The sequence below is a fragment of the Piliocolobus tephrosceles genome, chromosome 15 (assembly GCF_002776525.5).
Source record: "Piliocolobus tephrosceles isolate RC106 chromosome 15, ASM277652v3, whole genome shotgun sequence".
Classification (NCBI taxonomy): domain Eukaryota; kingdom Metazoa; phylum Chordata; class Mammalia; order Primates; family Cercopithecidae; genus Piliocolobus; species Piliocolobus tephrosceles.
Window position 1 is genome coordinate 96400329 of NC_045448.1, and position 130710 is coordinate 96531038.

General features: G+C 40.2%; 2 protein-coding genes and 1 pseudogene across 7 annotated transcripts in view; all 3 read right to left on the reverse strand.

Annotated features, from left to right (window-relative positions):
- The window catches only part of LIMS1 (LIM zinc finger domain containing 1), a 150578-nt gene extending 127735 nt beyond the window's left edge, over positions 1–22843 (reverse strand). The window contains exon 1 of one of the 3 annotated variants that reach the window (XM_023190372.2): positions 22610–22843. In XM_023190372.2, coding sequence (XP_023046140.1) covers positions 22610–22641 — 32 coding nt within the window. In that variant the 5' untranslated portion in view covers positions 22642–22843. The remainder of the gene's footprint in view (positions 1–22609) is intronic. The other 2 variants (XM_023190377.3, XM_023190374.3) reach the window with 2 other exon arrangements.
- Positions 22844–58426: 35583 nt separating this feature from the next.
- Positions 58427–121037, reverse strand: GCC2 (GRIP and coiled-coil domain containing 2). 3 transcript variants are annotated; one of them, XR_002725937.2, is made up of 23 exons: positions 120878–121037; positions 120486–120542; positions 119009–119093; positions 117686–117753; positions 98520–98624; positions 95492–97960; positions 94712–94784; positions 92017–92117; positions 91793–91891; positions 85158–85277; positions 84516–84680; positions 83793–83897; positions 82666–82828; positions 82119–82219; positions 81946–82023; positions 81203–81352; positions 80066–80187; positions 77831–78007; positions 75073–75294; positions 72684–72878; positions 71139–71278; positions 68348–68549; positions 58427–60289 (listed from the first exon to the last, which is right to left on the reverse strand). XR_002725937.2 is itself a non-coding variant. In XM_023190381.3 (23 exons), exons 1-23 carry the CDS (start codon positions 120881–120883, stop codon positions 60219–60221), a joined length of 5058 nt encoding a protein of 1685 aa, XP_023046149.2. In that variant the 5' UTR covers positions 120884–121037; the 3' UTR covers positions 58427–60218. The 3 variants fall into 3 exon arrangements, 2 of the variants coding, with proteins under 2 accessions (XP_023046149.2, XP_023046148.2); XM_023190381.3 differs by having other exon boundaries at positions 75077–75294; positions 81203–81340; XM_023190380.2 differs by having other exon boundaries at positions 75077–75294.
- Positions 85996–86875, reverse strand: LOC111525066 (annotated as a pseudogene). The gene has a single exon (XR_002725939.2). The product of XR_002725939.2 is annotated as a transcription elongation factor SPT4-A-like (transcript).
- Positions 121038–130710: the final 9673 nt, after the last annotated feature.

A 130710-nucleotide genomic window follows, 5' to 3' on the forward strand; every position in this document is an offset into this window, starting at 1 on the left:
ATAAAACATTAGCCAGGTGTAGTGGTATACAACCGAGGGCCCAGCTACTCAAGAGGCTGAGGCAGGAGAATTGCCTGAACCCAGGCGGCAGAGGCTTCAGTGAGCCGAGGTTGCACCACTGCATTCCAGCCTGGGTGACAGAGTGAGACTCTGTCTCAAAAAAGAAATAAATAAATAAAATAAAAATAAAAATAAATAAATAAATACATTCTTTAAAGTTTTCTCACAGTTGATGTAAAAGGATATTTGTCTCCAATGCACTCTATAGACTGTCAATTTATTCATATTTAACAAAAGACGAGAAATGCCAGCGCAACAAAGGCATTTTGAGTACTACAAAAACGCACAAATCCGCCTGGCGCAGTGGCTCACGCCTGTAATCCCAGCACTTTGGGAAGCCTAGGCAGGCGGATCACGAGGTCAGGAGATCGAGATCATCCTGGCTAACACAGTGAAACCCTGTTTCTACTAAAAAATTCAAAAAATTAGCTGGACGTGGTGGCAGGCGCCTGTAGTCCCAGCTACTAGGGAGGCTGAGGTAGGAGAATTGCTTGAACATGGGAGGTAGAGGTTGCAGTGAGCCTAGATTGCGCCACTGCACTCTAGCCTGGGCAACAGAGTAAGACTAGGTTTCAAAAAAAAATTCCTACTATTTTTTAACGAGGGTAAAATAAAAATCTGTTCGTATGTTCAATATCTCATAAAATGGTCAGTTCAGAAGTTCCACGTTAAAATTATCAAGTCCTCTCAATCAATGAAAAACTATAATCTTAAGAAAAAAAGGCTGGGCATGGTTGCTCACACCTGTAATCTCAACACTTTGGGAGGCTGAGGCAGGAGCAACACTTGAGCCCAGGAGTTCAAGACCAGTCTGGGCAACACAGAGAGACACCATCTCTACAAAAAATGAAAAATTAGCTGGGCATGGTAGTGTGCACCTGTGGTCCCAGCTACTCAGGAGGCTGAGGTGGGAGGACTGCTTGAGCTCAGGAGGTTGAGGCTGCAATGAGCTGTGATGACTCTACTGCACTCTAGCCTGGGAGACACAATGAGACCCTATGTCAAGGGTAGGAGATGGAAGGAAAGTAGGTAGGTAGGTAGGTAGGACAGTTACTACGGGACTGAACAAAGGGGGATGAATGCAGAAATGAAAACAAAAACCAAAGAAACTGTTCTAAAGAAGGGGTCGGGGGATCCTTGCTTCTAGTGAGCAAAGGCAGCCCTGAGCTTCTATAGCCTTTGTATTTATCGGGTAGAAAGAGCAGGGAGGAGGAGGAGGTAACTATTGGTCAGCTGCTTGATTGATCACAGGTTCACATTATTGCTAATAGGCTCCAGATTTGCCTAATCACAAGAAACACTGTGCCTGGGGCGTGACTGCCCTCAGCATTCCTCCCGGCAGCAGACGCAGTTGTCAGCTTGCCAACATCCTGCATTCATGAGAACAGTTTGCTGTTTACCCATATAGCCTCCAGTGGTATACTAAATAGATCACCAACCCTTATCCTTTCAGTCTCCAACAAAGGAAGGGAGGGAGGGAAAGGAGACAAAGAGAAAAAGCCTAAGTCCATCTTCCAAGCTATGTCTGAAAATATAAATAAGAGTTAAGTTTTCAACAGTTTGACAGGTCCTAAAAGGTAAACACAGAATTACCATACGATCCAGCAACTCCATTCCTAGGTATATGCCCCAAAGCATTAAAAGCGGGGACTCAGATACTTGTACACCAGTGTTCACAGTACTCAGGTGTTCGTAAGTGACATTACTCACAACAGTCAAAAGGTGAAAATCACCCAAGTGTCCATCAACAGATAAATGGATAAACAAGTACAGTATATACATATAATGGAATATTATTCAGCCATTAAAAGGAACAAAATTCTGATACAGCTACAACATGGATGAACCTTGGGGACATTATGCCAAGTAAAATTAGCAAGACACAAAAGGATAAAAATATATGATTCTACTTATATGAAGTACCTACAGCAGGCAAATTCATAGAGACAAAAAGTAGAACCGAAGTTACCAGGGGCTGGGGGCAAGGGAGAATGGGAGTTATTGTTTAATGTATACAGAGTTTCTGTTTAGGAAGATGAAGAAGTTCTGGAAATAGACAGTGGCGATGGTTGAACATTGTGAATGTGAAGTTACTATCACTGAATTATACACTTAAAAATGATTACGATGGTAAATTTTGTGTTATTTATATTTTGCTATAGTAAAAAAGAAAAAAAAACAGGATAATTAAACTGGGCAAAAAAGAGTCAATTTTTCAAAGCATTTCCAGTCTACCTCCACTATTTCATTATGATTCTTTTTATTTTACAGATAAGGAAACTGAGGTTCAAACACCAAATGAGGGGCAAAGCATGGACCAGTACTCTAGCCAGTGGACTCCACAGCCAGCCAACTGCAGCCTGGCTCACCCCACAGTCCAGCACACAACACTCCTGAGTGCAAGCCTGCCTTCCCTCACGACAGTCTCCCAATTATTCTCTCTGCCCTTTTGGCTTTCCTCTCCCTCCACCAACTTTCATGTGAACAATGGAATAATCATCACAGGGTAAAAGCACAATTCACAAGACTAGAGGAAAAGCCTAGGAGCACCTGAGAATGTAGGCCTTTCACAAGAGGACCACACACATAGCACCTTGTGCTCAGAGTGCTCATTACCAAAGCAGCGCTAACTAGGATGCTTCCAGCTGCAGAAAATCAGAAAACCCAAAGTCAAACTGGCATAAACCATGAGAAAATTTATTCACACATAACTATGAGATGAGAGGCAGAGAGAGACCCAGGCCCAGATCCTATGACCAGCAGGTGAGTGCCAGAACCAAAAATGCAGGTTCCTTCCGTCTTTCTGCTCTGACAACTTCAGTGTCAGACTCATCTCACAACTGATCCCCTCATGGTCACAGAATGGCTGCCAGTGGAAATGTGGTCACAGCTTTGCTTCATTATTTGCTCTCTCATTCTGGATGTGAAGGAAAATGCTTCCCCCATCCCCCTCAAAAAATAAAGTCTTTACTTATGACTGAACCAACCCAGATTATGCAGGACCGTAAACAGTCACCATGGGAAAACCATGCTCTCACCGACTCAAGGAATGGATTCTCACGGCTGTCTAAGGGTGAAGGGAAAGTAACTGAAGAAAATCTGAATCTCGTTATTAGGAAAGACAAAGGAAATGGATGCTGATAGGCAGCCAGTACTGTCCACTATTCCTGTGTTTCTCAAACTTTAAAGCACATGAACTCCCACAGGATCTCACTACAACACAGATTTGGATTTGGTAGGTCTGAGATAGATAGGGCCCAAGATCCTACATCTTCAATAAGCTTCCAGATAACGATCATGCCCCCGGTCCCTCTCTGCACACAGGAGCTACTCGACAATGGTTTGTGTGTACTTACCTAAAGAGCACACCTCCCCTAGTGACCAGGGTGTCTGGCCGCCTTCTGAGAGCATTATGTCACATACTTTTGTCAGGCTGGTTGCCAGCTGCGCTCTGAACATTAGAGGCCAGCCCACTCCTCTCAGCTGTAATGGCACGGATGTTGAATAGTGCAGGTGACAAATTACCCTGAGGCATCAGGAAACTAAGAAGCTTTTTAAACAAAACACTTGGCAAAATAATCAATGGTGATAAATAATATACTCTAGCTCTAATGGCAAGCCATTATAAATTTCTTGCATTTTATCACCCCATCTATGTTAAGAGTTTCTACCCCAAGAATAAGGAAGATACTCTTCTTCAGAGACTGTCCTCCAGCAGCACTACCCCAATGGGACACCATGCCAAGAACAGGGGGAGAAGGTGACCAGTCCTCGGGAATAGAGTGTAGACTCCAGAGTCGGGGATGAAGTGGAGCCATGGGTTGGTCTGGCTCATACTGAAGAAGATGTAAAAGGCAGTAGGTATCAAGTGAATACAGACGAACCAAGCAGCAGCATCGCCTAGATTTTCCACAGGATCTCAATACTGACCCCACCAAGAGCTGTCATTCCTCCTCTATCTCTTCTACCTTCTCCTCAGCAATTCTATCCTCTCCTGGCAATTTCCTTGGCTTCAGAATAACAGGGTGTTCCCCACCACTGAATAGATTTCTCAGAGAAAATGTAATGCTACAGGAAATGCATGGGATCTGAAATTCCAGGGCCCAGGTCTCAATATCAGCTCTGTCATTTTACCAACCAACTATGTGAGTAAACAAGCATTTCCTGAGCTTGGTTTGCTCATCTAAAAAAATAAAAGAGAATGAGGATAATCATGCCTATCTATATCATCAAATACTACATAAATGTTTGTCCCTATCATTCAAAGTTCTCTATATGGCAGAAGAGTAATCTCAGTTTTCCCCATACACCAGAGACCTCTGTAATTCTCACAAATCCTGGACATCCAGATTGAAAATCATCCGAGGCATGGCTCCTCCACATACTATAATGTCCAACAGAGTCATCACAGCATTTCTGGGGGTGCATGGCCTGAAGCTAGGTCCACAGACATTCTGGGAAGGCTGGTCTGGGTCTGTACTAGCCTGCAATTTGGAATTTCCTGTTCCTTAGTAGTTTATGGCACTACTAAGAATGGTTTGCAAAGCAAGGGATCTTCTTTCCAAGCAGAGAGAAGACCACAAAATAGGAATGTCAATGCAAAACTATCATTATTTCTAATGAAAGAGAACTGGATAGTTCTCTAAAGTCTCTTCTAACTCTAGTATTTTGGGACTGTGTGATCCTGGGCCTTTCCTAGAGAAACGTTAGCCCAGAATCCACTGCTAACAAAGCTTCTATTATGACCCCCACTTACTCCTGCCAAGTACAAAGCACTGTCCTCTACTGGTTCTCCAAATTTATATAACAGATAAAGGCCATTTGCTTCCATTGTGCAGCGATGATTTTAAACAGACCAAAAGAATAAAAGCACACAAACGGCAGTGAGCCCCAGACAAGTACTAACTCTCTCCCTCAAAAGATATTTATCTGCACTCAGGCTGCATCTGGACAGCGAGAGAAGGAAACCGTGAACCCTACACATTGTGTCCAGGAGAGGGCATGGAAGACCATGCTAGAAAGTGGCAGCAGATTCTCTTATGTAAGCAGGAGACCCACAGTGGCTCATGCCTGTAATTCCAGCATTTTGGGAGGCCAAGCTGAAAGGATTGCTTGAGCCCAGGAGTTCCAGACTAGCCTGGGCAACATGGTGTGACCTCATCTCTACAAAAAAATGTAAAAATTAGCTTGTCATGGTGGCACATGCCTGTAGTCCCAGCTACTTGGGAGGACTGCTTGCGTCTGGGAGGTCAAGGCTGCAGTGAGTGGTGATCACGCAGTATGGCCGACAGAGTAATACCCTGTCTCCAAAAAACAAAAAAAATTGTGTATATTATATATACACACACACACCCCAAATATATATATATATATATATATCCCAAAGTTCACTCATAGTGAACTTACATAAAGTATATATGTGTATATATACTTTATCTATATAATATATAAATAAGTTCACCTATATGTAAATATGTAAGTTCACTTATATATATCTTTATATATTTTATTTCTATATAATACATAACTAATGTATTATATAGTATATATTAATATATATTTAACCGTATATTTTATATTTATATATTTAACTATATACAATTACATAGTTAAGTATATTCAGTATACATATTATATATAGTTTTATATATATATATATATGGAGGAACCATGCCTCAGATCATTTTCAATCTGAACGTCCAGGATTTGTGAGAATTACAGAGGTCTCTAGTGTGTGTGTGTGTGTGTGTGTGTCTGTGTGTCTATATATATAAAGAGAGTTAACTATATATTACATATACCACATATACTTAACTATATAATTACATTACAAATATATAAAATGTAGTTACATATTAATATATAATACATTAGTTATATATTATAAATAAAATCTATTATATATAAATATATATTACATATTTATATGTGTATATATATACTATGAGTGAACTTTAGAGTGATGAAAATATTCTCAAACAGCATTGTTGTAATGGTTGTACAACTGTATAAATATATAAAAGCCTTATACACTTGCAACAAGTGAATTTTGTAGTATTTAAATTATACTTCAACAAAGCTGTGTGGGGGTTTGTTTTTGTTTCTTGAGGTAGGCTCTTGCTCTGTAGCCCAGGCTGGAGTGCAGCTGGGTGCAATCATAGCTCACTGCACCCAACTTCCTGGGTTCAAGTGATCCTCGCACCTCAGCCTCCCAATTAGCTGGGACTACAAGTTTGTGCCACCATGCCAAGATGAATTAGAAAAACAATTTTTTTTTTTTGCAGAGATGAGGTCTTGCTATTTTGCCCAGGCTGGTCTCAAACTTCTGGCCTCAAGCAATCCTCCCACCTTGGCCTCCCAAAGTGCTGGGATTACAGGCATGAGTTGAGTCACTGCACTTGGCCTAAAGCTGTTTATTTTTTAAAAAGCACTTTGTATTTTTCCTAGTCATTTTATGTTTAAACATTATAAAGTTCTAATCATACCATATTTATAATTTCACATCGTTTTTCTTAATAAAATATCATGACATTAAAATATTACAAAGCTTTAATAAATATGATAAATATTGCATAATTTCACTAAACTCTAGGGTATCATCATGCATTTTAAGTGATCCTTTTATTATCTACATAGTTTCAAACTTTCTGCTAGTATAAATAATGCTGCCAAAATCTACTCACACCCAGTTTTCTCCACACATTCTTAGATCTGATTAACAAAAGTAGAAACTATGAATTACAAGTTATAAATCATTTTAAACTTGATGCATACTGACAAATTATTTTACTAACAGATTTTATCCATTTATCTTTCTTTTTAATAATTAGCTTTTTGCTATTCTTGCCTGTTTATTCCTCTCAACGAACTTCATAATTCTGTCCATTTTACCAAAAGAATTCCACTTGGAATTCTGACTAATAGTACTGAAGCTATATATTAATATGGAAAGTTGAGGAAATTCGTGAGAAAAAAATTAATGTTTCAGCTAAAAAATTTAACCCAGTAATCTGGAAGCTTCATTTATCTAAAATATAGCCTCTTCCCATATCAAGTAACTTGTTCCTGCATTGCCTGTTAATGGAGAAAGCAAACACTGTACTTACCATCCTGGCCAACATGGTGAAACCCTATTTCTACTAAAAATACAAAACTTAGCTGTGCATGGTGGTACACGCCTGTAGTCCCAGCTACTAGGGAGGGTGAGGCAGGAGAATTGCTTGAACCCAGGAGGCAGAGGTTGCAGTAAGCCGAGATGGTGCCACCACACTCCAGCCTAAGCCTGGGAGACAGAGCAAGACTGAGTTTCAAAAAAAAAGAAACATTGTACTTGTACAGTATTATTGAAATAATTCATGTCTAATTTAATGTCAACTGAAAGGTTACCTACTAGCAACTACCTACATGTTATTTTATGGCAATATTTAAAGAAATATACTTCACTAAACCAAACAAAAAGCCATATATACCAAATAAAATGTACTGCATCATTATTTATTCATTTGACAAGTATTCACTGAATGGTTACTATATGCAATGTACTGTCCCATGAGTATGAGATTTTTAAGTATCTCAAAAAGCATAAGTAGCTTTTTGTAGAAAAATGCTATATTCTTATAAAGTAACGTCTCATCAAAATTTATTTAAAATATCCAACTGCATATTTTGGCTTTTATCTCATTTGGTCAGCTAATCTCCAGTAATGCTCTATCCTGGAAAGCATGACAGTACAAAACAAAACTTCATTTCTAAAAAGTTCCCAAGCCTTATATCCTTGGAGTTCCCATCACCCTCCACATTCCAAAACCTATCGCCACAACTTCCTTCATAGAAAGCATTCTAAGTGAATGAGCAAATTACCAGAGATGTTGGTTTTTATCTGTTCTCACGGTCCCAAAATGACCCTTTGCCAGGGGACTGGTGGGGGGAGCAGGGAACAGACCTCTGAAATTTTGAGGAACTGCTGGAACTTGTTTTGTCTTTCATCAAACTCAATAGAGAGTTCTGTATTAAAATTAAGCGTCACATTCTACACTTCACCAATGTCCTCTGTCATCATGAATACCACTACAAAGGGAAAGCACCCGAATACCGGAAAACCCAGGTCTAAAACAAAGTAGCTTTTATACAGTATACACCACATGCTCAGGGTTAAAACATTCTATTATGAAATATAAAGAAATTGCGTTAAACAGATATCTGCAGATGTTTCATGCTTTGTATAGATCTGGCAAACGCCCAAAAGACAAAAAAGTTCTCATTTCCTGATGTGGCAGTATTGGGAAAAAAAAAAAAAAAATCCCAAACATTGTTAAATTGTTTCAGAAATTACCCTTACACCCACCTCAAAGTTACATCACTGTAATTCTCATCCATCTTACTAACCAGGTAACCTAGTGTCCTAGATATCTATCATTTTAAAATCTGTAACCACGTTTTCATCATTATCCTCAGTCACGTAAATACACTCAATGACTTGAAATGGGTTAAGTGCGAACATAGCTTTCCAGATTTCATGGGGCTAGTCACAAAGCTCCTACTTTCTTGAACTCATTTTCAAAAAGAGAAAACCAGTCTCTAGCCATGTTTACAAAGGTTTCATGGCTATTGCAAAAATATCACTACCCACACTCCTAAAACAAAAGGCTGCTCATTTGATGGATGAATTACTCCATCTCCAGATTCTAATTAAGACTACTATATATTCCCTAAAACATGCTTTACTATGACAAAGTCCATATTGTATTCCAAAGAAAGAACTATTCTGACAACAATCCAGTAAAACCCAAGGGAACCGATATATTCTAATGTAGGCAATGACCTTAAACTCTGGTATTTTGGGCACCATTTCCTCCACACACTCTCTCAATGCGAAAATTTGAGAGTGGAGAATGAATAATTGTTTTGTTCTGAAACTTCCCATTAGAATAACAGAAAGAGACGTTCAATACAACACTGAGGAACGAGGCTAAATTTTAACCTGTATTCCTATGCTTTAGCTTCTAGAACACCCAAAGAACAAATCTCAACTGGATAGAAGACATAAGTCAAACTGCCAAAGGTCCCTTTTGGCTAATTATGGGCTTAGCACGTGTCATTTTTACCTCTTTCTTCCTCTCTGTTGTGGGCCCAGCTGAGAGAACTACCCCACTCAAGAGAGTGTCCAGACTCTTGGAGCCAGCAGTTAGCAAACCGACCTGTGCTGGAGACACTAAGCATCACATTGTAAGGGTATGAAAGAGAAAGACACCCTCAACCTCATCAATTCCACCTCTAGCCTACACTGTCCCTTGGTGATGAAGGGTACAGCAGGGCAATCCCTAAGGATGTCCTGCCTGACCATCCACCACCCAATCCACAACAGGACTTGGCCTATTTCCCAGCAACTTAAAAGTTTAACAACACTATCAGTAAGTGTGGAAGCACACCAGTTTTGTGTTGAAGTCAAAGTCTAACTGCACCTTTGTAATCCAAAGCGCAAGGTGAAAACTTTATTCAAAATTTACATTAAACAACTTCAAACCACAACTCCCCCAATGAACTCCATCAACCCTTCTTACCTTGTAATGAAATCAGAACTCTTATCTACCAGCCATTTCATTTTTTCTGTGACAGACTAAAGTTACAGACACAATTATAGCCAGGGAGACCATTACTGAAAAGCAAAACTTCAAACACAAGCATCATTAAGGAAACTTTATTCTCCATTACAAAATATACACAGTATTAACACCCAAATGATTTACAGGTGCTTTACAGAAGGCTCCATAACCAACTTACTTTGCCCTTTAGAAATTAGCTTCCTTCCATTTCTCATTGAACATTTCAAACTCTGTATGATATTTAACATAAAACTATACCATTGTCTTTTTAAAAAAAAAAAAGATCACTCAAATTAGGCTTGCTAGAGAATGATCCGCTAGGCTCTGCTGGTTTAGCTATAAACGCAAACATTAATGATGGAATGCCAATCAGCCAATGAACAGGGATTACTTAATATGAGTGGGAAGTTATCACCATTCCAGTGGACTTCCAAGTGCAGATGCCATCCTAACCAGAGGGGCTCATAATACAAGAGCAACATCCACTTAAAGAGTAGGAGGGCGGGGCAGGCACTGTGGCTTACACCTGTAATCCCAGCATTTTGGGAGGCTGAGGCAGGAGGACCCCTTGAGCCCAGGAGCTCAAGGTTTACGTGAGCTGTGATTGATCCACTGCATGCACTCCAGCCTCAAGGACAGAATAAGACTCTGTCTCCCTTAAATTAAAAAAAAAAAAAAAAAAAGGCAGCAGTCTGATAGCAAGGAAAAACAATCACTCGTCCAAGCAGAAGTGACACCTCAACCCTAATTTAGTACTCTGTAAACCTAAAGCATCCAAAAGTGAAGGACTATCTAGATACCACAAACAATGTATTTTTGGGGCACAGATTCTATAACCACTATTATACTAAAGAGATATATGCTAAGGCAATACACATATTATTGAGTAGGAGACTGGACAGGATTACATGCTAACAACATAAGAGTGATGTGTAATCTGTCAAATTATATCATCAGATTACCAAATAGTTAAGGAGGGCTACTCTTTTTAGAAGTACAGCAGCTAAGACCTGCAATGTCTTCAATAACAATTATAATATTTCCATCTTTTAAACCCCCTAATGCATTAATAATAATCTAGACTGAACCGTCTGCAAAGTGGGGTCCAGAGGCCAAACCAGCCTGTCCCTGTTTTTATACAGCCTGTGAGGTAAAATAGTTCTGTCATTTTCCCATTTATTATGAAAGAGGCGCATCTGAATCAGATATGGGTAAGACTCAAGGCACCATTCATCCTGAGGCAAATTCTCCTCCAGCTGTGAACCCTTAAGATCAAACAAGTTACCTATTTCCAAAAGACACAGCAGTCCTCAATAATTTCTAAGAGAGTAAAGTGGTCCCAAGACCAAGAACAGAGAATGGTTTTTTTAGATCCAACTACCAATTTACAGAAGATATTAATATAATAGAGGATGTGTCAGTGGGGTGACTCAGGCCTGTAATCCCTGCACTTCGGGAAGCTGAGGTGGGTGGATCACCTGAGGTCAAGAGTTCGAGATCAGCCAGGCCAACATGGTGAAATCTCGTCTCTACTAAAAATACAAAAAATTAGCCAGGTGTGTTGGCGGACGCCTGTAATCTCAGCTACTTGGGAGGCTGAAGCAGGAGGACCGCTTGAACCTGGGAGGTGGAGGTTGCAGTGAGCCGAGATCAAGCCACTGCACTTCACCCTGGGCAACAAGACTGACTCATTCACTCTCTCTTTAGATAGACAGACAGATTAGATAGATTAGATAGATAGATAGGTAGGTAGGAAGGAAACCATATACCCTGAGGATACAAGTTGGTAAATCCAGATGGTAGGAAATTCTTCAAGATAACCAGCAATTTCTTCAACAACAAAATCACAAGAGAAAAGAAAAAGATGGAAGGTGTACTTATACGTTAAAAGAAACTAAAAGACTTATCAACCTATCAAATTTGTGAACTTTATTCAGATCTCAACTTAGAAAAACCACAAAATAAAATCGATGTTTGAGATAAACAGAAATTTAAACACGTACTGTGTAGTTGATGATATCAAGCAATTACTACGCATCTTTTTTAGGTGTGATGATGCTGAAGTTATGTTTAAACAGTTTTTCGAAGAGTCCTTATAAGGATACTGTTTGGACGAACCGAGGCAAGATGGTGCACTTCCGGGTTCTTCATCCCAACCCCCAACTCTTCCCAGTGCGCGCGAAAATGCAGCCGGCGCCCAGGAAGGGTGCAGACCAACTGGGCATGCGCCAGGTGACGTCAATCTGAAGAGACCAAGATTTACCTGGTCGCACCTGCGGAACGCCCCTGACACGCCCATGCCCCACCTATTGCCCTCCCACTCCTAGAAAAGCCGCTCTCCGCCATTGAGCCACGCGGCCTTCTTGCAGCCCCATTCCTGTCGGGATGTCGGGACTGTGGGAAGTCCGTCCGAGAGCCCCACGGGGGGACTCTGCCGGCCTCCTTCCCCGGAGGCCGACAGACTTCTCCCGCACACCTTAGGTTACCAAAATAAACGTGCAGTTTTGCTGTTACACTTGCCTACCCGCTGGTTCTTTTGCGCCCGCTCCGCTGGTCTTAGAAAAACAAGACAGATACATATTAAAATCTCTATAATATGATATAGGGGAGAGAAGAGTGAAAAAAGATTGGCCTTCAGTCAAAGATTTACCATCAGTCAATAATGACTGAAGCTGGCCGGGTGTGGTGGCTCACACTTGTAATCCTAGCACTTTCGGAGGCTAAGGTGGGTGGATCACCTGAGGTCAAGAGTTTGAGACCAGCCTGGCCAACACGGTGAAACCCCATGTCTACTAAAAATACAAAAATTAGCCAGGCGTGGTGGTAGGCACCTGTAATCCCAGCTACTTGGGAGGCTGAGGCAGGAGAATTGCTTGAACCCAAGAGGCGGAGGTTGCAGTGAGCCGAGAGTGCTACTGAACTCCAGCCTGGGCAACAGAGCAAAAACTTCACCTCAAAAATTAATAAATAAAATAATAATAATTGTTGAAGCTGAGCAGAAGCACATAGAGACACATTATTCTCTCTGCTTTTGTATATGTTTGAAATCCTCCACAATAAAAAATTAAAAAGCACAGACTTCATGACATTGCTCCCTCAAAAAGTATGGGATGAGGCTGAGCAACCAGCATTTTTAGCACGAACCCCATGCCATGACAAGTCTGCAGCCCATGTTTTGAGAGCACTGTTCTCTCTGATTCTTGAATTTTCCCTACAACATTCCAAATCAGCCAGGCATCTGGCTGAACCCTACAATGACCAATACATCTCTACCTGCTGAGTATCCAATAACATTTGACAGGTCGTAATGTCTTCAATAAGTAACAACTAATCTATAATAACTAGTAACAAATTACCACTTCCTCCTTTATATTTCTTATTTCTTTTTTCTTTTTTGAGAGAGAGGAAAAGAAAGAAGAGAGAAGAGAGAGAGGGAGAGAAAGAGAAAGACAGAAAGAGTCTTGCTGTGTTGCCCAGGTTGGAGTACAGCGGCAAGACTCAACATCCCAGGCTCAGGGGATCCTTCCACCTCAGCCTCCTGAGTAGCCGGGACTGTTCCCGGAACAAACTGGGGGTCGGGCTGCTATTTCTCGTGGCCCTATAGAGAGATGCAGATAAACTTGGGAGGAAGAGTTTTTATTTCTGCAACCAGTTACAGGAAGAAGGCCTGGAAATTATCACCAGACCAACTCAAAATTGCAGTTTTCCAGAGCTTATACACCTTCTAAGCTATATGTCTACGTGTAAGTGTGTATTCATCTGAAGACATAAGTGATTAAGCTCTTTTAATCTATAACTAAGGTCTGAGTGCTGGAGACCTTCTGGATCCTCATTAATTTACTGCATCTAAATGGGTCCAGGTGCTGAGGTGATTACTCTTATCTTCTTATCTTGTCTCCTACTAAATCACAGAGGTTTGGGTAGTTTCTTCAGACCCATAATAAAATTTGTTTAATCCTAAAAGGGTCCTGTTAAGGATTCTTCTGTTGGCTGGGTGCGGTGGCTCATGCCTGTAATCCCAGCACTTTGGGAGGCCGAGGAGGGCAGATCACAAGGTCAGAAGATTTGAGACCACGGTGAAACCCCATCTCCACTAAAAATACAAAAATTTAGCCGGGCGAGGTGGCGGGCGCCTGTAGTCCCAGCTACTCTGGAGTCTGAGGCAGGAGAATGGCGTGAACCCGGGAGGCAGAGCTTGCAGTGAGCCGAGATCTCGCCACTGCACTCCAGCCTGGGCGACAGAGCGAGACTTCATCTCAAAAAAATAAATAAAATAAAAAATAAGTAATTATTTTGTTATTTTGTCATGCTGAAAGGCCTAGGCAAAACTCTTGGTGGGTTTCATTTGCAGTCCAGCCTTTGATAAGGGCACTGGCTTTTTTAGCTTTTACTATTTAACTTAACCACTCACTCAGTATTGAAACAGTTGTTATGGAGGCCCGCATTAGTGAGACCTAGCCGCCACAGGACTACGGGCATGTGCCACCATAATGTCCATTTGTATATAATGGACACAAACTGTATTAAAAGATGTCTTCCAAAATTTGTAAATATCACTTTCACATATACAAGCACAGCCAAGAGTTCAACTAAAAATAATGAAGTTTGTGTGTTGCACACAAATATAGACACACTAAATCTAGGTAAAGAACTGAATCTTACCCAATGCATTCTCCGGGAAGTCAAGGACAGAAAGCCTAACAGGTGTTGAAGCAGCCAGGGAAGCCATCTTCAAGACAGAGGAGTTTGCTGGGACTTGAGTGTAAGACTTGGGAACTCCTACCCCTTCAAAAAGGAAAGGCTACAAAAATCACGTTCAGAAAGAGGGACTGTGGTATGGTTGGCAATAAGATGATGTAAGCTTAAGGGTAGTAGGGAATAAAACTGGATAGGTTGTCTGGACATGCCAAGAAACAGCCTTGAGACTTGGAAAAACAATTAGCAAGCTGTGACCTCTTCTTAACCAGTCATGTGAAGTGAGGAGACACAGGGCTCTACAGGGCACTTCGGTTTGAACCCCAACTGTCACTAATTGTACGACTTGGTGAGTTCTTAACCTCTTGAGCTTGGTTTCCTTATCTGTAAAATAGATACAAAGATCCTACTTCATGGCTATGATGGTAAGATTATATAAAATAATATCTTTGAGGTATTTGTGTGGAAGTAGGTAATTAAGAAAAGTGGTTATGACTAACAGAGTTTCCAAAAGAGTGGCCTAGGAGGAAACTAGACTAAACAAGGATGCCTAAATATCATTTGAATTTCTCTTCAATGTTTCATGATGTTGGGTCTCTGCCAGCAGTCTGTAATATAAGTAGACTCACTAAACCAAAGAAAATGATCCTGTCTTACTCAAAGTTTTGTGAATTTATTCAAACAATGTCAAAGACACTAAGCAGAGCTAGCCCTGAACTTTCTGATTCGCTAACAAATAAAAGGAGAAATAAAGCCTACTGTCCAGTTTGTTTTTCTTTGGATATTTAACAAATTTGATTAAGACATTCCTTTACTTCTAGAGATTACATTTTGGCAGAAAAGATTAGACATATATACAAAAAACTATAAAACAAAATAGAAATTGGTAATTACCAAAAAAGAATTCAAAATGCTTTGGGAGAACAGAAAAGGCTCTGAATCCCTAATTCCCTACTGCACAGCAGGGGCTAAATTAATGCTCCAGGAACTTGTTATTTTATGAGGGAAGTGGCAATTTTGCCCCCCCCCCAAGAAAACACAAAAGATGATGACTTTCCAGGCCAAGAGAAGGGCATGAACAGCACTGAGGCAGGAAATCATCATTTTCAGAAAAGGCAGTGGGTGGGTTAGAGAGACACAGGCTAAGGAAATAGTGTGTGACAAGGCTATTAAGATGGGTTGGGCCAGATCACAAACAGCCTTAAATTCCAGGAGCTGGAGTTTGGACCTACTTGACAGGCAATAAGCAGCTCCTCAATATTTTGAAAATGTGTGACCAAAGTAGTGCTTTAGAAAAATCTGAAACCAACACGGATGACAGATCAGTCAGGTGTACCTGCACTGTACCTTCCACAGAAAAATAAATCCTGTTGAATCTACTGCACTGAGAAGGAGAAACAGCCAGCTGTGGCAAAAGCTGCAACTGCCTACCCAATGTGCATTCTCCCTCCCTTCCTCACTGTATTAACAAGGCAGATTTTATATGGGACAGCAATGTGCCCAGCTTTAAAAGCAAACAAAAACAAAACAACAACTACATTTACTAATGAGAAATAAACGTATCTGTTTAAGTAGTTGGTAACATTTGTCACTCAGCTGATGCATCGGTAAGGAAGCCCATCAATAGGAAGGGATCTCTCTGGAGAGGAAAAAGTTGCAAGCACCAGCACATGTGGCTAGGAATATCAGGTCTTCAACAACACTTTTGAAGTGTTCTTCAAAAGGAATCACTTGAAAGAGCCTGACATCCAGGACACCTGTAATAGAACAATTCTGGGCCAATATCCATAATTCATTCAGACATTTCCAAATATACCTACCATGTTAATGGGCTCAGCTATAGGCGTTGGTCCTCAAGGTATTTACTACATACTGTAGACAAAAAGGTAAAACATATACATACAACAAACTGTAACAATGCAATGTGAATAAAGTAACAGAGCAAACCAGTGTAATATAGCAGAGGAGACCCCACAATACAACTATAGCTTGGGCTGTATTCCTAACCCTGCTGTTAACTCACTTTTCAGCCTTGAATAAACTATTTTACCTCTAGGCAAATCCTGTCCTATAAAATAAAGGAGCAGTTTAAATAAAGGGCTAACACAGGAGACCCACTAAAGTGCTTAGTGCATTAGTTCAGTAGGTTCCAACTTTTTCACATATAAAGCCATTTTTTTATGTTAAATAAATTATCTTAGATCTTCACATCACTATGATTAGCTTTTTAGCACGTTAACAGATAAAGCATGTACTATATAAATACGACCACAAATTCCACAAACCCCTTAAAAGAATCTGTACTTTATTAACATTTAAATGAAAATTAGAAACATTCACAAACATTATTTCTTCCACTTCAAACACTTAATATGTGCATGGATTTTTATTTCCAGCCAGTTGGAATAAGTTCACAGTCCACAGGGCATTGGCTCTGCATTCTCTCAAGTCTTTCCCAGCCTTAATACTGTCATCTTAGTTCATTTGAAAGATTTTCAGAACCAGGGTGAAAAGGAAATCAGTAAGAAAGGAGTGAAAAAAGAAAACGAAGGATTCAAGAGAAAATTCGAAGGTAAGAACTCAGCAGAAAGTGGCTATAGGGAGGGAAGGACAGGAAGAAACAAAAGCAACCATGTTAAAGTGCCATCAGCAGCAGTATAAGTCCGGGGAAAAGAACTAGGATGATGGGAACCGATGGCTCACTGAGCATCTACTATGTTCTTGGCATGGCGTTAAATGGTTTAAAACTGAAAACATACACATGATTTTAAAAATCAAAACAGTACAAAAAGCTATACAATCCCTCTCATCCTGGATTCTCAGGTGCCTAGTCTCCCTCTCCAGAAGCAACAATCACTAAAAATTTCATCTGTATCCTTTCAGAAATATTTGCATTTGCCTTCATACTTAATTATCACAACAATGTCTGCGATAGGTGGGATTACTTTATAAATTAAGAATCTGAGGCTTAAAGATGCTGACAGGGCCAAGATCAAAGAGCCACGAAGGGACAGAACTAGGATTAGAACATGGACCCAACCACCCATGTACATACTAACTCTACACTCAGAAAGCTACGAAAACTCTGGTAGCTGGATGCAGTGGCTCACCCCTATAATCCCAGAACTTTGGGAGGCTGAGGAGGGCGGATCGCTTGAGTCCAGGAATTCAAGACTATGCTGGGCAACATGGAGAAACCCTGTCTCTATAAAAAATACAAAATATTAGCCGGGCACAGTGGAGTGCACCTGTTGTGCCAGCTACTCAGGAGGCTAAGGTGAAAGGATCTCCCGACCCTAGGAGGCTGAGGCCGCAGTGAGCCATGATTGTACCACTTTACTCCAGTCAGGGTGACAGAGTGAGACCCTGTCTCAAAAACAAAACAAAACAAAACAAAAAACACTGTGGCAGAGATGTTCAAAGTGTTTGCGATAATTAAAAAACAGAACCCAAATAACCACTAGTCAAGGACTGGTTGTATAAGTCATATCACATGTACACTGTGAAATACTATGCAGCCATTAAAACTAAGGTTAAAAAAATAAGGTAAACCCAGATATACCACTCTAAGACAGCTTGTTGAAGTAAAAAGGCAATTGCAAGAAATGGGCAGTTGGTATTTACTGGACACAGAGTCTCAGTTTGGGAAGATGAAAAAGTTCTCGGAAGGAAGGGTAGTGATGGTTGCACAGCAATGTGAATGTACATAATGCCACAAAACTGTACACTTAAAAATAGTTAAAATAGCAAATTTTGTTTTGCATATTTTACCGTAACTTTTTTAATACTAAAAAGAGCAACTGCAGAACAGTATGACTGTGATTCCATTTTTGTAGAAAGTATGTGTAAACATTTTTTGTAAATGCATGTTGTCTGTTATCTTGCTTTACCTTGCCTGCTACTTAGACATCCTGAAGCCCTAGACTCCTGGTGTGCTGATGCTGAGTCCTGTGCCTCCCACCTCCAAGCACATACTGCCAGCAGTTGAACTACTACCTTCGCCTTTCTTCCTACCTCTCACGGAATGCACTCTTCAGCCCTTGCTTCATCTGCAGCTGCCCCGCCCCACTGTTAAATGTCACTGCAGACTCATCCAGCTCCAAAACATGCTCCAACGTGAAAAAAGATGCAGGAAAATGACTCCCTTACTCACCCCTGCAGTAAGCTCCAGGGTGGAAATGTCTGATATGATCAAATAAAAGAGATGAGATTATATCAGAAAAGGGAAAAGAAACCTCTGTTGCTGAAGAATGCACAGTATATGGCAACAGGTAGTGCAGCTCCTGCTTCTCAAGTGTCTTAAAATTAAAGTTTTTGGAAGATAACGTGGCAACAGTCCAGCATATAATGTAGATGACATCCCTGTGGGTGGAAAACCACAGCTTAAAGTATAGTTACGAGAACTATAAAACTGACAAAATGGTTTGAGATGTTTTTCCTTCTACGTAAGTGCAAATCTAGGTAAGAACATGACCTACATTGAGGTGTGTTTATTTAAATGATTATCCAAAGAGCAAACACAACATTATTGAAAACAGGCTTTCAGAGTAAAGCTCTCTGCTCTCCTGTTACTGATCTGTTGTAGCTACCGAAGTTTCTCTGACCCAGTGGAGGGGCTCCAAGGTCCCCCTCTCTAGGAGGAAAGGAAAGCCTACTTGCTGTACCCACATTTAGCAAAGGAAAGAACCGCCCAGGAGACAGGTCAAGGGGCTATAGCCAAGGGAAAGGGTAGGAATGATCAAATAAAATCAAGACAGCACAATCCGGATGGACAGTTTTCTCTAAGCCTGCGAGAAACGGAACCACCAGAACTGAAATGATGTTTTCTACCACCAAACTTTCCTTAGCTTTCTTAAAAATCAAGAGTTTGGGCTGGGCGCGGTGGCTCAAGCCTGTAATCCCAGCACTTTGGGAGGCCAAGACGGGCAGATCATGAGGTCAGGAGATCAAGACCATCCTGGCTAACACGGTGAAACCCTGTCTCTACTAAAAATACAAAAAACTAGCCGGGCGGGGTGGCGGGCGCCTGTAGTCCCAGCTACTCGGGAGGCTGAGGCAGGAGAATGGCGTAAACCCAGGAGGCAGATCTTGCAGTGAGCTGAGATCCGGCCACTGCACTCCAGCCTGGGCGACAGAGTGAGACTCTGTCTCAAAAAAAAAAAAAAAGTCAAGAATTTGATTTTCTCACCATACAAACAGGGACAGCGCACTGAAAAGGTGTGAAGACACTCAGGCCCATGGCATTTTCCCTCTTCATAATGGCACTAGCCATTTTCTTATCAGGGAAAATCCTGAGAGGCAGAGAGTTGCTTCTTCCACAGTGGCCGAAGTCTTAGTTATTACGTCCTACTAAAACTCCCCAAAACTACAAGGCACACACTACCACAAGCATTCAAGAACAATTTTAAGAGAAACCTTGTATTTGTTCCTTTTTAAATATCCCCAATACCTGCATATGCCTCATCATTTAGGATTATGTCTTTAACAGTGGTTCTTAAAGTATGGCCTTGAACCCCTAAGGGTCTCCAAGACCTTTTTAAGGGGTCTGAGAGATCGAAGCTATTTTCATCAAACTAAGATATTCCTAAGAAGTCACTGTAGCATTGTGCACTGTGTTGACACACAGATAGTGCAAAAACAACAGTCGTTACAACTGCTGGCCGCTCAGCACTAAAGAGGGCCATGGTAGTGTCCCTGAATTCTTTACCTCTATGTACTCACAGGAAAATAAAGTCAATTTCACTTTTTTAAGTGAAATGGTATAGTCACGCTGGAAAAAAACTGTCAGTTTCTTAAAAAGCTAAACATGCAATTTCTGTACAACCTGGCAATTGCACACTCTTGGACATTTATCCCAGAAAAGGAAAACTTACATTCACATAAAACCTAGACAGTCCGGGCACAGTGGCTCTAAAATTCCAGCACTTTGGGAGGCTGAGGTGGGTGGATTGCTGGAACCCAGGAGTTTGGGACTCCTGGACTAGCCTGGACAACATGGTGAAATGCTGTCTCTACCAAAAAAATACAAAAATCATCCAGGCATTGTGGCGTGTGCCTGTGGTCCCAGCTAGTTCCAGGACTGAGGTGGGAGGACTGCTTCAGCCTGGCAGGTCAAGAGTGCAGTAAGTCATGACCATACTACTGCATGCACTCCACTCCAGCCTGGGTGACAGAGCAAGACACTGTCTCAAAAACAACAACAAATACTTGTCTATTTTTTCGTAATAGCTTTCTTAATAGTCCAGAACTAACAGCTTGAATGTCCTTCAACATGTGAACAGTTAAACTCCTGTACAACCATACCACGGAGCACTACTCAGCAACAAAAAAGAACAAACTATGACATACAAAACAAATAGTGTATGATTCCACTTACATGAGATATGAGGTACCAGCAATAGTTAAAGTCATAGAAAGCAGGATGATGGCTGCCAGGGGCTGGCGGGAGGAGGGGAATGGAGAGTTGTTTAATAGGTACAGTTACAGTTTTGGTAAGACAAAGATTTCTGGGCATGTATGATGGTTATGAATGCACAATAATTTGAATGAACTTATTACCCTCCCCCCAAAAAGTAAATCATTAATGGTAAATTCAGGATGGGAAGGGGACAGGCGGGGGAGGGGCACTGGACCAGAGACGTTTGAAGGTCTTAACAGGAAACTACTATCTCCTTTATTACACTACATATCCATTATTCTTAATATCTCACGAATACTTTAAATTTTATATCAACTTACTAGTCAATACTTTAAGGAAAAAAGTCCATGATGAAGGAGTACAAATTATTGTTATCAAATCTTGAGCTTTGACTTTTTGTTACTTGTGACCAAATGGCAGGTGTGCACTTCTGTAATAGAACGATGAGCTGAATTACTTGCTTGTTTCAAGAAATATCATTTTTACTGGAAAGAACAACTGACAAACTAGGGTTATTTAAACCTGCATTGCCAGACATTCCCTTGAAACTGAACAAAGTGAATCTGTCACTTTAAGGAAAACAATTGACAATATTTTGTTTCCAATGATAAAAAGCAAGCTTTCAACTGAAAATTAGAATTTTGGAAAACTTGTAAGCACCACACCTAGTATCTGACAGCTTTTAACATAAAGACTTTGCTAATGAAATCAATACTTATAGTAACGAATGTTATTCGGCGCTATTAATGAAATGCGTCAGCTTGGGATCTGCCAAACTCAGTAAGCCAGTATTTTCCAAATGACAAACATATGGTGTTACAATGGGTAACAGGTCCATTCAAACTGCAAGACAGACCAAGAAATTTTAATGTAACTGTGTGAAAGGCCATTGACAGAAGCTTCAGCTGCATTCAAACTGCAAGACAGACCAAGGAATTTCTAACGAAACTGTGTGAAAAGTCCGCTGATAGCAGCTTCAGATAACTGCAAGACAGACCAAGAAATTTTAATGTAACTGTGTGAAAAGCCCACTGATAGTAGCTTCAGATTCCACGCCCAAAGCAGCCTTTGAGAAACTTCCACTTAACGTAGTTTTGGTGTAGTAATAAAGAATACCCATAATTATCTGAAAAAGCTATTAAGACAGTACTCCCTTTTTCAACTACGCATCTGTGTAAGATCAGATTTTCTTCATATGAAAATATACCTCAACAGACTGAACGCAAAGCAGATGGGAGAACGCAGTTGTCTCTACTACTAAGTCAGACAACTCAAGAGATTCGCAAACTGTAAAGGACGCCACTAGTCCCACGAACTCTTTTGCTTTAGCAAAACCCTACGTTGCATAAAAATACGGTATGTACGTTAACATACCACGGATTTATTCAACTAGTTAACTGTAACTTCACTGTCTCGGTTTTGCTTTCTAGTATAGTCTATGGAGACAGCCATCCTTCCCAGGTCCTCTAGTCCCAAGAGGGGTCCCGAGACCAAGACGTCTGCGACCTGCTGATCCCTACTGCTAGAAGATAAATGATTAGCTAGGCAAATACTGATTTGTCTTCAGGAACTCTGGGGGCAGCGAGTCGGCGTCAGCGCCCGTGCCACCGCGGACACGCGGGCGTGAACAGCAGGGGTCTCCTCCGCGGGCCCGCACGCAGCCACGCCGCCTCCAAAGCGCTGGGGGTCACGGCTCCGGGCTCCGCGCCGCCCGGGTGAGGCCGCAGGGAGGCCGCGGGGAAAGCCCGGCCGCCCGCCCGCGCCAGGCCCGGCCCGAAGGCCCGCCGGGAGCGGCGGGGCGGACGCGGCGGGCGCCGTGCGGCGCGGCCCGTACCTGTGGGTCATCCCGGCCGCCACGCCCAGCATCTCTCCGCTTTCCACCGCCGCCGTCTCTCAGCCCCTGGCTTCACCGCACCGCTCCAGCAGCGTCCTAGTCCCTCGCCGCCGCGGCTGGCTACTGGCGGGCCCGGAGCAGGAAGGGGAGGAGGACCAGGGGCGGGCCGCACCGGGGCGAGCGAGGCGGGGGCAGGCGAGGCGGGCCGCGCGGGAAGGCGGGTAGGGGCTAGAGCGGCTGGACGGGGAGGGGCGGGAACTGGAGTGGCTGGCGCGGGAGGGTGGGGACTGGAGAGGTAGGCGCGAGGGGCGGGGAGGGGCGTGGTGGGGCGGGACCCGCGTCAGACCCCGCCCCAACCCGTGGCTCGGGCCCGCCCCCATCTCAGCACCCCAGGCTGGTCTGGTAGGCTGACGCTGGTGGCGGGGTTGGAGGCTTCTTGGGAGCCCACGACGTGCGGCGGCGACTCGGAGGCCGACTTCGCTACAACAAGGATGGCGGTGACGGGCGCAGAGAGCGGGCCCGGCTCTCCTTGCGTCGAGGCTCCTCTGATTCCACTCGCGTGGCTGCGCGGCCCTGGCAGCGGCCTCGGTCCCGGGGGTGGGAGCTCCACAGGGTTCCGCCCCGTCCTGGCGACTACGCCTGAGGGGACTCTGTGCTAAAGCTCTGTCGGGCAGGCGGAGCGTCCGGGAGAACCTGGTCTGGATCGGCCACCGCTGGGTCCCTGAGCCCCGCTCGGAGCCTGCAGGCTTTGTTTAACTTGGGAGTTAAGAAGTTAACCTTTCTTGTAGAGATTTCCAGTCTTGCCTCAGAATCCTGTTCTTCCTTGCTAGCTCAATAGCTGTCAATATCTTCACCCATTCCATCTATCAAAACCTGAAATTTCGGGGCCGGTGCAGTGACTCACGCCTGTAATCCCAGCACTTTGGGAGGCCAAGGCAGGCGGATCACCAGGGGTCAGGAGTTCGAGACCAGCCTGACCAACATGGAGAAACCCCGTCTCTACTAAAAATACAAAATTGGCAGGGCATGGTGTTGGCGCGTGCCTGTAATCCCAGCTACTCGGGAGGCTGAAGCAGGAGAATCGCTTGAACTTGGGAGGCTGAGGTTGCGGTGAGCTGGGAGATCGTGCCACTGCACTCCACCCTAGGCAACAGGAGCGAAACTCCGTCAAAAACAAACAAAAAACCCCTGCAATCTCCAAAGGATCTAATAGATAAGACAGGTTATTCATCCTGAGCATAAATGATCCCTCTCAGGGTATCTGATACAGTAACTATACTTACTCTCTAGTAATAGAACGGAAACTTTGGTCTGCTGCCAGTGGAGGCATGTGGGAGAAAAACAGTGGGATCTATTTGATGTCCTGACATCAAAGTAAATTCCAAACAAAGCAAATAGTTAAATATTCAAAAAAAAATAAAAAAAATAAAGAGAGGGAGAGAGAGGATATAAAAATACCACAAGAAAACAAGGGAAAAAAATAAAACTAAGGTTGGAGTGGTGAGAGGCTTTTCAAAGAGCATATAAACCATAAAATTAAAAATTGATAAATGTAGGCTGGGCGCGGTGACTCCCGCCTGTAATCCAAGCACTTTGAGAAGCTGAGGCGGGTGGATCACCTGAGGTCAGGAGTTTGAGACCAGCCTGACCAACACGGTGAAACCCCGTCTCTACCAAAAATACAAAAGTTTCGCCGGGTGTGGTGGAGGGTGCCTGTAATCCCAGCTACTTGGGAGACTGAGGCAGGAGAATTACTTGAACCCGGGAGACAGAGGTTGCAGTGAGCCGAGATAGTGCCATTGCCCTCCAGCCTGGGCGACAGAGCGAGATTCTGTCGCTAAATAAAGAAATAAATAAAAATTGATAAATATAACTACGTAGAAATCTAAATTTTCTGCATAGCAAATAAATATAACAAACCCCAAGAAAAATATTTGTAAAATGTATGACAAAAATTATATTTTTATCTAATTATTAAAAAAAGAAGTACAAAAATGTTCAACTCAGAGAAAAACAGGTTTCTACAGAAAATACGAATGATTTTTTAAAATACAAGAATCTAACACCATAAAACAAAAATAAAATATGATTTTTCACAAATGCAAAGATGAAAAGTTTGACTATATACTGTTTTGATGAGGATATAGGGAAACCCTTTTTTCCCCCCTAGAGGAGGTCTCCCTATATTACCCACATTGGTCTTGAACTCTTGGACTGAAACTATCCTTTTGAATAGCAGGGCTTACGAGTGCATGCCAACATGCCTGGCTAATTTATTGTTGATAGGAGTATAAATCCATACACGCTTTGTAAAGAACGAGTGGGCAATAGCTGTCAATGTAAAATTCAACTCTACTTTGACCCAGGAAGTTCATATTTTGGAATTTATCTTACAAATGTATTCTTATATGCACACCAAAAGAATGTACAAATTTGACTGGGCACGGTGGCTCACACCTGTAACTCCAGCACTTTTGGAGGTTGAAGCCGGAGGATCCCTTGAGGTTAGGAGTTCAAGACCAGCCTGGGAAGAAAAGGGAGACCCCCCATCTCTACAAAAATTTTTTTAAAAAATTAGCTGGGCATGGTGGTGGGCACCTGTAGTTCCAGTCAGCCATAATTGCACCACTGCACTGCAGCCTGGGTGACAGAGTGAGACCCCGATTCAAATAAAAAAAAAAAAAGGAACAAATTTTAAAGATCCCTTGGCAACTCTCTGCACACTAAATGATATCACTGAAATTTACTTTAAAATAAAATGTAGGGGTGGGGAATGTGGGTTGATAACTTGAAACTACCTCATAAACACATGATATTCTTTATATTAGCTTGTCTACTTTAGTGTATATGTGAAAATTTCTATAATAAAAAGGTTTTTAAAAATTGAAAACAGTCAGGCTCAGTGGCTCAGGCCTGTAATCCCAGCAATTTGGGAGGCCAAGGCAGGCGGATCACGAGGTCAGGAGATTGAGACTACCTTGGCTAACACGGTGAAACCCCGTCTCTACCAAAAATTAAAAAAAAAAAAAAATTAGCTGGGCGTGGTGGCGCGCGCGCCTGTGGTCCCAGCTACTCCGGAGGCTGAGGCAGGAGAATGGTGTGAACCCCGGGAGGCTGAGCTTGCAGTTAGCCGAGATCATGCCACTGCACTCCAGCCTGGGTCGACAGAGTGAGACTCAGTCTAAAAAAAAAAAGAAATTGAAAACAGAAGAATGTACAAGGAGAGTCATTGCAGTTTTGTTTTTAAGAACTGAGAAAGTTTATTTATCCAGGACATTGTTTAAGTAAATTATGGTTTCTACCAGTAATACTCTGCAGCTATTGAATAAGAATAGCCAGTAAGTATATGAAAAAATGCTCAACATCACTAATCATTAGGGAAATGCAAATCAAAACCATGGTGAGATATACCTCCTACCCTTTCAGATGGCTACTATCAAAAAAACAGAAAATAATGTCGGCAAGGATGTGGAGAAATTGGAACCTTTGTGCACTGTTGGAGGGAGTGTAAAATGGTGCAGCTCCTGTGGAAAACAATAAGGCAGTTCTTTTAAAAATTCAACATACAGTTGCGATATGATCTAGCAATTCCACTTCTGGATATATATCCCAAAGAAGTGAAAGCAAGGTCTTGAAGAGGTATTTGCACATGCATATTCATAGTAGCATTATTCACAATAGCTGAAAGGTGGAAAACCACCCAAATGTCCAAAAATGGATAAATGGATAAGTAAAATGTGGTACATTCATACAATGGAATATTCACCCCTATAAAGGAAGGAAATGTTGGCTGGGCATGGTGGCTCATGCCTGTAATCCCAGCACTTTGGGAGGCCAAAGCAGGCAGATCACCTGAGGTCAGGAGTTCTAGACCAGCCTGGCCAACATGGTGAAACCCCATCTCTACTGAAAATACAAAAATTAGCTGGGCATGGTGGCAGGCACCTGTAATCCTAGCTATTTGGGAGGCTGAGGCAGGAGAATCACTTGAACCCAGTAGGTGGAGGTTGCAGGGAGCCGAGATCATGCCATTGCACTCCAGTCTGGGCAACAAGAGCAAGACTCCATCTCAAAAAAAAAAAAAAAAAAAAAAAAGGAATGAAATTCTGACTCATGTTGCAAAATGGATGAACCTTGAGAATGTTACACTAAGTGAAAGAAGCAAATCATAAAAAGGACAAATACTGTATGATTCCACTTATGTGAGGTACCTAGAGTAATGAAATTCAGAGGCAGAAAGTAGAATGGGTGTTGTCAAGGGTATGGATTGGGGAGTGGAGAGTTACTGTTTAATGGGGACAGAGTTTCAGTTTTGCAAGAGAAAAAATTTTGGAGATGGATGGTGGTGATGGTTGCACAGCAATGTGAATGTACTTCACTCTACAGCACTGTGCATTTAAAAACAGTTAAGACAAAAACATCTTAATTAAAAAAATAAAAGGAAGTTGACTGGGTGTATGGGTGTAAAGATGGTAGCATGATCTGGGAATAAGTAGCCAAAGGAATGGGCATAAAGTTGAAACAAGGAAGAGCCAGGTCATTAGGGTCCTGAATGTTAGGGGATGCCAGATTTTTCTATGAAAAAAAATGTAGGCCGGGCGCAGTGGCTCACCCCCGTAATTCCAGCACTCTGGGAGGCCGAGGCAGGTGGATCACGAGGTCAGGAGATCAAGACCATCCTGGCTAACATGGTGAAACCCTGTCTCTACTAAAAAAAATAAAAATAAAAAAAAAAATTAGCAGGGCGGGATGGCGGGCGTCGGTAGTCCCAGCTACTCCGGAGGCTGAGGCAGGAGAATGGTGTGAACCCGGGAGGCAGAGCTTGCAGTGAGCCAAGATCGCGCCACTGCACTCCAGTCTGGGCGACAGAGCGAGACTCCGTCTCAAGAAAAAATAAATCAAGCGTAGTACCTGGCCCCGTTTTTTTTCTTGACTTTGAACTTATTGGAGAGACCTCGCCAGCTTATAGAAGTTGGGTCAATATTCTCACTTTCTGTATTTATCTTATTGTTTCCTCATGGTGTTCTTTAACTGTATTCTCTTTTATTTCCGGTAAAGCAGAATTTTAGGCTTGAATACAATTACATTAAACATGTTGGGCAACAATTCTTCACCGTTGATGCCATTTTCTTTCTTTCTCGCTTGCTTGCTGGCTTTCTTTCTTTGTCTTTTTTTTCTTTTTTTGACGGAGTTTCACTCTTGTCACCCAGGCTGGAGTGCAGTGGCACGATCTTGGCTCACTGCAACCTCCGCTTCCCAGGTTCAAGTGATTCTCCTGCCTCAGCCTCCCAAGTAGCTGGGATTACAGATGCTCGCCACCACGCCCAGCAAATTTTTGTATTTTTAGTAGAGATGGTGTTTTATCATGTTGGCCAGGCTGGTCTCGAACTCCTGACCTCAGGTGATCCACCCACCTCTGCCTCCCAAAGTGCTGGGATTACAGGCATGAGCCATGACGACCAGCCTGATGCCATTTTCTTCACATAATATCTAGTGTACTCACTATTAGAGATTCTAAGATCATAGGGTTAAGGTAACTATTCCTTTATCTTCTTGCCACTAGAAAGTATTTTATGGGTTGATACACCGAGATCTTTGACATCTTTCCCTGAATGGTTTTAGCATGCAGTAATGATTCTTTCTCGCATCAGTTACTTAATTAGAAGTTGCCAAATGGTAATTAAATTCTCTTCTTTTTTCTACATTTATTAACTGTCATTCTAATCTCTAATGAACTTTCCCTCATCCACTGGGGTTATTTTGTATCTAAAACTTAGTTCTGGCCAGGCGCGGTGGCTCAAGCCTGTAATCCCAGCACTTTGGGAGGCCGAGACGGGCAGATCACGAGGTCAGGAGATCGAGACCATCCTGGCGAACACAGTGAAACCCCGTCTCTACTAAAAAAAATACAAAAAAACTAGCCGGGTGAGGTGGCGGGCGCCTGTAGTCCCAGCTACTTGGAAGGCTGAGGCAGGAGAATGGCCTAAACCTGGGAGGCGGAGCTTGCAGTGAGCTGAGATCCGGCCACTGCACTCCAGCCTGGGCGACAGAGCGAGACTCCATCTCAACAACAACAACAACAACAACAACAACAACAAAAAACTTAGTTCCACTGCAGAGAAAGAATAAATTATTTTTTATTTACCTTTAATCACCAAGTTTTAGAATAAGAAATTGAATAATAGCCACCCCCAGCAGTGATAAAAAAGATGGTTTGTTTTCATCTTTATTGAATATGATTATGGACTCAAGAAGTTTTATGCTTTAAATGTGTTCTAGTCAATTATGGTTCATTACTTTTATTGATGCTCAAACTGTCAAAATGTTCCAGATTTGGCCAAGGGGAGTCCAGATTTCTGCTGGCTCCTGAGACCTTTTCATATGACTCCATTAGTCTTTTAAATGACTCTATTTGTGTTTTGGAGTTTTAATATAACTTCATTAGTCCTGGTTCACTTTGTACATTCCTTACTCCAGACCTGAAATAAGCATCTCTCAAGCCTCCTGATTCCTTTTACTGTGGTATTATATTTACACATTTATGATTGCTATGTCTTCTTGTTGAATTGACCCTTTAATAATTATGTAATATCCTTCTTTATTCATGGTAATCATCTTTGTTTGAGGCCTACTTTGATGTTAATATAGACAGTCTAATTTCCTTCATCTTTTGCTTATTTTTGTAGATACACGGTCTCATTCTTTTGCCCAGGCTGGAGTGCAGGGTTGCAATCATAGCTTGCTGTAACCTCAAACTCCTGGGCTCAAGTGATCCTCCCACCTCAGCCTCCCAAGTAGCTAGGGTACATTATACCATGCATGCCACCATGCTGTGCTATTTAAATTTTTTTTTCATTTGCAGAGAAGGGATCTCACTCTGTTGCCCAGGCTGGTCTGGAACTCCTAGCCTCAAGAATCTTCCTGCCTTGGCCTCCCAAAGTGCTAGAATTACAGGTGTAAGCCACCACACCCAGCATAATTTCCTTTGATTAGTATTTTTTTGCATTTTTCCATTCTTTTAATTTTATTTTTCTATATATATATTTTTGAGATGAAGTCTCACTCTGTCGCCCAGGCTGGAGTGCAGTGGTGTGATCTCGGCTCACTGTAACCTCTGCCTCTGAAGTTCAAGAGATTCTCTTGCCTCAGCCTCCCAAATAACTGGGACTATAGGTATGTGCCATTATGCCTGGCTAATTTTTTGTATTTTTAGTAGAGACAAGGTTTCACCGTGTTAGCCAGGATGGTCTTGGTCTCCTGACCTCGTGATCTGCCTGCCTTGGCCCTGTAAAGTGCTGGGATTATAGGCATGAGCCACCTGTAATTAAAGACCCATTCTTTTAATTTTAATAGATTAAGTCTTTATATTGAAAGTGATTTTATTATAAATAGCATGTACTTGGGTCTTGTCTGTTTAATGTAGTCTGATAATCTCTGCCTTACAGTTGGTATATTTAGACCATTTACATTTAATATAATTATTGATTTGGTAGGATTTAGGTCTACCATTTCTAATCTGCCTTCAAGTTCACAAACTCCTATCATTGTCATCTGCATTCTGCTATTTAGCCCATCAAGTGAATTTTTGAAAACTATTAATAGTACATTTTATTGTTTGAACAATTTCAGCTTATCAGAAAAGTGAGCAAACAGAAGAGAATTCCTATATGCCCTCTTACCCCAAACCCTCCCACCCCCCAGTTTCCCTTATTATTAACACCTTGCATTAGTATAGTACATTTGTTATAATTGATGAGTCATTATTAAAACTTTATTAACAATAGTCCATGGATTACATCAGAGTTCATTCTTGGTGTTGTATAGTCTACGGGTTTTGACAAATGTATAATGACATGTATTCATCATTACAGAATCAAACAGAATAGTTTCACTACCCTAGAAATCAGCTGTGCTCCACCATTTATCGACCCCCCTCCCTCAACTCCTAACTCCTGGCAACCACTGAACTTTTTGCTGTCTCCATAGTTTTGCCTGTTTCAGAATATATATATAATATTATAAATTGTATACATATATTTTTTTTTCTTTTTTTTCTTTTTTTGAGACAAGAGTCTCGCTCTGTCGCCCAGGCCAGACTGCAATGGCGCAATCTCAGTTCACTGCAAGCTCTGCCTCCCGGGTTCACGCCATTCTCCTTCTCAGCCTCCCAAGTAGCTGGGACTACAGGTGCCCACTATCATGCCTGGCTAATTTTTTGTATTTTTAGTAGAGAGGTTTCATTGTGTTAGCCAGGATGGTCTCGATCTCCTGACCTCATGATCCGCCTGCCTTGGCTTCCCAAAGTGCTGGGATTACAGGTGTGAGCCACTGCACCCAGCCATGATATATATATTATTATATATTATATATAAAGAACTATTTTTTTGCAAAGATTTTTTCCCATTTAATGGCTTACCTTTTCATTCTCTTAACAGTGTCCTTTGTGAGCAGAAAAATTTAATTTTAGTGAAGTCCAACTTACCAATTTTTTCTTCTATGAGTCATGTTTTTGATGTTATATCTAAAAAGTCATCACCAAATCCAAGGTCACCTGAGTTTTCTCCTATGTTATCTTCTAGGAATTCTGTAGTTTTGCATTTTACATTTAGGTCCATGATCCATTTTTAGTTAATTTTTGTGAAAGGAGTGAGATCTGTGTCTAGATAAGATATACTTAGGCAGGCCCAGTGGCTCATGCCTATAATCACAGCGCTTTTGGAGGCCGAGGCTGGCAGATCACCTGAGGTCAGGAGTTTGAGACCAGCCTGGCCAACACGGTGAAACCCCGTCTCTACTAAAAATACAAAAAATTAGCCGGGCTTGGTGGCGGGGCCCTGTAATCCCAGCTACTCAGGAGGCTGAGGCAGGATAATCGCTTGAACCCAGGAGGTGGAGGCTACAGTGAACTGATATGGGCTGCTATGACAAAAATATCATCAACTGGAGAGCGTATAGACAACGGAAATTTATTTCTCAGTTCTAGGGGCTGGGATGTCCAAGAGCAAGGCAGTAGCAGTGTCTGGTGAGGCCCTGCTTCCTCATAGCTGCATTCTGGCTTTGTCCTCACATGGTGTCAGGGGCTAGCTAATTCCCTGGGGCTTCTTTCATAAGTGCACTAATCTCTGTCCTGAGGATAGAGCCCTCATAACCTGATTGACTCCCAAAAGTCCCACCTCAGTACTATCATACTGAGGATTAAGTTTCAATATAACTTTTGAGGAGACACAAACATTCAGACCATAGCTGTATCTATCATTAATTTGGGGAAATTTTCAGTCCCTGTTGCTTCAAATGTTTCTTCTGTTTCTTTCTTTTTCTTCTCTTTCTGGTATTTCCAAAAAGTCTCCATGTTCCACCTTTTGTCATTGTCTCGCAGTTCTTGACTCTTGTTCTGTTTTTCCTTTTTCATTCTTTTTTCTTATTGTATGTCAGCTTTTGAAGTATCTGTTGACATCTCTTCGAGCTCACTGATTCTTTCACTGGCCATATCCATTCTTTTGATCAATCCATCAAAGGCATTCTTCATTTTTGTTACGGTGTTTTTTATTTCTAATATTTCATTTTTATTTCTTCTTAGTGTTTTTATCTCTCTGCTTACATTACCCATCTGTTCTTGCATGTTATGCTCTTTTTACATTAGAGCCCCTAGCATGTTAATCTTAGTTATTTTAAATCCCTGGTTGGATACTTCGAATATCTCTTTCATATCTGAGTCTGGTTCTGATGCTTGCTCTGTCTCTTCAAACTGTGGGACTTTTTGTGTTTTAGTTTGCTTTGTAATTTCTTGTTTGAGGCTGTACATGATGTACTGGGTGAAAGGAACTGAATTAAATAAGGTTTTAGTATGAGGTTTTGTGTTTCTCTGACTGGGAGATAGGCTTTGTTTACTATTTCCTATAGTCATGGATGTCAGAGGCTAAAATTTCCTCTAGTGTCCTTGTGTTGTCTCCCCTGTTTTCTCTGGGGAGCTCCCTAGAGGCTTCTTTGTAAAGTGTCTCTGAGTCTTGCAGTGTCTATCCCTCATCATGGGAAAACATCAAACAAACCCATACAGAGGGATATCTGACAAAATACCAAGTTTCAAGGATCATGGATTGAATCCTGAAACAGAGGAAGGACACTGAAGGAAAGACTGGGAAAACCTGACAGAAGTCTGGAGTTCGGTTAGTGATACTATACCAAGACTAATTTCTTAGTTTTGATAATTTGTTAACAGTTATGTTAACACTGGTGGTAGCTGCGCAAGGGGTGTGAGAATGCTTTTATATCTTTAACCTTGGCCCCTGTGTTTCCAGTGTAAGGTCACAGTTATTACTTGTAGTTCACATATTTGGCACCGCAGGACTCATTATGGAATTCTCCTTGGCTTATTTATAACTTTTTGTCTTTTTCTAGTAGTGAGAAACCTGGTTTTCATATCTCATGCAGAGTTTACAAAGTCAATTTAAACTTTTGTTTTGTCATATGCAATGATTTTATTACCTGTATTTATTTCAAAGCTTATGAATTTTTAATTATTCTAAGGGCTAACAGAACTTTTTCTTGTATTCTACTCTTCAAGAGTAGGTAAGACTTTAATTAAGTTTGTAATTCATGAATCACATTACAAAAGGAATCCTGTGGCTCTCTGAGAGCTAATTTATCTTGGCAAAAGGCTTTGGAGAGCTGTGAGTGGTGGCTCATGCCTGTAATCCCAGCACTTTGATCTGAGGCGGGTGGATCACCTGAGGCCAGGAGTTTGAGACCAGTCTTGCCAACATGGTGAAACCCCGTCTCTACTAAAAATACAAAAAATTAGCCAGGCATAGTGGCATGCACCTGTAGTCCCAGCTACTTGGGAGACTGAGTCAGGAGAATCTCTTGAACCTTGGAAGTGGAGGTTGCAGTGAGCTGAGATCATGCCACTGCACTCCAGCCTGGGAAACAGCGAGACTCCGTCTCAAAACAAACAAACAAAAAAACAAAAAAACAAAAACAAAAAAATTAGACGGGCGTGGTGGCATGCACCTATAGTCCCAGCTACTCAGGTGGCAGAGGCCGGAGAATCGCTGGAACCTGGGAGTTGGAGGTTGCAATGAGCAGAGATCACGCCGCTGCACTCCAGCCTGGGTGACACAGTGAGTCTCCATCTCAAAAACAAACCAACAACAACAAAACAAGCAAACAAACAAAAAAACTAAACAGGCTTTAGGGAAAGAGCAATCTAATCATCTGATTATATAATTGGCACTCAGATTGGAAATGACTCTGGCCTGATTTCTTCAATTTACATTTTAAAATAGGAGCTTAGTTAGCCTCCCAATAATATGTAATTGATGTATTAGGGTTGGGGAGTGAATATTTTTCAAAGCAGAAGATATTTCTCAATTCTTGCTTACTTTTAGAGGCTGAAGTTCAAGGAAGCCCCTACCCTGGCACTATATTCCAGGGAGGTATTTGGAGTTAATTTCAGGGCTTAGCAGAGTGACTCTTTAGAACAGCAGTATATGATTGAAATGTGATGTTACAAATGAGATCACTATAAGTAATTTAAAAATGTTCTAGTAATACTTTTATCAAAAGTAAATAGAAACATGAAATTAATTTTCACAATATATTTTATTTAAACTAATATGTTCACGATGTTAAAATTTCAACATGTACTCACTATAAAAACTACTAGTGAGATATTTCACATTAATTTTTTCATGTAAGCTTTTGAAATCTGGTGTTTATTTTATATTTACCGTATGCCCTGATTTGGAATAACCACATTTCAATCTTTCAATAGCCACATGTGGCTAGTGGCTACTGTATTAGAGCAGTCCTAGAACGAAGGAGTCCCTTTAAAAATATTTTGAGGCCGGGCGCGGTGGCTAAAGCCTGTAATCCCAGCACTTTGGGAGGCCAAGACGGGCGGATCACGAGGTCAGGAGATCGAGATCATCCTGGCTAACATCGTGAAACCCCGTCTCTACTAAAAAAATACAAAAAAACTAGCCAGGTGTGGTGGCAGGCGCCTGTAGTCCCAGTTACTCGGGAGGCTGAGGCAGGAGAATGGTGTGAACCCGGGAGGCGGAGCTTGCAGTGAGCTGAGATCGCGCTACTGCACTCCATCCTGGGCGACAGAGCGAGACTCTGTCTCAAAAAAATATATATATATATTTTGAAGTCATAGTCTATAAGGCAATATGAAAGCTGATCTGAATGATTTCTCCTTTTCCAGGAAAGGAAACAAAAATGAAATCACGTTAGGGCTGCATATTTTATGAGTCCCAGGAGAAATACACATAGTCTGAAAGAATGATCTCAATCAGAAACTCAGAATGAATCATATGAATTAAACATTGGACAATGTTCAGTGCTCAGCATGTGTTTTTGGTTTACAATAAGAGCATATTATGCCACCAAATAGAGATTTACTATTATACTTAGTGTAGGAGGTATATTGAGACATTGTTCTAGACTACTGCAGTTCCATATTTTGTGAAAACTTATACTGCACTTTTTATTTTTTTTTTTCTTTTGAGATGGAGTTTCACTCTTGTCACCCAGGCTGGAGTGCAATGGCGCAATCTCAGCTCACTCCAGCCTCCGCCTCCCGGGTTCAAGTGATTCTCCTGCCTCAGCCTCCCTAGTAGCTGGGAATACAGGTGCACACCACCACGCCTGGCTAATTGTTGTATTTTTAGTAGAGACGGGGTTTTGCCATGTTGGCCAGGCTGGTCTCGAACTCCTGACCTCAGGTGATCCACCCACCTCGGCCTCCCAAACTGTTAGGATTACAGGCACAATCCACCATGCCCAGCCTTATATTTCACTCTTTAGGAATTATATCTTATTGTAATCTTAAACTACACTAAAATAAATAATGTAAACCTTTTGTCAAATTGCTCAGAGTAGGTTTCTACTTTGGTTATAAGGAATAAAAATCACACTTTTGTGTACACACTAGACATCTAAAGCAATCAACTATAGTTAACAAGCAGTGCTCTTACCAAAAGGTAACTCTAGAATCTGGTACACCGTCTAATATCTGTATGAGCATATAGTTGGTTTAATAATTGTTTTCCATGTTCATAAGTTTTCTTTACTTTTATAAGCAGTTAAAAAGAATCCCTTTCACTGAAATACAATCTGTGGTGGGACTTCTGGCTTGCCTCAATCTTACTCTGCTAGATTTATGTTGCTGCCATAGCTATGCAATAGGTGATGTTTACACTATGCTCAAAGTAACCATAAAAACACATCACTGAATAATACAGATATTCTGAAGTCAGGCAAGCCAGCCTTCATTAACTGATCAATTTCCTTAGAAAAGTTGATGAAACTAAAGACTGAGGTTCAAACAAAAAGCCCTCTCAAGGGGGTATGAATTTCTGATAACTTATGGGGTAAGAAAAAGAGCAAGAAACTTGGAAGTAGGGAAGAGAAAAAAAAGAAAAGGAGCAAGAGGGGATAGCCAGCTCTCAAAAGAGTCTTCACTAGGAAAGCAAAATCTGTATCTAACCAGTACCAACATGTGAAGAAAGAGTGAGCATAGCAAAATTTAGAAGGGTTGCTTGAAAACCAAACCAAAAACAAAAGACCTGGCTGGGCACGGTGGCTCACGCCTGTAATCCTAGCACTTTGGGAAGGCGAGGTGGGCAGATTGCCTGCACTCAGGAGTTCAATACCAGCCTGGGCAACATGGTGAAACCTCGTCTCTACTAAAATTAAAAAAAAAAAAAAAAAAAAAAAAAGCTGGGCTTGGTGGTGGGCACCTGTAGTTCCAGCTACTCGGGAGGCTGAGGCAGGAGACTCGCATGAACCCAGGAGGCGGAGCTTGCAGTGAGCTGACATCACGCCACTGCACTCCAGCCTTGGCGACAGAATGAGACTCCATCTCAAACAAACAAACAAAAACCCCAAATACCTATTTACTCCTAAGGTAACAAAAACTAACAGAAATTGCCCTATTCTGAATAAACTATGTTTAGATTGCTTTTGCTAATTGGGAAAGCAGTAACAGAAATGAACTCAAAAGCCATTTATAACAACTTTTCAAATATTTACATTTGTATTTAGACTTCAGTATGTCTCTTGGAAAAGAGTTGTAGCCATAAATAATTATTTGACTAAATAACAATAGTTTAAGGTAGGAGCAGAGGCTCATGCCTGTAATCCCAGCACTTTGGGAGGCCGGGGTGGGCAGATCACTTGAGGTGAGAAATTTGAGACCAGCCTGGCCAACATGGTGAAAGCCTGTCTCTACTAAAAATACCAAAATTAGCCAGGTGTGGTGGCCCGTGCCTGTAATCGCAGCTCCTCCAGAGGCTGAGGCAGGAGAATCACTTGAACCCGGGAAGCGCAGGTGGCAGCGGGCAGAGATCGCGCCACTGCACTCCAGCCTGGGTGACAGAGTGAGACTTGGTCTCAAAAAAGAAAAAAAAAAAAAAAAACATTAGTGTTAATCTTCTGGTTAGTGACAGTGACAAGAGCATGCTGAAATTTGTTTGTAATTACACATTTGAAGTGGACAATAAAAACATTTAACATGTATTGTGTATGTCCTGTGTACCAGGTACTGTCCCGAGTCAGCCTTTTCCCTGCATTATTTCACTTAATTCCATTATATTATTATCTTTATTTGAAAATTAGGAGTGAGCCAGAGGGACGTAACAGGAATTATACTAATAAGGGTTTATTTTTCTCATATAACAAGAAATGAGAGATAAGTCATGGACAGTTGGTTAACAAGAATTAGTTAAAATTTTTTCTGCTTTCAAATCCACCATTCTTAGCATATCTGTTGCCTCATGGTCACAGGATGGTTGCCACAGCTCTAGGCAGCAGTACTTTCTTTTTTTTGAGAGAGTCTCGCTCTGTTGCCCAGGCTAGAGTGCAGTGGCACTGTCTTGGCTTGCTGCAAGCTCCGCCTCCTGGGTTCACGCCATTCTCCTGCCTCAGCCTCCCGAGTAGCTGGGACTACAGGTGCCCGCCACCATATCCAGCTAATTTTTATATTTTTAGTAGAGATGGGGTTTCACCATGTTGGCCAGTCTGGTCTTGAACTCCTGACCTTAGGTGATCCACTCACTTTGGCCTTCCAAGGTGCTGGGATTACTGGCATGAGTCACTGCACCCGGCCATGTTTTACTTTCAAATATGTGATCGATTTTAGAGTAAGTGCCATGTGTTGCTGAGAAGAATGTATGTTTGTTGTTTTTGGGTGGTGAGTTCTGTAGATCTCTATCAGGTCCACTTGATCCAGAGCTGAGTTCAAGTCCCGAATATCTTTGTTAATTTTCTATCTCGATGATCTAATATAGACAGTGGGGTATTAAATTCTCCTGCTATTATTGTATGGTGCTCTAAGTTTCTTTATAGGTCTTCAAGAACTTGTTTTATGAATCTGGGTGCTCCTGTATTGAGTGCATATATATTTAGGATAGTTAGCTCTTCTCATTGAATTGAACCCTTTACCATTAAATAATGCCCTTCTTTGTCTTTTTTGACCTTTGTTGGTTAAAGTCTACTTTGTTAGAAACTAGGATTGCAACCCCTGCTTTTTTCTGTTTCCATTTTCTTAGTAAATTTTCCTCCATCCCTTTATTTTGAACCTATGTGTGTCTTTGCATGTGAGATGTGTCTCTTGAATACAGCCCACCAATCGATCTTCTCTTTTTATCTAGCTTGTCATTCTGTGTCTTTTAATTGGGGCATTTAGCCCATTTACATTTATGGCTAATATTGTTGTTATATGTGAATTTGATCCAGTCATCATGATGCTGGCTGGTTAATTTTGCAGACTTGTTAATATAATTGCTTCATAGTGTTGTTGGTCTGTATACTTCAGTGTGTTTTCGTAGTGGCTGGTAATGGTTTTTCCTTTCCATGTTTAGCACTTCCTTCAGGAGCTCTTGCAAGGCAGGCCTGGTGGTGACAAAATCCCTCAGGATTTGCTTGTCTGAAAAGGATGTTTGGCCGGATAGGAAAAGCTTGGTTTAGCTGGATATGAAATTCTGGGTTGAAAATTTTATTCTTCAAGAATGTTGAATATTGGTCCGCACTCTCTTTTGGCTTGTAGGGTTTCTGCTGAGCGATCCATTGTTGGTCTGACGGGCTTCCTTTTGTAGGTGACCTGGCCATTGTCTCTGACTGCCCTTAACATTTTTTCTTTCATTTCAACCTTGGAGAATCTGATGATTATGTGTCTTAGGTTTAATCTTCTTATGAAGTATCTTATTGGGGTTCTCTGGATTTCCTGAATTTGAATGTTGGCCTGTCTTGCTAGGCTGGGGAAGTTCTCCTGGATGGTATCCTGAAGGGTGTTTTCCAACTTGGTTCCATTTTCCCTATCTCTTTCAGCTACTCCAATCAGTCATAGGTTCGGTCTTTTGACACAGTCCCATAGTTCTTGGAGGTGTTGTTCATTCCTTTGGGTTGTTTTTTCTCTAATCTTGTCTGCTTGCCTTATTTCAGAAGATAATCTTCAAGCACTGATATTCTGTCTTTCACTTGGTTGATTTGGCTATTGATACTTGTGCTTGCATCATGAAGTTCTTGTGCTGTGTTTTTCAGTTCCATCAGGTCATTTATGTTCCTCTCTAAACTAGTTATTCTAGATAACAGCTCCTGTAATCTTTTATCATGGTTCTTAGCTTCTTTGCATTGGGTTAGAACATAATCCTTTAGCTTAGTGAAGTTGATTATTACCCACTTTCTGATGCCAGCTTCTGTCAGTTCATCCATCTCAGCTTCGGTCCAGTTCCATGCCTTTGCTGGAGAGGTGTTGCGATCATTTGGAGGAGAAGCGGCATTCTGGCTTTTGGAATTTTTGGTGTTTTTGCGTTTTCTCCCCCCTCATCTTCGTGGATTCTACCCTTGATCTTTGAGGCTGTTGACCTTTGATGGGGTTTTTGTGGGGTCTTTTTTGTTGATGTTGTTGCTTTCTCTTTCTTTGTTTTACTTTTAACAGTCAGGCCTTTTCTCTGCAGGTTTGCTGCAGTTTGCTAGGGGTCTACTACAGATTGTTTGCCTGGGTATCACCAGTGGAGGGAGCAGAACAGCAGATTGCTGCCTGCTCCTTCCTCTGGAAGCTTCGTTTCAGAGGGGCACTGACCTGATGCCAGCCAGAACTCTGCTGTATGAGGTGTCTGGCAACCCCTGCTGGGAGGTCTTGCCCAATCAGGGTGACTCACTTAAGGAAGCAGTCTGGCTGCCCCTTAGCAGTGCGGGTGCACTGTGCTGGGGTGAATCCCCCTCTCATCTGGATTGCCCATACTCTTCAGAGACAGCAGGCAGGAAAGATTATGTCTGCTGAACCTGAGACCATGGCTGCCCCTCCCCTGAGGTGCTGTGTCTCAGGCTGATGAGAGTTCTGTCTGTGAACTGCTGGCGAAGTTGCTGGAATTCCTGGAGGGAGACCCTGCCTGGTGAACAGAGATGGATCCGGGTCCCACCTAAAGAAGCAGTCTGGCCACCATCTGCCACAGCCACTATGCTGCACTGTGGGGATTCCATCCAGTCCAAACCTCCCAGTCTCCCTAGCACTCGCAAGGGAAAACCTCCCACTAGAACCACAGTAATGGCCATCCCCCCTTCCGCCAGGAACTCAGTCCTCTTAGGCAGACTCCAGGCTGCTGTGCTGGCCGGCAGGGATTCCAAGCCAGTGGGTCTTAGCTTGCCTGGTTCTGTGGGAGTGGGACCTGCTGAGCAAGGCCTCTAGGCTCCCTGGCTTCAGCCCCCTTCCCACTGGAGTGGATGGATCTCCTGCCTCACTGGAGTTCTGGGAGTTGTTAGAGTATGCAAAAATTCCTGCAGCTCAGTGCTTGCCCAAGGGGCTGCCAACCCTAGCAGTTGCCATGGGTCTGCACAGCTTTGTGATTGGGATCCAAGGCCCTAGTGGTATGGGAATACGAGGGAATCTCCTGATCTGTGAATTGCAAAAACTCCGTGGGAAAAGCGTAGTTCTCTGGGCAAGTAGCACAATCTCTTACTTCTTCCCTTGGCTGGGGGATAGAGGTCCTTTTGCCCCGTGCAGCTCCTGGGTAAACCATCACCCCACCCTGCTTTTCCTTGCTCTCCGTGGTTCACACCAACCACATAGTCCCAATGAGAGAATCTGGGTACTTCAGTTGGAGAAGCAGAATTCACTCGCCATTTACGTTTGTCTCAGTGGGAACTGCAGATCAGAGTGCCTTCTACTTGGCCATCTTGGCGCATTCTCTGTCACTATGTTCTCACACAGCCTTTCCTTCATGCATGTGTGGAGGGGCAAGCTCTGGTCCCACTTCTTTCTCTTTTTTCTTTTTCTTCTTCTTTTTTATTGAGATGGAGTTTCACTCTTGTCGCCCAGGCTGAAGTGCAATGGCGCGATCTTGGCTCACTGCAACCTCTGCCTCCTGGGCTCAAGCAATTCTGCTGCCTCAGCCTCCTGAGTAGCAGGAATTACAACGCCCAGCTAATTTTTGTAGTTTTAGTAGAGACAGGGTTTGGTGGCCAGGCTGGTCTCCTAACCTCAGGTGATCCACCCTGCCTTGGCCTCCCAAAGTACCGGGATTGCAGACCTGAGCCACCCGCGCCTGGCCCCTCTTCCTTTTCTTTTTTTTGAGATGGAGTCTCGCTCTGTCGCCCAGGCTAGGGTGCAGTGGCCGGATCTCAGCTCACTGCAAGCTCCGCCTCCCGGGTTCACGCCATTCTCCTGCCTCAGCCTCCCGAGCAGCTGTGACTACAGGCGCCCGCCATCTCGCCCGGCTAGTTTTTTGTATTTTTTAGTAGAGACAGGGTTTCACCATGTTAGCCAGGATGGTCTCGATCTCCTGACGTTGTGATCCGCCCGTCTCGGCCTCCCCTGTTCCTTTTCTTAAAAGGACAACAGCTCTATTGGATTAGGGTTCTACCCTTATGAACTGATTTGACCTGAATTAGTCCCTTCTAGGCCCTGTCTCCAAATACAGTCACATTGGGGGTTAGGGCTTAAACATATACTTTTGGTGGGAGATGTAATTAATCCATAACAATAAGTGTCAAAGCAGTATCTCTGGTGTTTTTGGATTTCTGTTTATTATATAAATGTAGCATGTTTATTTATTTTTTTATTTTTTATTTTATTTTATTTTATTTTTTTTTGAGATGGAGTCTCGCTCTGTTGCCCAGGCTGGAGTGCAGTGGCGCGATCTCCACTCACTGCAAGCTCCGCCTCCCGGGTTCACGCCTTTCTCCTGCCTCAGCCTCCTGTGTAGCTGGGACTACAGGTGCCCGCCACCGCGCCCAGCTAATTTTTGTATTTTTAGTAGAGACAGGGTTTCACCGTGTTAGTCAGGATGGTCTCGATCTCCTGACCTCGTGATCCGCCCGTCTCGGCCTCCCAAAGTGCTGGGATTACAGGCTTGAGCCACCGCGCCCGGCCTTGACTTTATGTTTTATCCAGTGAAATAGGAATGTACTATGACTATGTCTCCTTTCCTGTTTATCTTTTTGTTATTCCTAATGTTAACATAAACCTCTCCTCCCCCATTTTCTTTTTTTTTTTTTTTGAGACGGAGTTTCGCTCTGTCGCCCAGGCTGGAGTGCAGTGGCCGGATCTCAGCTCACTGCAAGCTCCTCCTCCTGGGTTTACGCCATTCTCCTGCTTCAGCCTCCCGAGTAGCTGGGACTACAGGTGCCCGCCACCTTGCCTGGCTAGATTTTTGTATTTTTTAGTAGAGACGGGGTTTCACCATGTTAGCCAGGATGGTCTTGATCTTCTGACCTCGTGATTTGCCCATCTCGGCCTCCCCCTACATTTTCTTAGTCTCCTATTTACACTTCAGGAATTCTTCAGCAACCTTTCTGTTCATTGCATTTTAGTAGCTTTTTAGTATGACAAATTCCAAATATATACCAAAATCGTAATAAAAGCATAATACACTATAGTATAAGTATAATAGTAATAAGTAGTAATAGTAATAAAGGTATAATAAACTGAAATAGAGATTCCTCATCATTAAGCTTCAAATATCAACTCCTTTCCGAGGAATACAAGGTTGGTTTAACATCCAAAAGCCAGTCAATGTAAGAGTGCACCATATTAATAGAATAAATAAACTTATGATTATTTCAATAGACATAGAAAAAGCATTTGAAAATACCCAAGTCTTTCATAATAAAATACTCAACAAACTAGGTATAGAAATAATCCTAAGTTTATTTCTTCAACCTGATAATAGACATCTGTGAAAATCTCACAGCTAATATCATATTTAATGGTAAAAGACTGAATTCTTTCCCTCTAAGATCAGAAACAAGACAAGTATATCTTCTCTCACCACTTCTATTCAACATTGTACCAAAAGTTCTACCCAGGGAAATTAGGCAAGAAAAATAAAGAGAAGGCTTTAAGAATGGAAAGGAAGAGGTAAAGCCATCTTTATTTGCATATGACATGATCTTATATACTCATGCATTGCTTAATGATGGGGATACATTCTGAGAAATGCAATATTAGATGACTGTTGTTGTGCAAACATCATAGAGTATATTCACACAAGCCAAGATTGTATACCCTGCTACACACCTAGACTATATAGTATAGCCTATTGCTTCTAGGCTACAAACCTGTAGAGCATTCAGTTGCTGTACTGAATACTATAGGCAACTGTAACACAATGGTTAAGCATTGGTGTATTTAAACATATGTAAACATAGAAAAGGTACAGTAAAAATATGGCATAAAAGATAAAAAAAGGTACAACTATGTAGGGCAGTTCCCTTATAATCCCATGATACTACCATTGTATATGGACTCCATCATTGACTAAAACATTGTTGTGCAGTGCAGGACTGTAATTAGTAGAACTAATAAACAGTTCAACATGTTTGCAGGATTCAAACAAAATTAGTATACAGAAAATCAATTGTATTTCTATACACAAGCAATGAACAATCAAAACATGAAATTAAGAAAACATTTTGTCAGGGCATGGTGGCTCATGCCTGTAATCCCAGCACTATGGGAGGCCGAGGCGGGCGGATCACGAGGTCAGGAGATTGAGACCATCCTGCTAACATGGTGAAACCCCGTCTCTAATAAAAATACACAAAAAATTAGCTGGACGTGGTGGTGGGTGCCTGTAGTCCCAGCTACTCGGGAGGCTGAGGCAGGAGAATGGCGTGAATCTGGGAGGCAGAGCTTGCAGTGAGCCAAGATCGCACCACTGCACTCTAACCTGGGCGACAGAGCGAGACTCCGTCTTGGAAAAAAAAAAAAAGAAAAAGTAAAAGAAAACATTTCTGAGGCTGGGCATGGTGGCTCACACCTGTAATTCCAGTATCTTGGGAGGTTCAATTCCAACACTTGAGCCCAGGAGTTTGAGACCAGCCTGGGCAACATAGTAAGACCCTATCTCTACAAAATTTTAAAAATTAGCTGAGCATGGTGGTGCATGCCTGTAGTCTCAGCTATTTGGGAGGATGAGGTGAGACAATCACCTGAGCCTGGGGAGGTCAAGGTCGCAGTTAGCCATAATTGTGCCACTGTGTTCCAGCCTGGGTAACAGAGCGAGACTGTGTCTCAAAAGAAAGGAAAGAAAGAAAGAGAGAGAGAGAGAGAGAGAGAGAGGAAGGAAGGAAGGAAGGATGGAAAGAGAGACATTTTCATTTATAATGTCATTGGAAATAATATACTTCGGTATAAATTTAACAATGAAATGCAAGATTGTACATGAAAAACCCGCAAAACTGTGTCAAAAGAAATTACAGAGGACCTATAATATATAAATAAAAAGATATCTTATGTTCATGGATTGGGAGACCAATACTGTTAAGATGGCAATACTCCCCAAATTGATCTGCAGATCCAAAACAATCTCTATCAGAATCCCAGCTTGTGTTTTTGCAAAGCCTGACAGGTTGATCCTGCAATTCTCATGGAAATGCAAAGGACTCAGAAGAGGCAAATAAATCTTGAAGAACGAAGTTGGGGGACACCTCTCAGTTTCAAACCTTACTACACAGCTGCAGTGATCAAGACAGTGTAGTACTGGCATACATACAGATAGATAGATCAATGGAATAGAATTTACAGTCCAGATATAAACCTTTACATTTGTGGTTAATTGACTTTCAACAAAGAAGCCAAGACATTTTGGTAAGGAAAGAAGAGTGTTTTCAATAAATGGTGCTGAGAAAACTGGATGTCAACATGCAAAGTATGAAGCTGGACCCATTTCTATATCATTAAAAAAATTAACTCAAAATGGATCACATACCTAACTTTTTTTTTTTTTTTTGAGATGGAGTCTTGCTCTGTCGCCCAGGTTGGAGTGCAGTGGCCGGATCTCAGCTCACTGCAAGCTCCGCCACCCGGGTTTACGCCATTCTCCTGCCTCAGCCTCCTGAGTAGCTGGGACCACAGGCGCCCGCCACCGCGCCCAGCTAGTTTTTTGTATTTTTTAGTAGAGACGGCGTTAGCCATGTTAACCATGTTAGCCAGGATGGTCTCGATTTCCCGACCTCATGATCCGCCCGTCTCGGCCTCCCAAAGTGCCGGGATTACAGGCTTGAGCCACTGCGCCTGGCCAACATACCTAAATCTAAGAGCTGAAACTATAATGCTCTTGGAAAAGAATATGGGAATAAATCTTTGTGAAATTGGATTAGGCAATGGTGCCTTAGATATGACACCAAAAGCACAGGCCAAAAATAAATTTTGATTTAATCAAAGTTAAAAACTTTTGTACTAAAAATGATATCATCAAGAAAGTAAAAACGGGCTGGGTGCCATGGCTCAAGCCTGTGATCCTAGCACTTTGGGATGCCAAGGCAGAGGATTGCTTGAGCTCAGGAGTTTGAGATCAGCCTGGACAACAGAGTGAGACCCCGTTTCTACAAAAAGTTTTTTAAAAAATTAGCTGGGCATGGTGGTGTATGCCTGTACTCCCAGCTACTTGGGTGGCTGAGATGCAAAGATTGCTTGAGCCCAGGAGGTCAAGGCTGCAGCGAGCCATGCTCACACCACTGCACTCCAGCCTGGGTAACAGAGTGAGATCCTTTCTCAAAGAAAAAAAATTAAAATGGCAATCCATAAAATGGGAAAAATGTTCATAAATCACATATATGATAAGTGATTTATATCTATAACATATAAAGGAGACTTACAGCTAAGTAATAAAAAGACTAAACCAATTTTTATTTTATATATATAAAAATATATATATGAAATAAATAAATAAATAAATATATTTATTTATTTATTTATTTTTGGGACGGAGTCTTGCTCTGTTGCCCAGGCTGGAGTGCAGTGGCGCAATCTCAGCTCATGGCAACCTCTGCCTCCCAGGTTCAAGCAATTCTCCTGTCTCAGCCTCCTGAGAAGCTGAGATTACAGGCATGCGCCATCATGTCCAGCTAATTTTTGTATTTTTAGTAGAGATGGGGTTTCACCATGTTGGTCAGGCTGGTCTTGAACTCCTGACATCAGGTGATCCACCTGCCTCAGCCTCCCAAAGTGCTGGGATTATAGGTGTGAGCCACCGTGCCTGGCTGAACCAATTTTTAAAATGAGCAAATAATCTAAACAGACATTTCTCCAAAGAAGACATACAAAGCACATGAAAAATGCAACACCTTCAGTCCTTAGGGAAATGCAAATCAAAACCACAATAAGATACCACTTTACATTTGCTAGGATGGTTATAATAAAAATGGCAGATGTAAGTATCAGGGAGAACATGGAGAAAATGAAACCTCATACCTTATAGGTGAGATTATAAAGTGGAGCTGTCACTTTAGAAAATAATTTGGCGGTTCCTCAAATAGTTAAATATAGAGTTAACATATGACCCAACAATTCCACTCTTAGATATGTATTCAAAGTAAATGAAAACATATATCTACACAAAACCTTGTATGCAAATTTTCATAGCAGCAATGTTCATAGTAGCAAAATGTTGGAAACACCCAAATGTCCATCAACTGATGAATAGATAAAATATGGTATGTTTTACAATGAAATATTATTCAGCAACGAAAAGGAATGAAGTATTGATACATGCTACAATGTGGATGAACCTTGGAAACCTTATGCTAAGTGAAAGAAGTCAATCACAAAGGACTATATATGATTTCATTTACATAAACAGTCCAGAATAGGCAAATCTATGGGTGGAAAGTAGATTAGTAGTTTCTTAGGACTGGGGTGGACTGCCCATGGGTAGCTTTTTTTGGGGGGATGATAATAATTTCTAAACTTGGAGAAACTCTGGAGTGACATCAGGAAGATGGTTAACTAGGGACCCTTAGTCCTCATCACCCTAATAAAGACAGCCACAAGAATGAGTAAACAACTACATTTTTTTTTTTTTTTTTGAGACAGAGTCTTGCTGTCTCCCAGGCTGGAGTGCAGTGGTGCAATCTCGGCTCACTGCAAGCTCTGCTTCCTGGGTTCATACCATTCTCCTGCCTCAGCCTCCCGAGTAGCTGGGACTACAGGCGCCCGCCACCACATCTGACTAATTTTTTGTCTTTTTAGTAGAGATGGGGTTTCACCGTGTTAGCCAGGATGGTCTCGATCTCCTGACCTCATGATCCACCTGTCTCGGCCTCCCAAAGTGCTGGGATTACAGGCGTGAGCCACTGCGCCCAGCCAAAGAACTACATTTTAACGAAAATAACTGAGGAAGAACCTGAGTGCATTAGAGAAGTAACGGAAACTCTGGTGAGTACAGAAACTTGGGACGACCACATGAAGAACAGAAGGAAAGGCTGGGCCTCCACCACTAGGATCAACTGGGAACCAGGAGGAACTTCTCCCTACAGTAAGGAGGTAAGCAAGAGAATCCTAACAACCCTCATCAACACCCTAGACACCCACAGACCTCACCACTGGGGTGCCCTGCAGTTCTGACACACACTAAACCTAGCTGAGGGGGCTGCCTGGAGTCCACAAAGCTGTGCTCCCCTCAGAGAAGGAGCTGACTCTGTGCCCTGTGCCCTGTGGCCTGTGTGTCTACTGCGTTATACATCTTGTAACTAGAACTATGGCTGGTGTGTGTCTTGCTTTGGGGGTGAGTATTCATGGCTCCCTTTCATTCCTGAGGCTAAGCTGCTGCTGTTGGTACAAAATCCCTAAGCTGAGCTGTGAACAGCTGTTACACCCTTCCTTATGGGGCCAATGGAGGTGAAACCACTCCACCTACCTCCCTCCTTGCCCGCTTGGGCCACAGCAGAAGCAGTAGTAACCTGCCTCCTGGGAAAGCAGTAGTTGGCTGCTCAGAGTAGTCATTACTTCCTGGTGCCTAACTTGAAGCAGCAGCTTGAATCCCAGGAAGTGGTGCCTTTACTGCCCAGCATGGTTGCTACATTCCAGTACCTAAGCTGAAGCTGCACTGCCATCCTATGGAAATGGTGCCTGGCAGCCAGAAGAGTGACACCCTCCAGGCCTGAGCTGAAGAGGCACTTTGTCTCCTGGGAAAATGGTGTCTTGGCTAGGCTGAGTAGCTAAGCATTTCAGAGCTGAGCTGACACAGTACCCGCATCCCAGGGAAATGAAGCAGTGGCTGAACTGAGACATCTACCTGCAGGCTGAACAACTCTAGTACCCTGATTCCCTGGAGCTAGAATATCCCCCTAGAATCTGAACAGCTGAGACATAACTATCCCTTGGGAGTGGAGTCACCACTATATTGTTCTGTGCCCTCTCTCAGAGTCCGACTGACAGCTGTGCTTTGTTATTCTGTAGTATTTGCTGCTGTTGCACCTAGTACCACAGAGTCTGCGAAACTGCTGAGCCCCATCACCCCAGGCTTTAGAGTCACTACTACATAGTGCCTCATCCCCTGAGACTGAAGTTGCCACTGAACCATATCAGCTCCGGTTCCCATAATGCAGCCATACCCTGCTCCCCAAGCTCAAACCTCCAGAGCAGCCCTTCCTCCATGGAGTCAGGTTGGTGCTGTGCCCTGATCTTGGGGGAGAATCACAGTTACAATTCAGCCCCCAGGGCCTGAGCTGCTAGGGGGTCCATCAGAGTTACAGATCCTAGCTCTGTGGGCAACCCACATCCAACCCTGCCATAGAAAGCCAACCTGTACCCAAGACCCAAATGCCACAGTAGATTTGTGAGACCCAGAGTCTAGGACCTTGGCCTCACAGCTGCTCTGAGCACCTGCACCTGGAACTTAGCACTGCTGCAGCTGATTGTAGGTTGAGTGAGATTTGACACAATGAGGGATCACCTCAGCTAAGTCTCCCCATTGTGAGGAAAATACCAAAAGTCCTTGACATCAGGAACATGAGCAACCTATGCTGTCACTGCCACAAACATCTACAGCCTAGACCACTGAGGTGCCCACAGTTATTGCTGATGTTGAGTTCAGTGCAGTTGAAGAGGGTTATAAAGATTACACCACTGCACCTATCTAGAAACAGAGTCACTACACTCTTTTCAACTGGAACACTGAAATCAAACTGCAGGTAAAAGCCTTTCTCTATGCAAGTCACTCAAGAAAGTTTAGAACTGATTGTTCCACCAGATGCACAGACATCAATAAAGGGACACAGAATATGAAAAGCAAGAAAATATGACACCATTTAAAAACATAATGCTAGTGGCAGACTGCAATGAAAAGAAAATCAATGGGCCGGGCACAGTGGCTCAGGCCTGTAATCCCAGCACTTTGGGAGGCTAAGGCAGGTGGAATACCTGAGGTGAGGAGTTTGAGATCAGCCTGGCCAACATGGTGAAACCCTGTCTCTACTAAAAATACACACACACACACACACACAAATTAGCTGGGCATGGTATGGCAAGTGCCTGTAATCTCAGCTACTTGGGGAGGCTGAGGCAGGAGAATTACTTGAACCCAGGAAGTGGAGGTTACAGCGAGCTGAGATTGTGCCACTGCTCTCCAACCTGGGTGACAGAGTGAGACTCTGTCTCAAAAAAAAAAAAAAAAAAAAAGAAAAGAAAAGAAAATCAATGAGTTGCTGGAAGAGAAATTCAAAATAATGATCTTAAGAAAACTCAATGAAATATAAGAAAATACAGATAGACAATTAAAAAATCAGGAAAACAATTCATGATATAAACAAGAAATCTGGCTGGGCACAGTGGCTCACACCTGTAATCCCAGCACTTTGGGAGGTCGAGGTGGGCAGATTGCCTGAGGTCAGGAGCTCAAGACCAGTCTGGCCAACATGGTGAAACCCCGTCTCTACTAAAAATATAAAAAAATTAGCCAGGCGTGGTGGCATGCACCTGTAATCTCAGCTACTCAGGAGGCTGAGGGAGGGGAATTGCTTGAACCAGGGAGGTGGAGCTTGCAGTGAGCTGAGATCGTGCCACTGCACTCCAGCGTAAGTGATAGAGCAAGACTCCATCTCAAAAAACAAACAACAAAAAAAATCCAAGAAATTCAATAAAGAGATAGCAATCATAAAAAAGAACCAAATAGAAATCCTGCAGCTGAAGAATTCAATGAATAAAATATACAATACAGAGCTTCAATAGCAGATTGGATCAAGCAGAAGAATCCCTGAACTTAAAGATAGGTCACCTGAAATTATCCAGTCAGAGAGAAAGAAAAGAGAAATAAAAGTGAAAAACAGTGAAGAAAGCTTGTAAGACTTACAGGACACTATTAGCTGAACAAATTTTTATATTATGGAAGTTACAGAAGAAGAAGGGAAAATATATGAAAAAAAAAACCCTACTTTAAAGAATAATAACTGAAAACTTCCCATCTGGGTAAATATATGGACATCCAAATTCAGGAAGCTCAAAGGTTCCCAAATAGATTCAACACCCAAAGGCCCTCCTCAAGCCACATTATAGTCAAAGTGTCAAAAATCAAATAAATAGAAATCTAAAAAAAGCAAAAGAAAAGCATCAACTCAAATATAACAGACTCCCCATTAGAATAACAGCATATTTCTCCACAGAAACCTAACAGGCCAGGAGAGAGTGGGATGGTATATTCAAAGTGCTGAAAAAAGAAAATTACCAACAAAGGATACTATGCCCAGAAAAGCTATGCTTCAGAAATGAGGGAGAAATAGGTCTTTCCCAGACAAGAAAACAATGAGGGAATTTATCACCACCAGATCAGCCTTAAAAGAAATTCTCAAGGGAGTCCTATATTTAGAGGTGAAAAAATAATAAGCATTATCATTGGAAATAAGCAAAAGTATAAAACTCACTGGTAGAGCAGATACACAAATAAGAAAAAGAATCAAATTTAGCATTACAGAAAACCACCAAACTGCAATGATAAACAATAAGAAAGGAACAAAGAATACACAAAACGACCAGAAAAGAATTAGCAAAATCACAGGAATAAGCCCTCACTGATCAATAATAATCTTGAATGTAAATGGATTAAATTCTCCACTTGAAAAATGTAGACTGGCTGAATGGATTTTTAAAAAAATAACCCTATGCTGCCTATGAGGAACTCACTTCACCTGTAAAAACATGTATAGACTGAAAATGAAGGGATGGAAAAGTTATTCCACAAAAACAGAAACCAAAAGTGAGCAGAACTAGTTATACTTATACCAGATAAAACTGACTTTAAGTCAAAAGCAGTAAAAGGAGACAAAGAAATCAGGATATAGTAATAAAAGGATCAATTCAGCAAGAGGATCTAACAATTCTAAATATTATCTATGTACCCAACACCAGAGTGCCCATATATAAAAATCAAATATTATTATATCTAAAGGGAGAGATAGACTTCAATAAAATAGTAGTTGGAGACTTCAACAGTCTATTCTCAGCATTAAACTGGTCACCTAGACAGACATTCAACAAAGAAACAATGAATTTAAAGTGCACTTTAGAACAAATGGACCTAAGAGACATTTATAGAAGATTACATTCAACAGCTACAGAATACACATTCTATTCAAAAGTACATAATACATTTTCCAGGATGGACTATTCATAAGTACATAATACATTTTCCAGGATGGACCATGTGATTTGGCCATAAAACAAGGCTGAGCAAATTTAAAAGAATTGAAATCATATCAAGTATCTCTTCTGATCACAAAAGAATAAAACTAGAAATCAATAATGGAGAAAATTTCAAAATAAAGCAAATATACAAAAATTAAACAACCTGCTCCTGAATGACTAATAGGTCTATAGAGAAATTAGGAAAGAAATTTTAAAAATGTTTGAAACAAATGACAAAAGAAACACAACATACAAACCTATAGGCCGGTCACAGTCACTCACGCCCGTAATCCCAGCACTCTGGGAGGCCGAAGCAGGTGGATCACCTGAGGTCAGGAGTTCGAGACCAGCCTGCCCAACATGCCAAAACCCCCGTCTCTACTAAAAAAATAGAAAAAAAAAAAAAATGCAGGGCATGTTGGCAGGTCCTGTAATCCCAGCTACTTGGGAGGCTGAGGCAGGAGAATTGCTTGAACCCAGGAGGCAGAGGTTGCAGTGAGCTGAGATCGCACCACTGCACTCCAGCCTGGGTGACAAGAGTGAAACTCAATCTCAGAAAACAAACAAACAAACAAACAAAACAAATGATAAGAACAAAAAAACCTATGAGATACAGCAAAAGCAATATTAAGAGAAATTTATAGCAATTAACACTGATATTAAGAGTATAAAAATTTCAAATAAACAATCAAATGATACATATCAAGGAATTAGAAAAAGAGGAACAGGCCGGGCGCGGTGGCTCAAGCCTGTAATCCCAGCACTTTGGGAGGCCGAGACGGGCGGATCACGAGGTCAGGAGATCAAGACCATCCTGGCTAACACAGTGAAACCCCGTCTCTACTTAAAAAAAAAAAAAAGGCAAAAAACTAGCCGGGCGAGGTGGTGGGCGCCTGTAGTCCCAGCTACTTGGGAGGCTGAGGCAGGAGAATGGCGTAAACCCGGGAGGCGGAGCTTGCAGTGAGCTGAGATCCGGCCACTGCACTCCAGCCTGGGCGACAGAGCGAGACTCCGTCTCAACAAAAAAAAAAAAAAAAAAAGAAAAAGAGGAACAAACCCAAAACCAAAATTAGTACAAGGAAATAAATAATAAAGATCAGAGTACAAATAAATAAATTTGAGACTTAAAAAAGTATTATAAAACATCAATGAAATTAAGTTAGTTTTTTTAAAAGATAAACAAAATCAACAAATCACTAGCTAACCATGAGAAAAAGAGAAAAGAGCCAAGAAAATAAGGAATAAAAAAAGGAAACATTAAAACTCATACCACAAAAATACAAAGGATCATTACAGACTATTATGAACAAGTACACACTAACAAATTGGAAAACCTAGCAGAAATAGATACATTTCAAGACACAGTCTACCAAGATTGAATCAAGAAGAAATAGAAAACCTGAACAGACTATGAATAACAAGACTGAATTTATAATAAAAAGTGTCCCATTAAAAAAAGCCCTTGACTCAATGACTTCACTTGAGAATTTGGCAGAATCCTGCCAAACATTTAAGGAACTAACACCAACTCTTTTCAAACTGTTGCAGAAAATTGAAGTGGATCTCTTCCAAGCTCATTCTACAAGGCCAGCATTTCCCTGATATCAAAACCAGACAGGGACTAAAAAAAAAAAAAAAAAAAAAAAAAATAGAAAACTACAGACCAATATCTTTGATGAACATAGTTGCAAAAACCCTCAACATAATACTAGCAAATTGAATCTAGCAGCACATTAAAAAGATCATTCACTATTATCAAGTGGGATTTATCTCAGGGATGCAAGGATGGTTCCATATATGCAAATTAATAAATGTGACACATCAGGTCAACAAAGTGAAGGACAAAAACCACATACTCATCTTAATAGAGACAGAAAAAGCATTTGGTAAAATTTAACATCCATCCTTGATAAAACTCCTAACAAATTAGGTATAGAAGGACCATATCTCAACACAGTAGAAGCCATGTATGACAAACCCATAGCCAACATCATACTGAATAGCAAAAAGTTGAAAGCTTTTCCTGCCGGGCGCGGTGGCTCAAGCCTGTAATCCCAGCACTTTGGGAGGCTGAGACGGGTGGATCACGAGGTCAGGAGTTCGAGACCATCCTGGTCTACACGGTGAAACCCCGTCTCTACTAAAAATACAAAAAACTAGCCGGGCGAGGTGGCGGGTGCCTGTAGTCCCAGCTACTCGGGAGGCTGAGGCAGGAGAATGGCGTGAACCCCGGAGGCGGAGCTTGCAGTGAGCTGAGATCTGGCCACTGCACTCCAGCCCGGGCGACAGAGCAAGACTCTGTCTCAAAAAAAAAAAAAAAAAAAAAAAAGAAAGCTTTTCCTCTAAGAACTGGAAAAAGACAAGGATGCCCCCTTTCACCACTCTTAATCGACACAGTAAAGTAAATATGAGCCAGAAAAATTAGGATAACAGAAAGAAAAAAAAAGGTCATCCAAATTGGTGAGAAGGAAATCAGATTGTCTCTGTTTGCAGATAACATGATCGTATATACATATAAACCCTAAACACTCCACAGAGCACTCAGAATTGATAAACTGATGAAGTTGCAGGATACAAAAAATCAACATACAAAAATTAGCTGAAAAACAAATCAAGAAAGCAAGCCCATTTACAACAGCAAAAACAAGATACCTAAGAATAAATTTAAGGAAGTGAAAGATCTCTACAAGGAAAACTATAACACATTAATGAAAGAAATTGAAGAGGACAGAAAAAGAAAGATAGCCCATGTTTATGAATTGGAAGAATTGATATTATAAAAATGGCCGTACTACTAAAAGCAATCTACAGATTCTGTGTAATTCCTATCAAAATTCCAATGATATTCAGGGTCTCAAGTCTGTAATCTCAGTACTTTAGAAGGCCAAGGCAAGAAGACTGCTTGAGTCCAGGAGTTGGAGACTAGCACGAGAAACAAAGTGAGACCCCGCCTCTACAAAAATAAAAAATTAGCCAGGTGTGGTGTCACACGTCTGTGGGTCAAGCTACTTGGGATGTTGAGGTAGAGGGTTCACTTGAGCCCAGGAGTTAGAGGCTGTAGGGAGCCATAATTGTGCCACTGCAGTCCAGCCTGGACAAAAGAGTGAGACCCTGTCCTGGAAGGAAAGGGAAGGGAAGGGGAGGTGCAGGGAGGGGGGAAAAAAGGGAAGGGAGGGGGGAAAGAAGGGAAGGGAAAGGAGAAAGAAGGGAAGGGGGAAGGGAGAAGGCAGGGAAGGGAAAGGAAGGGAAGGGAAGGGAGGAGGAAGGAAGGAATGAATAAAGGAAGGGAGGAAGGGAGGGAGGGAGGGAGCTGGAGAAATCACATTACCCACTTCAAAATACAATAGAAAGCTATAGTAATCCAAACATCATGGCACTGGCATAAAAACCGACACATAGACCAGTGTAACAAAAGAGAGCCCAGAAATAAATCCACATATTTACAGCCAACTTATTTTCAACAAAAGTACCAAGAATATTCATTAGGGGAAGGGAAAGTTTCTTCAATAAAGGATGCTGGGAAAATTGGATACTCATACTCAGAAAATCAAAATGAGACCTCTGTCTCTTACCATATACAAATATCAACTAAAAATGGATTAAACACTTAAATGTAAGACCTGAAACTATGAAACTACTAGAAGAAAACACAGCGAAAATGCGTCAGGACATTGGTCTAGGCAAATATTTTATGGCTAAGACCTCAAAAGTATAGGCAACAAAAGCAAAAACAGACAAATGATATATATCAAACTACAAAGTTTCTGCATGGCAAAGGAAACAGTCAACAAGGTGAAGAGGCAATCTGCAAAGTTGGAGGAAATATTTGCAAACGATTCATCCAACAAGGGAGTAATATCCAAACCTCAGTATTATGCAATATACTCTTGTAACAAACCTACATATGTACTCCTTGAATCTTAAAAACAACAAAGCAAAAAAAGCTTTGCTTTTGGCCACAGTCTCAGCTTGTGACTTGCCTTCTTCACTAAGCTTAATTATCTCTAGCTTTTGATTTTGAGTGAGAGATGTGTGAGTCTTTCTATGACTTAAAACACTTAGAAGGCATTGCAGGGTTTGTAATTTGCCTAATTTCAATATTGCTGTGTTTCAGGGAACAGGTAGGCTCTGTCACCCAGGCTGGAGTGCAGTGGCACAATCTCGGCTCACTGCAACCCCCGCCTCCCGGGTTCATGCCATTCTCCTGCCTCAGCCTCCCAAGTAGCTGGGACTACAGGTGCCTGCCACTACACCTGGCTAATTGTTTTGTATTTTTAGTAGAGACGGGGTTTCATCGTGTTAGCCAGGATGGTCTCGATCTCCTGACCTCATGATCCGCCCACCTCGGCCTCCCAAAGTGCTGGGATTACAGGCGTGAGCCACTGCACCCAACCCTCTGTGCTGGGTTTTATGATGTCATCCAATAACTCACACCTATGTAATTTATCTCCTTTTTACAGATAAAGAAATGGGGGCTCAGAGCAGTCAAGAACATTCCCCAAGTTATTCGTCAGTGAAGCAGAAATTGTGGTGTCCTTGTGTAAGTTCAGTTTATACTTTACATTATACTGTGCTCCAAAATATCTGATATTCACTTTCAAAGTATGTGTAGGAAGTTTACTATGATGATGCAAAGACACTGTACAGAATCCAGTCCCTTGACTCTCAGGTCCCCAGAACACTCACTTCACAATTTTGTTGACCTCAAATTAAAGCTGGCACTCTCTTGGCTGGTTTTCTCTTCTCTTTCTGGGCACTCCAAAGCTTCTGTACTTAAATGCTACAATTCCAGTCACAGGAAGATGCTGACTTGGTTCTTTAGTCCAAGATCCATATTCCTGAGAAAACCTAACTGCCTAGGCTCAGGTCAGAACTCTGTTTCAGTTGATTATGGCTGGGCCTACTGCCCCTCTGTATGGTGGTGGGGCAAAAGTTCCCAGAGAGAGGCAGGGGTGACAGGGACTGTTGTCGTCTCAAATGCTAGGCAGACATCTGGGGTGGTAACCACTACATCTGTTCACAGTGAGCACATCCTTGCAGGGAAACTGGGTTAATCATCTCTATCATTGAAACTCAGAGGCATAGTGTTTCTTCATAGGAATTTTCTTTCCTTTTTTGAGATGGGGTCTCGCTTTGTCGCCCAGAATGGAGTGCAGTGGTGTGATCTTGGCTCACTGCAGCCTCCCCTCCTGAGTTCAAGCAATTCTCCTACCTCCTGCTGAGTAGCTATGACTACAGGCATGGGCCAACACGCCTGGGTAATTTTTGTATTTCTAGTAGAGACAAGGTTTCACCATATTGGCCAGGCTGGTCTTGGACTCCTGACCTCAGGTGATCTGCCCACCTTGGCCTCCCAAACTGCTGGGATTACAGGTGTGAGCCATCGCGCCCAGCCTATTTATAGGAATTTTCTCTATGTATATAATAATTTGAAGATCACAACTAGATGCCTTTTCGTGTAATCGTATCTTGAATGGAACAAATATTTTCTTTCTACATAGAAATTATACATAAATAACTCACTGCTTTTTAATACCCATGAAAAAGCATTAGCTCAAAGACACTTGCACAATTGTTATCAGGTTGTTTTCCTTGGTGTGTATTAAGTTTGGAGCAAAGGGGATTTTCAGATACCAAGACAAAGTAGAAGTCTTCCATCAAGCTGATACCATTACATTGCAATTTAATCATATGATACAATCAATTTTTTGATGTGTTATGCCATTCACCAAATAAAACGATTTTTAGGGGAAACTTTACATCCTCAATACTATACACTTCCAGCTACACCACCACCTAACATGGACTTTAAAAAGAATACAAAGTACAGTATGCCTTCTCAGTGCCTTGTTAGTAATTCAGTTACAATTCTGCCAAACTTTTTTAAAGAAATACAATTCTCAATCTCACACTGTTCAGAGCACAAGCATAGCTTATTGTACACAAGAGATGTGCATCCGTTCCCACTCCTCAGGGACTGTATGAATTTGGCTTTTTTTTTTTAGATGGAGTCTCACTCTGTTGCCAGGCTAGAGTGCAGTGGTGTGATCTCGACTCACTGAACTCTGTCTTCTGGGTTCAAGTGATTCTCCTGCCTCAGCCTCCCAAGTAGCTAGGACTACAGGCACACACCACCAAGCCCAGTTGATTTTTTTTTTTTTTTTTTTTGTATTTTTAGTAGACACGGGGTTTCACCATGTTGGCCAGGATGGTCTTGATCTCTTAACCTCATGATCCACCCACTTCAGCCTCCCAAGGTGCTGGGATTACAGGCGTGAGCCACTGTGCCCTGTGAAATTTGGCTCTTTAGAAACCAAGGATCCCAGCACTTTGGGAGGCCAAGACGGGTGGATCACGAGGTCAGGAGATCGAGACCATCCTGGCTAACACCGTGAAACCCCGTCTCTACTAAAAAATACAAAAAACTAGCCGGGTGGGGTGGCGAGCGCCTGTAGTCCCAGCTACTCGGGAGGCTGAGGCAGGAGAATGGCGTAAACCCGGGAGGTGGAGACTGCAGTGAGCTGAGATCACACCACTGCACTCCAGGCTGGGCGACAGAGTGAGACTCTGTCTCAAAAAAAAAAAAGAAATTAATGACCCCTGCCCCTAACTAAACAAAGCCCTTCATCTAAGGCCAACCTTACGTTGGCAGCCTTAGCCAGACATCTGCTTCTGGTCAAATCAATGTCTTGTCCACAGGGAGGCCCAGTGCTGTTTCTGGTTTTAGCTGGATGCAGGGTGTCAGACATGGCAGGTACCACGGTCTTCCTGGCAGGTATCAAAGAGTTGGCTGACATTCTCTCAACCACCTAATAGGTCCCAACCATGTAAGGCCAGTGGTAAAGGAGTTTGCAGTTCCATTTCATAAACCAATGAACAACCCCAAAGAGACAGTGTCTAACATAAAAGAGCAGCCATAAAAATATACAGTTAAACATATTTAATAGAAATATTAAAATAATCATTACACTTCCTCTCACTGCAGAAACCATGAAAGAATAGGCCTTTTGTAATCAAAGTAATAATTTTTTATCATGCAAAAAGGTATTTTTGTTATGATATTCATAAGTAGAGACTATATTTTAAAACAAGTTTATACAGGCTTCAAAAGGTCTAAAGTCAAAGAGAAAGTAAAATATATTTAAATATGATTAGTTACATTGTAGGCAGGTGGCATACGCAAATTCACAGTTTATAAAGTAAAAAAACTAAACTCTTCATGTCAGCTCTGAAATAGATGCATTTTCATTAATACATTCACTAGTTAGGTCTGTTCTTCTAAGACAGGAGGAAAGACAGATATATGAGATATTATTTAAAGAACAAACTCAACATATCAGCAGCAAATTTCAGTTAAACTAAATTGGAAACCAATGTTCTGCATAACCAAAGTGCAAAGTCAGTTCTCCAGCTCAGAATGAAAATTAAGACTATAAACTGAAGGCTTAAGAGAACTTCTGAGAGCATCCTGTGTGGTGATTAACACATAAATATTAAAAACAGAATTATCAAATTTTTGATTTAAGAACAACACAATTTTGATCTAGTCCTTAAAACATATGCAGAGGCGTCAAAGGCAAGTAACACTACCACCTAAGCTGATTCAGAGGAACTGTGAAGATGTAGCACGGACCTCTAAGGTGTCTTTCTAAAATCCCTTCTGATGGAAAGCTTACGGAACACTATCTGCCACAACACTGAAAGCACCAGTTTTATACTTAGATACAATGCTGAGTGATACAGTCACTGTTGTGATAGGCTTTTATTTGGGAAAATGGAGAGGATTCTCAAAACAGATTCCTGGCTTGCATGTAGTGATACCATACCAAGAGCCTGGAGACACAGCATGAAATCACCTCAACTCAAGGGGGTGGGCCCGCCTATTCATAGTCAGTGTTACACTAGCCAGCTCCAGGGCTCTGACAACATCATGAGTTTTCAGAGAATATACTTTAAAGAAAAAAAGAACAGTTTATTTTAAAGTAACTAAATTATATTTCAACTTAGCATAATTAACTGCAGCATATTTACTTCATAGCCCCTTAATAAACATGTCACTTTTACCAGTAAAGCTTTTTCCTTCATATTCTAATCACAAAAATTTCTCAACAATTTATAACTAATAACAATCTACAAATCTGACCTTGCAATAGTCATAAAACGTTATTTTTATTTTATTACTATTATTATTTTTAGAGACAAGGTCTCGGCTCTGTTCCCCGAGCTGGAGTGCAGGGGTACGATCACAGCTCACTAGCCTCAAGTGCTTCTCCAGCCTCAGCCTCCCAAAGTGCTGGGATTACAGGCCTGAATCACCACACATGGCCTTGAAACATTATTTTTAAAGCCTAAATTCCAGTTGGTATGGTACCAAAATTTAGTTTAACTTCAAAATTCACAGTACTGCCGAGAAATGGGTCCTGAGGTTCCAGAGAAGTGGGGAGTGAATTCATTCCTGGTGGTTTTATTCTGGCAGCATGCACGGGAGATCACATGAGTTAGAGGGCTGTCGCCTGGTATCAACACTTTAAGCTGTTGTACTTTTACTTCAAGTTGAAACTTTAAAAATACATCTGTCATATAGATGTACAAATATATGTAGCTGCAAACATATATACACACTTTTGGACAAAAGAATGATGGTAATATACATGAACCATTTTTGTAAATAGATTCTATTTGGTTAATAAAAATATTCCTTCCATCAATCTATCGAAGTCCAGACCAACTATGAAGATAGGATGCCCATCCAGAAGAACGGGAAGCATTTTCTTCCTCACCTTTGGAAAGTAAAAAGAGAGCAATAAAATTTCTCAATGTAAAATCTGTATTTTAGAACCACTCTACAATATGAGCAAATAATGTCTTTTTTACTGATTACATGCCTTTTTTGGGGGCCCGGGGGGTTCTTTTTTGTTGAGACAAGGTCTTGCTCTGTTGCCCAGGCTGGAGTGCAGTGACGTGATGAGACTTCAATGTAGCCTTGATCTCCCAGGCTCAAGTGATTCCCCCACCTCAGCCTCCCAAGTAACTGGGACCATAAGATGTGTGCCACCATGCCTGGGTAAGTTTTTGTTTTTTTTGTAGAGATGCGGGTCTCACTGTTTTCCAGGCTGGTCTCAAACTCCTGGGCTCAAGAGATCCTCCCACTTCAGCCTCACAAAGTGTTGGGATTATAGCCATGAGCCACTGCACCCATCCATATGTCATCCTTTAGACATATTACTAAATTTCTCTTTTTAAAGGATATACTGAATTTCTGGTTGAGCCAACTTAACAGCTACTTTTATTTTAGCTTTAAAACATTGATAAGCAACATGAAGCAATCTAGAACTGAACCTCTGGATGGCTTTATTAAAGAAATCCAGCTATGAAAATTATGCAGAAACAGTTCTCTACAAACAACCTTACCAGCACATAAGAAATTCTTCCTCTATTCTGAAATACCATCTTCTCATAACATACTTTGATGTTATGAATCAATGTCTGTTCTTGAACATTATTTATTGTCTTTCTCTATTAAACAATTCCAAAATAAGATTTCTAGCACAACTAAATACTGTTGACAATAAGAGAATGAAAAAAAAAATTCTTTTAAAACAGAAGCTTATATGCAACTTAGAATCTAAAATCAATAGATTTATGGTAAACCTTACAACTTAACCAAAACAAACAAAAACCAAAGTTTTAATCATTTAAAAATCATGTTTACTGAGGTACAACTTACTTATAGTAAAACTTGCCCTTTTCAGCATATAGAACTGAGTCTTGACAAATGCACAGTAATGTACCACCACCGACCAAGGCCTGGCACATTTTCACCTCCTCAAAGTTCTCCCTGGCTTCTTCTCCCACTCCTTAGCAACCACTAACCTGTTTTCTGTCCTTATAGTTCTGCTTTTTTCCGAATGTCATATAAGTAGAATCACACTGTACATAGTCTTTTGAGTCTGACCTCTGTCAACTGGCATAATGCATTTGAGAATTATCCATGTACTGGCAGTACATTTTTTTATTGCTGAGCAGTATTAAATTGCATGGCTGTACCAGTTTGTTTATTCATTTGCTAGTTGAAGGATAACTGAGATCTTCCTAGTTTTTAGCAATTGTAAAGACAGTTTCTATGAATAATTGTGTACAGGTTTTTCATGAAATGTTTTGGAGATATAATTCATATACCACACAATTCACCTTTTCAAAGTGCACAGTTCACTGGTTTTTAATGTATTCACAAGGTTTGTGCATACGTTCCTGTGTGAATACTGGTTTTCATTCCTCTTGGATCAAGATATTTAATTTGGTATTACCCTTCCAGACACCTTTCTGTGTTTTCATACATATACATGTACCAGTTTGATCTCAGGCAGAGAAGCATTTTCAAAATTTTACATGGGGAAACTCTTTCTAGAGTTAAAGCCATTTTCATTTATTTTTCTGCTCTGTCTGGTTTTATCTGCATATTATTTACAATCTACTGCATAACAAATTACTACAAACTTAGTACCTTAACACATTTCACAGTTTCTGTGGGTCAGGAGATCAGAAATGGTTCTGTTTTCAAGGTCTCTCACAGAGCTGCAATCAAGATGTTGGCATGGCTGGGGTCTCATCTGAAGGCTGGACTGGAGAAGAATCTACTTCCAAACTTATGTGCTAGTTGGAAGAATTTAGTTCCTCAAGGCTGCTAAGCTGATGGCCTGTTCCTTGCCTATGGGCCTGTCTGGGATGGTAGCTTGTTTCATCAAAGTGTTCAAGCAACGAAGGCAGAGAGAGTCTGCTAGCAAGATAGAAGCCACAATCTCTTGTAAGCTATCACTTTTGCTGTATTCTACTAGTTAAAAATAATTCATTAGGTTAACCTACTGGCTCTCAAGGGGGATTATACAAAGGGATGAATTTCTGGAGGAGTGAATGAGGGCAAAGAATTCTGAGAAGTCTGGCTTCCACAATCTTTAGAACTTCTAGAAAGTAAGAGGAAGAAATAATGCTTAGGGATGGACAACTTGGCACTGGTTATGTGTTCCAAGTGAGGTAACCTTGTTCCCAAGAATAAAGAGAACCAGATGACTGTAAACATTTCCCTAAACTGAAATGCAGACTGTTGTATGTTCACCTGAAATGAATGGTATAAGCCGAGTATAATAAGATTTTTGACAAAATAAAAATTTTGCTGTGTTCTCAGATCTGGCAGGCCTCTGCCCTTGTGCAGACAATGTTCCTGGCAGCGATTCATCAACTCAGGTAAATAAGAACTGGAGAAAGGCTGTGCTGAGATAGGGGGCATTTGCTCTGGCCTTGGAAGGGCGTTTTCTGATAAGGTTCTATATCCTCTGCAAATCAAGCCAGGTGCTTACAGTGGGTATGCACTCTCCTCCTGCCAGTCTGGAGATGATCAAAAAGCCCGTAACAGGCCGGGCGCAGTGGCTCACGCCTGGAATCCCAGCACTTGGGGAGGCCAAGGTGGGCGGATCATGAGGTCAGGAGATCGAGACCATCCTGGCTAACATGGTGAAACCCCGTCTCTACTAAAAAATACAAAAAACTAGGCGGGCGAGGTGGCGGGCGCCTGTAGTCCCAGCTACTCCGGAGGCTGAGGCAGGAGAATGGCGTAAACCCGGGAGGCGGAACTTGCAGTGAGCTGAGATCCGGCCACTGCACTCCAGGCTGGGCGACTGAGCAACACTCCGTCTCAAAAAATAAAAAAATAAAATAAAGCCTGTAACAGGCTTGGCCTATTTTCCTATTGGTTTGTTGGGCTTTTTTTCCTCTTTATTTACTTGTAGAGAGTTTTAGACCTCTGTGTATGTATGGTGTACAAGTGACAATATTCAGATCTGTAAACTGTAACCCAGTCTGGGAGCAAAGATACAGAAAAATGACTTACTTCCTGCTTGAGTAGTAAAATTGAGATTCAAATTTTGCATACAGAATTACTATATGGCTAACTTACTTGGAGGGCAAAGCTGACTTACCATAAGTCTATCTCAAATAGAAAAGAAACACTCAATTTGTGAACTATGCTGAATTTTAATGTGTGTGGGGGCAGGGTGAATGAACATTTGTGATACATGGAGAGGAGCAATCTATACTTAGCAGTATCTATTTGACATTAATTGTTTGGGGGCTACTGCTACACTCGAAGTCATTTTACCTTGTAACACAGAATTGTAACAGGCTACTCTGAGCAGCTCATGCCATCTCCTTGAAATTTAATGTGTTTATTTATAAAGAGTTTGTGTTTATTTGTTTATAAGGAGTTTGATGCTCCTTTTCAGAGCTGGGTAATCTACTTTACCCTCTAAGCTAATGTTTCCCAAATATACCCAAACCCACAGAAAGGAAAACTATTCCTCATAAACTTACCGCCAACATCATAAACATTTTATATCTAGAGCTGATGATACAGTCAGGTATTTACCAATACTCAAGCATATGTGTAGAGTTTCAAGAAATAATTGCTTACCCTTACTAACATATTCTAATGTTTGACATACTATTTTAATTTTTTTTAAAAAATGGGATTTTACTCTGTCGCCCAGGCTGAAATGCAGTGGCATGACCAGGATTTCGACCAGAAGTTTGACTACAGCCTCAATTTCCTTATAATAAACAATCCTGCTGCCTTAGCCTCCATGGCACATGCCACCATGTCTGACATATTCTAAAATTTTTGTAGCCATAGGTTCTTGCCATGTTGCCCAGGCCAATTTTGAACTCCTGTCCTCAAGCAATCCTCCTGTCTAGTATTCCCAAACTGTTGGGATTATAGGTATGAGTCACTGGGCCCAGCTTGTATTCTTTTGATTAAAAAAAAATATTCTGAATGTGATCCACCAAATTAATTTCACCATCCACTAATAGGCAGCAACCTGAATGAAAAATACTGTTATAAACTTTACACAAAACCAGAGATTATAAACATTTGCTTCCAAGGAGATGAAGGAGGCAAGAGGTACTTGTTTGCTCTGATGGGCCCTGTTTCCTTCAGTAGAGTGGCTCTCAGACCTTTCTTATTTTCAAGGCCTTGGTAACAAAATGCCCCTAGTGTGACCAGTCAGGCTGACAGTCCACACCTGTAATATGGTGGTTAAGTTTCCTTTGCATGTCTTTCTTTCTTGCATCTTAGACCTTTTACTTAGGAAATTTTCTTTTTGCTTGGAGTACATCATTAAGAATTTTCGCTGAAGGTGAATTCTGAAAAGTTTTTGTTTTCCAGAAGAGATCTTGGAAAATATAAAAGGTTGGCAGTTATTTCTTTTAGTACATGAGATAGTATTACACCAATGGTGTTGAGAAGTCTATTGTGAGGCAATGTATCTTCTTTCTGTGGCTGCTTTTGAGATTTCTCTCTGTCTTGTTTTTTAGGAGCCGTTTTACTCTTATGTGACTAGAAGTAGATTTCTTCTTCTTTTTTTTAATACTGGTTGAGATTTTATTGGGTTTTTGAATCTGTGGATAGATATCCTTCTCCATTTCTAAAAGATTTCTAGCCATTCTCTTCATAAATGATCTGTGCTCTATTCTTTTCTCTCCTTTTAGAACTTCAATTAGTAAAAACATGTTTGATGTCTTTATTTATCCTCTATGTCTTTTCCCACTCTTTTTCTTTTTTGTTTCTCCCATGCTGAATTCCGTGTAATTTCTTCTTAACTATCTTCTAGTTTACATTCTCTCTCTCTTTTTTTTTTTTTTAGACAGAGTTTTGCTCTTGTTACCCAGGCTGGAGTGCAATGGCACCATCTTGGCTCACTGCAACCTCCACCTCCTGGGTTCAAGTGATTCTCCTACCTCAGCCTCCCAAGTAGCTGGGATTACAGGCATGTGCCACCATGCCTGGCTAATTTTTGTATTATTAGTAGAGACGGGGTTTCACCATGTTGGCCAGGCTGGTCTCGAACTCCTGACCTCAGGTGATCTGCCCTCCTCAGCCTCCCAAAGTTTTGGGATTACAGGTGTGAGCCACCACACCCGCCCCTACATTATCTAAATCTGTTGCTAAACCATCATTGCTTTTAATTGTTATAAAGTGTCTTTTATGTACTCACATTGATAAGAGACAAGTAGTAAATAATCTTTAAAGGGCAAACTAATTTAAATGTAAGTGTTTTCCTGTATGTTTACAGGACTTGGCAAATGCACATCTTAGAGTTCTGGGTTTCTAATGTATATCTCCTCTATGATAGTCTTTAAAAATATGTTATTGGTATCCCTTAGGTTAGTCTCTTTTAGAACTTCTAATCAACGGACCCTTAACTTACAGGAGCCGCCTGGATGTTAGCAACATCCACATTAAACGTGCTGAGCTTTTAAAAGAGGGCTGTTAGACATGCTAAAGTATTTTGAGATATCACTGTTCTATTGAAAACTTTATTTTAAAATGCAAACGTTCTTAAAGTCCTGGTTAATTTTATAATCATAAAATTAGCTATAATTTTGAGATTCCTCTGTCTTGTTTTTATAGGGGCAGTTTTACTCTTATGTGACTAGAAGTAGATTTCTTCTTTTTTATAACTATAAAATTAGGTTTACTTTTGTTAGAATAAATTAAAGACAGTGAATTTGTAATTTGCAAATTTGTAACTGGAATAACTATTTACTAAAAATATACATGATGTATTCTTATTTGGGCTCTTGTGACAAAAATACTATTGTGGATATAGAAATCTAAGAACTGAGATTACTGTCAGTATTGAGAACATTCCTCCTTCATCATTAGAAAGACTATAAAAAACCAGATTCAAAGAAACTATCAATACTACTTATGAAGTACATCTGTAAAAAAAAAAAAAATTAAGCCTGCATCTTATCAGGCCTCTAGACCAGGGGTTCCCAAGGTATGGGCCCCAGACCAGAAGTATCAGCAACAAATTGTTAAAAATGCAGAATCTTGGGTCAGAAACTGGGGACCAGCAACTGGAATTTTAGTAAGTATACCAGATGATTCAGATGCCTGCTCAATTTTGAGGATGACTCTATCAGTTTGGTTATTAGGATTTACAGGGGATAAGGGAACATGTCAAAGAGCACCAACTAGATAAGGTCAGTCAGTCAAAAGTAAGACGGCTGGACATTCTGGGCCTCCTGATGTCTTAGAAAGCACACAATACTATCTGTGATGTATTTTTGTCTACCATCCCACCCAACTGCACCTGGATCTTCCTATTTATAGGCAATTGGAACAAGTTCAGTGTTACCCTGTAATGATTAAAACCAGAATATAGGACTGCTATAGCATAAATGACCAGTTTCTTCAATTAATAAGTGGCACATTAAAAAATATATTTTTATATATAATTGTTATAGATTTAAAAAACAACAAAATGGCCGGGCGTGGTGGCTCACGCCTGTAATCATAGCACTTTGGGAGGCTGATGTGGGCAGATCACAAGGTCAAGAGATTGAGACCATCTGGGTCAACATGGTGAAACCTCGTCTCTACTAAAAATACAAAAATTAGCTGGGTGTGGTGGCGCGCACCTGTAGTGCCAGCTACTCGGGAGGCTGAGGCAGGAGAATCACTTGAATCCAGGAGGCAGAGGTTGCAGTGAGCTGAGATTGGACCACTGCCCTCTAGCCTGGGTAACAGAGCAACACTATGTCTCAAACAAACAAACAAAAAAACAACAAAATGAAGCTTAAGGAACATCAACCAAAAGCAATATATAAGCCCTATTTAGGATACTATAAAAAGACATTCACAATAACCTAGGCAAAATGAACATAAACTGGGTATAGGTAACAGAGAAATCCAATAAACACTGAATTATTAATTGGGCAAAGAAATGACGTGTAGGATTTGTTTTAAAGTCTCTAACCCTCCCTTGTTTGTGCCAAGATTGTCCATGAGTTGAAAACTGTTAGAGGTGGGTGACAGCTACAAGAGAGATTATAGTGTCCTCCTTGTATGCTTGAAAATGTCAACAATAAAATTTAAAACTAAAAACAAAAATGAAACCATAATTCTTAAGATGCAGTTTGAATTAACTACAGCAGCTGTATGTGAAGCATTTCAAAGGAGTTAATGACATCAGAGTATTAAATACATCTGACATGGAAACCAACTCCAACTACATCAGTTTTTTTTGAGACGGAATCTTGCCCTGTTGTCAGGCTGGAGTACCGTGGCACGACAGATCACCGCATCCTCCGTCTCCAGGGTTCAAGCGATTCTCCTACCTCAGTCTCCCAAGTAGCTGGGACTACAGATGCAAGCCACCACGGCCAGCTAATTTTTGTACTTTTAGTAGAGATGAGGTTTCACCATGTTGGCCAGGATGGTCTAGATATCCTGACCTTGTGATCTGCCCGCCTCAGTCTCTCAATGTGGTGGGAATACAGGCGTGAGCCACCGGTGCCTGGCCTATGGCACAGTTTTAAAACTGCATTTACCTAGAAAGTGGATTTCTGTATATAGACCGAGTGTTGGGCTATATGACTCCATTGTCTTAAGCTATTTGAGGTTGGAGGAGGGAAGAGGGGTGAAGTAGAAAAGGAACAAGCTAACAAATGTTTTTTAAAAAGTAGAATTTAAAACAAAACCACATTCAACTGAACACCAGAACTCAATACCAGGATACAAGTTCAATTTTCAAAGGGCTAGAAGATCAAGCTAAGCACTGTATTGTATTTTGCTGAACGTTAAAATTACATAAATGTACTACAGTTGCCTAAAGATGTTAAAAAAGTCAGCTTTTCAAATCTAGTCACGGCCTACTCATATGATAGACCCAATCCAAATGAGCAAAATTTAAAAGTTACATATACAGACAAATTCTTAACCACAAGGCTGTTTAGTTTAAGTTAGAAGTTAGAAGTTTTAAGACTCTCCTTTTACCCACCTTGAGCAATCGCAGCAAGTTTTCCCTTTTCTTCAGGGCTGAGCTGCAACATTGTATTTATAACAGGAAGGAGTCTTTCTTTTTCACTACCTGGTTTCAAGAAAATGAACTGTAGCAAGACATTCTTCAAGTATTCCAGGTTAGCTGCAGACTTCTCTCGCTCTTGATTCCTTTCTAATCTTCTTATTTCACTTTTGAGAAGCTGGCGTTAGAGAAATGAATTAAAAATGGGCTTTAGGAGCTTCTGATTAAATATGGCAGACTGAACTAATGTATTTTTCTTCTCCTCCCCGCTAAACGTTCCCCTTCCCTCCATATGGCAATAAAGGAGGGAATTCAGTTAACTATAGCAGCTGTATGTGAAGCATTTCAAAGGAGTTTATGACATTACAGTATAAAATCCATTTGACATGAAAACCTGAACTCTAACTATGAGATAGTTTCAAAGCTGCATTTGCCTAGAAAGTGGATTGCTGCATATGCACCAAGTGTTGGGCTACATGACTCCATTGTCCAAAGCTATTTAGGGTTGGAGGGAAGAGGGGTGAAGTTGAAAAGGAACAAGCTAATACAAGAGTAGAAAAAGTAGATGACACACATCAAGACATTCTCACAAGATGAGAAACAGACGAAGTGGAAGTGAGTCAGTCCAGCGGCTTATCAAGTATCACTGACGAGAGGAGAGGATGCATCCTGTGTAAATACCGGGGTTCTTCCCTCAGAAGCACAGGGTATCATGGAAATTGGAGGTGAAAGCTGGGGAACTGATAGAATGTCTACATGAGGAGCAACTAACTGGAGCCATGGGTTGGTACCATGATGTTTCCTCTGCCTTCTACTTTCTATAGAAACTAAGCCAGTATGGCATGGGGCTCTGAAAATGGGCTGAGGGGAACATCTGTAGCCTCCACTAACCCCCTGCCCCTACCCTGTTCCTAAAGTCCCAGGCAGTTAAGACATCCACAGTAAATGGCACTTAATGAAAAGTTCAGACACAGTGAAAATTCAAGAATATAAGACAATGTAAAACACTATCAAAGAAATGAGGCAAAGAATGATATAAAAAAGGTAACAGCATGTTCAAGTCTTTGAGGAAGATTTCCAGGTTGAAACCAAGCTGTAGCTTTTAGCATATTTTCATTTTAGGTTAGACAAGAAAGTTAGCCAACTTTGTCCTAAAACCTAGGACCATTAAAAAAATGACAATAAAGAAGACTAAGAAATCATCAAGAGAGTATAAATTTATGAAAATATAACATTTGGCCAGGCGGGGTGGCTCATGCCTGTAATCCCAACACTTTGGGAGGCTGAGGCGGGCAGCTCATGAGGTAAGGAGATCAAGACCATCCTGGCCAACATGGTGAAACCCTGTCTCTACTAAAATACAAAAAATTAGCCGGGCGCAGTGGTGCGTGCCTGTAGTCCCAGCTCCTGGGGAGGCTGAGGCAGGGGAATCGCTTTAACCTGGCAGGCGGAGATTGCAGTGAGCCGAGATCACACCAGTGCACTCCAACCTGGTGACAGAGCAAGACTCTGTCTCAAAAAAGAAAAAAAAAAAAAAAAAGAAAAGAAAACATTTAAATAAGTAAGTAACTTAGGTTTACTGGGCTAGTTAGTGATTTGTTAGCTATGATGTTTTTATTAGTGTGAAAATGTTATTTTATAGAGATGCATACTGAAGTATTTAGTGGTGGAATGTCATGATATATTCAATTTACTGAAAATAACTGAATTCAGCTTTAAAATAATCTGACAAGGATAGCTAGTGGCCTTGCAAAGTGGCAGGACAGATCTATTAGGAGCAGCAAAGTACAGGGGAAAAGCATGTATTTTTCAGACAGCCATGAGTTTGAATTTTGTTCCACCATTTACCAGCCTCAATTTTTCTCTCAACCAGTGATGAGATTAAATAATACATGTAAAGCCTAGGGCCTGGGTCATAAGAACTCCTCAATAAGTAGTATGACTGTATTCTGAGGGGTGATTATCAGTGAGCCAGGGTGGAAATATCTCATTTGAGTAATTCTCAACTGCTCTGCAACATTCCTACATGTTTCTGGTGTCTAAACAGGAAAAACTTCCCATGCCACTTTGCCATCTCCACCTGAAAACTGTTTAGTAGTTCAGTACCATAAATATCACGTGAATGATTTAAATTTACTGTTTATCTTTAGAATTCAAAGACTCACACCCAGTTAAGTTTTATTTAAGCATATGTGGAACAATGACTTGTGAACATCTCTCTAGCTTCTAAATCTATTACGGTTTCTTAGAAAAAGTAGGAATTAAGAAATAATCTTTATGTAATAGGTATAAAAGCAGTATTTTGGCTGGGCATGGTGGCTCACGCCTGTAATACCAGCACTTTGGGAGGCTGAGGCAGGCGGATCACAAGATCAGGAGACCGAGACCATCCTGGCTAACACGGTGAAACCCTGTCTCTACTAAAAATACAAAAAAATTAGCTGGGTGTGGTGGCGGGCGCCTGTAGTCCCAGCTACTCGGGAAGCTGAGGCAGGAGAATGGGGTGAACCCGGGAGGCGGAGCTTGCAGTGAGCTGAGATTGCGACACTGTACTCCAGCCTGGGCGACAGAGCAAGACTCTGTCTCAAAAAAAAAAAAAAAAAAAGCAAAAAAAAAGCAGTATTTCTCACCATCAGGAATCTAATATAAAGATCAAGACATTATGGATGCATCTGCAATGTGAATTTTTAAACTTGGGTGCATGTGTATGGAGGACCAAGAAAACCAAACTGGCGGTTTTCATGGTGGCCAGGTTCGCTGATCTCACCTTAATTTGCTCCATGAGGATTGCATTGGTTGCTTCTGTTTCCCGAAGCAGGCCGTTTAAGTGATCTGCACTTTTTGTGGTGGAACTGAGCTTCTGAACCAATTCTTCTTTGGTAAATTCGGCATGCCATAATGGAGGCTCTGCAAGATGTTGTACCAAGAATTAATTTTCAAAATCACAGATACAGGTGAAGATTCTAAATAAGAAAACATCTAAACATAAATATCTTACTATGTGATATTTTATAGGTCTGCTTTCTTGGCCATTCATCTATTCAACATACCTCGATCAACAGAACTGTTTTATAGGCAGTTTTATTATACATCTTCTTCCCATCTATGAATATTCCAAAACTTTATGTCATTTCACTTACAATAAGGAAAGCATTAACATTTACTGGTCATGTATCATGTACCCTCATAAGAATCTTCTATCAGGTGGGGTAGGTATCATTATTCAAACTTTATAGACGATGAAACAGGCTCACAGATGACAGGTAATTTTGGCAGGAACCACAAAGTCAAATCGGCTTCTGGAGTCTGCTGCTGCTCTATCACGATGCCTCCATATCACCGCTATTAACTTTGCCTGAAGGAACCATGACTTGCAGTTTCTACCCCACATGGTCAGTGACCATGAATACAAATGACCCTTACTCCAGGTGATCCTGAAGTTTCAGGAAGATGACAAACTGATTCCCCCTAAATTTTGAACAGTAATATTGATTATAGGTAAGAATAAAATATACCAAAACATCACTACAAAAATTTAGCATTACTTCATCAAGAGGAATAAACTGAAACTGTCAGTTTCTTGGAAGGGTGAGAAGACAGTTTATCCTGCTTTCTAATACCCACCACCTATTTGTGACTATAAACTTCCCACCACTTATTTATGGTTCAAACCTAGGGCAAGAGCTAGCATTTTATTTTAAAAAAGATTTGTTTCATAATTTTCCCATTTGTACAGTGTGATGGTTAATGCTGGGTGTCAACTTGATTGGATTAAAGGATGCAAAGTATTAACCCTGAGTGTGTCTGTGAGGGTGTTGCCAAAGGAGATTAACATTTGAGTCAGTGGGCTGGGGAAGGCAGACCCACCCTTAATCTGGTAGGTACCATTTAATCAGCTGCCAGCGAATATAAAGCAGGCAGAAAAACGTGAAAAGGTGAGACTGGCCTAGCTTCCCAGCCTACATCTTTCTCTTGTGCTGGATGCTTCCTGCCCTTAAACATCAGACTCTTAGTTCTTCAGTTTTGGAACTTGGACTGGCTCCCGTTGCTCCTCAGCCTGCAGATGGCCTAGTGATCGTGTAAGGTAATACTTAATAAGCATCCATCCATCCATCCATCCATCCATCCATCCATCCATCCATCCATCCAATTAGTTCTGTCCCTCTAGAGAACCCTAATACAAACAGGTAGTGGAATATTGAAATAAATTTTATTGGAGCAGTCCAAAAAAGCATATGTAACTTAGAGTAATAGTAATTAAATAAGACAAAGAAATTAAATAAGAAAAACATATTTAGACAGAGTAACATACCAAGTTTAGTTTCAGGAGAATTAAGCAGCTGCTCTAAAGACTGTGTATATGTGCTGGCGGAAGACACAGACTCAGTATCAGTTGTCTCCATGCCTTCTCCCTCTTCCCGGGTTACAGTGTGCATGTCTAGAAGTGGGAGGTCTGTGTTTCTCCTTTCTCGAAGGTTCTTCAAAGATTGTTGAGAGGAAACTGGGCCTATTAGATTTTTTTTTAAGGTTAAGTGTGAGATTGTTCAAAATCTATTGATTTGGCCTTACAGAGATACACAATAAAATGAAAATATCAAATGATAAGAGCAGAGGAATTAAGTAAGACAAGTGAAAGGTATATGAAGAATTGCTAAAACATTTCTTAAAATTTAGTCATCAAGGCTGGGCATGGTGGCTCACTCCTGTAATCCTAGCACTGTAGGAGGCTGAGGCGGGTGGCTCACGAGGTCAGGAAGTTCAAGACCAGCCTGGCCAAGATGGTGAAACCCCATCTCTACTAAAAATACAAAAGTAAGGTGGGCACGGTGGCAGGTGCCTGTAATCCCAGCTGCTGGAGAGGCTGAGGCAGAGAATTGCTGGAACCCAGCAGGCAGAGGTTGCAGTGAGCTGAGATCACGCCACTGCACTCCAGTCTGGTGACTGAGCAAGTCTCAAAAGAAAAAAAAAAAATTTAGTTATCAAATATCAAACTTTTAACTACGTTAATCATTTTAGCAGAAGCTATAAATTAATTGCTACTAGCTAAGATAAACTGTTAGATAACACAGCTCATAATACAGTACTACTTGTTTTTTATTAATTTAGAGTAGAGGGCCATACTGCTGCTAAATACTGGCCAAAATTAAAAAACTAGATTCTAGCAATTTTTCGGGATTAGGTATTTGAGATTGCTGCATACTTCCTGAAACACACTTGCTGAAATCTGCTCGGCAGACATCCTCGATCACTGCCCTTACACCTTTACCTCTGCAGCTTCTTAATTGTTGCTGCTCATACGTACAGTGTTCATACAATAAGAGCCCAGAATCCAGAGCATAGAACTAATCAATTACATTGTCTAGCAAGACTTTCCTGTTTGCTGATGAACTGTAAAGTGCTTTTTTTTGTTTTTTTTTCTGAGACAGGGTCTCACTCTGTCACACAGGTTGGAGTGCAGTGGCACAATCTTGGCTCACAGCAACCTCTGCCTCCCAGGCTCAAGCCATCCTCCCACCTCAGCCCCACAAGTAGCTGGGACTTACAGGTGCATGCCATCCCGCCCAGATAATTTCTGTATTTTTAGTAGAGATGAGGTTTCACCATGTTGCCCAGACTGGTCTCAAACTCCTGGCCTCATGTGATCCACCTGACTTGGCCTCCCAAAGTGCTGAGATTGCAGGCGTGAGCCACCATGTCCGGTCTAAACTGTCAAGTTTATCAGGCCCTTTGACATGTATTGGTTTATTGACCCCGAAACATCTGAAGTTCAGATAAATTTAATGACTTTGCCCAAGGTCTCATAACTGAGTTAGAAACCAGAATTGTAATCTCGATTTTTAAACTTCAGATTTCATTTATTTTGCATTTCATTAAGTTGCCTTAGGCCTGACTGCCTTTTCTGAAAAATTTTCCTGAGTTTCTGATAAGCTGACTGCTTATCCACTGCTAATTCCTAGATTACAATCTCCTGTATGACCTTTGCCCTGGCCAATTACTTATTTTGTTGATTCTTTGGCATATGTTAAACTATCTTGAAGTTGCTTTTTTACCCTAGTAAGTGACCAATAGCTGCTAATGCTCCAGTGACAATATTTCCCACGGGAAACCAAAACACCATCAACTTGCTACTAAAATACTGCATCATCATGGCTGACATTTTTCCATTTCTTCCTGGAAGCAGAATGGAAGACACTGGGTGCAGCTGAACTAAAACTCCAACTAGTTGTAAATGTGAAAGGAAAGAAGCTATATTGGCCATGCAATTCTACACATTCAGTGCCGCCTGAGTGTTTCTAAGCTCCTTGTTCCATCTCTAATGTTTCCATTTAAAAAGTAGACAAACTTGATGACTAACAACAGAGAACACGAAACAAATATGGTGAATACTAGAATTAAGACATATGTCATGAGACTACCAGAGTATGTTTAAGTCAGAGAAAAAGAAATACTCCTTTCCATTGAGGGTAAGAAATACATCAAAGTCAGCATTCTAAGAGGTTATACAGGCCTCTGTAAGTATAATCAAGGAAGGATTCAGATGGTTCAAATATCTTCCTAGTAAGCAAATCCAAAATTCATTAATCACAGAATTGACACTGGTGACACCTAGTAAATTTTCTTTCTTATGAATTTGGAAGAATGTATTTAAGAGACATAAATACACAAAAATTTGAACAACTAATATTTCCATGTGTACATACATACTTCTTGTGGTCGGTTCATTCTTAAGCTGGAAGAGCTGTGCTTCCACCTTGGAGAGCTGCTGCTGTAATGTCTCCACTGTCTTTCTGTGCTCTTCCTGCAAATGTCGCACTTGATCTCGGAAGCTATTTCGAAGGAACTCATTCTGGGATGTTAGCTGACTCACAGTCTGTGTATGCTCAGACTTCATCATCATATTCTCTGATTGTATTGAACACAATCTGAAAGATGAGAAACTTAGTTCACAGAAGATCTTTCAACTTTATATGCTGACTTTAGCCTTTCTCCACTGGGCTCTGCAAAAGAATTAGCTCTAAGACCTCTACTGAATGTATGAATCAACTTCTCTCCTACATACCTACACTGTACTCATTGTGTAATAACTTGATGAGAACTGACACTGGCTGTCATCTAGTTCAAATAATCTGTGTTCCACATTTCAGATGAAGAACCCCAGTTGAGAAACTGCGTTGTGTTGTCCAGACTAGGAACTTCATGGTTCATCAGAAAAAAGGACTATATTTAAAGCATAAAATATACTTTTAATTAGTCCACTTCTTCATGTCATCGTATGTGGTAGCTCACATAAATATAAGATTAATCTCCCTTTTATCTACTACCCTGAAAATACGAGGAAAAAAAAACAAAAACAAAAAACCTCACACTCTTGATTCACTCAGAAAACTTTAGAGGAAAGTATTCATTTTTGACTCGATTAACATGAACCACAAACACAGACCTGGTTTACTATAGCTGTTTCAAATCTCACTGCAAGTAAGAATCGCTGGAGTACCTTGTTGAAAATAGAGACATCTAGTTTTCATGTTACACCCACTGAATCAGGATCTCAGTAGTATTCTAGGAATTCCCTACTTTTAGCAGTTTTCAATGTGATTTTTATGTACTCAGCCTGAAACTAACCAGTGGGCCTACAATTTGGGAACCATCACTTTTAAGGGTTTACCTGTAATTTTCATATTTTATATGTTTGGCTTTGGTAAAACAAAACAAAACAAAAAAACATTTCCTTTTATACAGGGGATCCACATAATTCTCTCATAAAAATACAAAAGCTGTCGGAGAAAAAAGTAAAAGCCCTCATTAATTACTCTCATGCCTGGCAAGATGAAATCCCAATTCCACAGGTAGATAAATGTTGTTAACAGTTTAGCCTATACTTTTCCAAGATATTTTTTCTACCTGCTACACTTATGCGCACCATGTAAGGTTTAAAACAGGGTTTAGTGGCTGAAGAGAGAAATGCAATAAAATACCATGTTTTAGAAAAGGAATCTTAATTATTAAGTTCATATTGATTAATGAATCTAGAAAATAGTAGTGTATACACATTTCTCTGCAAGCATTTTGTTCAAACAATATCTACCAAGAAAGTAAAGGAAGAACCATCGGTAGTTACAAAAATAGTCTAAGCAGGATAAATATTAGAGGTAGGGTAAAGTGTCTATTTCTCAGGCAGTATCAGTGACATTTCTAAATTTACCTACTTGAAAGCTAAATGCTTAAACCCCCCATCTGGAATAAGAATGACTGTGCCGATGGAAGTTCACTGTTCTGTCTCAGTTGTTACTGAAGTGTTTATATTAACTGTAGTCTCTGGGTAATACAGATATTAATTAGTTAGCTTAATTATCACATTCCTCTGGAACCATTTTCACAATCTACTATAGAGAAAGTATAAATATTAAAACATTTTTAAAAGTGGAGACTATATAAAGAGGCTATTTCTTCATACTTGGGCACAGACAGTAACAATACTGTTAGTTTTTAACATTTCTGAAGAAGAGGAAAGACTCCTAAAGATACCTCAAAATGCTATGAAAAGTGACTGGCACATAGTAGGTGCTCAAAAAACACTTACTGAAAGATTGAATTACTTTAGTGGAATCAACAGTTACTTTGTGTTAGCAATGTAATTTGCAAGAACTTTCCTAAAGAGTAAGTGTTGGAGAATATCAAGCAAACATCACCTAGATAATCTCATGGTAAACCCTGGTGATAGGCAGCTAGAAAACTGGTCCATCTCCCTGAAACTTTTGGTTTACATGATTAACAAGCAAATTACACTGTTAACAGATAAAAGCCACAAAAAGCTAAGTGCTTTCACTTTTCAGATTGCGTAAGATTAGATATTAGATATTATATAAGAAAATCTGTGATAAAAGTATCTTAACACCCTTGATAAAAAATGCTCAATGAATAATTCTTTTCCTCAACCTAATACTCCTAATACCCAATTTCTTTATCATAGGAGTTGAAAACTTCTTGTTCACAATCTATTTATTTTGCAAATACTCCTAATGTCTATTTAAAGTATTATAGTGATGAACAAAATATGACAAATTGAAGATAGAATTGCAAAGAAAAGTTGCATATTCTTTTTCAGTTAGCAACTATTTGGGTGTTTTCTTCTAGAAAAAAAATGCTTATGATTTGATACCTGGGTTGGAAAGAAATAGGTTTTTGTTTTTTTAGAGAAACATCCTAGCCAAGAAGGCTGTAGGAGACGCAGAATACTGGATGAGCAGACAGACATTAGTTGTTCTTAAAAATGCAAAATACAAAAGCAACGTAAAAGGTGAAGCTCTAAGGTAGATAAAGCAAAGTTACCAAGCCTTTAGATATGTCTATTTTTTATTTTCTAATCTACATTTATCTCAAGGAGCAACATATTAGAAGTTTCAACAAAGAAATAACATTGCTGTCTAGTATAGCGTTAGTGCTGCTAAACAACCTTACTTTTCCCGGAGTTCCGCCTCTTTGGACACAGTTTCCTGAAGCATCTTGTTGTGCCTTTCTAGCAGTGTATCATGTTCAGACTGCAATGTTTGAAGTTCAGATACATTAATCTGTAAGTTATTTTGGCTATCTTGTAATTTGATTTTTAGTTGGTCAATCAGCATTTCCAGATGTTCCCTAAAACAGAAATACAGTTGTAAAATTTTTTGAAAAAGGTGAATTTGATTTTGTGGTTTTAAATATAGTTTAACCATTTAATCTTTCAATGCCATACTCTTGGATGATTCTAAAGGAAATATAATAGTCAGAAGAATTCAAGACTAGGATTAAATATAATACAAAATATATAGCCAGATTTAAAATCTTAGGCACTACAGATTTACAAAAAATTTCTCCAAAATTTAGAATTTCATATTCAAAAAGGGGCATCAAAATAGCCTATTTTATGTTACAGGACTATGTCAGCTAAAGAAAAAACGTCATGCTACTTTTTTTGTTTTGTTTTGTTTTGTTTTTTTTTTTGAGATGGAGTCTGGCTCTGTTGCCCAGGCTGGAGTGCAGTGGCACAATCTTGGCTCACTGCAACCTCTGCCTCCCAGGTTCAAGTGATTCTCCTGACTCAGCCTCCCGAGTAGCTGGGACTACAGGCACACACCACCACACTCAGCTAATTTTTTATTTTTAGTAGAGACGGGGTTTCACCATGTTGGTCAGGTTGGTCTTGAACTCCTGACCTCAGGTGATCCGCCAGCCTTGGACTCCCAAAGTGCTGGGATTACAGGTGTGAACCACCATACCCGGCACACTCACAGTTCTTAAATTGTTGTTTTAAGAATGGTATGTCAGACCAAGTTACAGTGAAACATAATCCCTGAAGAAAAGCAGGTCTTTTCAGACTTCGAAAAAAAACTAGGTGGAAGTAGTTAAAATCCTAATTCTGCCACAATAAGTATAATAAACTGTTAGTTTCTTTTTAAAAAAATGTATTTATATTATAAGAAAGTAGAAGGAACACAAAATATTTACATTCATATAATCTCAACTCAAAATTCAGGCATGGTCAAAAATAGCTCTTGAAAATGGTGACATTTTTATATTTATGAAATGTATCAGTATCTAATTTCCCCTTTATATAATGAGCTACTGAGGAGAAAATACCATGTTTCAATCTACAGTCTCTATATTTAACAGATTCCTAAATGAAAGTAACAAACATAAACATACAAAAATTCATAATAATTAGTCTTGTTTAGAACAGTTAAGAGTCAGATGTAAAACTGCTTTGAATACTGAACCGTTACTCAAAGACAAAACACAGATGCCAAGGCATGCCCTATCTCTTACTCCCAGTACAAAAAGGATTTGTATGCTACTTTTAAAGCAGCATAAACAATATACCATCCAAATAGAACTGAAATGGTCATAAACAAGAAAAGTTTAATTCTAGACCAAAATTCAGTACTAAATTTCAAATTTTTTGAAATAAGTAGAATATTTTAAAGCAACTTCTGTTTAACCTAAATTAATGCAAATAAGTATACTTCGCATTTTAATTTTCACTTCTAAATTTTCAAAATTGGAAAAACAAATCATAATGTAATTTTAATGCTGGTATTTCTACCATGACAAGATCTTACTAAGACCAGATTGAACTGTTAGCCTATTATCTCATATCCTGGCCTCACTGTGCACTTTAACATCTAATTTTAGAGTTTGTAACAGTGTCCTTTGTAATGAAGTTTCCCTGTTACTGTCTGCAGACACAGTGAAGCCAAGAAATTCTGTTTTCTTTGGTAACAATATACACAATTTCATAGTTAAAAATCATAATAGGATTTTAGGCTAGGTGCTGTGGCTCACCCCTGTAATCCCAGCACTCTGACAGGCTGAGGTGGGTGGATCATCTGAGGTCAGGAGTTTCAGACCAGCCGGCCAACATGGTGAAACCCTGTCTCTACTAAAAATACAAAAATTAACTCAGCGTGATGGTGCATGCCTGTAATCCCAGCTACTCAGGAGGCTGAGGCAGGAGAATCGCTTGAACCCGGGAAGCGGAGGTGGCAGCAAGCTGAGATTGCACCACTGCACTCCAGCCTGGGCAACAAGAGTGAAACTCTGTCTCAAAAAAAAAAAAAAACCACACACACACAAAAAAACATAATAGGATTTTCAATCTACTTGGTGAAGAACCTGCATTGTGGGAGGAAAACTGTGCATATTTAATTTAGACTTTACCTTTCTTGTTTAGCGCCCTCAGTTTCAGCCTGAGACATAGATTTATTTTTCTGTTGTTTTAGAACGTTATGAACTCGGACTTTGTAGCTCTCGAATTCAGAGGTTACAGTAGCTTGTTCTGCCTGTAACATTTAAAAGAGAGAAATGTTTTGTATTATAACAGGGTCCTTCTATTTTCTTTCAGAGATTAACAAATTGAGATAAAAACCTGTTTTTTAAAGTAAGAAAAATGGCTGACATACTTTTTGGTTCCTTGATTAACCCTGCTACAAAGTATACTTCTGTTGGCTTTACACTTTATTTTCTTTTCAATTGATACATAATTGTACATATTTATGGGGTGCATGTGATATTTTGATGGATACATACAATGTGTAATAAGCAAATCAGGGTAATTAGGATATCCATTGGGAGGCCATACACCTTTTAAAGGCCTCTCAATAATATATGTATTTTTTTCTGATAAGAGATCCGTTTCTACCATGTCTTCTACCCTGGTAGATTAATTTACTAACCATACATTTTAATGTGGCACTATGTGCTTTTGGAACTTTGTAAACATTTTCTCTTATGATATCCCTTTCATAAATTTGAGACAAATTAACTCAAATAAATTATTTGAACTTCAGTTTTCAAAACAGGGTGGTGTTAAGTTCTAGGTCTTCAACTTTCCTGAAGTGATCTGTAAACTCCCACAACAGTGTTGCCATGATTGCTTAAATAAGACCTGCATCTAACACAACCACTGCACTTTGCCTATTTTGGATGATGACAATAAATTAGGCCCCCACAGCCGTGCTATTAAAATGTTATCTTATGATCATTTAGCCCTCAGAAAGAAGTGTAACACCTTCCTAATAAAAAAAACTTTTATAAAGAAGTGACACATAAATTGCAAAACAAGGTTGAAATGGAAAAAACATCATGTTTTTCCTTTTCGCAAAAAAAGTGATCCAAATTACGATTGGGGTTCGCATGGGATTGGGATTAGAGGCAGATTAACTGAACAGGTCTTAATCTAATAAGTGCTCTTAACAGCAAAATACTAAAAAGGGAGAGCACACCCTGGAGTAAACACCAATGACTAGCTGACAATAAAATCCCAGTGGCTCGCTGTGGCAGCCCTGAAGAACGCACCTTGGCAGCACGACTCTCTTCCTGTAGCGCTGTCACCCTCTGCTGGTACGCACTTAGCGTACGCTGGTGCTGTTCTGCAGAGGTTTTCAGGTGCTCGTGGATTTTGTGTTTCTCTGATGTTATTTCAGCCAGCTGTATCTGGGGGTAAATCTTTAAATTTAGCTTTAGCAAATCCTACCTTCACTAGTTAAAGAGGTTTTCCTTAAAACACAAACTTTAGGTTTAAGACGTAAGTACATACAAGGCATAATTAAGTAGCTAAATATTTTTATGTATTATTATTGAAAAATTAGAGACAAGTAGGACATTTTCTCACTAATTTATCTTTTCTTAAACCAACATCAATTAAAAAAAATGAAAATCCCAGACTACATATTTAACATACGATGTTTAAATACTTCAAGACATTATATATATAAAAATATATACAAACGTAGCAAACATATAAAATCATTTTATAAACTGTTTCTTGTGACTGCAATACCATTTTGAAAGTTCAGATGCATGCTTATTTTGCACTATTCTACAGTGTATTACAAATTTCCAAATATATGAAAATAATCTAGCTTGAGCTAAACAATATACTCCAGGCACATACCAGACTTGATTTATTGTTGCAAATTCCTCAAAATGTTGAGGAATCTTTCTAGATATCCTTATAGGATAATTAGTAAAATCTCTGATTGGTACCTCCCTTCTACATGAAAAAACATTTTTTTAATCTTAAAAAGTAAAAACCTTACTTTATAGACTTCTACTTGCTGCTGGCTTGCCTCCAGCTCACCTTTTAAAGATGCTTGAAGTATTAAGTGATCAGTTTCCTACAGAATGAGAATCTTGGTTAAATTTTTTAAAATGTTACTCATAAATAAATTATGAATAAGTACTAAAATATGAAACTGAAAAATTAACATACTGCTTGCTTTGAATCTGCCAGTTCCTTTTTGGTTTTCACAAGCAATTGCTTGATTTTGGTGTTTTTTTCTTCATATTGTTGTACTGAAGACTGTAATGAAGCTAGCACAAGAAATAATTTCAGCAGAAAAAGATGAAACATTTTTTATGAGTGAATTTGAATACACAAATAATGTCTTCTTTGTACTGGCTTATCTTTAAAAGAAGCCTGTTTTAGCTTTTTATTATGGAATACTTCAAACATATGTGACTGTAGTAACAACACTGCCATAAACTCTACTGTACCCATCTCCCAGCTTTCACAATTACAACCCATGACAATCTCAGTTAACCCAGACAACAGCAAGGTACTTAAGAAATGTTAAAGTGAATAAATGTGGACTATAAACATCTTAATGGCAAACAGTTTTACATCCATTCTGGGCCCCAGTAACATTTATCACTGTTAAACACCTGACTGACGGTGAAATAAACAAGTAATGCCCCCCACTAAATCAAGTTGTTACGATGAAATAATTAAAAGGTAAAGTGAACTTTATTTAACTCACTTATTTCTTCTTGTAGGGTTTCTTGTTTCTGTTTTTGAATTTTTATTTCTTGCTCCAAATCTTCTATCTTGTTGTTTTTATTAGTTAACTTTTGATTTAGTTCTTTCATCAAACGTTCATAATCAGCTATTTCCATATTCATCAATGTGGTTTGTTGGGCATCCTGCACATTTTATAAATAAAAGATTTAGACAACAGTAGATCAGTTCATTTGTAAAATTGCTAAAATGATGCCACAGCAATAAATGGGTGCTTTTCTGTAATACTCAAATTGTTTACACTGTAACGAAGAAATGAGGAGTTGGATATTTTCTAGTTTTTAATTTCACAAAATATTTTCTAATAGTTTAACCCAACTTTCTTAGTTTCATTTTATTTCATTATAACGAACTACAATGGGCAGTTGTAGCCTGTGGAGCTCTTATTTATAAAATACTAATATTTCAAGTGGCTCTTACATAACAGTATATTTCTTTTTAGCCTAATCTTTGAAGGAGTAAAGTCAGCCAAAGTTTTAAGTATAATACAAATTTAAAGCTTTGACATTAATTAAATCTTTATGTGTCATACAACAATCATGTCCACAAAATGAAACGTCAAACCAAAATCTTATAACTCATGAGCCTAGATTCTTCTGAAAGGATTGGTACTTAGAGAAGTTAAATTTTCAATTTTTTGAGCAAGTAATTTATAAAGCATTATTTTAGTACCAAAAGTAACATTCTAAAATATTTCTTTTCAACATGTATAGAATAGTTTAACAATGTAGGCTGGGTGCGGTGGCTCACACCTGTAATCCCAGCACTTTGGGAGGCTGAGATGGGCGGATTATTTGAGGTCAGGAGTTCAAGACAAGCTTCACCAAAATGGTGAAACTCCTTCTCCACCAAAAATACAAAAAGTTAGCTGGGTGTGGTGGTGCATGCATGGAATCTCAGCTACTCGGGAGGCTGAGGCTCAATAAGTGCTTTGAACTCGGGAGGCAGAGGTTGCAGTGAGCCGAGATCATGCCACTGCATTCCAGCCTGGACCACAGAGCAAGATCACAGAAAGAACAGAACAAACAGAACAACAAAACAGAACAACGTGAAAATTACACCAATTTTGATCCTAGTGTTTTATTTTACCTTTTTAACCAGCTCTAATTCTTGCATGGTTTTCTGAAGCTGTTTCTTTTCCTTTTGAAGTTGTACCTGAAGTTCTTCAAGTTCATTTACAGTAGTGGCATGTTCCTGAAATTAAAAATAAAAACAACCCACACAACTCAACCAACATTAAAAAGGTATTTTTAAGGGGCTTTAAAATAAATCTGACGGTGGGGCATAGTGGTTCACGCCTGTAATCCCAGCACTCTGAGAGGCCCAGGAGGGCAGATCGCAAGGTCAGGAGATTGAGACCATCCTGGCTAACACAGTGAAGCCCCGTCTACTAAAAACACACACAAAAAATTAGCTGGGCTTACTGGTGAGTGCCTGTAATCTCAGCTACTCGGGAGGCTCAGGCAGGAGAACGGCGTGAATCCAGGAGGCGGAGGTTGCAGTGAGCTGAGATTGCGCCACTGCACTCCAGCCTGGGCAACAGAGCAAGACTCTGTCTCAAAATAAATAAATAAATATATAAATAAATAAATAAAAATAAATCTGACACACTAAAATACAGAAAGTTTGGTAATATTTCAATGTTTAAAATATATACACCCCCAAATCACAGCATGGATTCTGGTATTAAGGAATTAATCAACTGTGCTGTAGTTATAAATGCTACTCTTTAGTAAGTCTTCCCTTCATTTAAATAATATTTTGGTAAATGCATCATATATATGTGAATCAATCTCGCAGGATTGTTTTTACCTTTATCTTCTGTTCTTTCTGAAGTTTTTCAGCTTCTAATTCTTTGTCTACCATTGCTTTGGCTCTCTGGACTTCTAAAATCTGTACTTCTAATAATTTGGCATTAGACTGTAGTGTCTCAATACGAGCCAGCAGATCTTCATTATCAGAATTTATTTTTTCACACTGAAATGACAAATGATTCATTACTATAAACATGCAGAAAACATATACAGCAGAGAAGAATGAACAGGTACATTAATGAGAATACTGGCATAGTGTAACAAATGAAGATTTCAAAGTCCATGCTACAGAACGATAATGTTAAATTAAGAGTAAGTTTTAAAATCTGTCACTGAAACACTAATATGGTAAACCTTACAAGAGACCAGGTGCACTGGCAGAGTAAAGAGCAGAAATGAAAAACAAACCAACCCCCAACCAACCAACCAATCCTCTAGGGGAATTAAGATTAGAATAATAAGCAAGACAGTTGCTAGCTGTTTTGTCTTATTCTTCTCTCACAAGTGGGGAGGAGGGTAAAGCAGGGGTGGGGGGAATACATTCTGTTTCCGACTATATTTTTTTTATGTTTATGCACAAAGTATTGAGATTAAAATATACCTGTTATAGTTTTCATTTTTGAATTTATTAAAAAATTACCTGCAAAGCCGAATTTCTTAGTTGTCTTGTAAGGTCTTCAATATGATGCTCAAAATTGTTAGCACGTTCTTTTTCCACATCCAGTTGCTCTGACTGCTTTTCATATTCTAATAAAAGATTCTTCAATAAAAGAAGGATTTAACTTTGGTATATTATTATGCATTCAACAGTTCAGACTTTATCATCAAGCCACCTTAAGATTCATGAGTCCATTCTGGATGCTTAAAATATTTACCCAAGTTGAACAGAATACCTAACTGGCATTAGGTAATAAAATTAGCACATTTTGGAAAACTTTTAGTATTGGAGGGTGAGGGAAATATATGAAAGGAAAAGAAAATTTTAAATATAAACAACATAATAGCTCCAAGGTTAAATATTCTACTCATTAACAACACTGAACTTCCAAAACGTAAACACAACTTAAGGATAGAGGATAAAAAGTTTAACCTGGATACCTAACTCCACCTGAAGAATTCTGATGAGAGAAATACTCCAGGCCTGGCCTAATGTAAGGGAAAGGTGCTAATGAAAGAACACTGGAAGACATTCATAGATTTAGTCTCTCATACTCTGCAGTGACACTTTCAATATTTCCTGAAGAATCCAAAGCCAACTGAATTTGCTTTGATATTCCCAGTTGGCCTTCTGAAGGACAGAATGATCAGACCTTTTTTTGCTACACAAGCTAATTAGGTTATCCACCAAAATATGTAAATGAGATTGTTTCGAGACTGCATTTAGTTCTTTATGTTATTCTCTCTCTTCTTCCTTATAAATCCTGTTTTTGCCTTTGTTTCTGGAAAACTTATATTCTTCTCACAAATGTGCATGCAAAATTACTAGCAAAATGGTGTTTTTTTTTTTTTTTTTTCCCCCTAGAGGTTCATATTTATTGACATTCGACCTAGAGTCCTCAGCATAAGGAAGGCACAGCCTTGGGCCATGGGTAGGAAAATCAGCATCCTACTCTCTCCTCAATTCCATCTGTTAATACACCAACCCAAATCCCTCCCACCCCACTTGTAGTCCAAAGAAGATAAAATGATAAAATGATGTGCTGCTCTCTCAACAGTCAGCTGAGTCTGAATTGGAGGGAAGGAATTATTTGAAGTTCTGCTCATTTAGTTTCAGAACAAGAAGCAGAGGCAGGTGGTGGACGGCAAAGACGCTGGCAGCCCTGCATCTTGCTAGGTCTTTATAGCTGTGTCTCTGGATTTGTAGGCCCTTCTCGACTTTTCAGCTCCTGCACGATTCCTTGAGGCAGGCAACCAGTGACTGACACCGCATATACACCTGGCTTAAAGTTACTGACTCGCTGCCACTTGAAGACCCAGCTGTCCTCTGGACTCATCATCACAATGATTCCATCAAAGGAGGAGCTGGTGGAGTCATACACCATCTCTCAGTTACCTTTCATTTGTAGATATGCATCACAATTGTCAAAACCATCATATTCAAACTGGTCTATAGTCTTGACCAGTCAACACAGCAAACAGGCCAGCAGATGCCGCAGGTCCTTCGGCACCGTCTCCAAGGCCATCTTCTCTGATGGCAAGAGCAACAGAGAGGTAGATGGCCACAGCCTGTGCACCCGCAGGAAGTAAATGGTGTTTTTAAAAAATTTTTTAACTTTTCATTTCAGGGGTACATGTGCAGGTTTGTTATGTAGGCAAACTTGTGTCACAGGGGTTTGTTGTACAGATGATTTCACCATCCAAGTATTAAGCCTAGTACCCATTAGTTATTTTTCCTGATCCTCTCCCTCCTTCCACCCTCCACCCTCCGTTAGGCCCCAGTGTCTGTTGTTCCTCTGTATGTATCCATGTGTTCTCATCATTTAGCTCCCACTTATAAGAGAGAACATGTGGTATTTGGTTTTCCGTTCCTGCATTAGTCTGCTAAGGATAGTGGCTTCCAGCTTCATCCATGTCCCTGCAAAGGACATAATCTCATTTTTTTTATGGCTGTGTCGTATTCCATGGTGTATATATACCAATTTTCTTTATCCAGTCTACCACTGACAGGCCTTTAGGGTGATTCCATGTCTTTACCATCATGAATAGTGCTGCAGAGAACATACGCGTACATGTGTCTTTATTACACAATGACTTATATTCCTTTGGGTATATACCCAGGAACGGGATTGCTGGGTCAAATGGTATTTCTGTTTTTAGGTCTTTGAGGAATCTGTTTTCCACAATGGCTGAACTAATTTACACTCCCACCAAAAGTGTAAGTGTTCCTTTTTCTCTGCAACCTCACCAGCACCTGTTATTTTTTTGACTTTTTAATAGTAGCCATCCTGACTTAAGTGAGGTGGTATCTAAATGTGGTTTTATTGCTAGCACAGGGTTTTATGTTTTCTTGCAAAGTTTACTTCTGGAAGTTCCACTGAGATACTATGCATAAAAGAGAAATGACATTAACCAAGAGGACTGTGAAGCCTGGCAGTGGCCTTCCTCTGGACCTGAACCTCTTATGTCCTTGGCTCACCTCTGCAGGCTTCTCTGGTGGGTTTCTCTTTTTTTTTGAGATGGAGTCTCTGTTGCCAGGCTGGGGTGCAGTGGCACAATCTTGGCTCACTGCACCCTCCGCCTCCCAGGTTCCAGTGATTCTCCTGCCTCAGCCTCCTGGGTAGTTGGGATTACAGGCACGTGCCACCATACCTGGCTAATTTTTCTATTTTTAGTAGAGACAAGGTTTCACCATGTTGGCCAGGGTGGTCTTGAACTGACCTCAGGTGATCCACATGCTTCAGCCTCCCAAAGTGTTGGAATTACAGGCATAAGCCACTGAGCCCGGCCTCTGGTGGGTCTTCTGGGGCATTTACGCTCTTTTGGATCGTGCTTGCCACATCTTTTTTTTTGAGACGGGGTCTTGCTCTGTCGCCCAGGCTGGAGTGCAGCGGCGCAACTTCAGATCACTGTAACCTCTGTCTCCTGGGTTCAAGTGATTCTCCTCCCTCAGCCTCCCAAGTATCTGGGACTATAGGCGTGTGCCACTATGGCCAACTAATATTTGTATTTTTAGTACAGACAGGGTTTTGTCATGTTGCCCAGGCTGGTCTCAAACTCCTGAGCTCAGACAATCTGCCTGCCTAGGTCTCCCAAAGTGCTAGGATAACAGGTGTGAGCCACCATGCCTGGTTCTTGCTTCCCAGATCAGATCCTTGACTAATGCACTTTTGTTTCTAATTCTGATTTACACATGGTGAATTATTTGACTCAACTGGTGGCTGACTGCTACAATCTGAATTTTGATTTTACAGTCTGTCCATTTAGTGATTTCAGTGGTAGAAGACAGGACTTGGGAATCCAGAATCTGGCTTTTTTTTTTTTTTTGAGACGTTGTCTTGCTCTGTCACTAGGCCGGAGTGCAGTGGTGCGATCTCAGCTCACTGCAACCTCCATCTCCCTGCTTCAAGCAATTCCCCTGCCTTAGCCTCCCGAGTAGCTGGGACTACAGGCACACACCACCGCATCCAGCTATTTTTTTTTGTATTTTTAGTAGAGACGGGGTTTCACCATGTGGCCAGACTGGTCTCGAACTCCTAACCTCAGGCAATCTTCAAGCCATGGCCTCCCAAAGTGTGTTTTTGTATGTTTATTTATCTGAGTCTGCTACTTCCTGGCACACATGCACACAGGGTTGAGGTATCACTAGGGTCTTTTCCATAGAAAGAAGATTCTGTGCTTCTTTTATATTTGGGTAGGCTCCTCTAAAAATCAAAGATATTTATCCACTCAGTCTCTAACTGGCCTTCTTCATTTTTACTCATTCTGGTTCCAATTGCTGTCAATAGCTGTAAAAACTGAATTGCTATGCCAAGGCATAATAAATAATGGCTCCCTATGGGAAATTCTGATTTTAATCAAGTATTATTCCTAAGGAGAGTCTTGGAACAAAAAAGAATGCCAGGCATACGAGAGTCTACTTTTACTTTCTGTATGTAGGGTAGACACTTCTAAACATCCGAATAATTACAAATTATTGTTCCTCTAGGACTCGTGTTCAGATCTTTTAATAAACTGATACAAGTTATCACAAGTGATGTGAACACTGAAAAAACTAGTCAAATTAACAAACTCCAAAATTATTCAGTATCTTTATAATGATGCATCCTGAAGAACTTAATAGAGCATAGGTATATGTGTTTTTAAAAGTGATCAACATTCTTAAACATTTCAGCACTTCTAGTTCTACCTTAAATCCCGTCACATTTTTATACTTAAGTTTATACTACATATGAAAATATGGTAATGAAATTTGAAAATTTAAATCTACACATGACAAAATTAGTATGCTCATATATAAAGATCTTATAAATCCATTAAAAAACCCATTTAAAATTTATATATGGGCTTCGTCATAAGAGCAAGTTACATGAGGAACTTGCTTCTTTACATTTTAAGAGATCCTATAATAAATTAATTTCTTCCAGAGGTAGACCAGGCATATCAATTTCAAATAGTTAAATCTTTCAATCTTTTCCTTTGCAATTTGTTAAAATACTTTAGGTAGGAGTGCAGTGGTACAATCTCCCCACTCACTGCAACTGCCACCTTCCATGTTCAAGTGATTCTCATGCCTCAGCCATCAGAGTAGCTAGGACTACAGGCGTGTGCCACCATGCCCAGCTAAATTTTGTATATTTTGTAGAAACAGGGTTTTGCTGTGTTGGCTAGGCTGATCTCAAACTCCTGGCCTCAAGTGACTCACCCACCTCGGCCTTCCAGAGTGCTGGAATTATAGGCGCGAGCAACTGCACCTGGCCTAAATTTAGTATTTAAAGTTTGAAAAAGTCTTTTGTATCCAGAAGTCAGTAGGATCGAGTGTTTCATTCTAGGTTTTTAAAAAATACTTTTCACAAAATTTTTTAATCCATCCAGAATACATTTTGGTATGTGGAGTGAAATAAAAAGCTAATTCCTTAGAAGGAATTTCTTTCTTCATTGGTTTCCGTTTCAAATTTTACTGGGACGGTATAGCTTAGTGGATGAAACAACAGATCTGGAACGAGACTGCCTGAATTCAAATTCCAGCTTTGCTCTGTTACTTGTTCTGTGACCCTGAGGTCTCTTAAGAAATCTGAGTCTGCGACTTTTGAGTTCTTTAATCGATTTATGCCTCAGAGTCCTCACTTGTAAAGTGTTGATGCTAATATACTTGGGGGTTGTTTTGAGCATTAAGTGTAGTGAGATATGTAAAGTGCTTAGAAGAGAGCCTGGCACCTGTTTGTTGTTATGCGGAAGTAACTATCTCTTCTGCTACATTAATCTGTACCATTCCTGCATCAGAATTCTACCACATTACTGTAACTCTTGTCATAAGTTTTAGTGTCTCTTTGAGTAGGATGTCACTTTATTCTTTTCATTAAAAAAAAAATTTAGCTGCTCTTGCTAGTGTACTTAAAACTTAGAATTTTCTGTCAAGATCCAGCCAAAAAAAAAAATCTGAAATGTTTAATGAATTTGTTTTAGAATCTATAAGCCAATCTGAGAACTGATAGTTCAAATAATAGTCAGTCATCGTATGTTTAAGTTTTGCAGTTTTTTTCACTGAGTGCCAAAATTTCTCATTTAAGTGCTTCCTAAGATTGGATTTTATGCTGTTGTGGTATTTTCTTTTTTTCATCAAATCCTGCCTGATTACCGCTCACTCTCTTCTGCCTACCCAACTTACTTTTCTACATAGTACGTATCTTCTATTTTTGTATGTTTGCCTGCTATTGCCATTGGGATTTTTTTAAGTCCTAAGAGGACAGGAACTTAGTCTATTTGGTTGACCTCCAACTTGCCCTAGAACTCAGAACTCAGTCTGCCATATAAAATTTGCTGAATGAAACCTGAAGAAATGTAGTGATGTTTATCTTGCATTCAGTGATTTTGTTGTACTTTCATTTTTAATTCTTATATTTTTAATAATACATTTTCGTGTTACTAAGATAAACAAGCATATTGCCTCCAAATAACAATGCTTCACCTTGTTTAAGCTTCAGGTTTATTCACTTGGCCAGAACAATATCAAATAATCACAGTAGTAATAGGTTATCTTTTTGTTACTGATTTTATTAGGAAATCCCAAAACAAAATTTTACTTTTATAAACAACAGTTTAAAGGCACTATTTAGGCCAGGTGCAGTGGCGCATGCCTGTAATCCTAGCACTTTGGGAGGCTGAGGCAGGTGGATCATGAGGTCAGGAGTTCAAGACCAGCCTGGCCAGCATGGTGAAACCCCATCTCTACTAAAAATACAAAAATTAGCCGGGCACAGTGTCATGCGCCTGTAGTCCCAGCTAGTTGGGAGGCTGTGGCAGGAGAATTGCTGGAACCTGGGGGCAGAGGTTGCAGTGAGCCAAGATTACACCACTGCACTCCAGCCTGGGCGACAGAGTGAGACTTCATTTAAAAAAAAAAAAAAAAAAAAAAAAAAAGCATGCCACTATTTAAAGCTTAACCACTTTAAAATCTTGATGTTAGGATTCTATTACATTGCACCCCAAAACAGAATAAAGATTTACTGAAAAATACAAGGTGATTGTTTTGTGGACAATAGTTTTACATTTCCACTACATTTCTTAGAAGTTATGATTATAACTTTTATAACTTGTTATTAAAATGACTATTTTTACCTTATAGCTTTCTGCTCCTTGAATGAGATCTCTCATGGAAGCAGATAACTGGTCCTTTTCTGACCGAAGAGATTCAAGTTCTTCCCTTACAGTCTGGGTCTGTTTTAAATACAAGTAAAATTAAAGAGGTTTTTTTTTTTTTTTTTTTTTTTTAATGGATAGAAAAACTCTTGATTGTTTAAAATATGAGATTCCTGAATCTCACATTTTTAAAGTCAGCTCACCTCTTTTCTGCTGGAATCTAGTTCTTTCTTTGCCTTCACAGCAACTAATTTTATCTTATTTATTTTCTCCTCCTTTTCTTTGCATTCTTTTTCCAGATTTTCTAAACATAGAAAATATATGGATTACACACGAACTCAAAAGGAAAAAATTCAAATTACTTGCTTATTTTAGCCCTAGATTATTTGGGAGCACAAAATTGGTAATTTGATATTAAAATAAGCAGTAAAAACAGTAATATCATTTTTTAAAGTGGAAGCTTATTTGTTATGTGAGGCAATGTAAAAAGCTTCCATTGTCTTTAATCCTCCAAAATAGTCTACTTTTTTCTAGCCATTTCATAAGTTTCTAGGAATTACAGGCTTTCAAAACTTCTCATTAGATTTCCTGGAAATGCAGGTATGCCAGGACTTTAGATGATAGTGTGCCAATTAGGATCACGTACTGGAGATATCAGATGCAGATCAGTATTTATGCTCCACAGGTACACTCTTCCTCTTGGCTGGTGGGTCTGACTTTCACAACTAAACCTGTAATATGTTTTACCTATCCAATATGGATCTCTCTGTTAACTTCTTTAGCTACCTACCCCATTTGAACTCCAGAGTTCAGGATTTCTTGGTATTTTTCTAAAAATTCAGTTATGATCCAAATTTCTGTCCTGGCCTATTAATTTACTTGCACCAGTGCCTTCCCTCTGGCTACCACAGTGAAGTGTCTGTATGTGGAGCAAAGGCCAGTCGTTCCACATCTGCATTTCACCCTATGTCTCCTTACCTACTCAAGCATCAGAGCAACAATTCTCCCTCCTTCTTCTGCAGTAGCAATTTTCCCCTTTCTAGTGGATTTTTTCCCAATATTTTATAAACATGCAACAAGAAAAATTACCATCAAGAAATTAAGGCCAGGAATAAATAGTGAAAGCAGTTAAAGAGGGTAGGGACAGGTGAAACATCTCAAACATGCTGTTATTCTTCCCATAAAATAAAAAATTAAACCACAAGGTTCCTCTAGTTTTGTCCCATTGCTTTTTCTTTCCCCTATAGCAAATCCCTTGAAAAGAGTCATCTATATATGCTCTCAAACATTGCCTCCCCCATTTTTTTCTAGAATAAACTGCAATCAAACTCTGGTTCCACCATGTCATGGACACTGACCTCTGTTGCTTAAGGCAGTGGTCAGTTCTCAGTAATCATCTTATTTGATACATCAGCAGCACTAGCAATGGCTAACCACTTTTTCCCTCTTGAAGCACTTCACTTCCTGTCACTTGCCTTAGCTTTTAAGACATTTTATGTTCCAGGTTTTCCTACCTCACTAGCTGCTCCTTCTCAATTTCCTGTGTTGTCTCTATCTTCTCTATCTTTACATGAATGGACAATTGTCTCTTGTCTCCATCTTTTGGCTATACTCCCTTGGTAATTTCAATCTCCCGGTTTTTTTTTTTTTTTTTTTTTTGAGACGGAGTCTTGCTCTGTTGCCCAGGCTGGAGTGCAGTGGCGTGATCTCGGCTCACTGCAAGCTCCGCCTCCTGGGTTCACGCCATTCTACTGCCTCAGCCTCCCGAGTAGCTGGGACTACAGGTGCCCACCAGCACGCTTGGCTAATTTTTTTATTTTTATTTTTAGTAGAGATGGGGTTTCACTGCATTAGCCAGGATGGTCTCCATCTCCTGACCTCGTGATCTGCCCACCTTGGCCTCCCAAAGTGCTGGGATTATAGGCGTGAACCACCGCGCCCCCTCTCCCGGCTTTCATGTCCACTCTTTAACTACAAATATTTATCTCTAGCTTAGGTCTCTCCCCTTAACTCCAGATTTGCATAGCATTCTAACATCTCTACTTGGGCTGGTATTTAAACTTACTTCTAAAACTGAACATCCCAATCTGCCCCAATAACCTATTATAAACAACTGGGAGTCATTCTACTCTTCAACTTCCCTTACCCTAATAGGGCACTAAATTCAGGGATCATTGGCACATTACATACTTCTAAGTCTTTGCTTCCTGATCCTTATATGGTAATAAAAGAGCTATCCTATAATGTTATTGTGAGGAATAAATGGATAAGATAAAGCCCTAACTCCTCTGCATATCAATCATACTGTTGTGTTTATGATGTGGCTCGTACCTCTCCAGGAACTTCCCAATATGCGCCTTGATGTATGCTATATGTCAATCTACAAGCACCTGCTCTTCCTTCTTCCTAGAATACCTTTATTCCTGTGTAAAATTTCTCATTCTTCAAGACTCGGCTGAAAACCCTATTCTGCGCTGCTTTTCTTAACTTGAAACAGTGTAAGTTCCTATGTTGTCAGTACTGTATCTTGTCCACACTTCAAACTACTGCAATAACAGTGAGATCTTTGAGCACATGGTCTGTACCTCAACCACTTTTCTATCACCAGTGTCTAGAAGAGTTGGGCATTTAAATAAAGTTTGCTAAATGATTGAAAAATCCAAAATATATCAGGAAACCATTTATAAATCACACCAATCTTGCCTGGGTTAAACAACAGAAAGTAACACTTTTGAAAGAGAAGGCAAACAGGTGTCAGAGGGGCAAGAATGTGAGCTCCAGGAAAAGACAGCTACGAACTGTGCTTTTAACAACTCATTATTTGGCTACTGTATTTCCCAATCTACCCTAACACTAACAAGAATCTAATTGTGACAACATCTGTAAAACTATAGTTACCTAATTTTTCTTCCAACTCTTTTACTGAAGACAGAGGATCATTTTGTACAGAAGGTGATTTCGCTAAGGAATCCTAGAGTTTACAGGGGAAAAACAAAACAAAACAAAGTAACAATCAGAATTAGAATTCATTTTCCATAATGAACCGGCCATCATGTTAAGCATAAGAAAATCATTATCAAAGAGAATTCCTACAAAAAGCAATCTGGTCAACAGATTTTCCCTTGTTAGACCAGAAAATTAATACCGACCTTACTATGCATATGGCACTTATTAAAAAAAAAACAGTAACCAAGGCCAAGATAAACAACCTGATACATCAAATACATGTGTAATAAGGAAACGATTAAACGACTTTTAATCTTTAATTTTTAAAGAAAACCCTAAAATTTTAGCAATACCACCAAAGCTCATTCTCTTGCCTAAAAGTGCTCTTTACAAAAGATAACTAAGCATTTCACACAAGAATGAAACTCAAGTTTTTTCATGTTTAGTTGTTTTGCTAGTGACTAATAAACTTCTGACCAAGACATTTAAATCCCTAATCATTTAATCTTCTATAAACTCAAGATTTTAAAATTATCTAAAACTCCCCCAAAATAAAAGTAATAAACTGGACATACAACATGGAAATGTCTAATGCACTTTTCAGAAAGTTGCCACTTGAGCTTGAATGGTAAAAATTTACTTTTGATGTCAAGGTGTAAAAACGTTTAACGTATATATTTTAGAGTTGAATTAAGAATTTATTTGAAACAATACAATTCAAATGAACAGTACCTTTAATAGTATCAACTCTGCTCTCACATCTCGTAATTCTGATTCTTTTTGTTCTAGTAACGGCTTTAGGTTTTCATGTTCCTTTATAAAACATTTTTCTTTTTCATTATGGATTTCATTTTTGCTACATGTTTGAGATACTTCCTCAACTTGAATTAGAAGATTCTGATTTTCAAGCCTTGTTTTTTCATTAGCATTCTTCATTTCTAGAAGATCAGATTGCAGGGCCTCTTTTTCTGACTGGATTTCTTCTAACTCTTTCCTTAAGAGAACTTTCTCTTGCTCATAGTCTCTCAATAAAGACTTAAGTTCTTCACACTGAACTACACTCTCTTCTTGAAGGCACTTAATCTCTTTTTCTAACTCGAATACCTTTTTATCACACTGAAAAACCAGGTTGCATTTTTCCTCATTTATTTTTGCCAAGGATTCACCGACCGCTTGTAGGATATTAACATCTTTCTCTTCACTATCTTCTGAAACTTCAGACCCCATATCTTTAAGAAAACCATACAACTGAGTTTTGACAAGTAACTTCTGAACTTGCTCATTTTCAAGCAGTTTATTTAAATTATCTCGCTCTTCAACCATTAACTGAAGTTTCTTTTCTAATTCAGTAATATGTTCTTTAAGGATAACATCATCTTTTTGAGACAAAAAAACTTCCAAATCCCTACTCAACTGTTTTTTTTCTGAACTGAGTTTATTGTTTTCCTCATAGAGAGACTTCACTTCAGCTGACAATACTTCTTTGTTTTCAGAGAGAACTTTCATTTGAACCATAAGTTTTTCTAGTTTTTGGTCATTTTGATCCTTTTCTTTTAAAGTCTCCTCTAGTCCTCCTGTTAATTCATTTACCTTTTGTTCTAGTTCACTGTTGTACTGGGTTATCTGCTCTACTTTCTTCCCAAGTTCAAGAATCAATCTTTCTTCCCTTTCACATTTCTTATGGAAATTATCCAGTTCTTCATAGGAATTTTTCAGTTTATTTATAAAATCATCTTTTTCCTCAGTAAGAGAATTTACCTTTGCTTCTAATTCTTTTAACATGGTATCTCTTTGACTGAGACTAAGTAAGTACACTCCATTCTTTTCTTCAAGGTTCTTTATGGTATTTTCAAGTTCTGGTACCAATTTTTGTTGAGACAGTAACTTTTCATTTTCTCCCTGGAGGTGATTCACAGTTTCGAGAAGAGCATCTTTTTCAGTAAAGGCAGTTCTGAGCTTCTGCTGCAGTTCATGAACATCAGATGCTTGCTGTTGCTTCATTGATTCAAACTCTTGACTTATTTTTCCAGCAGATTCCCCCAGTTCTGTTTGTAAAATTTCCATAATCTCTCGTAAACTCTCATAATTTAAAATTGCTTCTTGCTTTTCTTGCTGTAGGTTGTCACACTGTTCCTTAAGACCCTGTATTTCAAACATTAATGTTAATTTTTCTTTTTCTGAATCTGACAAAGATGTCTCATTTAGCTCTGATATTTCTTTTTGATGTTGTTCCTTAAGACTCTGTACTTCTTTGTTATGCTGTTCTACGGTACAGCAAAACTGTTTATTTAAACCTGCTAGCTCAGATTTTAATTTTTCAATTACACAGCCCTGTTCTTCTTTAGCTAGTAATAATTCATTAATTTTAAACTCTAAGTCTTCCCGTTCATGAAAAAATTCATCCTTTATATGTTGAGCATCCATTTCAAGTTTCAACTTAAGATTATTCATATAAGTCACCTCATCTTTTAAGATACTATGTTGAGATTCAAGTTCTTTTAAGGTATCTTCTAAGTGTTTGACTTTTTCATTTACTACTTGTTCTACAAATGTATTTTCCTGGAAGAGAAGAGAACACATCTGATTGTCTTGGTTTGCATTTGAGGTGGCTTTCCTTAAATTTTCTAACTCACATTCATATTTCTCCTGGATGTTCTTTTCACTTGCCTCACATTGTTTTACTAAGTTCTCTTTTAGCTCATTCAACTTATTTATCTCTGTTTCATGTTCCTTAGCTGATGCTTCAATCTGGCACATTAATTCTTTCACCTCTTCTTGGTGTATAGCTTTCAACTGTAAAAGTTCCTCCTGCAAACTATTAATATTTTTTTGGTAATGCTGAGAATTAGCCTCAATGATATTTTGGAGTTGAGTAACTGTTTCCTTCTTTTCATCAGTGGTAGCGTCTAATTGCTTTTGCAGATATAAAATTTGCTCCTCAAAGGCTGGCCTAATTTTCTCAATCTCTTCTTGTAGTTTTTTAACATTATCTTCAGAGTTGTTCTGAAACTTAAGTTGTTCTGAGAGCTCTAATTGCTTATTCATTGCTTCTTCCAGTTCCTTTTGTAAGTTAGCTTTGTCTTCACTGTATTTGGCACGTACTGCCATCAATTCATTTTTCAAATTTTCAATTTCTTTCACATAGTTGATATGTGATTGTTCCAACTCCTTATGTGCATCTTCCATCTTAGCTACAGAATCCTATTACAAAACATAAGCACACATAAATTATTTAAGTAAGACAAAAGAAGCCTCTGCCCTTACAAAAAATATTAGTCACAAACTAAGTACAGAGAAAAGTAAATGAGAATAAATGTATTTGGAGAAACATGATACTGATATTCCAATAATTCTCCTTAGGTGCTGCCTATCTAAAGTATGACAATATAAATCTACAATATTAGATCTACAACTCAAATTAGCTCAGACCTAATAGGCAAGAAACAGAAGCATGTCTCTGAATAGCCTAGAACTAAAGAGATAACGGTATTTAGTCATGTGTGAAAACCAACTTACTTTTTTTTTGTTTTTATTAAAGAATAGCATTATAGCTGTAAAAAAGATAAAGCAACAAGTAAATTCACCTCTGTTGCTGTATAGTTAGGTGATTCAGTTATTTTTCTTTTAAAATCTCAATCTCAGTTTCTTTGTTTATATTATAAAATGTTAATCAGATTAGATGCTTTTTAAAATCTTACCTCTAAAATTAATGACTACACTATATAAGTTAATAAAAAAGAACACTAAAATATTGACTTACCTCAACCTCTTGCTTCATTTTTATATTTTCCTTTTTCAGAGAAAGACACTGTTGCTCAGTCTCTGCTTTTTCCAGAAGAATAGCATCCAGACGTTCAGTTAATGCCTATTTTAGAATAGGATTTATATGCCTGGGGTTAAAAAAATGGTGGATTGACCACATTCATAATTTTCTCCTGACCTTTTCAAAACACACTGAAGTGAGAATAAGAGATTTTAAAAGGTAGAACACATTAAGCAAAGAGAAAAGGAGAAAAGATATAAGGATAAGAGAAATTTCAACACATTTTTTGAAAACTGAATTATGGAGGAGGATGAACTGAATTAGAAGCAGGAAGAAAGCTATAGCCTAAGGACCTGCACAAGGAAACACATATGAGAACTGGCAAATATTTTGCAGAACTGAAATGCTGAGAATTGGAGGCAACAGATATTGTTGAGGGAGGTGTAATGTGTGGGGCTCAAAAATTGGGGATTGGTCAACAATCTGAATAGGGACCAGTCAGAAAGTAAGCAAGAAATAATCTATGTCCTTCCCCCATCAGAGACAGGTTATTCTCTGCAGAAATTAAAGGGGAAGTTAATGAGATGGAAAAAAAAAATCAATAAGCCAAGAGTCAGCTCTTTTAAGATAGCTATCAAAATAGACACCTTTTAGTAAAACGGATCAAAAGACAGAATTTCCAAAAAATAATACAATGTAAAAGGAAGCACATCTACATAAGGTGGGCATGGTGGCTCATGCCTGTAATCCTAGCACTTTGGGAGGCTGAGGTGGGCAGATCACTTGAGGTCAGGAGTTCGAGACCAGCCTGGACAACATGGTGAAACCCTGTCTCTACTAAAAAATACAAAGAAAATTAGTTGCGTGTGGTGGTGGGTGCCTGTAGTCCCAGCTACCCTGGAGGCTAAGGCAGGAGAATTCCTTGAACCCAGGAGGTGGGGGTTGCAGTGAGCCAAGATTGCTCCACTGTACTCCAGCCTGGTCCAGCCTGGGTGACAGAGCAAGACTATGTCTCAAAAAAAAAAAAAAAAAAAAAAAAAAAAGAAAGTTAAAGAAAATTATTATGAGTAACTATTTGTCAATAATAATGAAAACTCAACGGAAATGGATAACAATTCCTATAAAAATAAACCTTTACTGACTCACAAAAAATTTAAAAAGCATAATACTATATTTAAAAATCAAATAAACAGTTAAAAATTGACCACCAAAGAAAACAGGAGGAATAGATGGTTTTAAAGGTGAGTTCTATCAAATTTTCAAGGAACAGACAGATCATCCCAATTTCATACAAACTTGTTCAGACAAAATAAGAAGCAAGAATAATTCCCAAGAATAATTCCCAGCATAACTTGAAACCAATATCCGAGTACTTACACAAAGGAAAAATCAAAGACCCATTTTATGACAAATCTAGATGAAAAAATCCTAAATAAAACATTAGTACACTATCACTATTGCTAATCAACAATTGTTATTAAAGACCTCAGCCTGTAAATAAAGCTTTAAAAGGACAGGAGGTGGCCAGGAGTGGTGGCTCATGCCTGTAATCTCAACACTTTGGGAGATGGAAGTGGGAGGATCAATGTTTGAGCCTTGGCAACAGGCGAGGCTCTGTCTCAAAAATAAATAAATAAATAAGACGTGAGGCATAAAGACTCAAAAAAATGTTTTTTTCAGATGATACGACTGTTTATATAGCAAATCTAGAAGAATCTATAGGTAATTAGAAACAACAGAGTTTCACCAAGTAGATATAGGATTAATATACGAAGTCAGTTCCATTTCTGGATACTAAAGAATTAGAAAATATAGTTAAAAAGAAGACAGCATTTACAATGGTATCAAAGAATATCAACAGTCTAGAAAAAACTTTACCATAAGATGTGTGAAAGCATTCCACAGGGGAAACTATAAAACTACAGATTCCATGCGATTCCAATTAATTGCAATGAAGTTTTTCATGGAATATGACAAGATTCTAAATGTATATGGAAAAGTAAAAAATCAAGAATAGTCAGGACACTTTTGAAGAGAACAAAGAGAGGATTTACTCTCCTAGATACCATTACTATAAGGCTATAAAAAATAATAAAGACATTACAATATCGGCAAAGGCAGAGACAACCAATGGAATAAAGAGTTCAGACAATTCAGACAAACACAAACACTTTTAACTATAATATTAGATTAATGGAGAAAGACTAGTCAATAATTAAGGTTGAAAAATAGTTATTTATATTAAAAAATACTTCAAACCATATTATAAACAAACTCCAGATGGATTAAGATTTAAATGTCAAAAACACAGTTTTAAACTCTAAGAAACCTTAAGATGGCTGGGCGCGGTGGTTCACGCCTATAATCCCAGCACTTTGGGAGGCGGAGGCGGGTGGATCACCAGGTCAGGAGATCGAGACCATCCTGGCTAACACAGTGAAACCCCGTCTCTACTAAAAATACAAAAAATTAGCCAGGCGTGGTGGCAGGCACCTGTAGGCCCAGCTACTCAGGAGGCTCAGGCAGGAGAACGGCGGGGACCCAGGAGGCAGATCTTGCAGTGAGCCAAGATCGGGCCACTGCACTCCAGCCTGGGCGACAGAGCGAGACTGTCTCAAAACAAACAAAAAAAACAAAAAAACCATAAGCTGGGAGAAGGTATTTGCCACATAAACAACAACAACAAAAAATATATTTTAAAAAATTCTACAAACCCAGAGGAAACCCATTGGCCCATTAAGAAAATGGATTTTGGTCGGGCGTGGGGGCTGACACCTGTAATCCCAGCACTTTGGGAGGCTGAGGTGGGCGGATCACAAGGTCAGGAGATCAAGACCATCTTGGACAACATGATAAAACCCTGTCTCTACTAAAATACAAAAAATTAGCTGGGCGTGATGGCATGTGCCTGTAATCCCAGTTACTTGGGAGGCTGAGGCAGAGGAATTGCTTGAACCAGGGAGGTGGAGGTTGCAGTGAGCTGAGATTGTGCTACTGCACTCCAGCCTGGTGATAGAGCAAGACTCCGTCTTAAAAAAAAAAAAAAAAAAAAGAAAACGGATGTTATACACAAAAAGAATACTTTCAATCCAGATCACATGATCTATCATTTTACACCTATTTGACAAAAATAAAAATGTATGACAATACCTAGTGCTGGAGAGGATATGGATCCACAGTATCCCTTGTACATTGCTGGTAAAAGTTATTTCAAATACTTAATAGTGGTTTGGCACTATCTCCTGAGGTTGAACCTTCATGTAACTTTTGACGCAAAGATTTCACCCATTTACTTATAAGAATCCTTTGCACATTTATAAAGGAGATGTATACAAGAAGGTTCATTCTGCTTGTACTCCATCGCATAAACCTCGGCATAACCCCAACATCCATTAACAGTCTAGTTTATGAATGAACTGTTATTGTAATACAATGTCATACTCTATAGCAGCATGGTGACATGCAATGACAGATAAGCTTTAGAAAAATATTAAGTGCAAAAAGTCCTAATACATTACAAACAACATGATACCCTTTTAGTGAAGTTAAAAACTAAAATGAAAAAAAATTATAAAATGATACTTATAAATGCAATAAAACTTCATAAAAGGAAAAGGAATGATGAACATGGGACTTAGGATTATGGTTTCCTGAGGTGTGGGAAACTAGGGGGGGCAGAGTAGCAAGGGGGTGGGGATTACACTGCAAGATGTCTATTATTTTAAAGATCCTAGCTTTTGGGGGAGTTCACTTGTGATTATAGCACAAATAATTAAATTGGAAGGAAATGGAGACAATGCAAAGGAGGCAGAAGTAAAGTCCAAGACAGCAAAAATTTATTAGCTCAGAAAGATTATAGAACTTGTTGAATCTTTAAGATGAAAAAAGAATATTCATATATCAAGAATGAGCTCTTTGAAATATTTAACATCAAATAGAAATTTTAATACAGTGATGGAAAAATTAAAAGTGGATGACATTTCTTCTTAAAGGGAAAACTATTGAGAAAAAGGAAAAACTCTATTGAAAATATAAATCTAGATAAGCATTCTAGAAAGTTTTGTGGCATATTCTATAGACTGTCTCCTTCAACTTCTGTAATCAACAAGTTCTTTCTTGCCTGCCTCTTTTACAGACAGCATAAAAGCTAAAACCTAAAACCCCAGATTTCTCAGATCAACAGGATGAGGATGCAGGAGCACAGGGATGAAGAGTGTCTGGGTCCTGATGACATCACTGGAAGACTGCACCAGCCTGAGAACTGCTATGTCTAAACTTCTTAGATGAAATAATACTAATTTAAAAACTTTATTATTTAAGAAAACAAAAACAAAACATGTAGAAAAATTCAGAGTTCTACATCAAGTTACAGCTATCATTCAAACATGAGAGTAGACTAAAGGAATATTTAAATACAAGACAATACAAAAATTTACCTACATGTATTCACTCTTAGGAAGCTACAGAAGAATGTGCTCTACCAAAATGAGACAGTTAACCCAGAGAGTGAATGACATGTGACCTAGCAAAGAACAGGGGGCCAATACAAGTAAGCAGTGTAGAAGTTCACAGGATCATCACAAAAGGCCTGCCCCAAAGTACAGGAAGACAGAAGGCAGGTACCAGGAATAAAGATGAAACAAAGATTATTTAATCTGTTTGATCATTTGGAAAGTAGAAGGGGTGGTGAAAGACAGCTAGATTTTCATCCGTTGTAACAGGAAGTTTTAGAACTGATAAATCAAGTAATAGCAGTATAAGCATATTATTTAGAAATACAGAGATAATTTTCAGAAGTTATTGGGTATTGTAAGTTATTTAGAATTTAGTATCAAAAATTACGTGGATATGACTTTGGTTAAAACAACCTGAATTTTAGAATTAGTTTTTTCACATTATATATAAGTATTGCAATATAAACTTCTGATTGGTAAGAATCGAAAGATTCAACAAATCAATTTTAGGAGATCTATATATACAGGCTAAATGCAAACAACTATTTAAAAAAACCTTAAAGATCAGAAGCACAGAATGGACAGTATTTCTTAGAAAATACAAATTAGATTTCAACTTAAAAGAAAAATTAGTAACAGTGATACGGACTAGAAATTCAAGTATCTTAACATGCAACTTTTTCATGTTTCTTGCATTTAGAAGCAGCATAAATATTAACCATAATGCTGTACACCTCAAATTTTGACATGAGAAATATGGTTTCTTAGCCCTTCTTTAAAAGTCAAACCTGTGAGGTTTGCAATGAAACTAAGATTGTATTCTAATGCACTAGATGTTTACCAGAGGTTTTAGTCATAATTTAAACTTGTAAGGACACACATTTTGACATGTTATATAAAGAACATAAAAGTTTCTATGAAAATCTATAGGTTTTTCCAGTGTACTTTCCCAAAAAAGTGATAAAACTTAGCAAGAAAGCCTTTTCAGTTTTCTAGAAATGTAGAGAACATATTATTATATTGCTATATGAGTTTTCTAAAATAGAGAACTTAATTGTAGCAGTTAAGTGATGAACACCTGTTAACAACACTCCCAAAATAATTTTCTTAAATTGTTACCTTCTGAGACTTGAATGGTCAGGATAACATGCTTTAATATTAAATCAATAACCTGGCCTAAGCAAAGAATTCATGACTAATACCTCAAAAGCAAATGTAACATAAACAAAAATAAACAAATGGGACCTAATTAAACTTTTTAGTTTAATTGCTTATACCCCAAAAGCTACTGAAATAAAAGTTAAACTTTTTAATTAGCTTCTGCACAGCAAAAGAAATAATCAACCGAGTACAGACCACTCACAGAACAGGAGAAAATATCTGCAAACTACGCATCTGACAAAGGACTAGTATCCAGAATCTACAAGGACTCAACAAATCAGCAATAAAAAACCCCAAATAATCCCATTAAAAAGTGGGCAAAGGACATGAATAGACATATGAATAGACATTTCTTAAAAGGATATATACAAATGGCCAACAAACATATTAAAAAATGCTCAACATCATAATCATCAGGGAAATGCAACTTAAAGCCACAATGAGATACCACCTTAGTCCCAGCTACTCAGGAGACTGAGGGAGAATTGCCTGAACCTGGGAAGCAGAGGTTGCAGTGAGCTGAGACTGTGCCACTGTACTCCGGCCTGGGCGACAGAGTAAGACTACATTTCAAAAAAAGTGAAAAAACAACCGATGTTTGCGTGGATGTGGGGAAAAGGGAACACTTATGCACTGCTGGTGGGAATGCAAATTAGTACAACTTCTATGGAAAACAGTATGGAGATACCTTAAAGAGCTAAACAGATCTATCAATCGATTCAGCAATCCAAAATGACTTATTTTCTTTTGGGTAGATACCAAAAGAAAGTAAGTCATTAGATGACTACAATTGTAAACAAATGTTTATGGCAGCACAATTCACCATTGCAAAGATGTGGAACCAACCTAAGTGTCCACTGACTAATGAGTAGATAAAAGTGGCACATATACACCATGGAATACTACTCAGTCATAAAAAGGAATGAAATAATGTCTTTTTAGGTAACTTGGATGGAGCTAGAGGCCATTATTCCAAATGAAATAAAACCAAAAACCATATATATTCCCACTTATAAGTGGGAGCTAAGCTATGAGTATGCAAAGCCATACAGAGTGACATAATGGACGTCAGAGACTCAAAAGAGGGAGGGTGGAAGGGGAGCTAGGGATAAAAAACTACACAGTAGGTATAATGTTCACCACTCCGGTGATGGGTACACTAAAATCTCAGACTTCACCACTATATAATTCATCCATGTAACAAAAAGCCTCTTGTACCCCAAAAGCTATTGAAGTAAAAACTTTTTAAAAAATTAATAATCTGACATGAAGGTTAGGAGAGGGCTTCAAAGGTGGCTGATTAGAGGCATCTCTTACCTCCTCCACTATGAACCAAAATAGTGAGTAATTATATGCATATAGATCATCCAAGAGAGAACACAAATTCAACAGAGAAGTGACAGAAAACACCTTAAGGTGACAGTTTGGAAATCTGTCCCCACCCAAATCTCATGTTGAAATGTAATCCCCAATGTTGGTGGTGGGGTCTGGTGGGAGGTGTTTGGATCATGTGGGTGGATCCCTCATGAATGGCTTGGGCCATCCCCTTGGTGAAAAGTGAGCTCTCATTCCGCGTTCACAAGTGTTTAAAATTGTGTGGCACTTCTTCCCACAGTGCACTCTCACATGCTCCTGCTTTTGCCATGTGACGTGCCTTGCTTCCCCTTTGCCTTCTGCCATAAATAAAAGCTCCCAGAGGCCTCCCTAGAAGCCAAGCAGATGCCAAAACTATGCTTCCTGAACAGGCTGCAGAACGATAAGCCAATTAAACCTCTTTTCTTTTTAATTACCCAGTCTCAGGTCTCCCTCCCTCCCTCCCTTTTTCCCTCTTTCCTTCCATCCTTCCATTTTTCCCATAGACCTCTGGTATTTCTTTATAGCAATGCAAAAATGGCCTAAAACATAAGGAAAGAGAAGGAAGCAAGGCAGCCTGCTCAGCTACAGTTGGCTGGGAGAAGAGAGAAATTCCTCAATGCTCAGAAAGGCTAAGTGAGAGACTCTCAGCTGTCCACATTCCTGTTGCAGACTTCTACAATCCTAGCCACAGAAGGGTCCCTTGACCCCAGTGGGTCCCAAGACTCACATAGTGAGTTTCCTGGAAACCGCATGAAGGCACTGCTCCAGAGAGCTCACGCTGTCCCTACAAGCCCCTGAGTTTTGAATAGTGGCAGCACGGTGCCATGGCCTCCACTCCACTGGATTATGTCTTGCCCAGCAACTTGGGCTGAGGTATCAGCATGGGTGGCAATCTTGTCCCTTCTAACCATGCAGAGGGGGGCGGCTGAGCATTGTCATGAACCCTGAGGACAAATTCCACTGCCTGCAGCTGCTGTGGCTAAAGACTGCTGTGGGCCAAGGCACAGGTGATGCTGCCTACCTACGGCTGCTCCCAGGGGAAGCAACTTCACTCTCCTCAGTAGCAGGGACACAACACGCTGTTGTCTCCACCTGAACATTCCGCTGGTGGCCTGGGATGCTCACCCACCCTTATATACCACAGTCGGAATCTTCACGCACCACCGAGGAACCTAAGGGCACATAGCCTGTCCTGGCTCCAGCCCCTACCAGAACCTCAGCGCAATATCCAGGGGACTAGGTATTGTCCAGCCCAGTCCATTACCAGTGGTACCTGAGCACTCCTCCTGGGGCCTGAGATAGGGCCCACTTAACCTGCTGCTACCACCACAGCTGGCACTCACCTGTGGATATGGAGACTGGCCCAATCAACAAATCAGTCACCGCCAAAACCCATGCTGATCAGTGAGGCCCCAGAGGGTTGTTCCACCACTGCTGTTGCTAATTCCCATGCTATATCCATTGCCCAGGGACTCAAGAACCCACCCAACAGCCTGGCCCACTGCTGCCATTCCCAGCACCTGATCAAGCTACCTGGAGGCTCAAGAATTGGCCTGCTAACACTGGTGCCAGCAGACACACCTTGGGGCCCAGGGACAGGCATGCTCAATCCACAACTGCCACCACTGCGACCTGAAGACTGGCCTACTTGGCATTCCAGCCCCCGGCAAAACTTGACTATAGCCTCCATAAAAACTGCACCCTAAGTCACTGACGAAATCACAGTCACCACTGATGCTGTTTACAGCCAAGTCAGTCATACTGATCCTATGCTACAGCACCCACCTAGAATCAAAGCCACTGTGCTCTACCCAATCAATCCTAAAGATACATCTTCAGGAAAAAGTTCTTCTCTAAAAAAGTAAATAAAAAAAAAAAAAACTGGAAAAAGTGACTATTACACCAGATGCACAGATATCAAGGTAAAGGACGCAGAAAACATTAAAAAGCATGGCAATATGACATCTCCAAAGGAACACAATAATTCTCTAGCAACAGATCTCAATCAAAAAGAATTTCATAAAATCCTGGAAAACGAATTCAAAATTTTGATACTAAAGAAGCTCAGTGAGATACAAAAATTCCCAAAAAACAATACAAAGAAATCAGAAAAAAAATTCAGGATATGAATGACAAATTTATCAGAGAGAGATATCAGAAAAAAGAACCACATAGAAATTCTAGAACTGAAGAATTCATAGAATAAAAAACAAAATACATTCAAAAGCTTCAACAATGGACTAGATCAAGCAAAAGAAAGAATGTCAGAACTTAAAGACAAGTCTTTTTTTTCTGATGTAGTCACACACACACAAAAAAAATGGAAAAAGAATTTTTAAAAATGAGCAAAGTTGGCCGGGCATGGTGGCTCACGCCTGTAATCTCAGCACTTTGGGAGGCCAAGGCAGGTGGATCATCTGAGGTCAGGAGTTCAAGACCAGCCTGGCCAACATGGTGAAACCTCATCTCTACTAAAATTACAAAAATTTTAGTAGTTGGGCGTGGTGATAGGCATCTGTAATCCCAGCTATTCGGGAGCCTGAGGCAGAATTGCTTGAACCCAGGAGGCAGAGGTTGCAGTGAGCAGAGATCACATCTTTGCACTCCAGCCTGGGTGACAGAGTGAGATTTTGTCTCAACAACAACAAAAAGGCAGCAAAGTCTTTGTGACCTATGCAGCTCCATAAAGTGACCAAATATTTATTTGAATTATTGGGGTATCTGAAAGCAAAGAGGGAACAAAAGGACTAGAAAACCTATTTAGTGGCCAGGTACAGTGGCTCATGCTTATAATCCCAGCACTTTGGGAGGCTGAGGCGGGTGGATCACCTGAGGTCAGGAGTTTGATACCAGCCTGGCCAACATGGTGAAATCCTGTCTCTACTAAAAATACAAAAAATTAGCTAGGCATGATGGCAGACAGCTGTAATCCCAGCTACTTGGGAGCCTGAGAGAGGATCACTTGAACCCGGGAGGCGGAGGTTGCAGTGAGCCGAAATCGTGCCACTGCACTCCAGCCTGGGCAGCAAGAGTGAAACTATGCCTCAAAAACAAAACAAAACAAAACCAAAAAATACCAGAAAACCTGTTTAGTGAAATAATACATGAAAGCTCACCAACTCTAGCAAGAGAGGTAGACATCCAGATACAGGAGGCCCAGGTATCACCAAACAAATACAATGCAAAAAGGTATTCTCCATGGCATATTTATAGTCAACTGCTATTAAGTCAAAGACAAAGAGAATTCTAAAAACAGCAAAGAGAAAAAAAAAAAAATCCAGCAAAGAGAAAAGCATCTGGTCACCTATAAAGGAGACTCCACCAGACTAATAGCAGGTTTCTCAGCAGGAAGCTTACAGACCCGGAGAAAAGAGAATAATATATTCATTGGAGATAAGAGAATGATATATTCAAAATGCTGAAGGAAGAACTCTCAGCAAAAGTATATTAGTTTGATCTTGCACTTCTATAAAGAACCGAGATTGGGTAATTTATAAAGAAAAGAGATTAAATTGGCTTATGGTTCTTCAAGCTGTATAGGAAGCATGGCTGGGAAGGCCTCAGGAAACTCATAATCATGGCAGAAGGCAAAGAAGGACGAGGCACGTGTTACATGGTCGGAGCAGGAGGAAGAGAGCAAAGGGGAAAATGCTACACACTTTTAAACAACCAGATCTTGTGAGAAGTCACTCATTATCATGAGAACAGCAAGGGGGAAGTTCATCCCCATGATCCAGTCATTTCCCACGAGGCCTCGCCTCCAACACTGAAGATTACAATTTGATGTGAAATTTGGGCAGGGACACATCCAAACCATATCACAAAGATACTATAATCAGCAAAATTATCATTCATAAATGGAGAAATAAAGTCTTCTCCAGACAAGCAAAAGCTGAGGGAATTCATTACCACTAGACCAGACCTATAAGAAATGTTCAAGGAAGTTCTAAACCTGAAAGTGAAAGGATGACATTTACAATCATAAAAACACACACAAACAGAAAACTCACTGGTAAAGCAACACACAAATAAGAGAAAGGACTCAAATGGTACCACTATAAAAAGCCAGCAAACCACTATAACGAACAATAAGAGAAAGAGAAAGGAACGAAGAATACATAAAGCAACGAGAAAACCATTAATGACAGAAAAAAGGCTCACACATCATTAATAACTTTGCACGTAAATGGAGTTAAGTTCTCTTCTTAAAAGACACAGGCAGCCAGGCGCGGTGGCTCAAGCCTGTAATCCCAGCACTTTGGGAGGCCGAGACAGGCGAATCATGAGGTCAGGAGATCAAGACCATCCTGGCTAACACAGTGAAACCCCATCTCTACTAAAAAATACAAAAAACTGGCCAGGCGAGGGGGCGGGCGCCTGTGGTCCCAGCTACTTGGGAGGCCGAGGCAGGAGAATGGCATAAACCCGGGAGGTGGAGCTTGGAGTGGAGATCTCGCCACTGCACTCCAGCCTGGGCGACAGAGTGAGACTCCGTCTCAAAAAAAAAAAAAAAAGATACAGGCTGACTAAAAGGATAAAAAACATAATCCAACTATGTGCTACCCACAAAAAATGCACTTTCCCTGTAAAGAGACATATAGAAGAAAGTTAAAGCATGGAAAAAGATATTCCGTGGAAATAAAAACCAAATGAGCAGAGAGAACAAAAGGATTCAAAAACCTATTTAGTGGCCAGGCACAGTGGCTCATGCTTGTAATCCCAGCACTTTGGGAGGCTGAGGTGGGTGGATCACCTGAGGTCTGGAGCTCGAGACCAGCCTGCCAACATGGTGAAACCCTGTCTCTACTAAAAATACAAAAAATTAGCTGGGCATGATGGTAGACGGCTGGAATCCCAGCTACTTGCGAGGCTGAGGCAGGACTGCTTGAACCCGGGAGGCGGAGACTGCAGTGAGCTGAGATTGCGCCACTGCACTCCAGCCTGGCAGTGGCGTGATCTCTGCTCACTGCAACCTCTGCATCCCGGGTTCAAGTGAGTCTCCTGCCTCAGGCTCCTGTGTAGCTATACTTATATTAGATAAAACAGACTTTAAGTCAAAAATAGTAAAAAAAAAAAAAAAAAAAAAAAAAAACCAGCAAAAAGATATAACAATTCTAAACATATATGAATTTGACATTGGAGCACCCAGATTCCTAAAGCATTACTAGATCTAGAGAGAGAGAGACTCCAACGCAATAGTACTGGGTAACCTCACCCCACTCTCAGCATTACACAGATCATCTAGACATAAAATTGACAAAGAAATATTGCATTTAAACTGGACTTTAGACCAAATGGAGCTAACAGATGTTTACAGAACATTTTATGTAAAAGCTGCAGAATACATATTTTTCTCAACAGCACATGACACATTCATTGTCCAGAAAAGACCATATGTTAGGCCACAAAATCGTTCTCAACAAATTTTTAAAAATAAAAATCATATCAAGTATGTTCTCAAACCACAATGAAATATTAGAAAGTTCCAAGGGGAACTTTGGAAGTGACAGAATTACATGAAAATTAAATAACATGGTCCCAAATGACCATGGGTCAATAAGGAAATTAAAACGAAAATCAAAAAATTTCTTGGAACAAATGAAAATGGAAACTACAACATACCAAAACCTATGTGATACAACAGAAGCAGTGCTAAGAGGTAAGTTCATGGCCATAAACACCTACATCCAAAAAGTAAAAAGACTTCAAACAATCTAATGAGGTACCTCAATGAACCAGAAAGAACAAGCCAAACCCAAAGTTAGCAGAAGGAAAGGACAAATATAAATCAAAGCAGAACTAAATAAAATACAGACTTTTAAAAAAGGTAGAGGATCAACAAAATGAAAAGCTGGTTCTTCAAAAAGATAAACAAAACGGATAAACTACTAGTTAGGCTAACAACAACAAAAAAGAAGACCTCAATAAAATCAGAAATGAAAAAGGAGACAATTACAACCGTTATCATGGAAATAAATAGACCATCAGAGAATATTATGAATAGCTATGCACTCACAAACTGGGAAACCTAGAGGAAATGGATAAATTTCTGGAAACATACAACCTATCAAAAAAAATCCAGGAAAAAATAGGAAACCTGAACAAATTAATAACGAGTAGCAAGAATGAATCAATAATAAAAAGTCTCCCCACAAAGAAAAGCCCAGAACCAGATGGATGCACACTGAATTCTACCAAATGTATAAAGACCTAATACCAAATCCAAAAAACTGAAACTACTCCAAAAAACTGAAGAGATGGCAATTTCCCCTCACTCATTCTAGTAAGCTGGCACTACCCTGATACCAAAACCAGACAAGGACACAGCAAAAAAAAAAAAAAAAAAAAAAAACCCCAACAACAACCAATATCCTTGATGAACACCAATGCAAAAATCCTCAATAAAATACTAGCAAACCAAATCTAACAGCACACTGAAAAGATAATACAGCATGATCAAGTGAATTTATTCCAGGGAAGCAAGAATGGTTCAATATATGGAAATCAATGTGACATATCACATCAACAGAATAAAGGACAAAAGTCATACGTCATCCCAACAGATGCAGAAAAAGGAATTCATAAACTTCAACATCCCTTCAGGATAAAAACTCTTAGCAAACTAGGCACAGAAGTATTAAACCTCAAAATAATAAAGGCCACATATGACAAACTCACATTAACAACACACAAAAAAAATGGGGAAAAGTTGAAAATCTTTCCTCTAAGAACTGAAACAAGACAAAGATGTCCACTTTCACCACTACTATTCAACATGGGACTTACAGTCCTAGCCAGAACAATCAGGCAAGAGAAAGAAACAAAAGGCATCCAAATTGGAAACATGAAAGTTAAATTGTCCCTCTCTAAAGATGACAAAAGACTATCAAAAAACTCTTAGAGCTGATAAATAAATTCAGTAAAGTTGCTGGATACAAACAATATACAAAAACCAGTAACATTTCTATATCCCAACAATAAAATAGCTAAAAAAGGAAATCAAGAAGGCAACACCTTTTACAGTAGCTCAAAAAACAAAAAAACAACAAAAATCCAAAACACACAAAAAGTAAAAAACAAAAGCCAAAGAAGTGAAAGATCTCTATAATGAAAACTACAAAAACACAGATGAAAGAAACTGAAGAGGACACAAATACGTGGGAAGACATTTCATGCTCACAGAATATTGTTAAAATGACCATACTACCCAAACTAATGTACAGTTCAATGAAATCCCTATTAAAATACCAACACCATTTTTCGCAGAAACAGAAAAAAGAATCCTAGTATTTTTATGAAACCAAAAAAAAAAAAAGTTAGGAGAGCCAAAGAAATTCTGAGTTAAAAAATAAACAAAGTGGAGGCATCATACTACTTGACTTCAAAACATATTACAAGGCTAGTAACCAAAGAAACAAAGTATTGGTATATAAACAAGCATACAGACCAATAGAACAAAATAGAGAACCCAAAAATAAATCCTCATATTTATAGACAACTGATCTTCGACAATGCCACTAAGAACACACACTGGGCAAAGGACACCCTCTTCAACAAATGGTGCTAGGAAAACCAGGTAACTATACGCAGAAGAATGAAAGTGAGTCCCTATCTCTCATCATTTAGTTGATACAAGTATCAACTGAAATAGATTAAAAACTTAGATATAAGACCCAAAAGTGTAAAACTAGCAGAAGAAAACACAGGGCAAACGCATCAAGACATTGGCCTAGAAAGATTTTATTAAGATCTCAAAAGCCCAGGCAAGACATTAAACTGAAGGCTTCTTTAAAATTTTTTTTTTTTTTTTTTTTTAAGATAAGGGCTCCCTCTGTCACCCAGGCTGGAGTGCAGTAGTGTGATTATGGCTCACAGCAGCTTCAACCTCCTGGGATCAAGTGATCTTCCTATCTTAGTGTCCCAAGAAGATGGGACTACATGCACTCTCCATCATGTCTGGCTAATTTTTATATTTTTTTGTGGAAATGGATCTTGCTATGTTTCTCACGCTGGTCTGAAACTGCTGGGCTCAAGTGATCCTCCTGCCATGGCTTCCCTTAATGCTGAAATTATAGGCTAAAAAGCTTCTGCATAGCAAAACAATCAACAGTGTGAAGAAGACAACCTCTTAAATGGGACAAAATACTTGCAATCTACTCATCCAATATGGGACTGATATCCAGAGTATACAAAGAACTCAACACAACATTAAAAAATAACCCCATTAAAAGATAGGCAAGGGACATGAATAGACATTTCTCAAAAGACAAAGAAATGGCCAAGAAGTATATGATACTCAATATTACTAATCATCAGGGATATGCAAATCAAAACCACAATGAGGAATGGCTATTAAGAAAAATGTAACAGATATTGGTGACAATGTGGAGAAAGGAGAACTCTTCCACATTGTTGGTGGAAGTGTAGGTAAGTATAGCCACTACAGAAAACAGTTGGGGATTTCTCAGGCCGGGAGCCGTGGCTCTCGCCTGTAATTCCAGCACTTTGGGAGGCCGAGGCAGGCAGATCATGAGGTCAGGGGATCGAGACCATCCTGGCTAATACGGTGGAACTCTGTCTCTACTAAAAAATACAAAAAATTAGCCCGGCACGGTGGCAGCGCCTGTAGCCGCAGCTACTCGGGATGCTGAGGCAGGAGAATGGTGTGAACCTGGAAGGTGGAGCTTGCAGTGAGCTCTTGAGATCGCGTCACTGCTCTACAGCCCAGGTGACAGAGCAAGACTCCATCTCAAAAAAACAAAACAGTTGGGGATTTCTCAAAAAACTGAAAATAGAGCTACCATACAATCCAAAAACCCCACTATTGGTAGTTATTGAAAAGAAATCAATATAACAAAGGGATACATGCACTCCCGTGTTTACTGCAGCACTATTCACAATAGCAAACATATGAAATCAACCTAAGTGCCCATCAAAGGATGAATGCTATATATACACAATGGAATACTATATGGCCATAAAAAAGAATGAGATCACATCATTTCCAGCAATATGGATGGAGCTGAGGTCATTATGTTAAGTAAATCTAAGTCAGGCAGAGAAAGGTAAGTATTTTTCAAAATAGCCAGAAGACCTGAAATGTACCCAACACATATATATGATAAATACCTGGGTGTGGATACTACTCTGATTTGATGATTATATATTCTATGCATTTAACAAAATTTCACATGTACCCCATAAATACGTATAAATATAATGGATTAAGAAAAAAAACCTTAAAGGTAAAGTTGGGTAACTTGGATAATTTTTTTTTTCTTGAGACGGAATCTCACTCTGTTGCCCAGGCTGTAGTACAGTGGCACTATCTAGGCTCACTCAACTTCTGCCTCCTGGGTTTAAGTGATTCTTCTGCCTCAGCCTCCAGAGTAGCTTGAGCTACAGGTGCGGGCTACCACGCCCAGTTAATTTTTGTATTTTGAGTAGAGATGGGGTTTTACCAAGTTGGCCAGGCTGGTCTCCAACCCCTGACCTCAGGTGATCCGTCTGCCTCAGCCTCCCAAAATGCTGGGATTACAGGTGTGAGCCACAGAGCTCAGCCGAAATTTTCTAATCTTGTCTTTAGGAGCAGTTTTGACAGCGGGAGAATACATTGATGAGTGATAAGGAGGAAACAGCAGGTAGGTATTTAAATGTTCTTATTTTGAAATGCAATTCTGTAACAAGTATTTTAAGAGTTAATGGATAAAAAACTAGAAAACACTTTAGAGGTTGCAGTGGGTGGAGATCACGCCACTGCACTCCAGCCTGGGCGATAGGGAGAAACCCTATCTCAACAACAACAACAACAAATCCCCCAGAAATAATACATGGTAATAACAACGATAACTGACAATTATTGGGTACTTATGTGGCCAACCCAGTTCTATGTGCAGCAGATGTATTACCTTATCAATCCTACATTTCTACATCAATCCTATTTGTACCTCAATCTTACAAACAGAAAGTATTATTATTGCTGTTCTACAGATGACAAAACTGAATCATAGAGAAAGAATATAAGAAACTTAGTCAAGGTCACATAGCTGGTCAGTGGAGGAACAAGGATTTGAAAGCCTAACTCAGGCAGTCTGGGTATAACTGACCTTCTTCCTTAATTACCATATAGTTGTATTGTGGCTATCACGGATTAAGAAAACACATAATGATCAAATATACAAAGAAGACTACTGTGAACTCAATAATACTTAAATGAAACAGTACATTATAAAATGAAATGGCATTTGTGTACATCATTCTAGCTTCATACATTGTAACTAAAGAACAAAATGATACGGCATGACATGCATATGAATTTAAAGACCCCTTGTAATAACTCTCTGGGAGTCCCTCAGTAGTCCACAGCTCACAAGTAGGGAGCCACTGATGAGAAAATAAGATAATAAATAACCAGGCTGGGCGCAGTGGCTCACGCCTGTAATTCCAGCACTTTGGGAGGATGAGGCGGGTGGATCACGAGGTCAGGAGATTCAGACCATCCTGGCTAATGCGGTGAAACCCTGTCTCTACTAAAAGTACAAAAAATTAGCCGGGCTTGGTGGTCGGTACCTGTAGTCCCAGTTACTTGGGAGGCTGAAGCAGGAGAACGGCATGAACCCAGGAGGCGGAGCTTACAGTGAGCTGAGATCGTGCCACTGCACTCCAGCCTGGGCGACAGGGCAAGATTCCGTCTCAAAAATAAATAAATAAATAAATATATAACCAAAGGATATTATGCAAAAGCAGTGAACACAGTATTGCAGAGCTCTGACATGCAAAGGAAACTTTACAGAAGCTTGGCCTAAGGTGGGGAATGAAAAAGCATTTGTTAGCATTAAGGGAGTGGAAATAATAAGCAACTTAGGTCTTTTTTTTTTTTTTTTTTGAGATGGAATCTTGCTCTGTTGCCCAGGCTGGAGTACAGTGGCTCAATCTCAACACACCGCAACCTCTGCCTCGTGGGTTCAAGTAATCCTCGTGCCTCAGCCTCCTGAGTAGCTGGGATTGCAGGTGTGGGCAATCACGCCCAGCTAAATGTACTTTTAGTAGAGACCGGGTTTCACCATGCTGGCCAGGCTGATCTCAAACTCCTGACCTCAAGTGATCCTCCCACCTTGGCCTCCCAAAGTGCTGGGATTACAGGTGTGAGCCACTGCGTCCGGCCTGCAACTCAGGTTTTTTAACAGGGAATAAAAATAATATTTTGTTATCCGGCAGGATTATATAAGACTAAAAAGAGAAAGAGAACCCAGTTAGGTTTTTATTGAAATAGGTTAAGTATTTGATGTGTTTAACATAAAGCCATAGAAATGGAGACAAAAGAGATAAACTGGAACAATATCTTAAAGCTATGATAGGTCTCTGGTGGCTGACGTATATAGAGAATAAAGGAAATAGAAAAGTTAAAGTGTCTCTCAAGTCAAAAGGTATGAAAAACTGTGGTGCCACTGGTCTAACCAAGGGAAGCAATTTGGTTATGTTGAGTTTGATGAGATGGTAAGTGAGATGTGTGAGAGGGAAACACAACTGTGCGATCTCGGTCAGTAGTCATGTCCAGGGATATGAATCTATCTATAGATTATATACTGCACACCTAAAATCACTGAAGTCCTGAGCATGGCCAGGTTTATCTCAGGACGCTAGGGAAGAGCAGACAGAGAATGAAGTAACAATCATAATTAGAAAATATGGGCTGGGCGTGGTGGCTCATGCCTGTAATCCCAGCACTTTGGGAGGCCGAAGTGGGCGGATCATGAGGTCAAGAAAGCAAGACCATCCTGGCCAACAGGGTGAAATCCTGCCTCTACTAAAAATACAAAAATTAGCTGGGCATGGTGGCGTGTACCTGTAGTCTCAGCTCCTTGGAAGGCTGAGGCAGGAGAATCGCCTGAACCCAGGAGGCAGAGGTTACAGTGAGCCAAGATCACACCACTGCACTCCAGCCTGGCGACAGAGCGAGAGTCCATCTCAGAAAAAGAAAGAAAAAAGAAAATATGTGGGAAGAAAGAGTAGAATAAATTCAGAATAGAAAGAGACCTACAGGTAATTAACCCACTCTTTTTACAGTGAATCAGATAGATAAAAACAACCATGGCAGAGAGGAAGTAGAAGAACAGGGACAGAAAGCCAGATAGCCTCCAGCAGACTGACAATCCTCATGGAAATTTTCTCTTTAGACATTTCCCAACTTACCTTAATAATATCATCAGTTCCTTCAGTAACAGGTTTTGATTTGAGTTCTTCAATTTCTTTCTCCAATTCTAAACAATTAAAAAATAAAGGACTCCGGTTCAGAAATAAAGAACATAATTACTGGGAAACTGCTAAGTACATTCTTACAAACCCCCCCCAAAATCTGCAAATTAGAATATATTTAAGCAGAATAGTATGATTAATCTCTGCACTCATCACTATGCTTCAGCATTATTACATGGCCAATTTTGTTTCCTCCCAACTTGTATTCACTTCCTCCTTCACTGCTCTTATCCACCTGATAATTTTCAAGCATACTCCAGACATCATATTATTTCACCTGTAAGTACATAAAACCTTAAAAGCAACAATCGCATATTAAGAATAAACGTTATTGAGAATGGCCTGGCCAACATGGTGAAATCTTGTCTTTACTAAAAATACAAAAATTAGCCAGGCATGGTGGTGGGCGCCTGCAGTCCCAGTTATTCGGGAGGACTTGGCAGGCTGAGGCAGGAGAATCGCTTGAACCCGGGAAGGGGAGGTTTGCAGTGAGCCGAGATTGTGCCACTGCACTCCAGCCTAGCCAACGAGAGCAACACTGTCTCAAAAAAAAAAAGAAGAAGAAATGTTAATCGAAGTGTTTCACTAGCAAATGCCTAGATCTCAGGCCTAGAACTTCTTTCCAAATAAATTATTCTCTTTATTGCAAAGTGATCCAAACTCCCAAGACATAATTTTATCTTTTCTAATAGAAAATAAGTCTTGGCTTTTAAGCTAAGCAGTTAATATTTGTAAGTCACTGGAAATTCAAGAGCTCATGTGCATATACTAAAAAAAAGATCTAAGATCTTTTTCCTTCTGGAATAAAAAGAAAACTGAATAGGGAATCAATCAACTTCAGCAGAAAAATATACTTTAATGTCTATAAATGGAAATCTGTTATTATTTTAACTGAGGAAGCGTTCCGTCTCTTTGGGCTTATCTTCTGTCTCTAACATTTCAACTGATTTCTCTTGAAAAAATGCTTTACTCAGAAGAATCTAAAGTCTACATGAAGAAAAAACACACTTAACTTGCACAAACTTTAAAAATCCTCCTCCCTGATTTTAACAACTCAAAAGTCACTGTGGTTTAGAGACGTGGGAATAATTTAGAAATCAGAGGTAAATTTTTAGAATGTAAAATAACAGATTCTACTACACTAAGGTGCACTTGGAATCACTGGAAAACAAAAACAAGCCAATGCATTATTTTAAAAACTACCATTTTAAACCACGATTAAAGAGACTGTGATCAAGATGAATATTTTCAACCCAATACCTGTACACCTTGATTTAGCTTTCTGTATTAGCATCATCTGTTTCTTGGCAAACTTGATGAGGTCTTCTTTGGGCAATGTTTCCAGCTGAAAGATGTGGTCATGTTACCAACTTGTTGTAACTCATGTTTCTAGTATACCACAAAAAAGAAACAATGTCTGCCAGAAAACAAAAACATTCTACAGAATAAATCTTTATGCCAACAGCATACTTTGTTCCACATTTTTTTTTCTTTTTTTGAGACAGAGTCTCGCTCTATTGCCCAGGCCGGAGTGCAATGACACGATTTTGGCTCACTGCAACCTCTGCCTCCCAGGTTTAAGCAATTCTCCTGCCTCAGCCTCCCAAATAGCTGGGATCACAGGCGCCCGCTACCACGCCCGGCTAATTTTTGTATTCTGAGTAGAAACCGGGTTTCACCGTGTTGGCCAGGCTGGTCTCAAAACTCCTGACCTCAGGTGATACACCCGCCTTGGCCTCCCAAAGTGTTGGGATTACAGGCGTGAGCCACCGCGCCCGGCCACATCTTTTAAAATAAGCAAATGCAAAGTCAACTCTGTAATTGCTACGCAAGTACTAAAAATTAGTTATGCAACTACTATGAAACACAAATACCAGGACATATCCTCTTATAGTTAATGTTACAGGTTGACATTGCTAGCTTTTGATTTAATTGTAAAATTAGTGGGTTGGAGCTAACGCTACTTAAAATTCCTTGGAGCTGTAAAAGTATTTCATTCTATTTAAGGCTGAAAGTGGTCACAAGAAACTGTAAGCATAATGACAGCAGCAAGATGAACCAGGTAACATTCAGGCTTTAATTAAAAAATTAAGCTTTACCACTTGAAAAAATTACTTAAGCCTGTGGTCTCAGGTTTAAGCTTTACCACTTGAGAAAATTACTTAAGCCTGTGGTCTCAGGTTTCTCAACAACAGTACCTATCTCATGGTTATCATGAAGCTTAAATGAAGTAACTGAGTGGTTAGGCAAGTGCCTGAAATTTAGCATGCAAGCAATAAACCTTAGCAATAAACCACTATCGTTTAGAATGATTAAATGTTAAACACTGTACAAGGCCATAAAACTGGACTAATTCAACTCTTTGACAATGTAAAAACTGGAGCCCACAGATCAGAATCCCTTGATCCCTACCCTATGTCACTGCTCCTTCCACTACATCAGTATATAAACCTTCTTAGACTGCTTTGTTTCATGTTCGAAAAATCGCAGGATCTCCCAGCAGTGTTAATCAGGAGCAGGAAGTAAACAAAAAGTCTTTTTATATCGGGATGGGCGGGGGAGAAAGAAACAGGAAATGGATGGGTGACTGCGTAAACTAAAATTGAGATCCCTTGGAGCAAGGATATTTAAAAAAAAATTATACATATATATAGCGCCCCCCTTCCCCATGCCAAAGTTTTCCAATTCATCACCCTTCCATTCTTCAGGGAGCCCGCTATTCAAGTATCCTCTTCACCTTAGATTTCCCAGTCCCAGGGGTAGCTGGTGAAGCCACCCCATCTTGAACAGGATCCTGCAAAACAAAATAAACCCAGGTGTCAGAAGAACTCTTTTCCTAATCCCACACAGAACGCGTGGAACCCTTACAGGGATAAAACCTTCTATGGAATCAAGTGGTGGAAAGCCTTGAGAGACAGAGAATGAGGGCGGACGGAGGCGGTCGCTGTGGCAAATCGTATACAAACGGGCTCTATGGGGACAGGTAACCGCCAGGGATGGAGTTTAGGGAAGATGAGGCAGGCGACGGGCTCCGGAGCACCCTCCGCGCCCTCCCACCGGGCCCACCCCCACATCCCAAGTCCCTGCGCGGAAGGCTTGATGGGAGGCAGTGGGCCCGACCTCAGTTACCTCCATCGCCGCCTGCCTGCCGCTGGCCCGCAACCAGCCGCCGCCACCGCTGCACTTCTGTTTGCGCCAGCCTCTGACGTAGGCTCGACTGCAGGTCAAAGGTCGCTCTCTCCGGGCGGCCCGCCCCCCGCGTCTCCATAGCTACGGCTCCCCAGCACTTCCGCTTACGCCTCTGTGTCCGGGTTAAGGTTCCCCGGGCGGCGCCGAGGGCGGAGTCGGTGTAGACGGTCTACCTGGGGCTCGACCCCTGGGCCTGCGGGTCACAGAGTAGGTGTGGGTCCCGCCACCGCCGGTTATTGGTATGGGAACGTGGGCCAATTACCCCTTGGGGCCTCGGTTTCCACGTCTGTAAAATCTTGTGAGAGTGAGGAGAGCGTTGGATTGGAGTACAGGTCCCTCAGCCCCCGGAAGGTGTCTACTAGCCTGCGAGTGCCTGCGGGACCCACAGTTGCTTCCGGGGGTGGCTCCTTAGGCATTTGTGGCCAGCATGGTGCCCAGGAGCTCCGTGACTCACAGGTCAGTGATGAGGTGGCGTTCCTTGACTCTGGAGTCTGTGAGGAGGTCCCGGGACAGCTCTGTCCTGCAGCCGCCCGGTACTGATGATGATGTGGTGGATGCAAGATAGTCTGCCAGGGAGCTGGGCAGCCGTGGGAGGAGACTCTGTAGAATAGGGGGCACGAGGCCACCCTTTCTCCGAGGGCACGCCGAAGAATCTGTGGTCGAATCCCAGAGCTGCTGCAGTGTCCTGATTGACGGTCCAGTGCTCTGAGAGCCTTTCTGTTAACTGCTGAAGTGGTTTGCTGCACTTTTACCTTTCCATTAATGTTTTCCATACACTCCCATAACTAAGGTAACCTGAAGATAACCCAGTTTCCTGTAGTTTAAATGGCCAAAAGGATGAAGAGGCAGCATACAGTATGTAACTAGTAAATGGTAGCTGCTTATTACTAGGTAAAAGAAGTGTTATTGTGGACATCTACTCTTTGTCTTTGACAGTGTGTATCACCCATAGTGTTTGACTAGGATTGGTTCGGGGTGGTGTGTGACCTAAGATGTACAGTCAGAAGTTTTGAGACTTCTATTTAGTATTTTGGTTTAGTGATAATATTTTCTCTTTCTTTGGATGAGATTGAAGAAACATACAGCCCTGATTGCTGTTGGCAGACATCTGCCCCTATGGTAGAAAGCAGCCTGAGGACAAAATTGTTAAGAGGAAAAAGCAGCCTAAGGACAAAATTGTTAAGAGGGAAAAAGCAGAGCTGAGGCAGCTCCGGAGGAATGAAACTGGAGCTTTGATAAGTTATCAGTGAGTCGGTAAATTCCCTTTAAGTGATCCAGTTAACACTGGGGTTTGCTGTTCCTTGTAACAATGTACACATCTATTGGGAGGAAGAGTTTTCCAACTTAAAGAAAAAATCTCTCTTAATGAGATGACTAGAGAAAATGTCCATAAATCTGGACATTGTGCAGTGGTATAAAATGGGCAACTTTCCTACTGAAAAGATCTAAGAGCCACCAACATTTTATGGCAGCACATGCTATTAAAGAAGCATTCTCCTTGAAAACCGGCACAAGGTTGAGTGCGGTGGCTCACACCTGTAATCCCAGCACTTTGGGAGGCCAAGGCAGGCAGATCACTTGAGATCAGGAGTTTGAGACCATCCTGGCCAACATGGTGAAACCCCGTCTCTACTAAAAATACAAAAATTAGCTGGTCGTGGTGGTGCGTGCCTGTAGTCCTAGCTACTTAGGAGGCTGAGGCAGGAGGATCTCTTGAACCTGGGAGGCGGAGGTTTTGTGGAGGTTGTAGTGAGTTGAGATCGCGCCACTGCACTCCAGCCTGGGTGACAGAGCAAGACTCTGTCTCAAAAACATAAATAAATAAAAATAAAATTCATGTAGAACTACAAAAGAGCCCAAATAGCCAAGGCAGTCCTAAGCAAAAAGAACAAAGCTGGAGGCATCATAGTACCTGACTTCAAACTATATTGCAAGGCTACAGTAACCAAAACAGCATGGCACTGGTACAAGAGCATACATATTGACCAATGGAACAGAATAGACAACCTAGAAATAAGGCTGTATACCTACAACCATCTGATCTTCAACAAACCTGATGGAAACAAGCAATGGGGAAAGGATTCCCTATTCAGTAAATGGTGCTGGGATAACTGGCTAGCCATATGCAGAAAATTGAAACTGGACCCCTTTCTTACACTATATAGAAAAACTACCTCAAGATGGATTAAAGACTTAAATGTAAAACCCAAAACTATAGAAATTCTGGAAGACAATCTAGGCAATACCGTTCAGGATATAGGCATGGGCAAAGATATGATGACAAAGCAATTGCAACAAAAGCAAAAATTGACAAGTGGGATCTAATTAAACTAAAGAGCTTCTCACAGCAAAATAAACTATCAGAGTAAACAACCTACAGAATGGGAGAAAATTTTTGCAAACTATGATCTGACAAAGGTCTAATAGCCAACACCTATAAGAAACTTAAATTTATTTATTTTTTTAATTATACTTTTAAGTTCTAGGGTACATGTGCACAACATGCAGGTTTGTTACATATGTATACATGTGCCATGTTGGTGTGCTGCACCCATTAACTCGTCATTTACATTAGGTATATCTAAATACCGCACGTTCTCACTCATAGGTGGGAATTGAACAATGAGATCACTTGGACACAGGAAGAGGGTCATCACACACCGGGTCCTATGGTGGGGGGGTGGGCAGGGAGGGATACTGTTAAGAAACTTAAATTTACAAGAAAAAAATCTATTGAAAAGTTGGCAAAAGACGTGAACAGACACTTCTCCAAAGAAGACATACATGTGGCCAACAAACATGAAAAAAAGCTCAACATCACTGATCATTAGAGAAATGCAAATCAAAATCACAATGAGATACCATCTTATGCCAGTCAGAATGACCATTATTAAAAAGTAAAAAAAAAATAACAGATGCTGGCAAGGTTGTGGAGAAAAAGGAACGCTTATACACTGTTGGTGGGAGTGTAAATTAGTTCAGCCATTATGGAAGACAGTGTGGCAGTATGGTGATTCCTCAAAGATCTAAAAACAGAAATACCATTTGACCAGCAATCCCCTTATTGGGTATATACCCAAAGCAGTATAAATCATTCTCTTATAAAGACACATACACATATATGTTCACTGCAGCACTATTTAAAATATCAAAGACATAGAATCAACCTAACTGCCCATCAATGATAGACTGGATAAAGAAAATGTAGTACATATACACCATGGAATACTATGCAGCTATTAAAAGAAACAAGATCATGTCCTTTGCAGGAACATGAATGAGGCTGGAGGCCATTATCCTCAGAAAACTAATGCAGGAACAGAAAACCAGTACCACATGTTCTCACTTATAAGTGGGAGCTAAATGATGGGAACAAATTGACACATAGTGGGGAACAACACACAGTGGGGCCTAATGGAGGGGTTGGAGGGTGGGAGAAGAGAGAGGATCGGGAAAAATAACTAGTAGATACTAGACTTAATACCTGGGTGATGAAGTAATTGGTACAACCACCATGACACATGCTTACCTATGTAACCTGCATGTCATGCACATGTACCCCTGAAATTAAAAGTTAAAAAAAAAGTGGATAAATGATTTCACAGACAGTATTGTTAAAACTGGAAGACTTTGAGCAGCATTTGAGAAAAGAGGAATTCCTACATCAAGTATAATACATTGCCCTTTATATAGCAGGCATCCCATGAATGCTTAATTGAATCAATTAATGTATTAAAGGATCAAGAAACAGAACATAGGATCACTAGTCAGTTTCTCCCCAGGTTTTGAATAAGCTTGAAACTAAAACTTGGAGTTATTTGCTCTATCTGTTGATACAAATGATGTTATAGCATTTTTTTTTTCCTTTCCGGTATGGAATCCAGTCTGGGATCAGGTATTACGTTTGTCATGTCTCTTCAGACTCCTTTAATCTGGAGCACTTACACAGTTTTTCTTGGGGTTTTATAAAATTAACATTTTCAAGACTGTAATTCTCCCCATCTTTTTTTTTTTTTTTTTTCAGTTAACATATAATAGAATGGATTTTCCTTTTGGCATGCAGTTCTTTGAATTTTAATACGCATATGGATATGTAACCATCAGCACAATCAAGTTACAGAAAAGCACTATTATCTCCCAAACTCCCTCATTTGTCTGTTTTAGGCACACTCTCCTTCCATCCCTAATTCCTGGCAACACCATGATCTGTTTTTCATCACTATACTTTTGTCCTTTCATGAATATAACATAAATGGAAATAGACAGTATGAACCTTTTGAGACTGGCTTCTTCCAGTCAGCATAATGCCTTTGAGATTCATCCACATTGTTGCATTTACTGATAGTTTGTTTCTTTTTATTGCTAAGTAATATTCATGGTATGGATGCATGACAATTTGCTTATTAGGTTATTAATCCTAGTAAAAGTAAACACAGTAAGTATATGTTTAACTTTTTTCCCCCCCTTTTTTTTTTGTTTGTTTTTGAGACAGAATCTCACTCTGTTGCCCAGGCTGGAGTGCAGTGGCAAGATCTCGGCTCACTGCAAGCCGTGCCTCCTGGGTTCACACCATTGTCCTGCCTCAGCCTCCCAAGTATGTATGTGGGACTATAGGCACCTGCCACCACGCCCAGCTATTTTTTTTGTATTTTTAGTAGAGACGGGGTTTCACTGTATTAGCCAGGATGGTCTTAATCTCCTGACCTCGTGATCCACTCACCTTGGCCTCCAAAAGTGCTGAGATTACAGGTGTGAGCCACCGTGCCCGGCCATTTTTTTGTTGTTTTTTTGAGACAAGGCCTCACTCTTTCACCCAGGCGGGAGTGCAGTGGTGTGATCATGGCTCACTGCAGCCTTGAACTCCTAGGCTCAAGAGATCCTCCCACCTCAACCTCCTAAGTAGCTGTGACTACAGGCACATGCCACCATGCCTGGCTAATTTTTAGTTTTTTTTTTTTTTTTTGTAGACATGAAGTCTCACTCTGTTGCTCAGGCTGATTTGAACTTCTGGCCTCAAGTGATCCTCCTATCTCGGCCTCCCAAAATGCTGGGATTACAGGCATAAGTCACTGTGCCCAGCTATGTTTAACTTTTTAAGAAACTGCCAAACTGTTAATCCTGATTGTTACCCAGGACATCAAGAGGAGATGATCTTTTCCTGGGGACAGCTGCATTTAGTGACCAACTACCTGAGCAAGAGGCACAGACCACGAGATGAGAAAGACAATCAAAAACCTTTCTGGGCTGGATAAAGTGGCTCATGCCTGTAATCCCAGCACTTTGAGAGGCCGAGGTAGGTGGATTGCTTGAGCCCAGGAGTTCAAGACCAGCCTGGGCAATGTGGCAAGACCCCCATCTCAAAAAAAACAAAAAAAACCTTTCTGATTTTGTTTTAATGGAGGCTTTTTTAATGTTTAACAATATCAGGTGCCTTTGGATGGGAAACAGCATTGAATACCTTGGCTAGCAACCCATTGTTGATGAATAGCTGTTGCAATAAAAGTTGTACCAAGGTTAGGTTGCAAATTGTCCAGAAAACCAAACACAGGATACATATTAGTTTCAGGGCCATACAAGTGTAACTATGGTTGGCTGATTGGACTGAAATGACAGCTCTATAGCCTGAAAAATTGTCAACAGAGTTGAGGCGCCACCAATAGCCTGGGAGGGCTCAAAGGTCTACTGTAATCAGTCTGCTGGAGAGAATCAGACCAACTTTGGGCAGGAGCCACAAGTGACAGCCTCTGCAGAACAGAGCCCTTCCCTTTTTGCCTTATCTGCCATGGTGGATATGTGGTCATATCTGGTGCGATGATGGATCCAGGTAGCAACAGAGTAGCAATCAGGGCAGTGCAAACTCAGCAACTTGATTCTGGTTGGTCTCATTAGGGAATGGGCCCTTCCTGTGGTTGTTTAGGTAAGAATCCCTAAAAGTTTAATCAGCAGCTGTAATTCATTTCCACAGTTCACAGCCCTATGATGCATGTCTTTAATCTGCTAGTCTGTAGTTTTCAAAGTAACAGACCAATGGCTAGGCCATTGGCAACAGCCTAAGTCTATAAACGTACAGCACAATTCACCAAGGGAGGTATTGGCCAAAACTCTGAGAAGGTCCTTGAGTTCTGTTCTTTGAGTAGAGGTACTACATCTGTTTTTAGTTCTGCAAAGCTGGCACTGAAGTTGAAAAGCTGCTGCAGTCCGGTGGAAACCATTCAGATTCAGCCTAGCCACACCAGACTCAAGATTTAAGAGAATCTTTGTGAAGTGAGGGCCCCATTGAGCTAGTAAAATGGCTCACATGGCTGAATCAGGGTAAAATTTTCCCCAGAGAGCCGCGAATTTTTTTTCGAGACAGTCTTGCTCTGTCGCCCAGGCTGGAGTGCAGAGGTGGGATCTCAGCTCACTGCAACCTCCACCTCCCAGGTTCAAGCAATTCTCCTGCCTCAGCCTCCCAGTTAGTGGGATTACAGGTGCTCGCCACCGGGCCCGGCTAATTTTTTGTCGGGGAAAGGTGGGAATGCAAATTAATTCAGACCCTATGGAAAACAGTTTGGAGATTTCTCAAAGAACCCAAAGGGAAACAAATCATTCTACAGAAAAGACACCTGCATTTATATGTTTGTTGCAGCACTATTTATTTATAATACCAAAGACAGAGCATCAACCTAGGTGCCCATCAGTGGTGGATTGGATAAAGAAAATGTGATACATATATACCAGGGAATACTATGTAGCCATAAAAAGAATGAAATCATGGCCAGGTGTGATGGCTCACACCTGTAATCCCAGCACATTGGGAGGCCTAGGCGGGTGGACCGTTTGAGCTCAGGAGTTTGAGACCAACTTGGACAACATGAGAAAACCCCATCTCTACAAAAAATACAAAAATTAGTTGGGTATGGTGGCATGCTTCTGTAGTCCCAGGTACTTGGGAGGCTGAGGTGGGAGGATGGCTTGAGCCCAGGAGGCAGAGGTTGCAATGAGTTGAGATCATGCCACTGTACTTTAGCCTGGGCTGCAGAGCCATACCCTGCCTCAGAAAGAAGGAAAAAAAAAAAAGGGAAAAAGAAATCATGTCATTGCCAGTAACATGGATGCAGCTGAAGGCCATTATCCTAAGTGAATTAATACAGAAACATAAAGCCAAATACTGCATTTTCTCACAAGTCAAAGCTAAACATTGGGTACACACAGACACAAAGATGGGAACAATAGACACTGGGGATTCCAAAAGTGGAGAGGGAGGAAGGGAAGGGTTGGAAAACTATCTATCTGGTATTATGTTTACTACTCGGGCAATAGGATCATTAGGAGCCCAAACCTCAGCATCCCACAATATACCCATGTAACAAACCTGCACAAATACCCCCCGAATCTAAAATAAAAGTGAAAATAAAAGCTGCTTTTGAAAAGGGATGCCCCTGGTAGCCATGCCAGAGAGACAATGAGTCCAAAACCCAAGGAGTACTTCCAGGTGAAGGCTGCCTCCCTTCACTAGAGGCTGTCATCGACAAAATCATCAGTCACAGACACTTTTGGATTAAAGTGGTAATTAGGGGTGTGGAACCCTCTAAGTAGCAAGCATGCTAACTCATTTATGAGTTAGGCAAGTAGAATGCCCAAATGAAGCAGATACTATCTCTAGTGCCCAAAGAGCCCCATAAGGCTCTGGGCCTCCATTTTGTTGGGAGACAGCAAATAGACAGCCGTCTTTCCTTCACTTTCAAAGTGATGGAGCATTGTGAGTTCACGCAAATAATCCACATAGTTCTACGAAACTTGTTATCAGGCCCCTCAATTTATTTACTTTTATTATTATTTTTTGAGACAGTCTCAGTCTGTTGCCCAGACTGGAGTGTAGTGGTGCAATCTCAACTCACTGCAACCTCCACCTCCTGGATTCAAGCAATTCTTGCACCTCAGTCTCCTGAGTAGCTAGGATTATAGGCGAGCACCACCACACACTGATAATTTTTTTAAATTAATTAATTTATTTAGAGACAGTCTCGCTCTGTCTCCCAGGCTGGAGTGCAGTGGTGTGATCTCGGCTCACTGCAAGTTCTGCCTCCTGGGTTCATTCCATTCTCCTGCCTCAGCCTCCTGAGTAGCCAGGACTACAAGTGCCTGCTACCAGGCCTGGCTAATTTTTTTTGTATTTTTAGTAGAGACAGGGTCTCACTGTGTTAGCCAGGATGGTCTCGATCTCCTGACCTCATGATCTGCCTGCCTCAGCCCCCCAAACTGCTGGGATTACAGGCATGAGCCATCGCGCCCGTTGCACACTACTAACTTTTGTATTTTTTGTAGAGATGGAGTTTTGTCATGTTGGCCAGACTGGTCTTGTATTCCTGGCCTCAAGTGATCTGCCTGCCTCTGCCTCCCAAAGTGCTAGGATTACAGGCATTAGCCACCTCACCCGGCTCAGGCCCCTGAATTTCACTGGGGTTATTGGCAGAGGTGTGGTAGCACCACAATCAGGGCCATTGAAACCAAGGTTTCCGATTTGCCAACCAATAGCACACTCTATGGTAAATGATTTGGATATCAGAGGGGAGATGTATTTGCATTAAATATTCACACACCCACTGGTAGCAAATGACAGAAGAGTTTGTCCCACTAGCCCTTTTTAACATGAAGCCCTTTCTTATTGGAAAGATTGTCTTTGGCACTTATGGGAGAGGGAAGTACAAACATAGAATCCAGTGGTTCCTATATAACAGGGGTCCCCAACCCCCGGCTGTGGCCATTAGATTCTCATAGTGCAAACCCTATTGTGAACTGTGCATGTGAGTTTGCATGCTCCTTATGATAATCTTAACACCTTGAAACAATTTCATCCTGAAACTGTTACTGGAAAGGGGTCCTGATCCAGACCCCAAGAGAGGATTCTTGGATCTTGTGCAAGAAAGAATTCAATGTGAGTCCATAGAGTAAAGTGAGAACAAGTTTATTAAGAAAGTAAAGGAATAAAATAATGGCTACTCCATAGGCAGAGCAGCCCTGAGCTGCTGGTTGCCCATTTTATGGTTATTTCTTGATTATATGCTAAACAAGGAGTGAATTATTCATGAATTTTCTTAGAAAGGGGTGGGCAATTCCTGGAGCTGAGGGTTCCTCCCTTTTTTGGACCATGTAGGTAACTTCCTGATGTTGCCATGGTATCGGGGGAATCACTCCCCAGTATTTCAACGAAGTGTCAGCCAGTCTGAGAAATAAAGAATACAAAGAGGAATTTTACAGCTCGGCTACGAGGGGTGACATCACATATCGGTAGGTCCGTGATGCCTCCTGAGCCGCAAAACAAGCAAGTTTTTATTAGGGATTTCAAAAGGGGAGGGGGTGTACGAACAGGGAGTAGGGCACAAAGATCACATGATTCAAAGGGCAAAAAAGGAGAACAAAGTTCACATGCTTCTGAGGCCAATAAAGATCACAAGGCAAAGGGCAAAGCAAGATTACAAGGCAAGGGCAAAATTAGAATTACCGATGAGGGTCTATGTTTGGCTGTGCACGTATTGATAAACATTTTAAACAACAGAAAACAGGGTTCAAGAGCAGAGAACTGGTCTGACCTCAAATTCACCAGGGTGGGATTTTTTTTCCCACCCTAATAAGTCTGAGAGTACTGCAGGAGACCAGGGCATATTTCAGTCCTTATCTGAACTACATAAGACAGACACTCTCAGAGCAGCTGTTTATAGACCTCCCCCCAGGAATTCAGTTCCGTTCCATTCCATTCCATTCCATTCCATTCCATTCCATTCCATTCCATT

Bases quoted from the DNA above. Each gene is read 5' to 3' on its own strand.
- GCC2 (XM_023190380.2), bottom strand. The intron at 119,094-120,485 runs GTGAAGAGGATA...CACATCTTTCAG, and splicing joins CTGGGACTGGGAAATCTAAG to CTGGAAACATTGCCCAAAGA. The intron at 71,279-72,683 runs GTATGTTACTCT...AACATCTTGCAG, and splicing joins TTCTCCTGAAACTAAACTTG to AGCCTCCATTATGGCATGCC.